Raw genomic sequence first — 121,896 nt, forward strand, 5'->3', positions numbered from 1 at the left:
GTTCATTGTTTATATCCAGTGGAAAATAATGTGCCCTGCTCATGTGATGGACACAGAGACGCGGGTGCTCGGTTGAGTACAGTTACAGTGCAGTTATCAGAGCTGAGCCCTGTAATAAGCCATGCACTTGTATGCCCATTACATGACCAGGACAGATTTTATTCATTGAAGCAGCCAAATAAGGTTTTAGTTGAATGACTGTAAGCAAAGATCTTGAAAACTGTAAAATAAATAAATAAGGAAAATGTATTATTCATTTTGCCATGTTTAATTAATGGGAGGAGAGATTCACTAAAAGAAGAAGTCCAGCAAAAAATTGTATTAAAGTATTGTATTGCCCCCCAAAAGTTGTACAAATCTCCAATATACACTTATTACGGGAAATGCTTATAAAATGCTTTTTCCCAGCACTTACTACTGCATCAAGGCTTCACTTCCTGGATAACATGGTGATGTCACGACCCGACCCGACTCCCAGAGCTGTGCTCTCTGTGGCTGCTGGAGAGGATGATGGCAGGGGGATGCTCAGTGTCCCTCCAGTGCTCTGTGTCCCTCAGTGGCCCCATCCTCTCCAGCAGCCACAGCCCGCACAGCTCTGGGAGTCAGGTCGTGACATCACCATTTTATCCAGGAAGTGAAGCCTTGATGCAGTAGTAAGTGCATTTTATTCAAAAGGAGAAACCAAGGAGGAGGAATGATAGAGCGCAGCACAGCCGGAGAGCCACAACTCCTCTTTGATACTTGGTCACACTAAGATAAGACATGATCGAACATCGGAAAATATTAGGTTCTATAGAACTCAAACCTTGTCAAACTTTCCGCATTTGATTCCCGATGCCTTCCTGGTCTGTGGGGAAGGAGGAGACAGAACGGTTACCGCCTGGAATTCCAGAATTAAACCTATTACCTAGGCTGAATCCCAGAATTCCAGGTGGAAAGTTCAACAAGGTTCGAGTTCTATAGAACCTAAGATTTTCCGATGTTCGATCATCTCTAACTAAGATTACACATTTTCTGCTACATGGACGGATAAGCTACAGGTAGCATGTTGAATTGGCTGCTGTGACCTTTATAACACTGTCAGCAACTTGGCTTGGGTCTGAAAGCTGACAGACTCCCTTTTACAGAAGCCCATTGGTTACCTTTGCCAATATTCAACTGTACTTAGTCATGGAGCCACCAAAGATAGTCGAGTACAGCACTTGGCAATGTGCATTACGACAGAAGACTTTGGTTCCTGTTTCCAATATCACAGAAGGTCCCATCACTCTTGCGATCAAACACTAATCTGGTATCCTGTAGATAAGGAATAAGTTGTTAAGATGGGACAACCCTTTTTTAAGAAGCACTCATATAACATTTTATTTATATGTCTATAAAATGTTATATACTAACTTAACAGCAAGACTCCTGCAATGTAATTGGTTTCATCCCAGTTGGATCTATACATTTACTAACAAAAAAAAATGGTGTTTTAGCACATTAATTTTTCTGGTTACTTTCTTGTTACATTTTTTCATATGATTCTTGGATAATAGGATTCAAAGGACAATTGTGAAAAAATGCCACAATAAACATTCAAAAAGTAACCCATTTACAGATGCATTTTTAAGTAAAAAAATATATTAATAATTTTTTATTTATATATAGCGCCAACACATTCCGCAGCACTTTACAACAGAGCTTTTCAAACTTTTTCTCCTGGAGCGTCACCCAACAGAGCAAAGTGATACCTGGCCATCACTAGACTGACAAAGAGGATGCCGGGGCCTCACCTTCTGTGGTGGAAGTCCATGTAAAAAGAAAAACTATTGCCAATTCTACCCTTAATTTGTCTCCTAAACACTGTATAACATTGCTGTTCCGCTCCAACAACTAGGGGGCGCATCACGGGTGAAACCCATCTCACAGTTTGAGAAGGACGGCTTTACTGGTGGCCTGCAGAATAGGAGTATAAATATACATGCGTTAGGTGTATTGATGCTATAATATCCAATTGTAACAATAGAGTTGACTGGACGGGTTGTGTCTATCTTTCTTCTCAGGATGTGTCTGTTCTGGTAACTAAGGTCTTTTATCATTCTCTATTTGTTTTAGGGATTTGGGACAAAAGGACCCAAAACTATTTAATAGACACATCTTCCTTGATCTTCCTCAAAAGCCCTTTCATGATGAACTCTCCTTGAAGAGAAGGAAAAGCAAAATATTTTTGTCACCTAGTGTTACCTAGCCTTAGTCTATATAATTGACCACCTGTACTTAACCTGAATACGAAATAAGTCTCTTACCAAAGGCCCTATTCCACGGAACGGGCGTATTTGGCTTATATCTGGCGTTATGGACGATAATCGTCCCGTGAAATAGGGACGAATCTATATTTGCCACCCTTTAGCTATGCTCACAACATTTCTTGAACCTTATTTTCAGCCATTTTTCAGTCCACACCCCAATTTTTCAATCATTTGTTGCTGAAAATGAAGCTCTGATGTGTAGTCTAAAGTAAATCTGAGAAAAAAACAAACTGTGTATTCTAAAAATGGTCATGAGAAATAAACCTTTTAAATGTATTGGTACCCATTAGCGAACAGGAAACAGAACTAATACAGATCTTGTGCAGAAGTGTGATTGTTCTCTAATCCATGCAGTAAATCATGCAGTAATGCGATGAAGTTAGCCTCATTCTTAGCTGAGAGGTACATCCAGTCGTACTCAGTGCTCTGTCACTTGAGACTGATACAGTGGCTCAGATTTAACATTCCCATTCCAATAGCTTAGTGTTGGCTTTTGCGACATAAGTTGGGAACAAGTTTTAATGTGCCAATTTTTTTTTTTTAAAGGGGTTATCCAGCGCTACGAAAACATGGCCACTTTCCCCCTACCGTTGTCTCCAGTTTGGGTGGGGTTTTGAAACTCAGTTCCATTGAAGTAAATGGAGCTTAATTGCAAACCGCACCTGAACTGGAGACAACAGTAGGGGGAAAAGTATCCATGTTTTTGTAGTACTGGATAACCCCTTTAAAGTGGTCAGAAAAATGCTAAAGAATTGTCTGTAGGGAAAACTACAGTTTTTTTTTCTAATCACAAATTAGTAATTATGTTGGGGAAAAAAACACCTGGATAGAGTCCAAGTAGGGAAAAAAACCTGCAACAATGGTAAATCTGGTCCATAGGTGAAATTTGTAAACAGTCCAAATCAGATAAGTAAGTACGGCAACCCTGTATGCTGCTAGGTGGGCTAGGTATTGGAGGCAGGCAATACCAAATATACAGTCAAACATCAATGTATTCGCACAATGTAGAAAACAGTGGCACACACCCGATTGCCAGTGATGAAACGTTTATTGATTCAACATATCACAAACACAGGATTCCTATAAGAGACACTAGGAATGCAACAGTATCAGCAGCGTCGCACCCAGAACGAATTCTTTAGACCTAAGAAGTGCTTCGTAGCATAAAATGGCTGTTACCAAGATTTGCAAAGCTGCTACTGATTTGTATAGCTCATAGATCATTGCCTTTACTGGATTCAATTGTATCCACGTCTCAGCTGAGAGCAGGAGTAAACTTTTCTCCAACTCAACAACAAAAATATCTTGAAAATAGAAAAAAAGATAAACCGCAAATAAAGGGAAATGTATCTTAATCATGTGTTCTATTAAAGTTTAAGAAAGTGACAAGTACACTGCATTAGACAACTATTAACTATGTCAAAAGGATCAATGTAGTGCGGGCTATTGATAAATCTGTTACATGTGAAGACTGGTTACTCTAAGTTTAGACCAATTATTTGTTTACTAAACATGCACCACAACTTTGAGTCTGATTTTGGCACCACACAGTGCTGCACTTTAAGGCACACTCCCTTTTGCTGAAGCTTTCACACCCCCTTTTTGCACCCAGTGGAATAGTGTCTAAAAAGTGTCAAAAATGCATAATGGCTATTTTCACGTGGTACTTTTTCTTTTCCTTACTTCTCTGGCCATCGACAGCACAACACATACTCTGCTTTGCTATGCTATGACATAGAGTTGGTGCGGTGTTTTGAACACACTGGTACTGTGGCATGGCTTACGGTATACTATTATAGACTGGGGAAGGGATGGGTTATGGATGCACTTAAGTTTGCAAGGCACTAAGTAAGCAGAAATGAACGAAGCAGCAGCTGGACGACCGTAAGGAAAGGGTTACCTGCTACCAGGGGCATAGAGAAAGGGTTACGGCCCCTGATGCAAAAGCATGGTTTGAGATCTCCCCCCATCTATGGTATTAGACATATGCTGTCTCCAATATATAATTATCCCCCACAGTTCTTATCTCCTCTGCCCATGTCAGTGCAATCTCTTGTTTTATTAATTTATTTCTTTGACCTCTAACCTGTGTGACATCTTTGCTCCTGTCAGTGCTACCTGCATAGACATCTATATACTGCTGAGCATTGGAGCTGAATATTAGCAAGTCAAGCATAGATAACCTTTAAGAAGTTAGGGGGGCCAATAAGCGTGGTCAAAGCTGCAACCCTTGTGACTCCTATAGCTACGCCACTGGTACTGCTACTGTTGCTATTAATCTTATTAGTGCTAGTAGACACATTATCTGGTGTCATTTTCATTATCAGGCATCACACAGTGAGCTATCCAGTCAACTAAGGGACTGATAAAGTAAAATTTGTGACATTCTCTAATATACAGCTGATATAAACAATAATAAAATCTGATATTGGCTGGTAAGGGAAATAGGACATGGCTGCTCTATGTGTCATGAAGTCATCAGTTACACAGTCAATGCATATCACATCAGTCTAAAGAAATACCGATTTCCATATCTAATTTTTGTTAAAAGATGTAAAAAAAATATAGACAGAATTAAGTCATAATACAATTAACTGTACAGGAAGATGAAGAATCACCCCCGCCCGGACCAATTTTAAGGCATTGGGGGAGGGGTATGGGTAACTTTAGAACTAACTACTGGATGGTGGAAATGCTTCTCAGGATCAGCTATTTTTGAAATTCTGTTGTGATCCAGTCATTAAGCCGTTACAGTTTATTTTTTTGTTAAGGTTCCAGGATCCTTAGGATTGTCCATTTTTCCTGCTCCCGCTACATCCATGTTAAATCATTACTGTCACATAATATGTCACAAGTTTTAATCAGTTGGGGTTAATGTGATGAGACCTCCAATGCTTGATAGATTTAACGAAGAGTAGTGTTCAGCAGCATGCTTTACTGCCCGGCTCACTGCTCACTCCAAGTCATTGCAGGAGACTGGCTCCTTTTTAAAGGGGTTATCCAGCGCTACAAAAACATGGCCACTTTCCCCCTACTGTTGTCTCCAGATTGGGTGGGGTTGTGAAACTCAGTTCCATTGAAAGAAATGGAGCTTAATTGCAAACCACACCTAAACTGGAGACAACAGTAGGGGGAAAAGTGGCCATGTTCTTGTAGCGTTGGATAACCCCTTTAAGTCTGTGGAACCTGTCTCTTTAAATAAGCCAAGGAGTGAAGTGTACTGCCGTATGCTTCTCTTTGCCATGTCAATTGATTGGTGGGGGTATCACCACACGTCAAAGGTATTTTAAATGACAGTATTGCTTTAAGAACTAACAGTTTACTTGCTAGCTAATATATCCCACCTTTTCCCAAGTTCTACTGCTACTGCCAGCAATGCATTACAACTGCAAATGTAGAAACATAGCATATGTCATCACTATTATACAGTCAGCACCTCACTCTAATGACCAAGACCAGAGCTAAATCCTGGCCATTTAACCATGGTTAATGATGCGGCATCTAAGTGGTTAGACTGAGGGATGAAGCTCCATCTGCCACCCAATCACTGCCCTCCCATCCCATTAGGCCTTATACTACCTGTCACTTTTTCATTATCATGTATAATATACTGCAATATAGAAGTACACAGTGTATCATGACTGCACAGTTAAAAAAAAGTTCAAAGAAAAGAAATTCCGCCCAAAAAGCTGTTTTTTTGTTCCATACATTTAAGGAAACTCTAAAAAGTAAAAGCTGCACATATTTAGTATCACAACAAAGAATTAAAAGTGGTCATACAGTTTTATAATAATTAATAATAATAATAAAAATAATAATTATTATTTATATAGCGCCAACAGATTCCGCAGCACTTTACAATTCTGGGGGTAAATACATAGACTAAAATAGACGTTACAGAGATACATATAATTATCCATACATGAGGTGAGGGCCCTGGTCGCATGCATCAGCTTACAGACTACTAGGAAGGGGTTTGAGACAAAATGGCAGAGGGGCAAAGTGCATCATTGTTCCTATGGTCCGGCCATCTTTATAAATAAGGCAGGGCAGGTAAGGGGGGGTGAACCAGTCACCAACCAATGCCTGCATGCACAAGTCTAAGTGCTTAAATTCTTGGTGTGTGTGTATGTATGTGTCTGTGTGTGCGTGCGTGTGCGTGGTGGTGGTAGTGGGGGGGGGGTGAGGGAAGCAGTCAAATTAGGGAACTTGGTAAGCCTGCTTGAACAGATGTGTTTTGAGGGCACGTTTGAAGCTTTGGGTATTGGAGGTGAGCCTGACAGTCTTGGGTAATGCATTCCATAGAACTGGTGCAGCTCGGGTGAAGTCCTGGAGACCGGAGTGAGAGGTGCAGATTAAGGTGAATGTTAGCCTTAAGTCATTAGAGGAGCGTAAGGCACGGGTAGGGCGGTAGGCGAGGGAGGGGGTAGACGGGAGGTGATGAGGGAGGAGATATAGGGAGGTGCAGCACTGTGAAACGCTTTGTGGGTGAGCAGGAGGACTTTGTATTGTATCCTGTGTTCAATCCTGTGTTTTATGTTCCGTCCAAAATAGTACCAAAAAAACTAAAACCTGCTCTAGAAAAAAAAACACCCTCATTAGGTGACTTTGATAAAAAAAGATGAATATTATAGACAAATAATTTAAAAATGTGTTTTTACTAAACAATAAATAAAGTGTAAAAATGTATGTCAATTTGGTATCTCTGTAATCATAACCATAAAAAGAATTTTATCCTATTATTTATACTGCGCAGTGAATGATACAAAAATAAAATCTAAATACCAATGGCGGAATGACTTTTTTTTCTACCATCTCCTTAAAAAATTATTGATAGAAACAATACATTATATGTACCCCAAAATGATGCAATTGTAAAATACAACTTGTCCCAAAAAAACTTGTCAATGGAAAAACAAAAAAAAATGTTGCAAGGTGTCCTGGTGCTAGGTGCTCTGTTTAAAATGACGTCCGTTATTTTAGACTCAAAATGACGGACGTCATTTTAAACGAAGCTGAGAAAACGTTGTGGGAACTTAGCCAAATGCCAAGCATTCGGGTTCAAAGGAGCTCCGGGTTCAGAGGAGCTCTGTTTAAAATTATGTCCATCATTTTAGGTCTAAAATAACAGACGTCATTTAGCTGTCTGGTACATTATTTTAGTATATAGTTTGATCAAACTATATTGCCTCATGTACCACATGCAGGTCTCTGATACACATAAGTCCCTACGCTAAACAACACTGTGCCGGTCAGTGACCACCAACCCCGCAAAGCAAGCGCAAGCAGGAAAGGGAGGCCATAGACAGGACAGGACCAGCAACCCCACTGTGACAGGACCAAACTCCACCGCCGGTGGAGAAAGCGGCCATTAAGCAACACAAACCATCAGTAGATAGGATGAGAAAAAGAGGAGGTACTTACCATATGTACACAGGTGTTTCCTGCTAATTTGGATCACATGGGTCTTATAAGGTAGGAGTGCCAGCTACATTGAAAAAGGGGACAGAATACATAAAATATGCACAAGCCTGGAGGACAGAAATGGCTGCACATCGCACCCATGGTTGATATGAAAGCCTATCAGCTACATTAAAAACCAACATCCGCTTTTTGAAAGATGTCTTTTTGATAATTGTCATGATCATTATTTTGACGTCCGTGGTGATAATGTCTGTTATGCAATACATTGTGTGCATTGGGCGTTCCATCTTTCCATTGACTTCAATGCATTGCCATTGCAGTCAGTTAAACCGTGGCAATAACGGACGTCTTTTAAATAGAAAAAGCGGATGCCTTTTTTCTTTTTTTGACGTTGTGTGAACATAGCCTTTGAGTACAGCCTATATCCATGTTTTTCAGAATTCCCTAGGGCTGCATCCAATTTCTCCAGCCACTGGAAGTTAAATGCCGAGCTTTCGGGTTTAGAGGAATCTGAATGTTCAGTAAGTTCACTCATCACTATTAATCAATAGCCCAGACTTCAGAACTTCAGTCAGTAATTTTTTATACATAATAATAAAAAAAAGTAAGCTGTCTTAATGATGTATAATATACATGAGATATAAAATACATGTCTTAAATATTATGTTTTTACAACGTTACAACAGTAACGTTGCTGTACATAACCTCTGATTGAAAACATTAGTTCAGTCATTTCTTCAGTTGCTCCTCGCCTCTGTACTTTGCTTTTAAGTTCAGTAATTCTATATTTCATGTACAATATTTACACTGTGTTATTTAGTTTGTAAACTTAGCTGAAGTTTGGAGCCAATATTTTTTCTTTTTTTCATGTTATTTTTACCTTGATTAAGTCCAGGGGGCTCCACTGTGCCAAAACCACTGAGCTCCAACTACGCAAACCACAGATTTAATGCATATTTATGTGAAGGGGCACAAGTTGTAGGTCAGTGTTATTAGGGAAACAAATTGTTGCTTTTATACCTAATTGATAGAAATGTTATTGTTACGATACAAAGCCTGATTATGGTCTGACATGGTCTGAATTTTTGATAGTGGTTATTTAGGCTCAGCCATTAAGAAATATTGCCAGGCCGTCCCTCCAAAATAAAGGTCCCTAGTTCAGAGTATTATGTCAAGTCTTCTTGGAGCCGTGTCCAGTAAATCGAGACTTGTTAGGAATGTGACATAGCCAGTCAGAGGAAGATAGCCTAACACTCCCTGTGTTGTGTTGGCAGTGCTGTAGTGACTGTGTGTGGCAGTGGTGGGGGGAGCATTCCTCAGCTATAGCTAGCACAGCTGGGACCCATTCTGAGCCCCCCATCCAAACCAGAATTCCTAACATATCTCCCAGTTTGTAGATTTCAGGAGCCTCGGACTCCTTTGAACCTAGGGGCCCAGCTAAGGGATAACATGTTCTGCCATTTATTCATACTTTCTCTATTACAAGGCAAACAGAGCAGAGGACTTCCTCAAGGTTAGAAATCTATAGAAGGCTAGGTTAAACTGCAGTGTTCTTAGACATTATTATTATTAGAAATAATAATAAAAAATACATTCATTTTCCCTTTATATTCTGTTCCTCTTCCAAAATTTGATGGATAAAAACAGAAATGTAAATTCAGCTTGAAGAGGACCCACTGCATTTTCAAAAAACATAATTTATTCATCTTTAAAATATCATCTCCACCAATTTCTGTGTGTTTACGTGTTTCAGCCCACAACTTCCACCGCTATCAGTGCTGTTATTTTCAGGTCCTAATAAAACTAATAAAATTGTCTACTGGGCAGTCTCAACTTCTTATTGTCCACTGAGCAGTGGCGATAACTTCCTTCATCGAAATTGTTGCAGTCTATATGTTGTTAAGGGGGCGGTCATCACTGCCGAGTGCTAAACAAGGTGTCAACCTGAATGCTCTCCCCCGTTTAGTGGTAACTGCCCAGTATATTACACTTTTGAGAGAAATTTATTGAGGCCTGCACAACAATTTTCTAGCATAAAAAAAGTTGCAAATGTTTGTGCAAGACTTGTGGTTGTGGTTGAAGTGTAATGACTTTTTAAACAGATGTTATATGCAATGTTTACATTTTAAATTTTTGTACAATTCCATTCTACTAATAGGCTATGTTCACACAATGTTTTTTCCTCTCCATTTTTGAAAAGAAAAAATGACGTCTGTCATTTTGAGGTTAAAATGACACTTGTCATTTCACTGTTTGGCCGTGCAATGACGGCTGTTGGTACATTATTCTAGTTTAGGTGGACTAATTGGCCTTTTGGGGTGTCTTTAATTGAAAAGTCAATTGAATTCAATTGTAAAAGAGGTGCAAGGATGGGGAAAAATGAAAAACTGTGTGTGAACTAAAAAATAACGTCTGCTGTTTGCAAAAAAAAATTTGAAGATAATTGTCACGATCATTATTTTGATCATTATTTCTACACTGTGTGCATTAGACTCCCGTCATTCTATTGACTTCAATGCATTGCATTGAAATCAATTAAATCGCAGAAATAATGGACGTCTTTTTATATGGAAAAGGAGGATGCCCTTTTTTTTTTTTTTGACATTGAGTGAACATAGCCATAAGGTGACATACAAACCACACAAAATGCATGGAAATAATGAGGAAATTCATATACATTTGATAAATATTAATATTTGATAAATAATATAAAATAACAATATGTAAAAATAAGAATTAAAGGAGTTGTCTAGCGCTACAAAAACATGGCCACTTTTTCCCCTCACGTCTTAGAGATCCGATCACAGCGTACAAATATATGAATGGACAGTACAGAGATGTTTGTAACAATCTTTTTACTCCTAGGTCTGTAACCAGGACAAGGGGGCATCCTCTACATCTAGAGGAAATAAGGTTTCACCTCCAGCACAGACTCTTTACTGTAAGAGCTAAAATATTATGGAACTCTCTGCCACATGATGTTGTCATGGCTAATTCCTTAAATATGTTCAAGGGAGGCCTGGATGCTTTTCTTAAAAAACATAATATTACTATAAGTGAATGGCAATAGATTTCATGTGAGATGATGCTGATCCAGGGATTATTCTGATTGCGATTGGAGTCACAAAGGAATTTTCTCCCTGTGATGGGGCAATTGTCATCTGCCTCCTAGGGGTTTTTGCCTTCCTCCGGGTCAGCACAGTAGGGTTTCTGTAGGTTGAACTTGATGAACTCTTGTCTTTTTTTTTTAACCTTATTAACTATTTTAGGCTATGTTTTTCATATGTCCTTGGGGCTGCTGTAAAGCATATGTCTAAAAACTCTGCAGAAAGCTCAGTCATGTTTGCGGCCCTTATAATAATGACAAAAAATGTTTAGAAAAAATGTACAACTAAGAAAGAGAAACAGATTAGAAATAAACTATCATGTTTAGTATATGGCTCTTATCAGTAAAATAAATTAGAGTAATACATTCTGTTTCAGCTTATTCATAGATAGGCTTTAGAGAAAGTTTGTACTCTCGAAACAACAAACATTACAATATTTTAATTGTATTTTATTTTTTATCTAGCTGTTTCTATAAAGTAAAATAAGTTTCAAAATAAAATTATGGTCGAGTGGTTAGCACAGATGCCTCTTGGTATTTGCTGTCTGTCTTTAAAACTGGCCAGAGGGCTAAATCTGTGGGGAGTTTGTATGTTCTCCCCATGTTTGCACTGGTAGACTCTTAGAAAAAAAACAGATTGAGGTTATGTTCCCACTACGGGATCATAGCGGGGAAAGGCAGCCGTCTTGTAATATTGACGGGTGCTGATAATGATCATGATCAGTATTACTAAATGGCCCCCTTTCCCTGCTATGATCCTGTAGTGTAGCTCTTTGGTACTGATTTGCTGGAGATTGGCAAATGAAATTGTAAGCCATCCATTGTGGACGAGGATTGATGTGAGTGTTGACAATCTCTGTACATTGCAGAGAAAGTTGCCACTATTGAAGAAAAAATAAAATAGAACAAATTTTGCAAATGCTCAGCTTGCCTTTAAACCTGCTGTTGTGTTCTTAAATGGACTTAAGCAGAATGTATCACCTAGATTAGTCTTTACTGATTAAATCCAGATACTGGAACATGTTCTATTTTCTGTTTCTATTATCTGATTGTCAAATATTTTTATTATTATTTGATTTTCAGCGTTTTGCTATTCTCTCATTATAGAGGCTGCCATCTTGCCTAAGCTGTTTTTAAAAGCATTAAAGGAGATCTCCGTCCAGGGCAAATTTTTTACCCAAAATGCCTGGAGAGGGGGTGGGTGAAAACAATAACATCCACTTACCTCCCCAGCTCCTGCACTGCCACCTGCATACCGCTGCTCGAAAAGGACTCTAGTATTTGGTATGTGGTCACAAGCCAGAAAAGGATAACTGATGAAAGAAAAATCTTCTCTTCATGTATTCGGCGTGACATCAGGACTGATGGAGATGTCCATTTGAAGTTGTTTAAGCTTCAGAAAAAGAACTAAAGGACTGAAGAACGTGCAAACTAAATTTTCCATTAGTCATGTTATAGTGTATGTTTAACTTATGAACAACTTATTCGCTAAGGTATTTTCAAATGAAGATTGTATTCGAAAGACATCATAAAGGGGCTTGATCTGTAATGACACGTCTAACAGCATGCGGAATATATATATATATATATATATATATATATATATATATATATATATACCAGCGTTTCCCAACCGGGGTGCCGCGGCACACTGGTGTGTCGGGAGAACCCGCCAAGGGTGCCGCGGGATCCCGGTGGGAAATGTGCGCTGTCTCTTTAAGCATCCAGAGAAGCTGCGGCAGCGCAGCTTCTCGGGATGCACGGATCACTTTCATGTTCCACCCGCACTATGCGGGCGGAACATTAAAGTAAGCAGAATATAGAAGCAGGAAGTGTCAGCATCCTGCTCCTATATTCGCTCCCATAGGCTGCCGGCACTTCATACCTCTCCGGCAGGCGTGATGATGTGACGTCATCACGCCTGCCGGAAGTCCCGTCCCCACGGCTCGCAAGATGGAGCCCGAAGAGGAGTAGAAGAGCTGCTGCCTGCAGCCATAGCGTGGATTAGGTGAGTAGGATGTTTTTTTTTTTAAGGGGCAGAGCAGGGGGCATTATTAGTTCATGGGGGCACCTCTGGGGGCATTATTAGTTCATGGGGGGCACCTCTGGGGGCATTATTAGTATATGGGGGCACCACTGGGGGCATTATTAGTATATGGCACATAACACCAAACAGCGCAGTTACTATGGGAGCCTACAGGAGGGAGAAAAGGAAAGGAAGTTGCTAGAAATGTGCGGAGCCTAAATTGTTTGTCTCGCAGGTTCTGAAAAGATGAAAAGTAGCTGGAAGAAATCATCATGGCGGATGGAGAGGAAAAGGGAAAGTGACTCCTCAGATCAAAGAAGACATCACCTGTGAGTCACTGTATGACGGTTTTCTTATTTTGTAGAACATTATTTAGTAGGGGTGCCCCGAGGAAATTTTTTTTTCCAAGGTGTGCCCCGAGGTGGAAAAGGTTGGGAAGCACTGATATATATATATACACACACACACACACACACACACACACACACGCATTTTCTTACTCTTAAACCAAGATTCCACTATATATATATGTACTGGGTGGGAGGGAAAGTAGGGGAGGGGCATGGTCTGCACAGCATGGTCTACAGCACTGTACTCTGACCCAGGAAGTCTCCCTCACCTTCCAAATCATAGCAGATCCACTTCAGGCTGGGGCTTGCATCAGGGGACAGGAAGGTAATCTCTTCATAGCTGTAACCCCATTATGTGCCCACATATGTCCTGCTCATTCCTTCATTCTCCCTGCAGTCTCTGTCAGCCCTTGTGTATCCCATCCTTTCCATTCCTGCTATAATGTGCCTGCACTTACACTCAGCTATACACACTGCTGCTATAATGTTCATGCACTCACACCCAGCTATACACACTGCTGCTATGTGCCTGCACTTACACTCAGCCATTCACACTGTTGTATAGAGAGGTTTCTGTCACTCCTTCTGTCCTCCTGCACATCTCCTGCACATCTCTCCTGCACATTCTCACTTCCTGATCGGTCCATGCTGAACACCCCCCATATTGCTGTCATGTGACCACACAGACCTCTGACAGCAGCCTTGCTTCTGTATGCTAGCCTGTTGTACTACACTACTGTATTATAGGGATCTGCAATCCCATCCTGTATCTACAAACTGCTGCTGTTATTTCAGGTTTATGCACTTGCTATACATTATACTCCACATGCTGATTGCTGTACTGTACAGTAACTTATAATATCACATATTCAGCTGATTCTCATTGTTTGTTTCATCTGTTCTACACGTTATTCAGAATAAAAAATACATTTTTTGGGGTGTGGAACCAATTGTCTGCATTTTAGTGATTTCTTATGGGAAAATTTGCTTTTGATTACAAGCACGGTCCCAGAACGAATTATGCTCGTAATCCAAGGCACCACTGTATATATATATATATATATATATATATATGAAAGAGAAAAACAATAAGGGCTGCATGTACAGGAAAAATAACTCTGAGGTAGCTACAAACACAAGTGCACAGTATGCATGCTCACCTGATGTGGTTGTACTGAATTAGGCATAACACTATTCAGAGCTTGAAATTGCAGTGGGATTGCAGCCCACCTTCCGGTAATATAGCCAGGAGTTCCGTCAGCAAGAGTAGCACAAAGAAAAAGTGATAAAAGCGGTGGCTTCCCTGGACCAGGAGTCTGATGTCTGGATCACTGGGTTTCCTCAATGTTACCGGAAAAAGTTCTTTATTTGCATTCAGCTACGCTTTTTGAGGAGGCCACCCCCCTCTTCATCAGGCGTTTGAAGAGATAAAGCCTGCCTGATAAAGAGGAGGGTGGCCTCCTCGAAACGCGTAGCTGAATGCAAATAAAGAACTTCTTTTCACCAGAACGTGGAGTCAGTGTCGGGTAACATTGAGGAAACCCAGTGATCCAGACTCCTGGTCCAGACGGACTGCGCCAGGGAAGCCACCGCTTTTATCACTTTTTCTTTGTGCTAAACTATATATATTATATATATATATATATATATATATATATATATATACATACACAGTGGTGCCTTGGATTACGAGCATAATTCGTTCTGGGACCATGCTTGTAATCCAAATCCACTCTTAAACCAAAGCAAATTTTCCCATAGGAAATAATTGAAATGCAGACAATTGGTTCCACAACACAAAAGTAATGATTTAATATTCTGAATAACATGTAAAACAAATAAACAAACAATGAAAAACAGCTGAATATGTGATATTATAAGTTACTGTACAGTATAGCAATCAGCATGTGGAGTATAATGTATAGTAACTGCATAAACCTGAAAATACATCAGTAGTTTGTAGATACAGGATGGAACTGCAGATCCCTATGATGCAGTAGCGTAGTACAACAGGCTAGAATAGAGAAGCAGGGCTGCTGTCAGAGGTCTGTGTGGTCACATGACAGCAATGGGGAAGGGATGTGTGTTCAGCATGGACCAATCAGGACTGACAGACTGCAGGGAGCATGAAAGAATGAGCAGGGCAGATGTGGGCACAGTATAGCAGCACTCTCTGTCCGGTGAGAAAGGGGTTACAGCTATGGAGTGATTACCCCCACAGTCCTGTCCCCTGATGCAAGCCCCAGCCTGAAGTGGATCTGCTATGATTTGGAAGGTGAGGGAGACTTCCTGGGTCAGAGTACAGTGCTGTAGACCCCGCTATGCAGGCCTTGCCCCTCCCCCACTCACGCTCCCACCCAGTACAGGGAGCTCTTAAACCAAAGCAATGCTCTTAAACCAAGTCACAATTTTGAAAAACTGTGAGCTCTTAAACCAAAACGCTCTTAAACCAAGTTACTCTTAAACCAAGGTACCACTGTATATATATATTATATTATTGTTCATGAACAATCTTGACGACTGTCATTGTAAAATAATGTCCGTTACTTTTAACAATGGTTGTTTTGCATAAAAAGATGTGTGAACATGGCCCGTAGAGGAGACTTGAGTTCTTTCTTTTGTCTCCTCATTTGTTGTAATAGTCAGTTTCCTCCCTCGTCTGTCTTTTCCCTCCCCTGGATCTGCTATTTTTTCCATAAGTGTAACAACTACTTCCTCTCCATCCATCTTTATTTCCTGCCTCTTAACTGCTGCTCTGCCGTAGGCATGTTTCCCAGTGTGTGTCCTTGCTGCTTTCCCTCTATGTATCACACTCATATTTCTGGTTCTGTGCTCTTTTCACACCTTATTCGAACTATTGTGACCCTTCCTTTTAAGCCCTGTGTGCTGCTCCCTGTGTGATTGCATGGGCTGCTCTCCCCTCCTCTGCCGCTGCTGCTGATCCTCTCATTCCCTTGTCTTGTGGAGTATGTTGTTCCTTTGCCGCCCTGTAGCTGAGCTCACGATATCTGCAGATGTTTTGGACTTAAGCCTGAAATGTTGATGTCATAGTGATGATGGGTCAGAGAAAGGCGGGTGAAGGAGGGGGCACAGCAGCCAGTTACAGCTCCGTGGAAGTGGCAAAAAGAATGTCTTAATTTAACTTTTTTGCGCAAAAAAAGCTTGTTTCAATATATCTTTTTGACATAATGTAGAGTTCAGGAAATGAGAACAACAAGTTTCTGTAATATAAGATTCTTCTAACGTTCTTGAACAAAATGGATTGCTGCTATCAAACTCAATGCTGTTTTCTATTGAACAGAGTCTTCTATTTGGTCCGATACATAAAAGAGATTGAAAAAGTACTTTTATTGCCACATAAAATAGAGGTCACTTATAAAATATGTCATTTGTTCACCTATTCAGGTTTCCTAAAGGGCAAAAAAAAACTGCATAGTAATGCAAATACACAATTTAAAGGAATCACAAGTTAAAGGGAGTCATTTAATTTAGTCACTTGGTCAGCTCATTAACTTGGTCAGCTCATTAACTTGGTCAGCTCATTTTGAACAAATGATGGGCACATACCCTCACACAGATGACCGTATATGTGTGTAAATTACATACCAGTTTCATTCTATCAGTTAAAAAGATGACTTATAAAGCCTATTTTTATAAGTGATGCCACTTCCACTGTGTGGTATCCTATGTAATCTGAATCACTTTATCAAAAAATGACTTTTTACATCAGACATAATAGCTCTAAAGCCTTGGCCACTAGGTGTCTCACTTCTCTGCAATCTGCTGATCGCCGTAACTGAGGGACCTGGAGAGAACCCAGGATGTGGGGATGCAGCTTATCTAGTGCGAAGTGCAGAGGAGGGGGAGCTTCTGTACTCTGTACATGCAATCTCTGTGCCAGTCTGCTTCCTCTAGAGGGTCCATCCTATGCCTGAAAAGTAAATCAGAGAAGGTGCTTTTCTGTGATTGACTAAACAAGGGAAATGAATGCCAACTCACAAGGGTTATAAACAAGGTTTCTTTTTTTTATATTTTGTATACCATATATACAAATATATACGGAAAAGTAAATATTGGATTTAGATGCTGGATTACAAGCTTAAGGGAAAGGAAGCATCTGAGTATGTTCAATAATGTAGAGATGGAAATTTGGAGGCACTAGCTGATATGCTGGCAAAGCCCATGAGAGTTGGCAGGATGACGCGCAGCATCACAGGTATCACTTGGGGTGTACACTCCCAACAGGGAAAATAGTCCAAAAGTTCAAAAAGTGCAAATATAATCCCAGTGTGAAAAAATTAGCAATCACTTGTTTATCAAATGAATGTTTCAGTATTTATTTATTTATTTATTTGTGGATGTCATTTGCAAACAACAGATATTAGTTTTTAATTGTGCAGACAGTTTATCTTTTTCTCCGTCCTTTCACCGTCTTTAATTCCATGGACACATCCAAAGGGCAACTTGGCCACCCGAGCTAGAATAATGTACTGGATGTGTAATGTGGGGCACAAATTCCACACTTTCAATTTTGCCTCATTGTTTGTTGTTGAATAGATTTTTGCATGTTATTATGGTAACAAAATAATTCCAATATAGTGGTAGAAAAGAATTGACCTATATATTCTTCAAATGAAATAGGACTGTAAGGAAATCATTATGCTCCTTTCCATAGCTGTCTGTAAATGGAGAGTTCTCATAGATGACTCCTTACACCACACTGGTTAGGGGTTTGGCTACAATGGAGTACTGGTGGTAGAGAAATGTTACCAGCTCAGACAGTGAGTCATCCCATTAGTTGTTCTTTTAGAGTTAGTGAGACTCATTAATGCTGGGGCCATGTGCTTGCATGTTTGTCAGTCACACATCAGCATTCCAATGACTTTTACCTTTCAGCACTAAGATACTTGATAAGTTATACATGAGATGTAAAAGACGTTTAGGGCGATCTCCTGATCTTCTCAGTGGATATACTTTATCAATTGAAGTTCATACATTTTTGTGAATTTTCTGACATTTTTTTCTGTTGTTCATAGAGCCAGCTGGGATATTCAGTGCTGTATATACCGTAGATTCACTTATGCTGTGTTTACACGATACGATAATTGGCCCGATCGTACGATTAACGATGTCGGAGTAACGATTTTTTTTCATAACCGTCAACGTTTAGACGGAACGATATATCGTACGGAAATTCGTTTTGCGATCGCTTAAGCCTATCTCACACATAGGTTAAATCGGCGAACGACTGTTTACACTGAACGATCTGCGAATATTTTGCGAACGACGAACGACGATTTTAGAACATAAAAGATCAAGATCAAAATGAACGATTTCTCGTTCGTCGTTTGATCGTTCGCAGCGTTTACACGTACAATTATCATTCGAATTTTATCGTTATCGTGCGAATTTGCACGATAATCGTTCCGTGTAAACGCAGCATTAATCTGGTCTTTGCTACCAATGCATACGGAAAGAAGAAATACTGACTCCATCCACCAATGTTTCTGAGGGACAGGACACTTCTCCAATAAAGTTTAGGGTTCTTAATTTTAAACAGAATACAAGACAGATTAATACAGTATAAGGCTATGTTCACACTATGTAAAACAACGGGCGTAGTTCTTGCCGTAAAACTACGGCCGTTGTTTTGAGGTTCCCTATTATGACTGCAATGCAATGTAACTACGGCCGTTGAATGCACACTACGGCCGTTGTATATACGTCCCTGTGAAAAATGAACATGTCAATTATTTCCGTCCGGTAATGCTGCAACAACGGCTGTGGATTTCAATGCGGCCGCGAAAGTAAAACTTATATCTGCCGAATTAAACTTGATTTTGATGTAAAAAAATTTCTGAGTGGTTTCTCGGGCTGGGTGCCATGATTAAGAAGTTCATCTCCGCAACGCATCAGCGTTTGTTTTTATCCAGTATGTCTATTTTTGTTTGATGTTGGACGCTAAATAAAGATTTTCACATTTTTAAAGGAGCCATGGACTTTGCTCTTTAGTTGTAATTTAAAGTAAATGCCCTGTTTCATTCCGCTTATAAACATGCTAGAAAGCAAAATTAAACAACGGCCGTAGTTTCACGACTAGCCCGTACACTCGTAATTCTATGGCCGTAGTTTTGGTCGCAAAAGTCCAGCCGGTGAAAACAACGGCCGTTATTTCACGTAGTGTGAACATAGCCTAAGGCTATGCTCACACTATGTAAAAACAACGGCCAGATTTCATAACAATGGCCATTATTTGCACAACAACTGCCTTTGTTATGAAATACCATTGTTTTTACATAGTGTCAACATAGCCTAACAGGTTTCACTGCAATATATACAAATCATACAGTTTTTTACACTATAATTGTACTCTTCTATCAGTGTACTCTTCCTTTTTCTCTCTAGGTATGATCGCACTCCCACACACCATTTAACTTTATATTAGAGTAGATTTATTTTATTTTGGCGCATAGCTATTTTAAAATCCATAACAAAATTTACAGGCAGCACAGAAGCACCGCGATGGGCAAGAGATTCACGCCTGACTTTGAAAATCTGCCTGTGGACCTCTTAGACCATGGGTCTCCAAACTGCGGCACTCCAGCTGTTGCAAAACTACATTTCCCATCAGGCCTGGACAGCCAAATCCAAAGCTTTAGCTGTCCAGGCATGATGGGAGTTGTGGTTTCCCAACAGCTGGAGGGCCGCAGTTTGGAGACCCATGTCTTAGACGAACAATATATCTATATGCATCCCTGTTCCAAAAATGTGTAACATGCAAAAGGTTAATTGATGATATATTGTTTATCACGGATGGAAATCATACGGACTTTAAATTGATTTGCTTTCTCTCTGAATAATTATTGGGGCTTACAATTCACACACTCAATGGTACACAGTGTAAAAATTCTGAAGCTCACTATTTCTCACATACATGAATCAATACAAATCAATACAAAAATGCTCTTTAAAATGCAACTAGCAACAGATATCTTCATTATTAGTCTGTCCACTATAAAAATTGCTTCCCAATATACTGTGTGGTCAGTTTGAACAAATTATCCAATTAGAAGATTATCAGGAACAAAGCTAAATATTGTCATAAAGCTTTAAAGCTAAAAAATATCCCAAATGTTCAGTCATCTTTCTGAAAGCTAAGCCTTCCTAAGCAAAACCAATGCCTGAAACCTAAACAAGGGCCTCTCAACGAGTCCAGTGAATTTGACCCAGCCTTCAACTTTATAACCACATATACAAAGGAGAACAATCAGATTTGACATATCCTATTAAAACATTGGAACATTTTGTTATATGATCCTTTACTGAAGGACCTCATTCCAAATAAACTGAATATCACTTTTTGAAGGTTCAGAGCTCTCAAAAACATTCACGCTCCCAGCTGTATAAAAACCCCCCACAAAGAACATTAGTATGTTCTGATATATTGGACAGGTCTCAGGTGTAATGGCACTAATAATACATGCTGTAGAAATATTACATACAGAAAGAACAATTCAGATCAGGAACGACAGGAGAAATATTTGATATAAAGTCAATTGTGAGTTGTGGAACTAACTATGGAACTGATTTTACTGAATGCATGCACAGTATACAATCCATCAATTTACAATAAGAAAGAACAAATGCAGGATACTTCTATCAACTTTTAGTTCCTTATGCAATGTTATGCATGGCTTGTAACTATCTTGTAACTACAGTGGTGCCTTGGTTTACGAGCATAATTTGTTCCGGGGCCGGATATGTCATATTATAAGTTACTGTACAATATAGCTAAGCAGCATGTACAGTAAAAGGTATAGTAAACGCATAAACCTGAAAAAACAGCTGCAGTTTGTAGATACAGGATGGAACTGCAGATCCCTATAATGTAGTAGCGTGACCGCAATGGGGAAGGGGTGTGTTCAGAATGGACCAATCAGGAAGTGAGAATCACAGAGCTGGGCAGGAGGACAGTGACAGAAATTTTTCTATACAGCAGTGTGAATGGCTGAGTGTGAGTGCAGGCACATTATAGCAGCAGTGTAGACCCTGCTGTAGACCCCGCTATGCAGACCATGCCCCTCCCCCACTCCGCCTCCCACCCAGTACAGGGAGATATTAAATCAAAGCAATGCTCTTAAACCAAGTTACAATTTTGAAAAAATGTGAGCTCTTCTTGCCAAACGCTCTCAATCCAACTTATTTTTAAACCAAGGTACCACTGTACTTTATCAACCTGAGAAATGAAGATACCCCTGAAAAGCATCATTGTTCTGTATTCTGTTCGGGATTTTAAAAAAACATAAACATTATTAGTACCTTGAAGGGATTGGTGGTAGGAGCGGAGTCAGTGTTTTCTCTTTCTGTATTCTTCTGCAACAAGTCCCTTAGAGTAAATCTCCGCCAGCACTTATTGGCAGAGCATCACCACAAAATAAAGGTGACATGCGCTTAGAAATTATTTTCAAGGTGCGAGCCCACTGGGGATCATAATACAAGCTATATTACACAAGGCCCCATCCTGTACATTTTTTCTTTCTATTCTATAGTCACTTGCCCCATATGTGCCCTAGATTAGACATAATTAGACATAAAACACAGGCTTATTTAGGAAGCCAAAAAACCAAAGTACAATATGTTTTTGGAATGTAGGAAGAAACCACACTACCCCAAGGAAACCCACCAAACATAAGGACAACATACATACAGCATACTTGAAACATAATGCTGTCTTTAGGTAACACTTAAAGTAAAATTTATATTTTTCTAGAAAGTACTTGTCCCTATTCTGGTCTCTATTTGGTTGAGTTAGTTAAGTTTTCACCTTTACATCACCTTGTAAGTAAATAAATCTAGCAGTAGCAAGTGAACACCTTATTTCATGACTGTTATATCATCTTAAAACTGCTCTTAATGACATCCTGAAGAGTATAAGTTACAATATAGCATATAAAAGGTAGGTTAAAGCGTATAAAGTCAAAAAGCCATGTTACTTTGGGCAATGCTTAGAATGGCAGTAACTACTCATGTTACTTGCAATCCACTCTTACCCGGCTTTGCATGGGTCTATTTAATTTAACTGTTTGTTCTTTGTATCTGTGGTTCAAAACTTTGTTTGTTACTGATATAAAGCCAACATATCTAATAAAGCAAACTGGGAAGACTCTGCTGCCCGTCTGTCTTGCTTAGATTGCAGTTGTTCCTCAGTCTGTTGGGGAGTTTCAGCAACTCGCTGTTGGCTGTGACGCATCTGGTCAGCCTGGAGACAAGCATGGTACTGCTAAGAGGTTTCAGCAGACAGAAGCCATGTGCTTTGCCACAGGAGTCTTTCATCCAAATATAGGGTTCCTTTTTGGAAATATGATTGGTCAGAAAGGGTTTAAATTTATGATAATGCTCAAATTCAGTATAGGTACAGTCCATTCACAGTAAGTAAAGAGAAATGGCTGCGCAGAAATTTAATGTCCTGTCAGTGGTGTCCCACAGAGTATTTAAAAGTGAACTCGGGCCAATGGGGAGAATGTAATAAAGAATTTATACTTACCCATCCCCGCAGCACAGCATTACCAGCTCTCTAATAGCCGCCGATTTCCTGTTTCTCCAGACTTCCTACATCGTCGCATCCCGGCGGGAATTACCTGCTCAGCCAATCAGTGACTGCAGTGGTGTCACAAAAGGTACAGCCCCTATATTATTTGCTTTTCTATTCATACTTTTTGTGAACCTTGAAAATAATAGTTTCTAAAGAGATGAAACTGTCTAAAACTTTCCAAAGTGTCTGATTTACCTGTGTCAAATTTGGTGCAGATTGGTTCAATTATTTGGGCATGCGTAGTGAACAGACAACAGAAACCCATTTATATATATGAAGATCTAAAAATATGTATATTAAAAAGTCCTCACAAGTGAAAGATGCTCTTAGTAACTGGTCTCTACTTTGGTTAGTGCACAGCTATCTTCCATCCTCTCCATTTTAGTTTCGGGGGTGGGACCAAAACTGGGCTCTTTGCCATCAGTACATACTCAGTTGTCTGCCCAATCATAACATAGCACCTTGTCCTCATGCTGGTGAAAGTGAACTGAACAAGCTGGCACTGTACTGGGTTGATGGTTTGCACAGTACACTACTATAGATGATATGTGAGGTATGGAAGTTTTATTGATACACTGGGTTTGCACGGTGCGATATGAGTAGTAATAAAAGAAACAACAGCATTTGAGGAGTAAAACAAGGCAAAGAAGTGCTCCTGAGATGAAAGAAGGAAGCCTTGATTTATCTTTCAGGTCAGGCAGAACATTTCTTCCTGAGGAGGCAAATTCTTCTAGAGGAGACAGAAAGCCTCAGCCAAAGTTTGCTCTATCTCCCCCTCTCCTGCACATAGCCGAGCCCTGAACCTACTTCCTGTGCTCTGTCCCAGTCTGCATGTTACTAGTGTCATCTCCTTAACAACAGGTATTGAACAGCAGGCTGCAGAGAAGGGAGACATCTAGTGGGCAAGGCTTTAGCACTTTTTTGGACAAGTATTTATTTAGGTAAATAAAATCATTTACTGTACATATCAGGAATCACATAAGAGTTTAAAAAGAACAGCCTGAAAATAAGAATAATTAGTATGATGTAAGATGATGAGCCGCAATTATAGAAATATTTACATGATTTTAAGGAGAAGTCTGCAGCACAAGCTCTAGGGGCCCCGTTAGAACTAATTTTCCCCGAAGTTCCAATGTTGTCATGGCTTGGGGGAAAATGCCCAATCCAGCTGATTGATCACACCCTCAGTCTATCAGTGACTGGAGCGATGTCCCACCCCAGTCACTGATCGGCTGAGTGGGCAATCCATCATCCATCAGCCCTATAAAGGCAAAGGGAGAGGTAAGTAGGATATGCAAGAAAGGGGTCTGTGGAGCCCTAGTTGCGTGTCTCAAAACATAGGAATAGCCAGATATCCCTTCAGGGAAGGAAACATGTAGCCAAGTTGTCCCTCCCTATGGGGAGATCACCAAACCACCCTGATACAAAGCCCCTTATGTCCCACTTGGTGGGTGTTACCCCTCTCCCCAAACACCCATGAGCACTCTGTGTAGCCCCTCCGTATCCTTCCACCTCTGTCCCGCCCCCCTGCCGCCAATGACTACTCTGGGTGACCCCCTCCATCTCCTTCTACCTCCATCTCATTCCCCCCTCCCCCATGAGCACTTTATGTGGCCCCCTCCATCTCCTTCTCTCCTTCCACCTCCATCCTCCCCTTTTCCTTCCTTCCCCCCGCTGCCCAAGAGCACTTTGTGTGGCCCTCTCTATCTTTTTTCACCTTTATACAGCCCCCTGGCGCCGCCCATGATCACTCTGTGTTACCCCCTTTATCTACTTTTCTTCTTTCACCTATGTCCCATTCCCCCTTGCCACCCATAAGCACTCTCTTTGGCCCCCTCTGTCTCCTTCCATCTCTGTCCCGTTCTCCTTCCCTTCGTCACCCATTCACCCATGAGCACTCTGTGTAGCCCCCTCCATCTCCTTCCCATCTATGCCCCACCTTTGTCCCATCAGCCCCCCCCCCCCCCCGCCATCCATGAGCATTCTGTGTGGCCCCCTCTGTCTCATTTCACCTTCGTCCAGTTAGCACCCTTCCACGCCCATGAGCACTCGTGTGCGGCTGATCGTTGTATTCATTACACAGATCGATAATCGGCCGAATCAGGCCGATTCGATCGATTATCGCTCCGTGGAATAGGCCTCTAACGTAATAGACATTGGTAGTGCTTGAGTGCATGTTAAGCACCAATCACTACTAATGTTATAGTGGGCTTGGTCGATAGTAATTACAAGCCCACCTTATGTGAAGTGTAAATAATAATAATAATAATGACAATAATAAAGTCATTTATTGTCTATAAGTTTCTTTGGTGTTGTATAAGTAATGCCTGGAGGTGTTGCAGGAGTAATGCCTGGAGGTGTTGCAGAAGTATTTCCAGGAGATGTTGCAGGAGTAATGCCAGGAGATGTTGCATGAGTAATGCCTGAAGATGTTGCATAAGTAATGCCTGGAGATGTTGCATGAGTAATGCCTGGAGATGTTGCAGGAGTAATGTCTGGAGGTGTTGCAGGAGTAATGCCGCGGGATGTGTCAGGAGAATTGCCAGGAGGTGTTGCAGGAGTAATGCCAGAGGGTGTTGCGTGAGTAATGCCTGGGGGTACACAAACAGAAAATCAGGGAGAAGCACTGCATGATGGCAAATGTAGTTTCCCAGCCGACACCATCTTGGATATAGAATGGCTTCTGGAACAAAAACCCAAAGAAAAACAAGGTCTGCCACAAAATCATAAATTTGCAATCCACAACATAAATACTAACCAAAGAAAAAATTGCAAAAACCATGCGTAAAAAGATAAAATATATACAATTCTTTATTAAACCAATAATTTAATACATGATACAGACATGGGATAAAATGCACAGAAGTATACAACTGGAGAGAGGGACAGATGTCAGTGAGGTATGTGTATATATTTAGATGGTATAAATAGACAAGTAAATCCAGTAAAGGAAAATGAGTATGGATAAGGGTGGTTACAATACTAGCACCCTCAGGCGGTCACCCAGTGTATGGCACATACCTAATGAATTATAATTAGTAACCTCCTATGCGCACTGGGCCAGCATACTGGGCAACTATAATATATATATGTGGTGGTAAAAGTGACTATCCACTCCAATGCCCTGCAAAATAAACCCCAGAAGCAAAGTAGAGAGGAGGAACAAAACAACCAAACACAGGAGTAAAAACATAGGGGGAGATTTATGAAGTCTGGCGTTTTTTTACACCGGGCTTACAAATGTCCCCGCAGCTCCGGAGTTCATGGGATTTATATAGAGACGCACTACCTCTACATAAATCCCGATCGCACGGAGCCTGTCCGTGCGAAAATTTTGAAACCTACGCCAGCTCAGAGCTGGCGTAGGTTTCAGTATAAGTTTTCCACTAAAAAAATGATAAATGCGTGCAGCCGCACCACTGGCGAAGGTGGCACAGATGGGGCAGATGCGAAAAAAATTTGCAAAAATACCGTTTGCAAATATTTTTCTGCCATTTTGCCCCATCTGCGCCTAAAAAAGGCATTTACGTACATGTCCCCCAAAGGGTAAACATATAATAATAATCTTGCATTTATGATCTAACATTGAAATTTAACATTTAATCCTAGGAAAACCTCTTCATGTATCTCCATAATGTGAAAAGAAGTGATGTGCATCAAACCCTTTCCTTAGCTATTATTGTCTCTATTATGCCTTAACTTTGAAACTGTGTGCTTTACCCTTTACCTGTGTAGTGTTTTAACCTGTGACATCACTGTTTATAATCCAAGTAAGGCTGGTGTAAGGCAGAAGGTTTTGGGTTTGTTAGTCATAGCTTTTGCAAGTGGTCCAAAAAGGAGATGTTCAAGAGGGATGGTTTGCACCCATCACACATAGGTACACAGGTACTTGGTGAGGAATTCAGATTGTTTTTGGACAGACATTTAAACTAGATGAAGGGGACAGAAGTATAATAGAGGAGGAAGATTTCTGTCCCCGACCATTGAAGACAAATAAGTGTATTCGGATTTGCGAAAGCGCAGTGGTTAGTGCTGTAGACAAAGTGGTTGGTGCAGTTGTTGGTGCTGTAGATGCAATGGTTGGTGCTGTTGATGTAGTTGTTGGTGCTGTTGACGCAGTTGTTGGTGCGGATATTGGTGCTGTAGATGCAATGGTTGGTGCGGTTATTGTTGGTAAGGAAGATGCTGTTGGTGCAGTAGATGAAGTTGGGAATAAAGGTATTATGAAGCTTAGTAATCTTCGGGCAATGTGTAAGAATGCTCGCAGCTTAGGAAACAAGATCTGTGAGCTGACGGCCATTATGTCTAGAGATGATTTGGACCTTGTTGCTGTAACAGAGACCTGGTTCAAAGAGTCTAATGATTGGGACATAGTTATACCGGGATATATTTTGTACAGGAAAGACAGAGCAGAGAGAAGGGGAGGCGGGGTAGCCATTTATGTTAGGGATAGTCTTAAAAGGACTGGAGACTCTCTGGGTTTGTATGCAGTCCAAAGAGGGATCTGTTATTTGGATAGGTGTTATCTATAGGCCTCCGGGGCAAAGTGAAAACTGTGATAACATGCTGATGGATGAAATTACTAAAATGTCATTAAAGGGGGACACCGTAGTTATGGGTGACTTTAACATGCCAGATGTGGATTGGAATATCCCTTCTGTACTTACATGTAAAAGCAAGAATATAATAGAGACCCTTACAGGGGCATCTCTAAAACAGCTAGTGAAGTCACAAACCACAGGAGTAAACATTCTAGATTTAGTATTTACTAATGGGGATCGGGTTTCTGAAGTTAGAGTGGAAGAAAACTTAGGTTCCAGTGACCACCAGTGTCTATGTTTTGACGTACAAACTGACTACGTCCAATCCCATACTACAACAAGAGTACTGGATTTTAGGAAGACAGATTTTAATAAAATGGGGGAGTATTTAGATAAAGAATTAAGAGGGTGGGATAAAACATCGGGAGCAAGCACATCGGGGCAGAATTAAAAAATGCCATATTAAAGGCAACTAGACTACATGTACGAGAAGTTAGCAAAAGTAAAAGGAAGAAGAATCCATTATGGTTTACTAGAGAGGTTAAGGCCATTGTAAAGGGAAAAAAGGCAGCGTATAGGAAGTATAAGGAGACTGGGAATGAAGCTGACAGAGAGACGTATAAAATTATACAGAAGGAGGCAAAGCAGATTATAAATGCTGCTAAAGCCTCAAAAGAAAAAGAAATAGCAAAATCTGTTAAGGAGGGGAATAAAACCTTCAGATATATAAGTGACAGGAAGAAGAATTGTAAACTAAGTAATGGGGAGAATACGTTTATTGATGGAGATAAGGCTGTCGCTGACTATTTAAATAGTTACTTCTGCTCAGTGTTTTCAGAAGGCGGCCTTCACAATCACAGGATGGTTGGACACATCATTGCCTCCAGCTATATGGGTTCAGCTCCAGTATTTTCAGAGGCTGAAGTTGCAGAGGAACTTGCCCATTTAAAGCTGAATAAGGCGATGGGTCCAGATGGGATCCATCCCAGGGTTCTTAAAGAACTCGGATCTGTGATTGTTGCCCCCCTGACAGATCTGTATAACCAATCCCTGCTAACAGGAGATGCCCCGATGATTGGATAACGGCCAATGTTATACCAATCCATAAGAAGGGGAGTAGAGAAGAGCCCAGTATCTACAGGCCAGTGAGCCTAAGATGTGTAGTAGTGGAAACTCTTCTAAAAAAGAAGATAATGGATCACCTAAGAATCAACAATTTGATGGATCCAAACCAGCATGGCTTTACTGTCAGACTATCATGTCAGACTAATCTCATTGATTTATTTGATTATGCTACAAAAGTGCTGGATGAAGGTGGTGCTGTGATATCGCCTATCTGGACTCCAGCAAAGCTTTTGATACAGTTCCCCATAAAGAGCTGATAGAGAAGTTGGAGAAAATTGGACTTAATCCCTGGATAGTTCAGTGGATTTGTGGTTGGCTGAAGGATAGATATCAGAGGGTTGTTATTAATGGTGTATATTCCGAGCAGAGACTGGTTACAAGTGGTGTGCCACAAGGGTCTGTTCTGGGTCCTATTCTTTTTAATATGTTCGTAAGTGACATAGGAGAAGGTTTGGTAGGTAAAGTTTGTCTGTTTGCTGACAACACAAAAGTGTGCAATAGGGTTGATATTCCTGGAGGTGTCAGTAATATGGAAAATGATTTAGCTTCGCTAGGTAAGTGGTCCAAACTGTGGAAATTGAAGTTCAATGTTTCCAAATGTAAAATAATGCACTTGGGGAGGAGGAATCCTCTATCCGAGTATCACATCGGCAGTACTGTGTTGGAAAAGACTTCAGAAGAGAAGGCTTTAGGGGTAATGATATCTGACAGCCTTAAAATGAGTCACCAGTGCAACCAGGCGGTGGGGAAAGCAAATCGTATGCTGGGGTGTATAGCTAGAGGTATAACCAGTAGGAAGAGAGAGATTGTGATCCCGCTGTATAGAGCTCTGGTGAGGCCACATCTGGAATACTGTGTCCAGTTCTGGAGACCTCACCTAAAAAAGGACATTGATAAAATAGAACGGGTCCAAAGACGGGCTACAAAAATGGTGGAGGGTGTGAGGCATAAACCATATCAGGAAAGACTTAAGGATTTGAATCTGTATAGTGTGGAGGAAAGAAGGGAAAGGGGGGACATGATTGAAATCTTTAAGTATGTTAAAGGACTAAATAGGGTTCAAGAGGGAAGTGTTTTTAGTAAAAAAAAAAACTGAGCTCAAGAGGACACAGTGAGAGGTTAGTTGGGGGAAACATCAGAAGCAATGTGAGAAAATATTATTTTACTGAAAGAGTAGTAGATACCTGGAACAAACCTCCAGCAGAAGTGGTTGGTAAATCAACAATAACAGAATTTAAACATGCCTGGAATAAACATATATCTATCCTAAGATAATAAGAAAGAAAATACTAAAAGGGCAGACTAGGTGGACCCAGTGGTCTTTTTCTGCAGACAATCTTCTATGTTTCTTCTATGTTTCTAAGTACTATGGGGGACATTTATTAAGTCCGACGTTTTTTACGCCAGACTTAAAGTGACACTGTCACCCCCTTTGTTCATTCTGACTTCTCTACACAGGTGTAAAGGGTAAATTTAGCGTTTTTCATACCTTATTTCATATCATACATCATGGTGTTTGTTCAAGTAAAAAGTGTCCTTTTATCAACTGCAGATTGTATTAAGCAGGCGTGGCCTTGCGGCATTAGCCCCACTTAGTCCCGCCCACAACTGCATTGTTGGCCCCGCCCCCTTGACGCCCATTGGTTGGCCGGCATAAAGAGGGTGGGGTCTAGACCTTTCGGCCAGTCTGTTCCAATGGCCGGCAAGGGGGCGGGGCCAACTATGGCGTTGTGGGCGGGACTAAGTGGCGCTAATGCTGCGAGGCCCCGCCCACTTAACACAATCTGCAATTGATAAAAGATGACTTTTTACTTGAACAAGCACCATGACGTATGATATAAAATAAGGTATGAAAACCGCTAAATTTAGCCTTTACACCTCTGTAGAGATGTCAGAATGCACAAAGGGGGTGACAGTGTCACTTTAAAAATGGCCCCCCATCTCCGGCGCTACGGAGATTTATGTAGAGGCGGACCGCCTCTACATAAATCCTGTGCGCGTCGGTGCGCACGGCAGAAAACCTATGCCACCTGAAAGGTGGAGTAGGTTTTCAGCGTATCTTTTGCCAGAGCAAAAGATAAATCGCACGGACTCTAAATCCGCGGCCCCCATTCCGCCCCCTCCACACAACCAACCCGCCCCCCCCCCCCCGGCCATTTGCGAATAAAATAATACACAAATCGGCACTTTCCGCCGATACACACCTTAATACATGTCCCCCTATGAGGTTATTATGTTTGTGGAGTGACACGATGGATGATGAAAGAGATGTGCGGATGAAGAGAGCTAGAAGTGTCAATAATCTCAAAAGTTCTAAATTGATAGAATCACAGAATTTTTGGGTAATTTAATACTTTATTAAATTTGTGCTGAGTCACCTTGTTCTTTTCACAGACACATTATAAATTATGTTTACTATCAAGCATGCTAAATTGCACAAATCTGCCTATATGCTGTTCCTTTACAAAGCTCTGTAGACTGGAGGAGCAGTAGAGACTGGTGTCAAACTTTGTTAACAACATTCCACTCAAACAAACATTTGATATATTGCTGCCCATGGTGAGACTAACAATTTATTCCTTACATGTTATTATCTATTCTGTCTCCTTCCCCCAGTTCTGAGCTGCTGCTTTCTGCCAAAAACACAAAAATCTGTGTGTGAGCTGTTTTTACTGTCTCTCCTTCCTCCCTCTCCCTTCTGAAAAAAGTCCCTGGCAGGCTGGCAGGCCAATCAGTGTGTTTCAGTCACAAGAGAAATGAATTGTACACCTTGGTTCACACAGGGTGGATTGTGCCAGATATAAGGGCCGCCTTTATCCCCTTCATATAACCATCAAAAATAAAGATACTGACACATTCACTTGCCTTACTTTTTCATATATTCGTCTTTGCAACAATAAGCACTTTACAAACTTTGTATAAATCACCCGTGTGCAAATAGATGCTTCAGTGGGACTCCGTCTTGGCGTCCTGCTTAGGTTGCTGTTAAAGTCCTCATGTCAGCTTATGCGGCAGAGACCTCCACGATGGGAAGGAGGCCAGGTAGCAGCATCTTCACATAATCACGCAACGTTTTGGAGTATTAATCTTCTTTCTCAAGCGTATCAAGTTTAGTGAAACCCTCCACCATAAATAGTTCCCATGATGTCATCAACACTTCACAATGTATCAGATTCTAGACTAAAACATATTAAAATCAGGTTTCATTTAAGCCAGCCCTGCAATACATTTATCAACTCTTCATTACCCATTATATCATAATACATGTTACACATCTTTAATGATAGATGTTTAACCTCTTTTAATTGTAGTATAAATATTATGTGCATGTGCTTAGCTTATTACCGCCACTAGGTGGCACACTAGAATTAGGTATTCTGGTAGCAAGAATAAACATCCAGTAAGATTCTCTAAAATGTTGCATTAATGTTGAAACATTTACAGTAGAATTATGCGCGTCAGAAATTTGCCTCCTCACTCGTTCTTTCAACGGTCGTGCATCCCAAATATTGTACATGACACTCTTCACATGTGGCCCAATAGACCACATGTGAAGTGTTGCAATTGATGTAGGATCCCACTTCATATTCGTTTGATGGGGAATATTATTTCCAGACACAGGGAGCTTTAATGGGGCCTAAGTTCTCCCCATCCCTCGCTAACATTTTTATATCTGCATGAGAGTGTCAGAACATATTTTCTCGCCAAAACCCCCATGTTCAGAAGATAGTCTGGATTGGCCGTTTTATAGACGATCTTATGATAGTCTGGCGAGGGTCGGAACTACAATTCACTGAATTCACACAATACCTGAATAACAATCATATGAATCTCAGTTTTACTTCCACGTTTGGGGGGAAAAGGACTTCCTTTCCGGACATCATGATTGGTGTTGAGGGTGGTAAATTCCATGTCTTCTCTTACAGGAAAGAAAATTCAGGGAATTCTCTCTTGATGGTGATGTCATGCCACCAGCCGCATGTCATCAAAAATATCCCCTATGGGGAGTGGCATTGACTATGTCGTAACTGTACAGACGATGCAGTTTTCCAGCTAAGTCTGCAAAGTTGTAAGAGCGTCTCATGTCTAGGGGATATACATTATCCCAGTGTGAACAGGCCCATCTTCGAGCGTTAACCCTAGACAGGAAAGATCTCATTAACAATTAACAAGTCAGAGAGAAGTGGTGTGCAAAACAGCAAAAAGCCAAGAAACTAACATTTGCATTGATCAGTGTAATAGGTGTTCTGCTGATTGAGCCTGCCTGTGACAGACTCAATCAGCAGATCGCCGATCACACCACATGGAGGGAGGTAAGAGACCTCCAGCGGTCCGTGAAAGTGATCAAGACCATCACAGTCACACTGCGGGGGTCCCGATCGGTAAGTGACAGGAGCTGCTCCTGTCACTTACACTTAAATGCCGTGGTCGCGCAACAGCGCATTTAAGGGGTTGGTGACAGGCTGCAGCATGATTGCTGCAGTTTGTCATTAATGGTGAGGGCCCGGCTGCTCACTGCAGCTGGCCCCCACCTGCTATGAAGCGCGCTCCACTCCGGAGAGTGCTCCATAGCTCCCTAAAGACCCAGGACATAAATGTACGTTCAGGGTCGTCTGGTGAAAGACTTCCAGGACGTACATTTACGTCCAGGGTTGTCTAGGGCAGTGATTTTCAACCAGTGTGCCGTGGCACACTAGTGTGCCGCGACACATGGTCGGGTGTGCCGCGGGGAAAGTTCCCCAAACTATGGTGCCCCTGTATTTTGTTCCCCAGCAATGCGCAGCGATCAGTGGTGGATTATAATGTGGGCGGTTGCGTGCCGCAGCGCACCACACTCCCGGTCTCCGCTGATTGGAGGTGCACATCCGGGCCCTACGGGCGGCCAGTAGGTGAGGCGGACAGCAGCGGCGACCATCTCGGAGGAGGTGTGGAGGAAGGGGGGGAGAGAAACCTGGGGATGGGGGAGAGAAACAGTGGAGAGAAGCAGGGGGACAGAAGTTTGGTGGAGAGAAGCAGGGGGGAGAGAAGCACAGAGCACAGGAGAGAAGCATGGGGAGAGAAGCACAGGAGAGAAGCAGGGGGAAGAAGTATGGTGGAGAGAAGTACAGGAGATAAGTATGGTGGAGAGAAGCACAGGAGATAAGCATGGGGGAGAGAAGCACAGGAAATAAGCATGGGGGAGAGAAGCACAGGAGAGAAGCGGGGGGAGAAGTATGGTGGAGAGAAGCACAGGAGAGAAGTAGGGGGGAGAAGTATGGAGGAGAGAAGCACAGGAGAGAAGCAGGGGGGAGAAGTATGGTGGAGAGAAGCAGGGGGGAGAAGTAAGGTGGAGAGAAGCACAGGAGAGAAGCATGGGGGAGAGAAGCACAGGAGAGAAGCAGGGGGGAGAAGTATGGTGGAGAGAAGCACAGGAGAGAAGCATGGGGGAGAGAAGCACAGGAGAGAAGCATGGGGGGAGAAGCACAGGAGAGAAGCATGGGGGGAGAAGCACAGGAGAGAAGTAGGGGGGAGAAGCATGGGGGAGAGAAGCACAGGAGAGAAGCACAGGAGAGAAGCATGGGGGGAGAAGCACAGGAGAGAAGTAGGGGGGAGAAGCACAGGAGAGAAGCATGGGGGAGAGAAGCACAGGAGAGAAGCTGGGGGGAGAAGTATGGTGGAGAGAAGCACAGAAGAGAAGCAGGGGGGAGAAGTATGGAGGAGAGAAGCACAGGAGAGAAGCATGGGGAGAGAAGCATGGGGAGAGAAGCACAGGAGATAAGCATGGGGGAGAGAAGAACAGGAGAGAAGCACAGGAGAGAAGCAGGGGGGAGAAGTATGGTGGAGAGAAGCACAGGAAAGAAGCATGGGGGAGAGAAGCACGGAGAAGCAGGTGGGAGAAGTATGGTGGAGAAAAGCATGGGGGAGAGAAGCACAGGAGAGAAGCAGGGGGGAGAAGTATGGTGGAGAGAAGCACAGGAGAGAAGCAGGGGGGAGAAGTATGGTGGAGAGAAGCACAGGAGAGAAGCACAGGGGGAGAAGAAAACAGGCCCAGGTTTCACACTGAGTGAGTATAAATACATTTAGAATCTATATTATTACCTATATGTATAATATGTACTGTTTTGTGCCATTTTGGTTAGTGGTGTGCCCCGGGATTTTTTAAGTATAAAAAGTGTGCCGCGGCTCAAAAAAGGTTGAAAATCACTGGTCTAGGGGTTAAAGTGTAGCTATTATTTGTAAAAACTTCTGACACGTCATAGCAACATGTCAGAAGTGTGTATTGGTTGGGGTCCAGGTGCTGAGACCCCTGCCGATCGCTAGAATGAAGGGGCAGAAGGGCTCAGCAGTGGGCACTCTGCCCCTTTTTCTCTGCTTTACGGAGATGATTTCTATGAAGTTAGAAACATAGAAGACTGTCGGCAGAAGAAGACCACTGGGTCCATCTAGTCTGCCCTTTTAGTATTTCCTTTCTTATTATCTTAGGATAGATATATGTTTATCCCAGGCTGGTTTACATTCTGTTATTGTAGATTTACCAACCACATCTGCTGGAAGTTTGTTCCAAGTATCTACTACTCTCCATAGGCTCCATAATCTCCATAAGTTCCATAGGCTCCAATTTTAAGTCAGTACACTGCAGTTATAGTAGACATGAAGGGGCAGAGAATTTGCTGCTGAGTGCTTCTGCCCCTTCATTCTAGTGATTGGCTGGGTCTCATCACCCCCACCAATACACACTTCTAACATGTTGCTATGACAGGTCAGAAGTTTTTACACATAATAGTTACACTTTGAGGCTGGGTTCACACTACGTATATTTCAGTCAGTATTGTGTTCCTCATATTGCAACCAATGCATACAATGTTGAAATTGAGTGGATGGCCGCCATATAACAGTAAATGACGGCCATTATTTCAATATAACAGCCGTTGTTTTAAAATAACAGCAAATATTTGCCATTAAAAGGCGCCCATCCACTCAATTTCAACATTGTGTGAACAGATCCTTTCTGTGTTTTTAATCCACTCCTGGTTTTGGTTGCAATATGAGGACCACAATATTGACTGAAATATACGTAGTGTGAACCCAGCCTAAATAAAATTTACTATTTACTAGGGGAGTTTAGTACACTTCATTATTGCATGCAGGATAGATCAGAGGTTAGAGTAGGAGGTAAAGCTGTAAGCATTTTTTATTCCAGCTGTGTAACAAGAAATGGCTGGGCCCCATAGCAAACACTTGACCACTAAGCTCTCAAGTGAAGTCATAACTGCAGGTGCTTGTCAGGAGTGCCTATAGTTAAAGGGACAGTTGCAGAACCTGGCTACCAGGTGCTGCAAATGATGACAGCCCAGTGTATTGCAGGAGCGGACCACTCTACCCTCTAATGCAGCGGGCCCCATAAAAGCCGCAATGGCTGCTACAGTGGTAGGTACGCCCCTGCAGCTAAGGCTGAACCTAGAGGTTCACAGTTGTGAGCCTGTTTCCTAAGTAATGGAACAATATTAGGAGCAATTTTAACTATTCCAAGTATTTATGTTAGCTGCTCAGTGTAATTCTACAAAATTCTCAACAATAAAAGTATTGTATATTGCTGATAGAAATTGATCCTCCATAGATACACTGTAGTTGTTGGAACATGTAAAAGGTTGACCTCTAATTTGTTTTGCAGTACTGTATTACTGGTTGATTATACTAACTAGAGTGTTGAAATTATGATAATTTGTAGTGGTGCCATTATCCATTATATGGTCATAAAAAGTTCAGGAGTTGGATATTGTTAATTGGAGGTAAAATAAAACGTAATTCCTAATTGTTTGTTATCTACCGCCACCTTTTGGCCACAAATAATATTACACAAGACTTCTACATTTCTCAGCCCAGAAAGTTCACTATTTCGTAACAGAAATCTATAATATCTGACATTTTATATTCCATCTGCCCAGCATACTAAGCAAAATGCACCAGAATCTCCCCCAAAAATGGAGCAACCGTGCATTTAAGAAACTGTTAGCACCTTAACAGTTCTGTAAAGTGTCTCTAGCATTTAAACCATTTGGTGATACAAACTGCTAATACTACAGTGATTTGTTGGTTACATGCACAAGTTAAGGAAGTGCTACATTTTATTACTACAGGAAATACAAGATTTTCATCATTTTAGGAATTGCGAGATTTCATACCAGAAAGAAATGCTTGATTTCGTAATTTATGGAAATGCAAGGTTATGTCACTTTGGGAAATTGTAGCTTTCATGAATCAAACCCTTAACACTACATAACATACAAGTACATCATGCCAACATTAGGGATCTATGAAGCAGTCCCAGGAGCTAAGCCTGCTCCATACACACAGGTGCCAGCTGCCATCAGCAGCCATGAGATAAGGGTGCTTTAACATTAACAGATTTGTTGCCCGCAGGTGCAAGCAAGCACCGATTAGTGAGATTGGCGCTCGATTGCAGTGCCTTTACATGGCACAACAAATCAAACAAATGGAAGGATGATCCATGTATTGTTCATGCAGCCATGGAAACTGTCAGCACAGATATACACATATATATATATAGTTTTTTGCAATGCTCCTGGTTGACAATCGGCAAGTTCTTAATGCCAATTTCTGAAATTTAACCACCTATATGTTGACCACAACATCTACATCTTGCATGTCAGTGTAGCTAGAAGGCTTCAGTGCTACTGTGACCCAGGAGAGGGTGGAGAAGGACCCAGTATCCAAATATAATAAAGAAGAAGTTGAGATTTGTAAAATATAGTTTATTCTTGTGAGCAACCAACATGTGAAATGTGATTTTGCAATTCGAAGACCTTCATCAGACATGGTAACTGGTTGATCCAGAAGCAGAGATGCAGAGGTGCAATGCCACATTAGAAGATAGAAAGCCTGGTAATGATGGTCAGGGATAATGGAGGGAGCACATGACAAGGGGAGGATGCAGTAGTGAAAGGGTTAAGGTGGGGAGAGGGTTAAGGCAGGAATAGAGGTGGAGTCGGAGCCGGGTTAGGGTAGGGATATATAAGGGAGATTGGGCAGCCCGTCCACCCTTGAGTATGGTGTAATCATATTACGTACAGTGTACTGTTTTTATTTTGTTTCAACTGGTTCACTGCTCATAAGAGGACTGTTCATTGGTTGTCACAGCGGCCGAAGTGGGAGGGGCTTTTGAAGGTTTTCGGCAATTGGGTAATTCTCTGGATTGGGGAGGAGTCATACATTCTCTTCTCATAAACCTCATATGGTAAACAATAGTTCCAGGGCTGGGGTGTTATCCATCTATAGTTTGGTCCCTGGGAAGGGTTGGAGGTCTCCCGATTGGTGCCTTTGCGTCAGGCGACGTCAGCTGAAGGTAAAGAGGAGATCCAGTGGTGTGGTATTATAATGTTAATGGTGGAAAAATTCTGGGATGCTTTCAAGAACTCCTCCCACATTTATATGTTTTTATCAAATCTTAATAAAGCTACATAAAAAGTTATTTAATAAGTTATTTTATGTGAAATAAAGAGGCTGCTGTGGCCTTTCCTTCCAACAAGGTATCGGTGGGATAGCAGGGGATAGAAGTTCGGTGGGATAGCACGGATAGCTAGACTATTCCTTAAGGCCCTGTTCCACGGAACAATTATCGGCCGTATTTGGCCGATATCGTCCGTTATGACCGATAATCGTCCCGTGAAATAGAAGGCAACGATCAGCCGACATGAGCATGTTGAAAGACAAACGACTCATACAGCATACGATCTGCTGCCGTCACTCGGTGGAATAAGAGCGGCGGCAGCAGACCGCTGCTGTATGCTATTGGCTGCCTGGACGATCTAGCGATCACCCGGGCAGCCCCCCTTCCCCCGAAGTCACCCGCTCGCTGCTGCTGCGTGGAATAGCGGCGACAGCGAGTGGGGAACGAGGAGCAAACGAGCTCTAATAGCGCTCGTTTGCTCCTCTCAGTCGGCCCATGGAATAGGGCCTTTAGTCAAGTGCTCCTCCTAATACATAAGCATGGTGGCAGCAGCAAGATTAAAAGTATCTACCAATTTTTGTACTGCTGCACTAGACACAGGCCCCTGGTTGCTTAGTAGCAGATATAGCCCTGTACATAATAACTAATTACAGTGATACTGACAACCCCTTTTGGGTGTTTCCAAAATACCTTAGACAAAGGTGTCCTGGTATGTGAAAAAAATGCTTTTGAATGCCAGGCAACAGTGTCAACGACATAGTGTTTTCTCGCCCGTTGAGTCCTCTCTCCCTGGCTCAGTCTGGTGCTTGTGCATTAGGAATGCCCCCCAGCAAAGAAGGGGTTATGGATTGAGGCAGGGAGAGGGGACTCAACGGGCAAGAAGCCCCACCTTGGTGACTACTAGATTTCATAATTTAGGAACCTGCATGATTTTATAATATACAGAAATTCTCCCTAAAATCCATCCACAGGCTGCAGGTTACTTACCTCTGCTGTCGTAAGTGACGTTGGGTCTGAAATAGGTAGAGCCTTGTGAATAGCTGGAGGTGTTATGGATTAAAGGTCACCTAGTGTCACTAACTTGATATATAGGCACTCAGGCTTGCAATATGGTGCTGTAGTAAATAATTAACAGCATTTCCTCTACCTGTAACAAAAGCGTGAAAAGCACAAAAACAGCAGGATGCCAACTAATGATAGCTAAGAATAAAATCAATGTTGCCTGTGTTATTTGGTACATTGCGTACTTGACCCTGATCAGGAGTGAACACAGATAATTGTGCAAGAACAACATATGGGCCCCCTGCTCCCCAACAGCTTCATAGAGAGGCTCCTTCATGTCTCTCTAACAAATCCCTCTCATGCTCTAGTGGATTGCAATGCATCAGTAATTGAGAGCCATGAAACTCATTAGCTCAGTCCCCTAAGAGTAACCTAACACATGGTAAAAAGATCTATTTGCCTAATAAAGTTGCAAGTGTGCCTTTTGTAACTATAGGACCCCTGTGTGCCCACACATATTGCACATAAGCTTTGCCCACCACTTAACCTGATTATTTTATTCCACTAACAGGGTCCCTTTATACCTTTATAAATACAGGAAACAAACCATATCCTTGCCTAGACTGTTACTACCACATTTCCTAAAGGGAACCTTTAACATTGAGGGTACAAACCCACTTGACGTATTTGCTGCGTGAATCAGTCTTAAAAATAAGCAGGCAAAACGCAGGTTGGCTTTATACGATTGTTCTGCGTTAAAATACGCAATTGCGTATTTTTGAAGCGTGAAGCTTGTTGTTCGCAAAGCATCAGTTGTTAACAACCTGTGCGAAAAACGCATGTAGCTTCACGCTTCAAAAATACGCAATTGCGTATTTTAACGCAGAACAATTGTATAAAGCCAACCTGCGTTTTGCCTGCTTATTTTTAAGACTGATTCACGCAGCAAATACGTCAAGTGGGTTTGTACCCTGAAGGTGTATCTGCCAGTAGCATGGTATAGAGCAAGAAAAGCTGAGCAGATGGAAATACAGTTTTGTAGAAAACTATTCAGTGGAATTTGTGATTTATTCCTTTAAACCTCTGTTTATTCTTGGCCTTGGAGTCCAGTGGGCGGTCACACTCAGTGATTAACAGCTATCTCTGTATGTATACGGTTACCAAAATAAACTTCCCCTACTCAGAAAAGAACAATGGTCACTTTAATTGATTCGCAATTTTTAAAAAAATATTAGTAAAAAGTCACTGATAGGTAGCATTGTATAAGTAACAATATTTTAGTTCCAAGTGCCTGTTGTCTGATTATTGTCTAATTTGAAGCAGTAGAAAGACCTCTGTGTTAAAAGAGTTTCATTTCTCTAACCCTGTATGTATATATATATATATATATATATATATATATATATGTATATATATACACAGTATGTATATATATATATATATATATATATATATATATATTTATACAGGGAAGGTTGTCAATCATTGATAAGACCACCTACTACACTCTTAAAGGGGTTGTGTCATAGGCAAAGCTGGTCACTTGACCCTGCTATTGCCTTCGAACAGTTCACATACTTTCCCTCAAACCTCCTTGCTTGCAGGGTAAGGGTGGTATTACACGGGCTGATGGAGGCCCGATAATACCTTTAAACGAGTAGCGATGTGCTAGATCATCGCTCGTTTACTGGGCCTATTACACGGCCCGATAATCGTTAAACAAGGGCTGCAGGGACATCACTACTGATGTCCTTGCAGCCCTTGCTTAACTATATACAATACCTACCCACGTTCCAGGGCTGCTGCTGCAGTCTTCTTCTCCACGGGTCCCGCGCGCTCTAACTTCAGAGTGGCCTGTCAGCTGACAGGCCGCTCAGCCAATCACAGGCCAGGACCGCCGTGGCCTGTGATTGGCCGGGCGGCCTGTCAGCTGACAGGCCACTCTGAAGTTAGAGCGCGCGGGACCCGTGGAGAAGAAGACCGCAGCAGCAGCCCTGGAACGTAAATAGGTAAAGTATATCGTCAGTCGCTGTCCGCGCATGGCTATTACATGTAGCGATGCGTGGTCGGCGCCCAACGAAAATAGGTCCAAGCCTATATCAACGATCAGCCGATCATCGCTGTCATCGGCTGATCGTTGTATTTATTACATGGAGCGATAATCGTTCCGTGTAATAGTACCCTTAGTGGAGACCAACTGCCAGTACTTTGTGGAGATTGCAGTTGAACTGAGCATGCCTGGCCCACCCTAGTAGGTTGTTACCAGGGTCAACAAGTTATTAATACAAAGCAGACAGTTGCAGATTAGTAAGTCTACATAATAAATTACAGTTTCAGAACTGCTTGTACATTTGATTTACGTTTAATTTTACATAATACAATTTAGATTCTGTTTTCTTAATAACCCAACCCCTTAAAGCCCAGAAAAAAGCTGATGTTTAAATGGCTAGATTACAAGTTCTACTAAAACTTTCCACACAAAACAGTATAATATTCCTCTCAGCTTCCCCTGCTCTATAACAGGATACCAGCAGATCAGACTGCATGTTCAACATGACAGGTTCCCTGTAACCGCGGGAAAACCCCTGTAACATTACTTCATTTACATAACCTAACTTCTGGTGACACAATGACTAACACTGTCTGCAGAATATAAAAAGTCATGCAATTCTGTTGCGATGCGATGAAATGCCTTATAGAAAATGTAAGATACAGGTGACAATCAATATAATGCACATGCTGTAAATTTTATTTAGCTTTTTTATATTAGATCTGGTAGCCTCATTTCTAGGGACAAGCATATCCAGGCTATTTCTGACTTATGATACCATAACCCATAGTCATTGCAACATGCATATCTCCTCTTACTATAAACACATACACTCAGATCTCACCTACAGTATGACATCTACATTACAAGGTAGATCAGTCACTCCTTGTCGGCACGTTGTTATTGAGGCGACATATGGTACTTTATGTGTAGTATACAGAATACATCATCCTGCCCTTTTCAGCAATAAACTATAATTACGTGAAGCAATCTGCGTCACTGTGACCAGAACTCAGCGTAGTATATTTCTTACTGCAGCTGTAATAAAGCAGCAGTCTATGGTGAGCTAGAGGAGGCAGGTGTCTGAGAGTGTGGTGCAAGCACATGATAAAACAGATCTAGAAGGTGTGTGGGGTTCACAGAGAAGATAACAGTTTCCATTTCCTCCCCTTGCTGGTAGATGAGCTTCTGCTCGCTCAGTCCCACCTCTACGCCTGTCTGATTGGCCGCCGAGAGGCCTTTGCAGGAGGCTTGCCACTTATCTTGAAATAGCTACAATGTAGCAGCCGGAGGTTCCTTAAAGGGACTGTGTCTCGGGTGTTGTCACAGCTCCTCTACAAGTGATGACACATGTCAAAAGGGCAGAAGCTACTGGAAGGGATCTCTGGCTTGTGAGTGAATTCACGCTGTGAAAATTTATTCTTGTGAATGGGAAATTAAACAACCTTCTCAGAGACTTCTCCGCCACTCACACAGTAGCTCTCGTCGCTAGCTTAGCTAAGCACTGCTGTGTGCTTCCACAGACAGTTCCTCTTAAATTTTTCACACCAGAATGATTCTGTGAGGGACTGCGAGACCTTTCCCACAGACACTTTCCTAACCAGCTGGATCAGTTTTGCTGGACATTCGGCACTGGGAAAGTCATTTCACTTGACTGTTTAGTGGATTTTTTGGCTGATATTGGTCATTTCTACTTATCTGTCATCTGCGAACCTGTAAAACCTGTAACCTGTGAGACAGCAATGTTCTTTCTGAGATGGAGACTATGGAGCGACCCGAGAGTTCTGCCATGGATGGTCACTTCTTCTGCTGCGAAAAAGCATGTCCCACGCCGCCACTTTGGAGAACAGAGGCCTGGCACATTTGATGGCACACTCCAACCTCACAAAGAGATGTAAGTGGAAGTATAAGCACGTGCTGGGTGCTATCTTTTATCATTTTCACTTTTGTTAATACTCATTATGTGACACTCTGATACTGGGGGGAAGGGATACAACTTGCAAGTGCTCATTGAGGTACAGATCACTTTATTAGGGTCCAGTCTTCTAAATTTCTAATTTCTGTAGGTTTTTTGTTGTATTTTCATAGATTTTGTTGGTCTAATGGTACTTTTACACGGTGCGATAATTCGCCCGATCGCACGATTAACAGTTTTGAATGAACAATGTTTTTTTTATAATGATCAGCGTTTAGACGGAACAATACATCGTACGGAAAATTCGCTATGCGATCGTTTTGCGATCGTTTAAGCCTATCTCACACATAGGGGAAATCGTTGAAAGAATGTTTACACTAAACGATCTGCGAATTTTTTGCGAACGATCAACGATGATTTAAGAACATGTTGAAAGATCAAAATGAACGATTTCTCACTCGTCGTTTGATCGTTTGCAGCGTTTACACGTACGATTATCGTTTGAATTTGACCGTTATCGTGCAAAAACGAACGATAATCGTCCCGTGTAAAAGGACCATAAGTGTAAAATTCAGTCATTTAATTTAATAAGTGCAGACGGGTTAGTTTCTTCTCCTTGCTACTATTTCACTTCTTAAGAATGTCCTGTTTTGTATTTAATTCTTCAGGTGTTCTCTGTGAAATTTGTGGGTGTTCAGTGTTATGCTGCGTTTACACGTAACGATTATCATGCGAATTTGCGCAATAACGATCGAATTCGAACGTTAATCGTACGTGTAAACGCAGCGAACGATCAAACGGCGAACGAGAATGATCTTTCAACATGTCATCAAATTGTCGTTCGTCGTTCGCAAAAAATTCGCCGATCGTTCCGTGTAAATAGTCGTCGCGCCCCGCAGCCCTGCCAGGCCCCCCACTCGCAGCCCGGCCCCCCGCTCATCCGCAGTCCCCTGCGCCGGCTAGATCGCCATCCCCGCCGCCGCCGCTCTCATCGCCACCCGCCGCCGCCACTCCGGTCGCCCCCCCCCGCCGCTCTGATCGCCACCCCCGCCGTCACCGCTGCTCCGATGGCAGCAGGTCTTCAGACATCCCCGGCTCCGCTCTTCAGTGAGCACGTTTGAAATTCCCGACTCCCCTCTTCAGCCAATCAGTGCAAGGCAGCACTGATTTGCCGAAGAGGAGCCGTTTAAAATTCCCAGCTTCCCTCTTCAGCCAATCAATGCAAGGCAGCACTGATTGGCTGAAGAGGGGAGCCAGGAATTTCAAACGGCTCCTCTTCAGCCAATCAGTGCTGAAGAGGAGCACTGATTGACTGAAGAGGAGGCGTTTGAAATTCCCGGCTCCCCTCTTCAGCCAATCAGTGCACTGAAGAGCGGAGCCGGGGATGTCGGAAGACCTGCTGCGCGGAGCAGGTAACGTATGACCGTGGGCCGGCGGGGGCGATCGGAGCGGCGGCGGCGGGGCGATAGGTGCGGCGGCGGTGTGGCGACCGGAGCGGGGGGAGCTCGACCGGAGCGGCGGCGGGGGTGGCGATCAGAGCGGGGGTGGCGATCGAGACGGCACATCGTTAATCGTACAATCTGGCCAATTATCGTTTCGTGTAAACGCAGCATTAGCTTTCATCCATCATAGCCACTAAATAAAGCACAATACATTATTACAGGTTAAAGGGGCATTCCTGTGATAGAATTCTATGGCATATGGCTACGATATGCCATGGAAGTCTGATCTGTCCAAACCTGAACCTACAAAACAATTCCAATCTGGAGAATGAAGCTTATTACCTGCATAGTGGCACTCCTGACCACCTGCTGCAGGGAATTGCATAGGGTCTATGCTGAAGTTGCCTGCACAGGGGGTGATCAGGTATGCTGCTGGGTGGGTAAACACAGAGCTATGTTGTGGTGACCCTTCATTCTAACGATTGGTGTCAGCCCAAGTCACCAGATCGCTATCCATCAGTAAGTCATGAGGTATACTAGTGATACAATCAATCCTATGCAAAAGGGCCACTTCTTTCATAAGACCCCCCCCCCTCCCCCAGATTTTGTGGGATGGAATTTTAGACTACCATACATTTTGCATAGAAGCCATTTTCTTTTATAGGACCACCTCCATAGAAGACCACTTTTCCATCCAATTCTGGGTGGTCTTCTCGAAGAGGTTTGGGAACAGTATTAGAAAAATATTTAGTGTATTGGCTTTATAATGAACACTCCAAGAATAGAAAACATTGCATATTAACATTGTAAGCTGCGTTGTCTTGGAAATGTATTGATTTGCTTAATTGAAAGGTCAGTCATAATAGAAAAGAAATTTATAAGTGTTGGTGGCCATAGCAACGTTTGCTTCCATTTTCAAAGCTGTAATAGAAAGGATACTGACGGTGGATGACAAGCAATTTCTGGACAAGCTAATTGATTATTTCCTTTACAACTGTGATAATAGATTCATACAAAGATAAATAGGTTTGGGAAGGACACAACATAATATCAATCATCTCAGTTTAACAAATTGTCCATTGACTGTAGACTCTGGGGAGTTAATGGAACCATCCAGTAAATGGATCTATTATCTAAACTAACCTAGAATCTTTATGTCGTGTGTATCCAAATTCTTCTTTGATCTAGCTTGCACTGGCATGTACTAGCGTGTAACACACAAAAGAACATTTGTAGGATGACATGTGAGCAGTTCTTGTTTTCTTCCTTCATGCATGTCTCATAGCTATTAGTGCAATGTAACACGAACCTAGCAGTCATTCCTATAAACCCTATGACCCTAAAACTTGGGTATGTTCCCATTGCTTATATTTCCAACAGAAATATGTGCCGTACAATACATAGCAGTCAAATACGGAGGCATAGCCTCTGATTTCTTCAGGGTATTTCACTCTTTTTAGGGTATATTCTGTTGCACTGAATCTGTGTCCCGGCTGCCAGACCTGTTTTCTGCACAGATTATGCTTAGATGTGTATACATAGCCCCTCTCTGCTGTCAGACATGTGACCTAACAGCTTATCTCTGTCTGCAGCCACAAACGAGGGTCGATCAGCAAGATCAACACTACTTTAGTGCTTTTACACAGCCCAATTAAGCTATACAAATTATTATTATTATTATTATTATTATTATTTTGCGGCTGGGCCATGGAAACTGACAGCACAGACACACACACACATATATATATATATATTTATATATATATATATATATATATATATATCCATGCTGTCAGTTTCTAGATTACACAAGCAGAGCATACATATCTTCAACACTGCTGCGTGATCTGGCACCGTCAGCTCCCGTCTCTCTCTTTCTGCTGCTTCTGCTTTAATTACAGTGCTGGATCACACAGCAGTGCTGAAGGTAAGTATACACTGCTTGTGTGATCTGGTGGAAATTGACAGCATGGATTTATGCATATCCGCACTGTCAGTTTCCCTTTGCTATTAGCTTCACATGTCCTGTTTACCCAGGGAGATGTGTTGCTGATTGTGTAAATTTTAAGGCAGCACAAAAGATGCAATGAGCTGAGGATCACTGTCACTTTTACACAGGCCAATTATCAGCTGAAGGAACATTTCTAGCAATGCTCCTGGCCAATAATCCGCCCATGTAAAAGGCCCTTTACTTACAAATATTTATGCAAAATACTGACTGAAATATGCACGTATGAAAGTGGCCTCAGGCTAGTGTCACACACAGCATTCTTTGAAAAAACACTGATGTTTTTTCTAAACCAAAGCCAGAAGTGTATTCAAAAGGAATGGAAAAAATAGAGGAAAGAATTATACTTCTTCCTGCTGGATCCACTTCTGTCTTCGTTACAAAAACCTGCAACTGCCGTTTAAAAAAAAAAAAGCAAAAATTTCAGTATAAAACACTTCTTAGGCGGCCATGACACAGCTGTTTTTTTAAAAAAAAACTGCCATTACAGTAGATTGAGAAGTAATGGGAACTACAAAGGAAGGACTTATACTTCATACTGGATCCACATTTGGTTCTAGTTTGTGTGTGTGTGTGTGTGTGTATGTGTGTGTGTGTGTGTGTGTGTGTGTGAGACAGCAGTGCAGCAGTGTTATGCAGATTTTTTCAGTGATTTAGAAACCCTCAGCACAAGAGTCAGACAGTCTACTGCTTAATAAGTGTTGTCTAAGCCACTGTATTGTAGTAACATGCTCAGTCAAATGTTTATTTGGGAAGTCAGGGAACATAGCTTATGGCTGAATGATTACTCAGCTGACAGCAGTCTTATGTATACGACCATTTTATATACTTGTTGTACAGGATTGCAAAAACGTGGCTGGTTTCTTCCAAAAACAGTGGTACTTCTATCAACAGTTTGTGCAGCCGTAATACACAGCTCAATCTGTCATTTAGCTTTAAACATGAATGTAAAGTTAAACATGACCTACAACAGCACCAGTACATGCAAAGTTACTTTACTTACTCTGACACCTTTCTTTCTGATATTACCTATGTGTACGAGCTTAAACTTACAGCATTGATGTGAGCCAAGTTGTTTCAAATGTTCTGAATGACCTAGGTAAGGGTTTCTGCATGCTGTGAATCATCTAAGGGTCACCCTGCTATTCCTGTAATGGGAGCTGAAATTTAAGCTTGGCTGTGGGAAAATTCTTCAAGCCATATAATGCCTTTCTTTTTGATTTACTAGTAAGTAGTTAATGCAGCTAACAAGTGATATAATCCAAGTATAGCAAGACAGACATGTATAAAATAAATGGGATAAACAGCTGAAACAGAGCAGCTGGCAAGCAGTGAGGGGGACAGCTTCATTGCTGACTGTCCAGGGTGCCTGAGCAGAGACCAAAACCGATCACATATTGATGTTCTAGCCCACCGGTTCAGGAGCCAAGTGTGGCTTGTGTCCTCCTGTTGTGTGGCTTACTGTAGGAGTCTTGAGTTATGGTCATATGCAGGCTCGGACTGGACCACCGGGGGGCCGGGGGATCCCCCGGTGGGCCCGCCCCCCTTTGAAGGGCCCTATGCTGGAGGTGGGCCTCCTGTTAAGCCTCTCCCTATAATCGGGAGATCAAGGGGCCCTCAGCTGCCTTTCATGGTCCTCTAGTGATAGAAGAACGGCAGCAGGACCCCTTCTTTCTCTCCACTAGTGTAAACTCATGCCCCCCCCCCTCCCCCTTGCACTGAAGTGGTATGGTCCGGTCCTAATCCACCCCCGGATTGGCTCTCTTCCTGCCTGTCACTAGAGGCTCCCTCTGTCCCCACAGGAAACAAACCCTCACATGTGGCAGCAGGAAGAGGCAGAAAGCTGCACAGGGAAGCAGCAGCAGGGATGCTCTGCTATTTCCTGCTGCTGCCCGTACCCAACAGTATGGCTGGCAGCAGAGAATAGAGTGCCTTGCTTGCACTGTGCGCACTACTGTTCCCATTATTATGTATCTCTCCTAAGCTTCAACGGATGTCATAAGCAACCAAGCTAAATAGTTCAATTAACTATATTTAAAAAAAATTGCTTAAATGTTTTAATAAAAAAAGAAAAAAAATTACAGTTACACTTTAAATAGTACATGTCATTAAAAAATGTTTTTTGATATGTCAGAGAGACACGTCAAAAGTTTTCAGCGGTCAGGGTCTAAGGGTTTAGACCTGACCGATTATTATAATGAGTGGTTTAAGGGCCCTATTACATGGAGCGATAATCTGACAAAATCAGGCCAATTTGGCAAATCATCGCTCCAATGACAAAGACGATTGGCTGATCGTGTCTTTAGGTCCCAACCCAAAATCATTAGCTTTCAGGCGCGCATCGCTACATGTAAAAGTGATGCCGACGGCTGATGACAGTGTAACAAAAAATAAATTTATACATACCTGTCTGCACTCCATGATGTCCTTCTAGCTTCTGACCACTTCCCACAATGTCTGAAGTGACAGTCCGCTCAGCCAATCACTGGCCGCAGCACTGTCCCGGTGACTGAGCGGCCTGTCACTTAAGATACTTTGGGGATAGGGCCAAAGCTAGCAGGACATCAGACATACCGAGATATATGTATAGTTAATTATTTTCAATTAGCAAAGACTGCACAGACATTGCTAACAATGGGCTCGGTAAGCGAGCACAATCTAACAGACTGGCACGCGATTACATAAAGTCATTGGGCCAAGTGATACGACTCTAAGACCTAGACGGCTACAAAAACTTGCATTTTTGTCTCTCAAACTATTGAAAACTTTTGATGTGTCTCTCGGAAAAAAAAAATTAAATCACAGTGCCCATTCAAATATTATTTTAATTCCTCCACATAGTCATACATGATATTGTTTGTATATTTTAACACATTATGGCCCGAGGCCACTGTGGTCTATGGGAGGCTCGTGCGCCTCCTCTCCCCCACTCATTCTTCAGCGTGGGGAGGCGCGCAAGCCTCCCATATACTGTCATTTTGACAGGGAGGCTGGCGGCATTCCGCCGCGGAATTCCGCCACTTTTACTCCGTGTGCACTGAGCCTATTTTTGGCAATCAATAAGTAATTAATAACCTTGTTGGGTGCTAGCAGGGACCTAGGTTAAAAAAAAATCCTAACCACATCAGCATTAAAGGCATTGAAAAGGCATTTCCACTTCAAAGATGAGAAAAACCAGTTGAACAATTTCCCTGTTACTCTGTGGATTTATATGTACTGAAAGAGCATAAAGATTAGTCACAACAGTGCAAATATCTAAGTATGCCCTGGGTCGCACAGTGGCCTCGGGCCGCAATGTTTACAGCATGCGTGGTCTTTTCTGAGCCACTGTAAACCAAATTAAACATACAATGCGCTAGAAAGCCTGCATGTATGAAATGGACAATTAGTTGAAAGATGTAACCAAATAGCAAGGGTAATTTAGTGGTTAAACACCTGTATAGTAGCGGAATCTGTTAAAGCAGTTATCCAGGTAACAAAAACAATATTCTAAACAATCCCCCTTTCAAATACCATAATATATATGTATAACCTATCTTGGCCCCTTTCCCTGATTTTCTCATCCTTATATTTTTTTCTCATAGCTTTGGATATGTAAAATCCTCTACTATTGGTCCACTCTGACCACACTCAGCTCCCTCTTCCCCCTCCCTTTGTAGACACAGGACATGTGATTTCCTCTCTGGGGGCTGGGTTAGCTGTCTATTGACTTGGTAACCCAACCCCCAGGAGACATCATCTGCATCATCTCCATGTACCTGTGCTGCTTCCATAGACTTACTTGTGTCAATGAGCCTAGGTTTCTGTAATAAGAAAGGTTATAGTTCTATCTCTGCTTGCTGTCAGTGAATTTAGGTATATGTAGCTGTCTTTGTGTCTCAGCTCTGTAAATTGTAAGTGTTATGGATGTTCTTAGAGTCTGGATGGAAATAGAATGTTTTCATTCACAGTCAGCAAGCAGAGATCTAAACCTACACTACACCCCCCACCCCTGGTAAACAGATGCACGTTATGCAGCACATAGCTACACCATGCGTGCGTCAGCTCTGCTATATCATCAGCTAGTATGTAATACATATTGGGGTGATATGATGCAAAATCAGTGAAAAAAACAGCCCCGTGCTTACTGTGCAATAGTAATGAAAGCAGTGGGCAGGAAAGAAAATTAAGGGGGCGAGTACGCAAATGTACCAATCAGTGAAATGCATGGTGGGAAATGTAGTTTTCTATCTTAGATATAGACCGGCTTTTAGAAAAACTTGTAACTCAGGAATGGCAGCAGCTAGAAAGACTGGAGACGTCTCAAAATACACAGGGGGACTTGGTGAGTAAGTTAGCATTTCATTTTATCGCTCTTAGGTGGATAACCCCTTTAAAACAATGACATTGGCGGAGAGTTGGTGGCCCAGGAACCGACAGCTGCTGTGGTGCTGGACAGGTAAGTATACTGAACTGTTGTGTCCCCCACATCCCCAGCAGAATAGTAGCTTTTCAGTTTATGTCAGACTTTAACTTTGGGGCCTGCAGCTGATAAGCTGTCCAGACAGGGTTCCCAGGCGGGTGCTGTGACTTCATATCATTGTGGGGATCCAACCTCAGGGGTTCATGGGCCCCAGGCCTGAAGTGCCTCCAGCCTAATAGAGTGCATGGCGGCACAGGAGGCTGCAATTGGAGGTTGCAGTTGCCTAGAGGTCCAGGGCACCAGGCCATAAATTTGTGACTTAGACCCCAGATGTCCCACAGTACACAGTGCTTGATGAATACAGGGCAGCTATACTGAAGTACACCAGGTTGTAACCTGCCGAAAAATCATTGCTTTAGTTGATAAGTGGCACATAGAGATGAGCGAACCGGGTTCGAGTCGATACGAAAAGCTCTAAGGTTGTCTGGAAAACATGGATACAGCCAATGACTATATCCATGTTTTCCACATAGCCTTAGGGCTTTATCCAACTTCAGCAGCCACCGCTAATCAAATGCCGAAAGTTCGGGTTCGGATCGACTCGAGCATGCTCGAGGTTTGCTCATCTCTAGTGGCACAGCATGTGATTTACCAGCCAAGCCCACTTTATTTCAAGGACCTGATTAGGAAATCTGGCTAAATTTTTAACGATTAATATATCTTAGTGTTCTAACAGCTGCCTGCATTCTGTTTTCAGACTACCACACACTGTAGAATGCAGCGAACCTGGAGCCATTGGTCCAAGACATGGGTAGGGGTAGGGAACCTTGGCTCTCTAGCGGTTGCAAAACTACAACTCCCATCATGCATGGGCAACCATAGTTTTGCAACAGCTGGAGAGCCAAGGTCCTCTACCCCTGGAATGGAAGAAACTAAAAACCAGCTAACAATTAAAGAAAGCAATTTAAAGATTGAATCTGCTAAGTGGTACTGAAAGGTTTTAAGACTGGAGTCGACCATCCACTTTAATTTTATGGTTTTGGACAAGTAGAAGGGGACTAGATCATAATTCATATTGTATACTGTATACAGTCATGGCCAAAAGTTTTGAGAATGATACAAATATTAATTTTTACAAAGTCTACTGCTTTAGTTTTTAAAATGGCAATTTGCATATACTCCAGAATGTTATAAAGAGTGATCAGCTTAACAGCAATTACTTGCAAAGTCAATATTTGCCTAGAAAATGAACTTTATCCCCCAAAACACATTTCAACATCATTGCAGCCCTGCCTTAAAAGGACCAGCTAACATCGTTTCAGTGATTGCTCCATTAACACAGGTGTGGGTGTTGATGAGGACAGGGCTGGAGATCAATCTGTCATGATTAAGTAAGAATGACATCACTGGACACTTTAAAAGGAGGCTGGTGCTTGGCATCATTGTTTCTCTTCTGTTAACCATGGTTATCTCTAAAGAAACACATGCAGTCATCTTTGCACTGCACAAAAATGGCCTAACAGTGAAGAGTATCACAGCTAGAAAGATTGCACCTCAGTCAACAATCTATCGCATCATCAAGAACTTCAAGAAGAGAGGTTCCATTGTTGCCAAAAAGGCTCCAGGGGGCCCAAGAAAGACCAGCAAGCACCAGGACCGTCTCTTAAAAGTGTTTCAGCAGTGCAGAGCTTGCTCAGGAATGGCAGCAGGCAGGTGTGAGTACATCTGCACGCACTGTGAGGCAGAGACTCTTGGAGCAAGGCCTGGTCTCAAGGAGGGCAGCAAAGAAGCCACTTCTCTCCAGAAAAAACATCAGGGACAGACTGATATTCTGCAAAAGGTACAGGGAGTGGACTGCTGAGAACTGGGGTAAAGTCATTTTCTCTGATGAATCCCTTTCCGATTGTTTGGGACATCTGGAAAACAGCTTATTCGGAGAAGACGAGGTGAGTGCTACCACCAGTCTTGTCTCATGCCAACTGTAAAGCATCCTGAAACCATTCATGTGTGGGGTTGCTTCTCAGCCTCTCACAGTCTTGCCTAAAAACACAGCCATGAATAAAGAATGGTAGCAGAATGTCCTCCAAGAGCAACTTCTCCCAACCGTCCAAGAGCAGTTTGGCGATCAACAATGCCTTTTCCAGCATGATGGAGCACCTTGCCATAAAGCAAAGGTGATAACTAAATGGCTCAGGGAACAAAACATAGAGATTTTGGGTCCATGGCCTGGAAACTCCCCAGATCTTAATCCCATTGAGAACTTGTGGTCAATCATCAAGAGACAGGTGGACAAACAAAAACCAACAAATTCTGACAAAATACAAGCATTTATTGTGCAAGAATGGATTGCTATCAGTCAGGATTTGGTCCAGAAGTTGATTGAGAGCATGCCAGGGAGAATTGCAGAGGTCCTGAAGAAGAAGGGCCAACACTACAAATATTGACTTGCTGCGTTAACTCATTCTAACTGTAAATATAAGCTTTTGTTACTCATAATATGATTGCAATTATATTTCTGTATGTGATATAAAACATCTGACAAACACACATAAAAACCAGAGGGCAGCAGATCATGAGAAAATATAACATTTGTGTCATTCTCAAAACTTTTGGCCATGACTGTAGATCTAGAAGCCAGATGATCTGCTCATCCACTGACCTTATAACCTCTACACATTAGACAGCAGCACCTATTCTTTTAGCCACATTAACACATTGGTGCTTGAGATTTATTCACCCACAGTCTAATTCTAATAAATGTCTATATTCCTAAAACCTACCATCTGGCCAGTCTTTAACACATAAACCAGGACTAAGGAACATTCTGCTGTAAATAAAGAAATACATTAACTAATGTTTTGAAACATAAGCAAATTAATTATTAACTTTTAGAACCATATGAAGCGATGAATGGACTGTACAATATTCCCCAGGTACAGATGTGACACCACCAGGAGCACTAAAAACAGGATGTGTGGTATCTGCTCTGGAGAACAGGTGAATAGAGCAGAAGCACACAGCTATTGTTTTGCTAAGAGCACAAAAAAACAGCGTAAATTTACATATCAGGAGCAAATATTTGAAACAACTCTATGTGTGTGTCTATGTTTTTATTCTTTTCATTCATTTTGATAATGTATTGTTTTAAAATGAAGCTTCATTTTTTTGCAGACATAAGCCAACATTTCCTGTTTTCAGCTGCTCACTGTTTGGATTCTCTGTACAAACTGGGACACGGTCAATAAGGTCATCCCATGATCATTAGAGGGTAGGGTTACAACGATAGGATGACAGATCTATTGTCCTTCTGGAAAACTACAGCAGATAGACAGGACTATGCATTATGGATTGTTGAATATAAGTGACGTGAATAACTGATTATCTTGTTACACTGGCATCTGTCAGAGGGGTGGAATATATTAGGCAGCAAGTAAACAGTCAATTCTAGCAGTTAGGAGGGACAAGGACTGAATTGTGGTGGCTAGACAAGTGGGTCACAACATATACAAAAATGCATTTCTTGTGAGTTGTTTCCCAGTATGCACTAATTTGTACCTAATAAAAGTGGTCTACTGGTAATCTATCAAGAGGTTTATGGGTCACTGAAGTAGGTAGGGAGTCTAGCCCATCCAGTTTGATTTTACAGAAGAACTACTGTAGTACAAATAAAGAAACATGTCAGAATAGATAGGGTTTGCTACAAAGCAGTTTGGATGCCCATGACCCTGGTCCATGGCTTAAAGCACCTACAATGCGCATCAGAACTGGACCATGAAGTGGTTGTAAACTGTGACCTGACCTGATGAATTGCAGTATCTTTTACACCATGTGGGCATTCAGGTGCATGTGTGCCACTTACTATGGATCAGCTGGCGCTAGGATGCTCTAAAAAAAGGCACATCAGTAGAGGCGGTGTGATGCTTTGAGCAAAGTTTGGCTCAGGTACCTTGGCTCCTAGCTATGATGTGGATATCACTTTGAAATGTACTGTACCACCTAACGTAAATGAGGAAAGCACAAACTAGTGACAGAAATACTGAACAGAATGGTGTTTTACTGCCAATCAACAGCTGTAGGCCAGAGGGAGTTGGTGCTCATAAATATCTGGGACTACTGAGCCAATGCACATAATGGAAAGGACTAGTGTGCCCTGTCATTGTTATTCAGGAAGATATCTCCTGATCAGCTGCACAAAACAATGTAAGTAATGGATCATTCCATTCAGCTTCTCTGTGACTCTTATGGTACTTTTACACGGTGCGATAATTCGCCCGATCGCACGATTAACAATTTTGAATGAACGTTGTTTTTTTTATAACGATCAGCGTTCAGACGGAACGATACATCGTACGGAAAATTCGCTATGCGATCGTTTTGCGATCGTTTAAGCCTATCTCACACATAGGTGAAATCGCTGAAAGAATGTTTACACGGAACGATCTGTGAATTTTTTGCAAACGATCAACGATGATTTGAGAACATGTTGAAAGATCAAAATGAACGATTTTTTGCTCGTCGTTTGATCATTCGCTGCGTTTACACATACAGTTATCGTTCGAATTTGACCATTATCGTGCAAAAACGAACAATCAATCGTCCCGTGTAAAAGGACCATTAGACAGGGCAGCATAAACCTACTGACAGAGCCTCTTTAACATTGTTGCACACCAAGAACAAAGTTGGCAACAGTATTCCCAAATAATGTTGACTTGGCCTCCATATTCCCCAAATCTGATTTCACTTGAGAATCTGTGTGATGTGATGGAAAAGAAAACTCAATAGATTGATGATAGACCCACTGTGCACCTTTCAGGAGAATCTGCATGGTGACAAATAATAGGATGCCTTTAAAGGTCCTGTGAACTCTATGTCTGATGGGTCAGAGCTGATTTGGTAGCATGAGGTGGGCCTGCACAATACTGGGCAATGTAGACAATCACATGTTTCTTATGCATCAGGTTTTCCACACCCCAAGGCCTTTTTATATTGATTTGTACCACAAAAGTGAAAAAACATTTCCAGTACAGTGCATATTGTACATTCATATCTCAGTTCTGTTCTTTTTCAGAGGTATTTTGTGATTTATTGCATAATTGCTGAAACAATGGCGTCATAAGCTGACTATAGAAAAATGATCTTTCTGGCTGTCAGACATTCATTATTAATACTCAAACGTGCAAATGATGAATAATCAATGAACAACTCAATAACAGACAATCTGTCAACATTTATATCTATTTTTATTGCAATTTTTAAATACAAAACCAGAAAGGAATTTAAGAGAGGATATGTTAGTCTATCCTTTTTATTTGTCCTTCATTGATGATCAGTCCCTTACTTTGTATTACTTTGTGGTGAAATAAAAGGTGTTGTTGCAAAGTACAATTGGTCCTGCAAAAAACAAGCTTTTATGGCTTTGTCGATGGGCAAAATAAAAGAGTTATGGCTTTATGAAGAAAGAAAAAAATTAACCGTATCAACCTTTTGATGAATGACTAGTAAGAAGTCCCATAAAGAAGATGCAGCCTAATGACTTAAGTAGCATACTCCAATATAAAGAAGAATTGCTTAATAACATTTGGCAACTTTGGCCCAATAAAGGTGCCCTTACACAGTGCAGATTTGTTGCCATTTTGCTTTTTTGTTATGTAGCTTGGAAGCTAAAACCAGATGTGGATCATAATGAATTAGATTAAATAAAGAACAGATACTACTTTTACTCTTTTTTTTTTTTTTAATCCACTCCACACTAGGAGTGTGAGTATCAGTAGCATCTGTTCTATATTTTACCTAGTTCATTATGATCCACACCAGCTAAATTTGGGGAAAAATGTATCAAAATTGCATTGTGTAAAAGAAGCCAAAGAAGTTGCTGGGACAGAGGTACGTTTGTTTAAAAAAATTCCCTCCTTGTTTCCTGGAGCATTATATCAGTTGTCCATTTATTAACTTAAGCTAGTTTCACACCATGATTCTGCTGTCTAATGCACAGATATGTCAGCACCTTATCAGAATTGGGTGCCAACGTATCTATGCATGCACTGGCATGGACCCTATTTACTGCTATGGCCTGAACGTAGTCAGTTAGTGACTACGTTCTGTCATTTTCTGCACTTTCTGAAAACTACAAGTTTTCACTCTGACCCAAAATCATGGTTTGCTGCACCACACCAAAAAAGTACAAGTCTTACAAATACACTTCATTATTGTAGGTCCTGAAATTGGCTTAGCTATAAAAAGAACCCCCCTAAAAGCTGATAAAATACATGCACACACAAACACCAATTATCCTTACAATTAAAAGGATGAATTGTGTATAAGGTGTGCAATGTTTTATTTCTGTAGGAGAAATCCATTGCTTATCCACGTCAGAAATCGTCAGGGCATAGCAGTCACCAGTCCATAACTCTCATATGACAAATGTTTGTTCTGTGAATGCTAGCTGCTCTATCTATCATCAGTTGAATCCCCACCGCCCTGTAGCCTTACTACCCTGCATACCTGCCAACTAGAAAAAATGTTTTTACGATGAGAACAAGTTTTTTCCAAGGTGAAGCTTCAGCTGTGTCACAAGTTATTGCTACATGGTTCCGAGGCTGTAAAATAAATACAAGCTTAAAAGTAAAATGCAGGTTAGTCCAAAAGGTAAATAAATGCCAAACTATTTCTCACAAAAACATGCTATTATAAGATTTTGCTGTATGTCAGAATAAGAACGGAAATAACAACATTTCTGCCAATTTCCAGTTAGATAACACTTTGCCAAAGTTGAATTTTTTTCTGTTCCTATAAGGCAGGTACAGCTCTAGTCATAAACAGGTCAATAAAGCTTGATTTACTCTGTTGCCTTAAAGATTTTCTAGTTTTTCCTATTGTCTATTAGATATGTCACATTGTTTATCTGAGGTTATGTTGTGTTTATATCTTTGTAGGTGTTAACAAGTCTATTTTATGTGTCACTGTATAGTGTGCCAAGAACTATGTGTAAAATGGACATTGACCTCCAATTTCATCCAACGTTTATTGTCTTTAGAGTGATAGAATGCAAATACTATTTTATTATGTGTAATGTCCTCGATATAGTAAAGTGCTGGTGGATTTGTGTAAATTTGAAACATGGAGTAAGTGTTTTTTTTTTTTTCTTGTCTCCTTTCATTTCAGAATTACATGCAACACTGTGCTACAACGTCTAACCAACCTTCTCTTCTACACAATTTCTGAAGGACAGGAACGACTTCCAGTCAACAAATTTATTAATGTAAGACAAGAATAAAAAAGAGATTCTATTATACTTCCAAGACTAACACGGGGGCTTATAAAAACAGGATCATTTTCAGTTATTCCATTGACATCCACATACTTATGTATTAGTGTCTGATATATGTCCAACATATGTCTATGACAGATGCTACTTAGCTACTGTATATAGTGTCCCATGTTAAAAACTTTGTATGTATGGTATATGTTTATTGGATTCAGCTCAGTGTAATAGTGCAGATGTGTATACTAATCTATTCAGCAACCCTGATAGATACGACCTAAATAGATGCCAAATTTACATTGTTTTGTCAAGCACCACGGGTCTATTTATACACTAGCTTTCCTTGTGCATACGGTGAACGCGCACCGTGAAATCAGCCTTATATAAATGTGTCAGGTGGCATGAGGAAAAGTCCAAACTGAGATCACTGCTGGTGCAGTACTCATGGGAATGGTTCAGATGGGGGTGACTGAATAGTTTGCCTTTATTGCAACATTCACCTTGCAAAAATGTATCCTGAAATGTTTCCAGACAGATCAACAATCCCTATGTAGACCCTGCTTCAGCTCTTTGAGCACTGTTGTTAGTTTTTGTGGGAATTAGTAGCTGGCTACTGACTTTTTATTAACTCCCAGCATTCCCAGAACGGTCAGCCAGAATGCAACACCTATCAAAACAGTTCCCTAAACATGTATGTAATCTGCAAGCCGAGAGGCAAAACATGCTGTTGTGCTATGTTTCCAAACAACAATTCATATTTGTGGAACAATGCATGTGTTTTCTGCTCCCCAAGACCATTTACTATGCTCACAAATCCAATCTTATTGAGTTAAATCAGAAATACACTCTGTTCACACAAAGAAGTCTCAGGTCACTTCTTCAATATTCCATGAATATTGTATTAGGCAAAAAACAAATTAAAATGGAGTTCAAAAACATGTAAAAACCCGTATTTTTCAGCTTTCTTTTTTTCCCTACAGTGTTACTATAACCTTAGGGTAGGTCCCACATAGCAGAAATGCTTTATTTTTCTCAGCATAATTTCTGTGAAAAAAATGTACAGTATTTACAGTAACAGCAAAGTAGGTGAGGTGTTTTTCTTGGGGGGTGAGTGACAATTTGACACAATTTTAATACATTTAGGGGCAGATGCATCAATAGCCGCCTCTTTTGCGCCACACCTATTTAAAAATTTCATGGGTTTGCGCTGCTGGATTTATGAAGAGACGCATGAATCCAGCAGAGGCTGCTGCATAGCAGACTAAAAAGTCTACGCCAGCTCCAGGCATTAGATACTGGGCCACATGAAAGGTTGGTGTATAAAATAAGGGTGCTGGGACTATAGGAAAATACAGTATATGTAAATGGTTAAGTGACTGGCTAAGTAATATGAAACAGAGGGTATAGGGGAATAGAGCATCTTAGTTATGATGATAGATTAAAAGAATTAAATTTGTTTAGTCTGGAGAAGAGACGTTTAAGGGGAGATATGATTAATTTATTTAAATATATAAATGGCCCCTACAAGAGATATGGGGAAAAGATGTTCCAGGTAAAACCCCCTCAAAGGGGGGGCACTGCCTCTGCCTGGAGAAAAAAAGGTTCAATCTCCGGAGGCGACAAGCCTTCTTTACAATGAGAACTGTGAATCTGTGGAACAGTCTACCACAGGATCTGGTCACAGCATATAGAACCTATCCTCATCTGTTCCCTTCCCTGTATCCATCCCCTCCTTGTAATCATCTGGGCGGCTCCCCACCCGTGTCTAGTCACCACACTCTGCCTGTCAGCGCGTTACGCTGGAATGATTGACAGGCAGAGAGGTCTGTTACTGGCCTCTCTGCCTGTCAATCATCCCGCCGAGCACGCTGACAGGCAGAGCACTGTGACTAGACACGGACGGAGAGCCGCCCAGATGACTACTTCCCCGCCCGTGTCTGTCATGAGCCGGGGGAATAAAAGTCATTTTTTACCCGGTATTAAGCTCCTGCTGCAGCCATGGCCGGTATGTGCCGCGGCTGTTGCAGGAGCTTTATACATTGCTCCAGGGAAACATATCAGCCCAAATGGGCTGATTGGTTCCCTTTAAGGGAATGGATGGGTTACAGGTTATCAATCTTTGGGTTATTTACTCTAGAAAAAAGATCTGATTACAATGTACAAATATATGAATGGACAGTACAGAGATCTTTCTAGTGATCTTTTTACACCTAGGCCTGTAACCGTGACAAGGGGGCATTCTCTATGTCTAGAGGAAAGAAGGTTTCGCCACCAGCACAGATGCAGATTCTTTTCTGTAAGAGCAGTGGAACACTCTGAAACCCTCTGCCACATGATGGCTGATTCACTAAATAAGTTCAAGAGAGGCCTGGATTATTTTATCGATACATATAATATTACAAGTTATGGGCACTAGATTTCATGTTCTAGGACGTTGATCCACAGATTATTCTGGATACCATAGTGGAGTTGGGAAGGAATTTTTTTTTCCTGTGATGGAGCAATTGGCATCTGCCTCATACGGGTTTTTGCCTTCCCCTGGATCAACACAGTAGGGTTATAGGTTAAACCTGAAGTACCCTTGTCTTTGTTTCAACTTTCATACTATGTGATTATGAGCTAACATAGATTTTTAGCCTAATATTTGGCTAATCGCAGCATAAATGTTAAGCTTTGCACACAGGGAGGACATGCCAGGTAGGTCCTTTTGCAAAAAATTGTGGTTAAGTGCAGACATTGATGCACCTGCTCTATAAAGTCTTGTGATTTTTGCTGCACAAAAATGTAATTTCACCTCAAATCCAAATATTTAAACATAATTTATGTTATTTATTTAATTAGCACCGAACCACATTGTAGAGTATCCAATGTAGAAATAATTTTGGATATATTCACCACAGGAAATCTACAGGTAAAATCGACAGAGTATAAGCAGTAAGTTTTGACATTCACTTTTAGGCTATGATCACACAACGTAAATCAAATTATTAATCACGGCCGTTGTTGCCAATTTGCAACATAGCCATGATTAATCATTTACTTACATTCATTCATGCGCCCCAATTTGAATTCAACTGCAGTTAAGATCATGTGGCCGTTACTGCAGTACCGGCTGGGATGATTCAATTTGGGTCTTCAATGACGAGATCTTTCAGATTAGGCCATGTAAGACTAGGGCATATAGGCAAACAGAAAAGTGTATGACTAGGGGTGTTTTCGTAAGTCATGCACTGATGGTCCTTGGCAGGGTTGGATGAGCCTGCTAATATATTCTCTAGGTTGTAGAGTCTTCGGTCTTACTGTCATAATTGGGTCTTTTCTTACCTCAGTCAAGATTGCCAGTAGTGGTGTTAGAGTGATCTTAACAGTATGCTCACCCTATTAATCCTGTGGTTTTTGCTTCTTTCATAGAAAATTTGTCTAACCATTGATTGATATACACCCTGGTCTTTAGTCATCCTTTTCCTGCCATTTGTGTCTTCAAGTGTAACCCATAACCCATCTTCTGAGGTCTTCTGAAAGTTTTTTACATCATGGCAGTATTCACATTAACTAGCCTTCCTTTTTTTTTTTTTTTCTTTATTAAGCTTACCACTTATAACAAAACACGTTAAAATTTACATTGGGGTTTTTTCTCATGTATATTACTACAGTGCCTACCCCACCTGTGGTAGAAGATAAGGTTTTAACACCCTTATAACAAAAAAAAAAGTACAAAAAACATACCCCATCCCCTTCCCCATATTTTCCACAGTTTCACAACTATCCCGCGAAGAAGGGCAGACCTGGGTCAGCATGGCTCCTTGCTCTCTAACGTCCTATTTGATATGCCTTATTAACTAGCCTTCCTTGAGAAGAACAACTTTGTTAGTAAGGACACTTTTGTCAGTCAGCTCTTGTAGAAGGGGTTATCCCACAATCAGAGGTTATCTTCTATTCGCAAGGGCTAGCTAGCTGATTGGTGGAGGTCCAACCGCTGGTGCCCCCAATCAATTGTGAGAATGGAGTTGAAATATTCCCCCAGAATGAATGAAGCGCATCATACATGGGCATCAGCATTCCATACATTCCTGGATCTACTGATTATTCAAGTCAATGGATAACCCCTTTAAAACAGGTACTCTATACCATTTACATAGCTGCAGATATGGGCAGATACTGTATCTGATAGGGAGATAAAAAAAATGATACCTATCTCTTAGTGTAAAGCTGTTACCAAAGCTATAAAATCATGTTTTCTTTCCAAGGTCAGGTGTCATACCAGTCATGCTAAGATTCAGTATAAACGTCTCCTCCCTCCCTTGACCTTCCCTGTTTGGCTTCCTACACTGTCCTGAGTCCTGAACATCAATTATGCAAGGCCTGGAGGGGTGGTGGATCTATAACACTTGAGCTTAGAAAGAAAGCATTATTTTCTAACTTTACTAACAGTCGCCAGGTAAGACAAAAGTATCATGCATTTTATCTCCCTATTAGTTTCCTGCCCATGTCTGCAACTCTGATGATATAGAGCTGACAGATTCCCTTTAATACAAGATTAAATGTACACTGATGCAAAAATCTTTCCTCTTCACTGGTCATTGTAATGCCTGAAGCTTTAAAAATTGGTCAATAAAATAAAAAATTGTGTAATGACCAGAAACATAAACTTAAAATTGCCACAACAACTAAAAGGTATTAAAAGAACCTTGACTAATGTTGCAGTATTGTTATTCTTCATTGTAATATCTGACTTAATGTTAATCATTATAGACACTAAAATTGAATGGACTGCTTTCAACGGACCCCAGGCTAAAAGACTGTATGGACATGCTGCGTTATACGGTACAGGAGTCAATGATGGGAGCATCGATGGACTTGGAAATTTTTCAAAAGTAATCTACTTATATTATTACTTATAAACTGATCATAGTTTACATATCCTAACCTTAAAGTGTCACTGTCGTTGTAACTTTCAAAATCTAAATCAACAGTAGATGTGATATAAAGCAAGTTTGCAATTTACATTTATTATTTTTATTGTTGTTATCATGCTGTAAAACAAAGCTGAACTTACCAGAAATCCAGGTCCAGTCTCCTGAAGGCAGATTTTCTGACTTGTGCTGGTTGTAAAAAACAGACTAAACACAGGAATTCCAGCCAGTACAGAGAGTCACAGCTCAATGTGTCCATCAATCACATGACTGCCTTCTCTCTGTGAGCGCTCAGATGGCCTGGGATACACAGGACTTCCTGTTTTCTGACTCATTGAGAAAAAAAGAGCCAGAAAACAGGAAGTGCCATGTTTTTAATGATAACTAAAAAAAAAAAAAATGAATGTAAATTGCAAACTTGCTTTATATCACATCTACTGTTGGTTTAGAGTTTGAAAGTTATAACGACAGTGACACTTTAAAAATGGGATACAGAGGAATTTGTGAACAAAAATGGATTGCAAGACACAGCTATGTGATTCAAGCCGACCATAGACAACAATATTTCAAAATAATGTTATATATTATAATGATAATTGTTTTGTGTATAATACTAGAATTAATCATTTCTTGTCGATATAAGCCTGTCCTATGAGTCAAAACACTTATTGATAATGTTTCAAAGTTTGTTATGGTCTTTAGTTGTAAAAGCAGCTTGTAGGGTCTCATGGGGCAATTATCAGCCAATCAGGCCCTGTGTAACAGACCCATCGATTATCTAGTGAACAATGAAATTCATAATCGTTGGCCACACATCTCCTTGTGTAATAGGGGATTCACGGAGGATGAATGATAAAAGTGATTGATTGTGTGGCTGCCTGTGCACTAATGTATGGAGACATACATTGAGTGGGTATACTACTAACATGCAAGGAGCCTATTACACATTTTGAAAACCTGCAAGTATTTCCTATTTGTGAGTACTACGTTCACACATATGGAACTGTTTCTACCAGAACATGTATGGTCAGCTTAAGGTAATGTTTTTCCAATTTTTTAACCATACACTTCATTATGGGTTACTAAAATAATAACATGCAAACTGTGCCATAAATTAATTATCGGACTGTAATTTTATATAACTGTAAAATATTTTCCCTTTATATTTTTCCTGCAGATGTGTTCAGAGTAACATTGTTCTACTGACACAAGTTGTGTGCAAGAAGTGTGTTATTCCAGATTTTGAGCAGTTCACATTAAACATAAACCAGCTGTATGATGGCGCGCGGCGTATAAAGGAAGGGGAGGTGAGAACTTATAATACTTTGAGATCTAAAATATATACATTGATGTTACGATGAAAATACAACTAATCTATGTAACAGTGCACATTAAATAAGCCAAGTACAGAATAAATCCATTTTAAGGAGATACTCCAGAGGAAAAAAAATTTATTTAAATCAACTGGTGTCAGAAAGAGCCAGAGATTTGTAATTTACTTCTATGAAAAAAAAAATCTCCAGTCTTCCAGTACTTATCAGCTGCTGTATACCCTGCAGGAAGTGGTGTATTCTTTTCAGTTTGACACAGTGCTCTCCGCTGCTACCTCTGTCCATGTCAGGAACCAGGGCCGCCGATAGGGCAGTACAAGTGGTACTGCCGTATGGGGCCCGGACCCTAAGAGACATGAGGGGGGGGCGCCGGGCCCGCCGGCCGCCTCCCCCCCGTCCGCTACGCTAGGGGGGCCCGCACGGCCCCCCTTGCCACTTGTTTTTGAGCATCCCGAGAAGCTGCGGCCGCGCAGCTTCTCGGGATGCACTGATCGCTTCGATGTTCCGCTCACTGTGCGGAACATTAAAGCGATCAGAATACAGGAGCAGGACCTGTCAGCGTCCTCCTCCTGTATTCCCTCCCATAGGCTGCCGGCACTTCATACCAGCAGCCTATGGGAGGCCGGGCCGTGACCTCTCTGGCAGGCGTGATAACATGCCTGCCGGAAGTCCCGTCCCTGCGGCTCGCAAGATAGAGCCCGAAGAGGAGGAAGAGCTGCTGCCTGCAGCCACAGCCCGGATTAGGTGAGTAGGATGTTTTTTTTTTTATGGGCACCTCTGGGGGCATTATTAGTATATGGGGGCACCTCTGGGGGCATTATTAGTATATGGGGGCACCTCTGGGGGCATTATTAGTGTATGGGGGCACCTCTGGGGGCATTATTAGTGTATAGGGGCACCTCTGGGGGCATTATTAGTATATGGGGGCACCTCTGGGGGCATTATTAGTGTATGGGGCACCTCTGGGGGCATTATTAGTGTATGGGGCACCTCTGGGGGCATTATTAGTATATGGGGGCACCTCTGGGGGCATTATTAGTGTATGGGGGCACCTCTGGGGGCATTATTAGTGTATGGGGGCACCTCTGGGGGCATTATTAGTGCATAGGGGCACCTCTGGGGGCATTATTAGCTCATGGGGGTACCTCTGGGGGCATTATTAGTATATGGGGGCACCTCTGGGGGCATTATTAGTGTATGGGGCACCTCTGGGGGCATTATTAGTGTATGGGGGCACCTCTGGGGGCATTATTAGTATATGGGGGCACCTCTGGGGGCATTATTAGTGTATGGGGGCCTTATTAGTGTATGGGGGCACCTCTGGGGGCATTATTAGTGTATGGGGCACCTCTGGGGGCATTATTAGTGTATGGGGGCACGTCTGGGGGCATTATTAGTATATGGGGGCACCTCTGGGGCATTATTAGTGTATGGGGGCACCTCTGGGGGCATTATTAGTGTATGGGGGCATTATTAGTGTATGGGGGCACCTCTGGGGGCATTATTAGTGTATGGGGGCACCTCTGGGGGCATTATTAGCTCATGGGGGTACCTCTGGGGGCCTTATTAGTATATGGGGGCACCTCTGGGGGCATTATTAGTGTATGGGGCACCTCTGGGGGCATTATTAGTGTATGGGGGCACCTCTGGGGGCATTATTAGTATATGGGGGCACCTCTGGGGGCATTATTAGTGTATGGGGGCCTTATTAGTGTATGGGGGCACCTCTGGGGGCATTATTAGTGTATGGGGCACCTCTGGGGGCATTATTAGTGTATGGGGGCACCTCTGGGGGCATTATTAGTATATGGGGGCACCTCTGGGGGCATTATTAGTGTATGGGGGCACCTCTGGGGGCATTATTAGTGTATGGGGGCATTATTAGTGTATGGGGGCACCTCTGGGGGCATTATTAGTGTATGGGGGCACCTCTGGGGGCATTATTAGCTCATGGGGGCACCTCTGGGGGCATTATTAGTATATGGGGGCACCTCTGGGGGCATTATTAGTTCATGGGGGCACCTCTGGGGGCATTATTAGTATATGGGGGCACCTCTGGGGGCATTATTAGTTCATGGGGGCACCTCCGGGGGCATTATTAGTATATGGAGGCACCTCTGGGGGCATTATTAGTGTATGGGGGCACCTCTGGGGGCATTATTAGTATATGGGGGCACCTCTGGGGGCATTATTAGCTCATGGGGGCACCTCTGGGGGCATTATTAACTCATGGGGGCATCTCTGGGGGCATTATTAGTGTATTAGGGGCCACCTCTGGGGGCATTATTAGCTCATGGGGGTACCTCTGGGGGCATTATTAGTTCATGGGGGCACAGCAGGGAATCCTACATACAGGGGGCACAGCAGGGGATCCTACATACAGGGGGCATCCCACATTCCTACTCGCTTTACTGCACATAACACCAAACAGCGCAGTTACTATGGGAACCTACAGTAGGGAAAAAGGAAAGGAAGCTGCTAGAAATTTGTCTCGCAGGTTCTGAAAAGATGAAACATATCTGGAAGAAATCATTATGGCGGACTGGGCCGGATGGAGAGGAAAAGGGAAAGTGACGCCTCAGATCAAAGAAGACGTCACCTGTGAGTCACTGTATGGCACTTTTCTTATTTTGTAGAACATCATTTAGTAGGGGCGCCCCGAGGTGACAGCTACTACATTATCTGTACTCAGAGATATCACTGTGTTATCTCTGGTGTTACATAGGACTGCAGGTGACATCTACATTATCTGTACTCAGAGATATCACTGTGTTATCTGTTGTGTTACATAGGACTGCAGGTGACTACTACATTATCTGTACTCAGAGATATCACTGTGTTATCTGTGGTGTTACATAGGACTGCAGGTGACAGCTACTACATTATCTGTACTCAGAGATATCACTGTGTTATCTGTGGTGTTACATAGGACTGCAGGTGACAGCTACTACATTATCTTTACTCAGAGATATCACTGTGTTATCTGTGCTGTTACATAGGACTGCAGGTGGCATCTACATTATCTGTACTCAGAGATATCACTGTGTTATCTGTGCTGTTACATAGGACTGCAGGAGACTACTACATTATCTGTACTCAGAGGGATATCACTGTGTTATCTGTGCTGTTACATAGGACTGCAGGTGACATCTACTACATGATCTATACTCAGAGATATCACTGTGTTATCTGTGCTGTTACATAGGACTGCAGGTGAAATCTACTACATTATCTGTACTCAGAGATACCACTGTGTTATGTGGTGTTACATAGGACTGCAGGTGATATCAGGTGATTTCTCCAGGTTGCAGAAGTTCAAACTTCATCGTGCCCTGCTGACAGTTTATTATGGGAGTTTTGCAGCATTTGGCTCTCCAGGTTGCAGCACTACAACCCCCATCGTTTCCAACTGGCAGTTTGTGATGAGAGCTGTAGTTTTTCAGCTGGAGAGTCAAAGATTGGAATACAATGATTAGACAATGACACAGTACAGTCCATTAATTATAGGGGGCAATAGTGCAGTACATGAGGTGGAGGCAGTGACAGTGCATTAGAACATGGTGTACATTAGAGTAATTGGATATAACGTTAGATATGACTTTGCCTGATCGGGTGAGATGGGGGGGCCCCAACCTAACATTTTGCACCAGGGCCCATCAGCCTTTAGCTACGCCCCTGGGTACAGCTGTCAGGGGCCCGAGCTCAAACAAGGATCCAGGGGGGTCCGGCCATCCAGCCTCCCTGCATACAGGCTCCTGACAGCTGTACCGCACAGGCAGGAAGCAGTAGAGACACAGGGCCCCCTCCCCCGCCCCTCACTATCTCCTCTTCCTGCTTTCACTTGTGCTGGGATGTCGGAGAAGGAGGGGGAGGGGCGGGGAGCCGCTGTGTGAGGAGAGGGACTGCAGCACCTGGGACCTGGAGCTTCCCTGGTCAGAGTAAGTGTGTGTCTGTGTGTTTATATATACATGTGTGCTGGTGTCTGTGTATTTATATATACATGTGTGCTGGTGTCTGTGTGTTTATATATACATGTGTACTGGTGTGTGTATACATGTGTGCTCGTGTCTGTATGTGTGTATACATGTGTGCTGGTGTCTGTATGTGTGTATACATGTGTGCTGGTGTCTGTATATGTGTATACATGTGTGCTGGTGTCTGTATGTCTGTATACATGTGTGCTGGTGTCTGTATTCATGTGTGCTGGTGTCTGTATTCATGTGTGCTGGTGTCTGTATACATGTGTGCTGGTGTCTGTATGTGTGTATACATGTGTGCTGGTGTCTGTATACATGTGTGCTGGTGTCTGTATGTCTGTATACATGTGTGCTGGTGTCTGTATACATGTGTGCTGGTGTCTGTATGTGTGTATACATGTGTGCTGGTGTCTGTATACATGTGTGCTGGTGTCTGTATACATGTGTGCTGGTGTCTGTGTGTGAGATCAATTCTAGAGAACTGGCTCATATACCCCATTTTCCCCAGTGGCTTAAAATGTAACCTCTGTTATACAGTTATAAAATTGTAGAACCTAAATGTGAACAAGGTGCAATTCAAATAGACACTTACTTGTATAGCTGCCTCTTGTGCTCTGTATGCAGTGCATTATATTCACCCTTGCAATGTACAATTTATAGCGTGTCTACAAGTCCAGCGGGGCTCATTATGATGGAGACTAAAACTTATACAAGAGTGGGGTAGGGGTTCCCCTGTATTCAGAATGCTGTTGAGTGCTAGGCAATGCCCCGTCTGGGATTATTGAATTTCGAGGGTCTATGCAGAGCAGGATAAAGACACCTCTGCTGCACAAACAGGATCTCCTAGAAAGCGTTCTCACCGCCATGTATTCGCTATCACTGGCTTTGTAATTGCTCACTAACATGGAACAGCCTCATTATATTAGCCTTATCAACATATTCTATGTTAGTGAGCATACCGGGGGGGAGGGGGGAATATTGGTGAACATATACAAATCAAACAGCCCCCCAGACCCTCGAAATTCAATAACCCCAAACGGGGCATTGCCTAGTACTCAACAGCATTCTGAATACAGGGGAACCCCTACCCCACTCTTGTATAAGTTTTAGTCTCCATCATAATGAGCCCCGCTGGGCTTGTAGACACGCTATAAATTGTACGTTGCAAGGGTGAATATAATGCACTGCATACAGAGCACAAGAGGCAGCTATACAAGTAAGTGTCTGTATGGTGACATTTAAATTGCACCTTGTTCACATTTAGTTTCTACAATTTTATAACTGTATAACAGAGGTTACATTTTAAGCCACTGGGGAAAATGGGGTATGTGAGCCAGTTCTCTAGAATTGATCTGAACCAAATTATACCTCCCAGCAAGGCGTGGGTCGAACACACAATTTTTGTTTTATTAATGTGGGGGGCCCAGACACTTTGGTTGTATGGGGCCCCGAAATTCCTGATGGCGGCCCTGTCAGGAACTGTCCAGAGCAGTAGCAAATCCTCATAGAGAACCCCTCCTGCTCTCTAGACTGGAAAGAATACACAACTTTCTGCAGGACATACAGCAGCTGGTGAGTACTAGAATACTTAAGATTTTTAATAGAAGTAAATTACAAATCTCTGGCACTTTCTGGCACCAGTTGATTTTTTCTTTTCTTGATAGAGTACCCCTATAATCCATCATGCACAAACCACATAAAAGGATGGATACATGATAAACCATTAACACTGGTAGTTAATTCTACACGTAAAGGGAATGTATCATCAGAAAATATTAATATTTAAATATTGCAGTTTTCACCCTGGCTATTAAAGGGGTAGTGCGGCGGTAAAGAATTATTGACAGAATAACACACATTACAAAGTTATACAACTTTGTAATGTATGTTATGTCTGTGAATGGACCCCTTCCCCGTGTCCCACCACCCCCACCCGTGTACCTGGAAGTGTGGTGCGCTATACATACCTGTTACGTGCCGACTCGTCTCCGATCTTCAGTCTGCGATGTCATCTTCGGACGGCCTGGCCGAATCCCTCCGAGCGTCCTGAGTGCCGGCCGCCCTCTGCAGCGTCATCGGCTGCTCAGCCGCGATTGGCTGTGCATAACTGTGCTCAGCCAATCGCGGCTGAGCATCTAAAGACGTCCAAAGACGACATCGCAGACTGAAGATCGGAGGCGAGTCGGCACGTGACAGGTATGTATAGCGCACCACACTTCCGGGTACACGGGTGGGGGTGGTGGGACACGGGGAAGGGGGCCATTCACAGACATAACATACATTACAAAGTTGTATAACTTTGTAATGTGTGTTATTCTGTCAATAATTCTTTACCGCCGCACTACCCCTTTAAGCCTAATACTAAGCTGACACTTCCTATTCTGGAGATACAGAAAAGGAGCCCAGTCACAAAATCATTTGTTCAGTTGACAACCAAACATTCATGTGTTGTCAATGACAGACAAACAGCTCTGGTGGTAACTTATCTCTCTGAGAACAAAAGGGAGGGTAGGATGTAATCCAAAATGCTTAACCCTTCTTTCTCCTGATATCATCTGTCAGGGGAGAGTGTGCAGACCCCAATGCACATTAGGATGACAGTTGGCATTCGGCTGACTTTTACCTGAAGTGTATGGGAACTTTTATTTTGTAAACTCATAAAAACTTTATTGCTAAGAACTTCATTGCTATCTACTACAATTAAAACAGAGAAAATATTTACCTGTAGATTATATAGTACCAAACAAGGTTATCAGCAGATAAGATTACATGCTTCTCTTGACTTGAAAGTGAGCAACATATTATATCATAAGGAGCTGTTTTCAGACAGTATCTGTGTATATGTTTGTCATGTGTGAATAACCTGGAAAAAAGACTAGTTTCCTGGAATAAAAAGAAAAGACCACTCCAATTTCTTGGGCCTTAATCAGAGATGTACAGCAATTGATTACCGGTGGCTGACAAAGTTGGATGCAGCCCTAGGGAGTCCTGGAAAACATAGATACAGTCTTTTGATGGCCATACCTGCCACTGTCATCAGGTCCGGCAGTCTGTATAGTGTGCATGGGGCTCTCCTGACCTTCCACTGACAGATGATATTGGTGGAGATAGGGGTTGGGTGCAGTGTCGGACTGGGGTACCTTGGCCCACCAGGGAAATTGATTCTTGGGGCCCACCCAATATATAAAGACATAATCAGCGCCAAACCTTTCACGTTAGTACAGCGACTTTGCATGGAGCTGTGTATGTGACCAGCAATGCTAGTGCACTGCCAGTCACTTATACAGTTGTTACTGATTTATGCAGTTGTGGTAAAACTGCACCACTTATGTAGAAACTTTAATGAAATTCCAACAATATTGCTGTAAAAACACATAAAAAATGTCATGTGTGAACACAGCCTCAGAAGATGAAGGAAAAAATGACCATCTAGTCTGCTCCTCTATTACAATCTCCAGCAGAGGAGACCCATGACGGTTTATTCTAGCCTCACCATAAGGTGTTGGGCTGGAATAAGACTTTAAAGGACCATCATGAAAGGCATATCAGTGGTCAGCGTGTAAACCTGGCTTTAAGATGTAATCTGCCATTTTATACATCTACTAGTAGAAGAGAGAACACCATGCGGCGCACATAGCGTATTACTGCAGAACAAATGTGTGTAAGTGGCTAAACCTGCTGCTCACCTTGGGCGATCATGCTACAAGCCCAACACCGCCAGTCACTTTAGCGGTGGTTTGTACACCTTGATGCCGCTTGCAGCCCTTTCAACGGAACCAGGAGACTTGGTACAATAATTCAGCAGCGAAGACAGCAGCAAAGTAGTCAAAAATCTTGTGACTTTATTCACTCCCTCTTGTGCAATGTTTTGCCTTACTCAGAGCTAAAACGAAACATCGCGCTAGAGGGTGTGAATAAAATCACAAGAATTTTTACTACTTTAGTGCTGATACTGCTGCTGCTCCAGAGGGGGTGTAGTCTGGTGAGGGGGGTATTATCCTACCTATCACTGATACTGCTGCTCCGGAGGGGGTGCAGTCTGGTGAGGGGGGGTATTATCCTACCTATCACTGATATTACTGCTCCGGAGGGGGTGCAGTCTGGTGAGGGGGGGGGGGGGCATAATCCTACCTATCACTGATACTGCTGCTGCTCCGGAGGGGGTGCAGTCTGGTGAGGGGGGGCATAATCCTACCTATCACTGATACTGCTGCTGCTCCGGAGGGGGTGCAGTCTGGTGAGGGGGCATAATCCTACCTATCACTGATACTGCTGCTGCTCCGGAGGGGGTGCAGTCTGGTGAGGGGGCATAATCCTACCTATCACTGATACTACTGCTCCGGAGGGGGTGCAGTCTGGTGAGGGGGGGCATAATCCTACCTATCACTGATACTGCTGCTCCGGAGGGGGTGCAGTCTGGTGAGGGGGGGCATAATCCTACCTATCACTGATACTGCTGCTCCGGAGGGGATGCAGTCTGGTGAGGGGGGCATAACCCTACCTATTACTGATATTGCTGCCCCAGGGGGGGTGCAGTCTGGTGAGGGGGGGCATTATCCTACCTATTACTAATACTGCTGCTGCTCCAGAGGGGGTGCAGTCAGATGAGGGGTGCATTATCCTACCTATCACTGATACTACTGCTGCTGCTCCGGAGGTGGTGCAGTCAGATGAGGGGGGCATTATCCTACCTATCACTGATACTACTGCTGCTGCTCCGGAGGGGGTGCAGTCTGGTGAGGGGGGCATAATCCTACCTATCACTGATACTGCTGCTCCGGAGGTGGTGCAGTCAGATGAGGGGGGCATTATCCTACCTATCACTGATACTACTGCTGCTGCTCCGGAGGGGGTGCAGTCTGGTGAGGGGGGCATAATCCTACCTATCACTGATACTGCTGCTGCTCCGGAGGGGGGCATTATCCCACTTGTGTCTGTGTCTGCTGCTTATATCTTTATTCTTGAGTCGGTACAATAGTTGAGAAGAAGTTAACACTCTGGAGGTCCCAGTTGTGCAGGAGATCCGTGAGGCTTGGGCGCTGATCAGCTGAGTCAGGATTCTCACATCACAGATGATAGGTGTTGTAGTAGACGTAGGAGTAAGACAAATCAATGGATAATGTGTTTCTAAGGGAATCCTCAATAGATCTGATGATCTCATTTGATGAAACACGTCATCCATTGATTAAAGTCTTACTGTTATATCAACTACAACACCTATCATCTGTGATGTGAGAATCCTCAGCTGATCAGAGCCCAAGCCTCACGGATCTCCGGCACAACTGGACCTCCAAAGTGTGAACTTCTCATCACATACATACAGTATACATATATACACAAATAGACATACTGCAGACATACATACAGTATACATATATACACAAATAGACATACTGCAGCCATACACACTGTATACATATATACACAAATAGACATACTGCAGCCATACATACTGTATACATATATACACAAATAGACATACTGCAGCCATACATACTGTATACATATATACACAAATAGACATACTGCAGCCATACATACTGTATACATATATACACAAATAGACATACTGCAGACATACATACTGTATACATATATACACAAATAGACATACTGCAGACATACACACTGTATACATATATACACAAATAGACATACTGCAGACATACATACAGTATACATATATACACAAATAGACATACTGCAGACACACACACTGTATACATATATACACAAATAGACATACTGCAGACACACACACTGTATACATATATACACAAATAGACATACATACAGTATACATATATACACAAATAGACATACTGCAGACATACACACTGTATACATATATACACAAATAGACATACTGCAGACATACATACTGTATACATATATACACAAATAGACATACTGCAGACACACACACTGTATACATATATACACAAATAGACATACTGCAGACATACATACTGTATACATATATACACAAATAGACATACTGACAGATAGACAAGTATATACACACACACTTACATGTTCAGCAGGGCAGGAGGCTTCAGTCTTCTTGTCTCCATCTTCTCTTCTCCCAGCCGGGCAGCCTGCAGCCTCTCCCCATCTCCTGTGCACCGACTGCACACATAGCAACAGGAGACAGTCACATGATTGCAGAGGGGAGGGGGATGGAGGAGGCCCTGCTGCTGCTGCTCCGGCATCTTGTGACAGGCAGGAAGAGGTCAGCGCTGAGGATGGGAGCAGATGTAAGGGAGTCAGGTGAGCAGGGGGAGGGGAGGGCCCATGATTATAGAAAGAACGGGCCCTGATGCCGTGATGAACTCACCCCAGCAGTGTGGGAGCCAGCAGGGGGCCCATTGAGCTCCCGACACTAGGCAGCTTCCAAACGGGAGGCCCCTCTCTGGCTTAGGGGAAGGGCCCTGCAAGAGGGAGGAGGGGGTGGGGCCCACCGGGGGATCCCCCGGCTCCCCGGTGGCCCAGTCCGACCCTGGTTGGGTGTGATGGAAAATTACCGCCTGACCCCTTTGCTTCAGGAGAGATACCCCTCCCCTCCCGATAGAGAACACAGGAATACTTGGCTGAATGTTTCAGTGTATGGGGTAGGGGGGGGTATAGTAGTCGGAAGGGATACTGGCCGTTAGTTATTAAAGCTGTATGGCCAGCTTAAATCCACTATGCTGACGACAGAATTTGTCCATGTGCCCCCCTCTTCTACGCACAACACAAATCACTGTGCATAATTGCCAGCTGGAGAACAGAGGTCAGAGGTTATCAGTGCAGTGAAGCAGAGATCTGTCTTCTGCTTGTTAACCTTTTTTTTGTGTTGCAGCATGTAAGTAAACATTGGGACACTTACACACTGCAGTACATAAGGGGTTAAGCAGAAGGACACACGCTCTTACCTTCTCCCCCGGGCCCCCCTCCTGCACGGGCCCCAACTGCCTTCCCTGCCTCTATGGTAGCTACGCCACTGCACACACACATAATAATGTCACCAGCAGGTAAAACTGGGCAGATGCCAGGGTTTACTGGTGTAGATCTCATATAGTGTTACAACGTGGAAAGCCTAAGTGAAAATGGATCATGCACATTGACCTTTATGTGACCAGCACAGTCTGGTAGGAGGCAGACTGAGGTATATAGTACGTATCACATTGCTAGATTCATATTACCATTTTTTGTCTTTTTGACACATAAACATAATGATATTTTGCAGAATCCCAATTATTTCTGTGGGATGTAAACTTATACAATGAGAAGTAATCTGATACATTTTTTGTATCTGTTTACATTGATTTTATATGTTTCCATAAATCAGTTCAGATTAGTACTAAAGCAAAGAAACCCCCTGGGAATATCCAGCCTAGAGAATCCCCTTCGGTATTTTTAATTGTATGAAGCATCTGTCATGTGATTCTCTACTACTTGGTCAACATTTCTGGAACACTACACCCATGAGATGGTCCAAGCCTTTGAGTACATGAGCACCAATCTGCTAGATCGGCACTCGGGGTACTAAGGGAGTACCAAGCCTATTACACGATAATGATGTGGGCAGGGTTTCAAAGACAGCGTTTGTGATATCCATGCAACCCTTGCTTTAATCATCCCTCGCCTGGGATCACCTAATCCATAGAGAGATGTGCAGCTGGTGGGTGATGATTTTTGTAAGACAACAATCAGCCTTTATGATCACGCCCTTATGCCTTAAAATGACACACTTTACTTATTCTACTTAAAAAAAAAAGTTTAAAACTGTGCCCAAGGCAAACTACATACAATGTGACACGTTTCAAATCCTTAAGATTCTTTTTACAGCTGTGTCTACCTGAAAAAAATGCAACATTGTATCAAAACAGTCGTTTGTGAGCGCTACAATGTGGGACAATTTAGTGGTGTCACAGGCCCTGCTAGTTCTGGGTCCTCACCTCACTAGAGAACATTGTCTTGCTTCCTTATTGCAGCTGTGGCTTATTTTGGACTCACAATTACTGTAGCACTACTCATCGAAGGTTTTTTTAATTGTTACCTTTTGACTTTTCGTTAGGTGGCAAACTATATTCCACAGCTTGCCAAAGTGAGCCCTGACCGCTGGGGTGTATCTCTTTGCACAGTGGATGGACAGAGGTGAGAACCAAAACAAATGTATTAATATTAGCATACTATAAAGAAGTGACCTGGAAGTAAAAGCTTTATTGATAAGTTATATTGGTTGTATCTGGTTTACACATTTCATGACAGACACTTATACACACCCTGCAATAGTTTGGCACAACATGAGATATAAACTAAAGCTGTCAACTATGCCTTCCGACTCCACTTTGGCCAACCACACATGTGGGAAGATGAGAGTACTTATCAACCATCTAGAGATAGCTTATCACCTATGACCCTGATGGGGAATCTATGAAACGCGTGTAAGTCCTGACACGCGTAGCCATGTTCGCTGACACAAGGCCGCATACAGAAAAGTATGCTGCCGCATGCCGACTCCATCACAGCCCTGGCGGCGCCAAAACTACAGAAGCCAGGATGCACCCTGGCCTCTGACCCCACGCTGTGTTCACTTACAGGCTGTTTCCTGTACAGGCCGAACGCTGCTGTGGTGATGTCACCCAGCACACTTCCATTGGAAGCAGGCGCTGCGGCCGGCCGCATCGGCACCAAGCTTAAGCCCTGCCTTGCTCCTTCTGCGCTCTGTTCTCACCCTCACAAAGGCATCCTAATGAATTGTAAGCCTGTGGAGCAGGGTTTGGGGAAGGATAGAGAGTCAGGGAGTAGTGTGTGTGTGTGTGTGTGTGTGTGTGTGTGTGTGTGTGTGTGGAGAGAGATGGGAGGGGGAGTAGTGTGTGTGTGGGGAGTGATGGGAGGGGGAGTAGTGTGTGTGTGGGGAGGGATGGGATGGGGAGTAGTGTGTGTGTGGGGAGTGATGGGAGGGGGAGTAGTGTGTGTGTGGGGAGTGATGGGAGGGGAAGTAGTGTGTGGGGAGGGATTGCAGGGGGTTTAGTGTGTGTGTGGGGGGGGGATAAATCATGTGGGCATGCTAATGAACGCTGCGTGTTGATATTGAATTGTAAACCTGGGGAGCAGTGTGTGTGGGGATAGATGGGGGTCAGGTGGGCTAGTGTGTGTGGGGATGGGGGTCAGGTGGGCTACTATGTGTGGGGTGGGATGGGGGTCAGGTAGGCAACTGTGTGTGTGGATGGTGGTCATGTGGGCTAGTGTGTGTCGGGAAGGATGGGGTCAGGTGGGCTAGTGTGTGGTGATAGATGGGGGTCAGGTGGGCTAGTGTGTGTGGGGATGGGGGTCAGGTGGGCTACTGTGTGTGGGAAGGGATGGGGTCAGGTGGGCTAGTGTGTGTGGGGATAGATGGGGGTCAGGTGGGCTAGTGTGTGGGGATAGATGGGGGTCAGGTGGGCTACTGTGTGTGTGGGGATGGGGGTCAGGTGGGCTAGTGTGTGTGGGGATAGATGGGGGTCAGGTGGGCTAGTGTGTGTGGGGATAGATGAGGGTCAGGTGGGCTAGTGTGTGTGGGGATGAGGGTCAGGTGGGCAAGTGTGTGTGTGGGGATGGGGTCAGGTGGGCTAGTATGTGTGGGGAGGGATGGGGGTCAGGTTGGCAAGTGTGTGTGGATGGTGGGCTAGTGTGTGTGCGAGGAGGGATGGGGTCAGGTGGGCTAGTGTTTATGGGGATGGGGGTCAGGTAGGCTAGTGTTTATGGGGATGGGGGTCAGGTAGGCTAGTGTGTGTGGGGATGGGGGTCAGGTGGGCTAGTGTGTGGCCCTAAACATAGTGGGGGTAGTGTGTGGGGTGATGAATCAGGTGGGGATCCTAATGACCACTGCATGTTGGTATTGAATTGTAAACCTGGGGAGGTGTGGGGATGAGGGTCAGGTGGAAACCGACTGACAGATGAACAAAGAAGTCACTAAGCTGGTAAGTTAAATAATTATTTTTTGGTTTAGTAAGTACAGTTATATATTACAATTATATATTTTTGTTATTTAAACTATAAATGTTGCAAATTATGGTGTTTTTTCGAAGTGACACACCATCCGAGTTATACTCGTTTTTTGCCGAATGTTGACACACCAAGCTCAAAAGGTTGCCCATCACTGGACTATGAGAACAAAAGGTTATGTTAAAATTCAACATGCCCAACCCTTATATTTCCTTAAAACATCCATTGTCAGGTGAGAGTTAAGCCCCCTCGCTTGCTCCTTGTTCCCCCCTTGCTGCTACCGCTATTACACTCAGCGGGTAAGTACAGGGGGGCCATGGGGAGGTGCGGGGGGCTGCCCAGGTGATGGCTAGATTGTCCGGACAGCCCATAGCAGATAGCAGCACTATGCTGCCGCTGCTCCTTTTCCACGGAGCGATGGCAGCAGATCGTTGTTATATTATTAAAATACAAACATTGTTCATGTCGGCTGATTGTTGCCTTCTATTACACCAGATGATTATCGGCCGTAGTGGCCGATATCAGCCAAATATGTCCAATAATCGTTTCGTGTAATAGGGCCCTCAAGAATACACCCATACAGTACACTGTGGATAGTCAGCCAAAATCTGTGGTTTAGGTGTCCATTTATGTAATGTCTATTGTAAATTAAAATAGGTTTATGTAAAAGGGCCATGGGCATGTGGATGTAATACACAGTAGATCTCAAATGAAGTTAATGTGAAAGAGGAAGAGACATTTTAGAGAAGGGTGAAGTGCAATTCATATTTCCTTTCCAGGTGCTATTTGCCCTTCAGGAAGTACAGGTGTTTTCTTTCCAGTCTGACACAGTACTCTCTGCTGCCACCTCTGTCCATCTCAGGAACAGTCTGAGACAGTAGCAAATCCCTCTAGAAAACCTTCCCCACTTTGGACAGTTCCTGTCATAGGCTATGTTCGCACTACGTATATTTTCGTATAACTACAGCCGTTGCAATTGGCAACAATGGCCGTGATTAATGCGAAAATTTACGTTACCTGGTCAGAGTGTATACACATAGTATATGCTCCGGCCAGGATCCCTGGCGGGGCCATAGAAAACTGATATGTCAGTTTTCTGCAGCTGCTATTTAATGAATAGCGACTGCAGAAAACCCTGGCAATGCACACTATGGAGTGACCGGCTCCGGCCGCATGCTCCATTGTGTGCAGTGGGGAGTTCTGATGCGGGCGTGCACGGATGCGCCCGCATCAGAACTCTGCGGCGCTAAAGATCAGTAGCGGCCAGGATGATCTTTTCTAAGACCGGACGGGTCATGGAACGGCCAGTCTCTTACAGTGTATGAACATGCCATAGACATAGGTGGCAGCAGACAGCACTTTGTTAGACACCACTTCCTGCAGGACATACACCAGCTGATAAGTACTGGGAGATTGAAGATTTTTAAATAGAAGAAATTTACAAATCTATATAACTTTCTGACACCAGCTCATTTGAAAGAAAAAAAAATGTTGACACGAGTACCCTTTTAAGGTTAAGTGTCTAGGGGGAATCCATAAAATCAAGTATACAGTATAATTGGCTATTTCCAGAGATTCAAGGGAAAGGCAATAGGAGCATCTTCTATTGAAAAAGGAGACTTAATTGAGCTATTTAGGCTAGACAGTATTTTGTAACGGTAAGCAAGATTGGAGGCATACTTCAGAACGATTCCCCAGGATATTCCTCTAATGTGCCTATAGGCCCCCTGCACCCAGTCCTTTTGGCATGTACTGGACACAGTAAAAAAAAAAAAACAACAACTATACAACACAGTGTACATTTCTTAACAGGTGTGAGCCTGCGGCACTTACTTCTGGCTGTCCAATTATTTGACAAGTGAAAACACTGGAATTAACTTGTTTGTCATAAAACCCCCCTTTTTTATTTTCTTCTAAGTCTTAAAAACTATGTTCTATATAGATTTTTCAATAAAATCAGTAATAACTGACGTACTTAGAGTGAACTATGAACCAAGCCTAAGGGGCAGTAAACGTGCATTAATCATGTGGCCCTTTGCCGCACAAATGATTGCTAGACAAGTCAAAACAACCTGATCAGTCAATGAAGGAGGATTTGCTTGTTTGTCAGCTAATCACCGGCGATATTGGCCTGTTTGGTTGATAACCACCTTGTGTAACAGAACCCTAACAGTACTGCTCTTCCCTTATCAGTCTAGATTTAACATTAGTTTAGTAAATATATCTGTGCATGCAAGTATAATATATTCTACTAAGCTCTAAGCTACACTTCTGCGTCTGCCATGTGACAGTAGCAGGTTCCTCCAGATTTACTAAGTGGTGTGCGCCTTTTAATAAATCTGAATATGCAAAGGAGGAGCCCGTGGAGCCTCATTGAAGAGTCTCAAAACACAGGACTAGCCAGATATCCCTGCGGGAAGGACCCAGCCAAGGGGCAGCTCCTGTTAGGAACCCACCAAAACCACCATATTAAGTGGCCCTATAAGTCAATGTAATGACAAGGGATAAACCAAGGCTAGGTAACTATCCACATACAGCTGTTTCAGGGTGTTGCCCCTCATCAGTGTGGAGCAGGATTCTGGCTAGGTGGGAGCAATGCCTAGTAGAGCCATAAGAGAAACAGATTGCTGATCTCAGGGAGACCAGCCAAACGACAACACTGCCGGCTGCTAGTGAAAGCGCTTAATGCAGTGAATGCACCTAGGACTTCACTGCATTGAGCGCTTTCACTAGCTGTCTCCCTGAGTTCAGCAATCTGTTTCTCTTAATAAATCTGGCGGTTTAACCGGGGCGGGGCTTTATATAAGACATATGAGTACACTGGTCTTCATAAATGTCCCACAAAGTAGCTACTTTGTGGTCTCAAAAGATTTTTACACAGCTAAAATAGTTTTGCAAGATTAACCCTTCAGAGGGGTAACAATGTGGTTTTATTTATAACTCCATTTTTAGGGGTGGGCTCAGAGAATGGGTGGGCTAGAATACTGCAGCTTGCAACACTAGTCTGACTGTCAAAAGGTAATTAAATACTGACGACCAAGAATGAACTCTGTCATCAAAGTTACACTAGTATATTTACCTTTTAATGGGGCCAAAACTGTTTTACATAGTATTGCTGCCATTGTTATTTCACAGTCATGAAAAGCTCAGTTTTTACCTATTGTGTATATTTAAAGGAATTGTTTTCTTTTTTTCTTTCATTGACAATATAGAGTATAACTGATATGGGATTTATTCCATGCAGATATTCTATTTTAACAAGCTATGTGTTCTGCTTTAAGATATTCAGTAGGAGACACTGAAGACCCATTATGTCTACAGTCATGTGTGAAGCCACTAAAGTATGCCATTGCTGTGAATGACCTGGGATCCGGCTATGTCCATCAGTATGTGGGTAAAGAGCCCAGTGGCCTTCGGTTTAACAAGCTGTCACTTAACCACCAAGGTAAGAGCTCTGATTTGTATTTTATTGTTTAAAAATGCAGATGTTAGAAGATTTGCTGCAAGATATCTATGTTATTAAGTATCAGCTGGTGTTGTTACAATGTGTCAATTTTCCAAGTTTTGCTTTAATGATGTTGTTAATCAGTATATATGATATTGTCGAGTACAGATAGAAAAGTATTTGCTTACAGCGTCTCCTATATCATGCAGAGTTAGTCCTGGAAAATTGACAAATTGTAACAACACCAATTGATACCTGACAGAGCGCAGAACAGGACAACTCTTTTTGATGGAAGATACCATATGCTATATTAAGCCTTCATAAATAAATCAGAACCATTGAGTAGTACATTATATTACCACAAATATTATGAATTGCAATCTTCTAATCAACTAGTAACCATTATAGAGCTGTAATACGGTAATAAACCTGTCCATAATTTCGTATATGCTCATACATCTAGTATTTAAAGTGTTAAAATGTACTTAAGTATTGAAATACAGCATCCTACAACTAGTGATGTATTTGACATGTGCTTGCACAAATTGTATTTTAGGAGAAATATTAGACATCTGTAATTATAGGGTAATTATGAATAAAATGGGTGTATTCAGCATTGTCTGTACATAGTTGTGTATTTGTTATGGTGCAGACTCATTGATTTTGCATTTTTATCTTCAATTTAAAGGGGTATCCTATTTTTCATTTAAATATGCTTAGGATACAGTAAACAGAAACAAATCTGTACTAGCCCTCCCCCCCCCCATATCACCGCCACTATCTTGTGTCAGTCCCACTGTACTGTGTCTGTGTGGCACAATGACCTTCCCAATTAACCAATCAGTGGCCACAGCAGTGTCCTGTCTAAACTACTGATTTACTGAGCAGGATCCTTGGGTGGCACAGGGACAAGGAGTGGGCATGGCAGGAAAGTCCAATGTCCATTTTTTCACCAAACCCTTTTTTTTTACAAAAGAAAAAATAAAAATTCGCGAGGGATTCCTGCAAGCTTCCTGCTCAAGTACAGTACTTACCCACTAACCTTGTGGGACTAACAAGGCTCAAATCTGAAGCATCTCTCTAAATTGTGAACTGCCTGGTAAGTCAGTTGCTACTATCACCTCCAAACCACCTATCTAGGATGGAATACCAAGGTTCATAGCAGTTTCTTTTTACCATGTCAGCTCCTACATTGGTCACATGATATAACAGATTATTATTCATTGCATTCACTCAAAATTAAAACATTGGTCACATGATATAACAGATTATTATTCATTGCATTCACTCAAAATTAAAACATTGGTCTCAGGAAATAATACTTCACCCTTATGTCAAACCAACACCACTACATTTTCAGTTGTGACATTATTAAGTATTCCAATACTTTAAGTGCATAAGGGGCTATTGTCCTCCCTAATTATTATGGCCTGCAAAGTCTATTACAACTCCACGTGAGAACAAACTACATGCTTTTCTTATAGACACATGGGCAACTACATAATCCCTAGTATATTCATGGATGCATATAACCCCTAAACACTTTCCAGGATCTAGCACATGAAAATTACATGACAGTCAAAAAGGTGACCAAACATTCTAAACACTATTAATCGCTCACAGTCACCTGCAACACCTAAGGTCTCTCCCCAGTGTAAGGAACAGCACAACACAGCTCCACACTCTGGCATGCTATGGCACTTGTCCTACTGTCTTCAGTGGGCTTAGCCCTGAAATACTTTTGAAATCCTGAAATAATAATCTTCAGGCAGCAGCAGGGCTGTGGAGTCGGAGTCGTGGAGTTGGAGATAGTTTTGGCTGGAGTCGGAAAAAAATGTACCGACTCCGACTCCATCTTTAAAATAGTCTTAAAAAAATGTAGAATTGAATTTTGATATGAATTTTACAAGTTTTGCTCATAAATATATATTATGAACAACATTCTAGTAGGACACTGGCCCTATTAGATAAGGGGGGTCATGGAAAAGTTGTTGGTCACTATTTGGCAGTTTGTTTCTGAGCTGGAAGAGTCCATTGTGTGGGGGGAGATCTGTGCTGTTCTCTTCCTGGATGCTGGATGACTGTATATGAGCAGCAGTGTAATATGAAGATATCCTGTTTAATATAAAGGAGGAGGAGAAGACCTAAGTAGTGTAGCAGTAATCTCTGTCCTCAGTGTGGTGTTTTATCTCTGGGAGAAGATTGTGTGTTTTTCTTCAGTGTTCTATGGCTGCAGCTGTGTGTGTGTGTGTGCGTGCGCGCTATGGCTGCAGTAGGCTGTGTGTGCTATGACTGCAGCAGGCTGTGTGTGTATGCTATAGCTCTAGCAGGCTGTGTGTGTGCTATGGCTGCAGCAGGCTGTGTGTATGTGTGCTATGGCTGCAGAAAGCTGTGTGTGTGTATGTGTGCTATGGCCACAGCAAGCCGAGTGTGTGTGCTATAGCTGCAGCAGGCTGTGTGGGTGTGTGTGTATGCTATGGCTGCAGCAGGCTGTGTGGGTGTGTGCGTGCTATTGCGTGCCCCCACAGTGACCTTCTATATCACTGTGTGACCCCTTTCTATATCACTATGTTTGACCCCCTGTATATCACTATGGCTGACCTCTTTATTACAGGTATCTGGCATTGTTAGCAGTGTTTATTTAAGTATAGTGAATATTTAGTTAGAAACATAGAAGACTGTCAGCAGGAAAAGACTACCTGCTCTATCTAGTCTAGTTGTGAGTAGTTCAGGACATGGAGGCTGTAGACTGGATGCATCCCCTGCACACACAGGAGAATCTGCTTTATATACAGTATTCCTTTATTCACTCAGAAGTCACCCCAGGATCATGTAGGAAGCTGCTGAGCCAGTGTGATAAATAACACCCTGGTATATGACTGGCCATCTATGAAGGAGCAGGAGTCAGAGTCGGGAGTTGGAGTCGGTCCTGATAAAATTCAGGAGTCGGAGTCTGAGTCGGCCCTGATAAAATTCAGGAGTCGGAGTTGGAGTCGGAGCTGCGGCTTACCGACTCCTCAGCCCTGGGCAGCAGGACAGACATGGAAGTCCTTCAAGGTTAACTATCTTTTCACAAAACTATGCCATATGGGCAACCCAACCTAGAAAAGACATTACAAAAGCCAATCTTGTAGATCGGCACTCACTTACAGAGCCCATTATATAGTTTGGTAATCGAGTGACCAGGGCTGCACAATTTCTAGATCATTTAATGAGGCCCTTTGCTGCAATCAGCCATGCCTGAGGGTAGGACATCAATAAAAACAGTCCTTGAAAAACCTGTTTAATATATACTATATGGATTGTGCAACATGAATGAAACATTTTGTAAGTTCACTCTAGCTGCATGGAGCTGAAACCAAGAGTAGTTGCTGGAAAATTCCTAACCAAAAGTGTCTCAGTGTATGTGAATGAGAAGGTTAGATATTTATGGTATATGGCTCTTTCACGTGACATGTTTTAAACGACAAGGTGTAACCTGGTAATCCCGTTCCTATCATTGGAGCGTGACCTGACAGGAAAACAACTCTGTTGATTTACAATAGATCTGTGAAGCTACAGTTGCTTTCACTGATGTCTACAGGCTAAAATAAACTTACAGTGTTATGCGCCCATAACACCGGTCCTTCACTCACTGCACTGGTTGCCCATGAAATGGAAAATAACTTTTAAAAGTTGCCAACTGACCTCCGACTCCTTGGTATCCAAAAATAACACAGCACTTACATAAAGATACTATGCCACACTATCCAGACTCCACTGGATCTGTACTGTCCGTATATTTATCAGAAAGTATGGCTACAGGCAATGGTAATTCCATTATCTTCACAGCTTTTCATTGGCGGCGTATAACTCTATATAGAGAAAATGCATACCCACTGAATTTCATATTGCTGTATTTTATTTACATCATGGCACTTCATAACACTCTGCTCACAGGCTGATGTGTAATCAAACCACTTTCCGACCACTCTGGCCTCCCGCCGCGATGTTTTGGAGGATGGGACTCCTCCTTCCTCATGCGTGAGAGCGTGAGGGGAAGGAACGCTTTAAATGTCCAGCAACTAAATGCCATTAACCCTTAATGGGCCAAAAAGTCATAAGTTTTACATTTCATATTTCATAATAAGACGCATGATAGTTAAGGCAGGAAGAAAAAAAGCAATAGATAAATACAATAGTAGTTAGAATGTCTCTCTGCGGAGTAACTGCTTGCCATTCTACTCTCTGTCTTCACACTCCTCTAGTTGCTCCAACACTTGCAATCTTAAATCACAGATGTTATGTCTACTATCTTAAAAATGTCGCACTACCGATGTTTCCCCAAACTCCTTTTCCTTCACTGAACTTTCTGATAGCAGCTTTATGTTCGTTTCACCGCACTTTGATTTGTCTGCTAGTCTGACCGACATAGCCTAACCCGCAGGGGCATTTCAATAAGTAAATTAGATTTTTGTCATTACATGTAAAGAATCCTTTTATCTCATATTGCGTCCCTTGTCTGGGATGATGGACACAATCCCCTTTAATAATACTGTGGCAATGTTGGCAATTCATACAAGCGAATGTCCCTTTCCTGGTTGTCACCAGTGGCGTAGCTATAGGGGTTGCAGCGGTCGCCATGGCGACCGGGCCTCTAGCCGCAGGGGGCCCGATGGCCCCCCCCCCCCCTCACCACTTCCTGTCACTCTGCAGCTGGTTTGGAAGAACTGCAGTGGGTTGCTCTGTTCTCCTATTCAGTTGTATATAATCTGTGATACAAGTGAATCAAGCCGTTTTTAGCACTGTGTGGTACGGGTAACTGTAGGTGCCCCCCAAACTGCCACCCCCGAAAGGACCTAGAAACTCCCTGGACTGCAAGCAGTGCCCCCTGTACAGTACAGTAGGGTGAAGACAGCTCTGCTTCTGCTGTGGCTCCTCTTCTTGGTAGGTCCACTCACAGCTTCTCCAGTCTGTCCTCCCCCAGTCTCCCAGGATGGTCTGCTCCTCTCCAGGCACAGACATGTGAGGGGGAGGGGCCACGGATCCTGCACTGTGTACCATGGACTACTGAGCTGTGGCTACTGTGCAAGCACATGAGAGGCTCAGGTAATCTTCTCACTCCTATTAACCCTTTCACTTCAGCATTGCTACTTAGCTGTCATGAACCACCATTCAGGAGCCTGAAAAGTTGGGTGACAATGAGCCCTGCACTTTGCATCATAACAAATGTCACCCAGCTTTCTCAGGATCCTGTATGGCAGCAAGCAGTATGCAACCTATTGCTCCCCAGCTGTGATGAAATTACAACTCATACAGCTCTCAGGGCATCCTGGGAATTGTAGTTTCACCACAACTCTGGGGTCAAAGGTTTTGGACTTCAACTTTACAGTTCTGATAGTTATTAGATAAGAGGCACACAGCTTTCCCAGACTCCTGAACACTATAGTTGCTTGGTTGTGCAGTGGTTAACCCCTTACTCCAATGCAGTTGTCATAAACTACCATTGAGGAGTCTGGAAAGTTGGGTGAGACACTAGATCAGAGCTGTACTGAGATTATTACAGGTGGGATACAGCTTTCCCAGAGTCCTGAACAATATATTTGGTTAGGTATGCAATAGGAAACCCCTCACCCCTTGCTCCGGCCACTGGGGTCCTGCCACCCCTGGTGTATACAGTATGTTATGTTATCTACAAGGTAGTAAGTTACATATTGATCAGTTACATACAGTACAGCAGTGTAATATAGTATGCTGTACATATAGTACAGTATGCCATAAATAGTACATGGTACTATATATGGCAGTGATTGATAGCAGCAGACCCACACAAGGTGGGGGCTTCGCTTTTACCAATACTCACCCTGTTGCCAAAATAACCAAGAAACGGCCCTGATTACTGAATATACTGCTGTCCCAAGCCTTCTGCTCCTTCTTCTGCCTCCAGCACTTCTGTTCTGTGCAATGAGGAGCAAAGTGATCAGCTTCGCCCCCATACATAGCAGCCAGATCTGACCAGAGAGGAGCAGAAACCTGGACAGGTGAGATAATACCTAGAACTACAACCCCTATTATGCCTTCCTAACAGTTCTTCATAGGAGTTATAGGCTTGCAGCATGTGTCTCTTCAGGTTGCTTTACTAGTACTCACATCATGCCCTGCTGACGTTTCATGATGGGAGTTGTAGTTTTCCAGTCTGCGTCTCTCCAGTTTACAGCACTACAACTCCCATCATGTCCTGCTGGTAGCTCATGATCGGAGTTGTAGTTTTGCAGTCTCGGTTTCTCCATGTTGCAGAACTACAATCCCCATCGTACCCTGCTGGCAGTTAATGATGGGAGTTGTAGTTTTCAAGCTGGAGACTCAAAGATTGTGAAACAATAATTAGGGAATGACACAAATTATAGGGGGCAGTGGCACAGTACATGAGAGGCCCAGTGACAATTCATTAGGACATGGTGGCACATCAGGGGGTGTCACCTTAGAGTAAATGAATGCGTCTGACTGTGTCTGATCGGGCGGGATTGAGGGGGGGGGGGCCAAGCTAAAATTTTGCACCAGGGCCCATCAGCCTTTAGCTACGCCCCTGGTTATCACCAAAAACGTCTGTCTACTTTTTTTCTTTGTCTGAATGTCACTAATCAGTATGTTACCAATAGATTTGTTTTTCTTCTAGGAAAGTAGACTCCAATATGTTAACACTCTCTTTCTAATTTGCCTAGAATGTCTGGCATATGTCATACTGTTTAAGTCTGTCATTATTCTTTTTATCCCTTCTTTTCTTACTTCTTGTCTCCTTCCTATCAATCTCTATTACTCTCTCTGTATGTCTTACTTCTCTTTCCTTATATCCTATCTGCATGAATTTATTCACATTATTCTTATTAGAATTTTTTTGATATTCGCTATCTGTGCTCGAGATACGTTTTTCTCTAATAAATTGTGATTTTGGAAGACTTTTAAATGTATGGGGAGCATGTTGACTACTCCGATGGAGCAAATTGTTCTTATCAGTTGGCTTGGAGTATAGGGTAGTATCGAACTTACCATTACATCTTCTAATCTGTAAAAATCAATTACATCTCGATTGTACTCCAGGGTAAACTTAATAGAAGGATGACATGAATTGAAACATGAAACGAACTCAAGAAGTCCATAGCAGGCATACGTCGTCCACACAGCGCATCCATGTGGACGATGTGGGCATGCCGCATGCAGTAATAAATTGTTCCTCAAAATCGTGCATAAAAATATTTGCAATATTTGTGTCTGGTACCGGGTCGCTGCTGCATTCATTGTCAATCTATGTAGATTCTTTCTTACAGGAGTTTGATAAAAAAAAACAGACCGTTGTTTGACCAAAACAGGACATTTTCTTGAAGTGGTTGAAGCCATCAATTGTGATGAAGTTTCATTTTTATGCACGTTAGACGTGCAAAGCCTATATACTAATATTCTCCAGGACGAGGGAATGTTCTGTTTACAACTTAACAAAAATTGCAGACTAACTAATGAGATGATCAATTTTCTAATGGGTTTACCTGAACCGGAGCTGCGGAATCCGCGGCGGGTGGTCCGCCAGGATTATGTAGTGTGCACATTACCTAACACACAGATGGAGCCTGCAGGATGGTTAAGGGTGCCTTCACACGTACCGGATCAGCAGTGGATTTCATGCTGTGAATTTGTAGCGAAATCCGTTGCGGATCCATTGCCAGTTATTTTCTATGAGAATACATACTCCCAGTGGGATTGACATCCCATTGCGTGTATACAAGTTAACCCCCCACCAGCCGGAGCATACATTACCTGCTCCGCAGTCCGGCTTGCTTCGGGGGTTCCTGGCTGGACGTCCCGCTCAGCCAATCAGTGCACTGCCCCGCCGCAGCCACTGTTTGGCTAAGCAAGCCGGAGCGTGGAGCAGGTAATGTATGCTCCGGCCAGAGGGGGGTTAACTTACATACTCACAGCGGGATGTCAACTGTGAGTATGTATTCTCATAGAAAATAACTGGCAATGGATCCGTTGCGGATTTTGCTGCAAATTCACAGCGTGAAATCCGCTGCAGATCTGTTATGTGTTAAGCCACCCTTACAAGGGGGGAAACATGCCATATATTAGTCATATAATGACCAGAAGGCCAGAAATAGTCCTGCTCCTCGTGCACACATACAGGACAGCTTATCCTGAAGAGTTACCTGTAATTACAGGTTTTTCTCTGCCTCTATTGACTGGGACGTCATTAGAAAAGAAGCTGCTACTGCTTCTGCAATGTCTTTCTGCTGGCATACATTGTATATTGAAGATCATGAAAATAACCTCATATTCAAAGGTGACAATTTCTTATGTCATGAAAAAAACTAGGTCTATAGTGATGCATTAGGTTAAATGAAACATATTCCAACTTAACAAGCATCTCTGTCCAATGTTCTATTTAGTTTCATAACCTGTTGCCCTTGTTAACAGCACACCAGGCATCCATTCTCTTGGGACGCTCATGCTCGGGCCATCACAGTCATATAATCTGTCTGATTAGTACTGGCAGTTAGTTTTCACTTGCAGCAAAGGGGTTTGTGGGAAAGTGTCTGCACTGTTGCGTGGCAACCACAGGGTCACATGTCAGAGAGGAAACCAGGAAGAAATCAGATGCATAGGGTAGAAAAATGGTTACTAAAAAACACACATCTGATTTTACCTTCTTTGCTTCATGACACCACCGCTTTAAAGACAGCTTCAATTCATATGTAACAAGTAACCCATATATACTCTTTTTAATAGGAAGACCACACAACCCTATGGTGAATGCAGGAGCGATTGTCAGTTGTTCATTGATTAAAGTGAGTATGGGATATGGTTATTTTTCTTACATACTGTTGCTTACAGCACAAGGCATTCCTCGCGTAATCCGCCCCTTTTGCTCTGTGTGAACGTAGCCTCATACCTCATCTAAGAAGTGTACATAGTTGTCCAAGGAACATTAGTAAATATATCATGTTTTTGAATTATAAGTGCATATATTTACATGTATTTTAGAATAGTATTAAATAAAGATTGAGGCTGTATTTTAATTTGGACATGATGTTAAAGTATGCCGGTCACAGACTTGTCAAAAGTTTTAATTGGCCAGGGTCTTAAGGTGCGTTTACACATAACGATTATCGTGCGAATTTGCGCGATAACGATCAAATTCGAACGATAATCGTACGTGTAAACGCAGCGAACGATCAAACAACAACGAGAAATCGTTCATTTTGATCTTTCAACATGTTATCAAATCGTCGTTCGCAAAAAATTCGCCGATCGTTCCGTGTAAACAGTCGTTGCGCGAAAGTCCGGCTGCCCGCCGTTAGCAGCCCCGCCCGTCCCCCCGATTATCCGCAGCCCCCTGCGCCGGCTCGATCGCCACCCCCGCCGCCCCGATCGTCGCTCTGATCGCCCCCGCCGCCCCGGCCGCAAGCATACGTTACCTGCTCCGCGTAGCAGGTCTTCGAAATCCTCGGCTCCCCTCTTCAGTGCATTGATTGGCTGAAGAGGGGAGCCAGGAATTTCAAACGGCTCCTCTTCAGCCAATCAGTGCTCCTCTTCAGCACTGATTGGCTGAAGAGGAGCCGTTTGAAATTCCCGGCTCCCCTCTTCAGCCAATCAGTGCTGCCTTGCATTGATTGGCTGAAGAGGGGAGCCAGGAATTTCAAATGGCTCCTCTTCAGCCAATCAGTGCTGAAGAGGAGCCGTTTGAAATTCCCGGCTCACCTCTTCAGCCAATCAATGCACTGAAGAGGGGAGTCGGGGATTTCGAAGACCTGCTACGCGGAACAGGTAACGTATGCTTGCGGCGGGGGAGATCAGAGCGGCGGCGGGGGTGGCAATCAGAACGGCGGCGGGGGGTGGGGCGATCAGAGTGGCGGCGGTGTGGGTGGCGATCGGGGTGGCGGGGGTGGCGATCAGAGCGGTGGAGGCGGCGGGGGTGGCGATCGGGGCGGCGATCAGATCAGCAGCGGGGGTGGCGATCAGGGCGGCGCAGGGGGCTGCGGTTGACCGTGGGGCCGGGCTGCGGATGAGCGGGGGGGGGCGGGGCGGGCTGCGGGCGGGCCGGGCTGCGGGCGCGCGATCGCAAAATGATTTTTCCGTACGATATATCGTACCATTTAAACGCTGATCGTTATGAAAAAAAAAATCGTTACTCCGACATCGTTAATTGTATGATCGGGCCAATTATCGTTTCGTGTTAACGCACCATTAGTCCTCAGACCCCCACTGATCGTCAAATAGAGCTGTGCACTTGACTCTTCAGCTCACTGCCCTTTTCATCTAACTGCACAAGACAATCTCCATTGTAAGACCATGGAGACTATCTGGTGTAGAGAGATGAAGATCTTAATGAGCTTAGGAGTGAAGTGCACAGTTGAACCCTCCTCGCGGCTCTGTTTAATGACTGATCGGGGTCTGAGAACCCATACTCCAAATAACGACCAAATAACATTAATGTACATGTCTGTGTGATATGTCGACACTAATTGTAATGGTATACTTAGTATAAGCATATGATATATTCCTGAGTAAGCATTCATGTAAACTATATCTTTTATTTTTTGTGTCTCACTTTGCCCTTTTTCATTAAATTCCACTTTGAATGGAAGGAGTTTAAAGAATTGGCTAATATCTAAATGAGTCTAAAGGCTGGAGCTGCATTGATGAATGTAACCAGACAGATTTAGCAAATAAGGGCTAAAACCTTCCTGCATGTTCTTCAGTAAACATATCGCAAAGGTACACAGATACAATTCAGGTCACTTGCAGTGAGAGGGTTAGGGCCCTGTTACACAGAGAGATAATTGGCCAAATCAGCGTAATAGAGAGAACGATCAGCCGATTAAATGATTATTGGCTGATCATTTCTTAAGGCCAGGACCTAAAATCATGGGGCGTCGAGGATACATTGCTATGTGTATAGGATTTCTCTAGCAGAATTCACCCAAAGAATTGATATGTCAATTCTTTGGGCAGAAAGCCGTTCCGCGGTGGAAAATTCTGCTCAAAAATACTGTTGTGCGAACAACAGAGTGTAAATCCCATTTATGAGTGGAATTTCAAGCGGATCTTCAAATTCCTCACCTATTCCTCAGTGTGAACATAACGTTACCGGAAGAAATTCATAGGTTATTCAAAGATTTAATTTTGGGCTGTTTTTATTACCTGTAAAACAGCTGACTTTTAGGTCTTTTACATGGCCCTCCACTAAAATACAGATGTAATTTCATCCAATTTTAACTATTCCAAAAACACCCAATTTTTTTAAGCCATAAAGTTATGAATTAATACATGTGGTGTCTTACAGTTACAGAGAGCAAAATATATGATGTATATTTTATATAGAATGTTTAAAAAACAAAACAAGCCCCCTCCCCCCCAAAAAAAGAAATGTCACTGTTTTGACAGATGTTTTTTTAATGTAGGTAGTGCTGACTTGCCATATACTGCTTTGATAATGTATTTTTTATCATTTTATTTAGCAAGGAGCGAACAAGGCTGAAAAGTTTGATTATGTAAGTACTTTGCATTATTTATCAGTTACTATATACTGGTATTGTTTCGAGAAAGCTGTTTCAAAAGTGCCTTAAGGGTACAAACACACACACCAAATACGCAGCGTATTTTCTGCTGCGATACGCAGCAGATACACAGCAGATACGAAGCAGATTAGATCTAAATAACTGAACACAGCATCAAATCTGCTGCAGATCTGCTCTGTATACGGTGTGTGTGTTTGTACCCTAAGGGTAGCTTCCCACATACCATATCGCAGTGAATTTTCTGCTGCGGATCCGCAGCAGATTTGACTAAATGAACACTGCATCAAATCTCCACCATTAAATCTGCTGCAGATCCGCAGCGGATTTTTCAGTGCGGATTTAATGCTGTGTTCATTCATTTAGTCAAATCTGCTGCGGATCCGGTAGGTGTGAAGGCACCCTAAAGTTAAACTGTCAGCTGCGATTCGCATTCCAAACTGCTGACACTGTTAGATTGCTGTTAGTTTGAGGAGACATGTTACCTTTCATATATCCAGCTGTACTTCCAGAACATATAAAATGTTTTTATTCTCCAGTGCAAATTGTCAGGCAGGTTTTCCCAAGCTCCTGATCTTATGAGGGCTTTAACATGTTCTCCCCCTCCCATTCCTACCCTGCTTGACGCTAAGGTTACAGCTCGCAGACTGTTAGCCAGGTAGGGTCAGGGTTAGGGTGGGTTCACACTACGGAATTCTCGCCGATAAACTGCGTGACATGTCACTTCTTTCGGCGGATAGCGGAATACGCCGGCCCATAGAATGGTGTCTATGGAGCCAGCGGAAAGGCGCGCGGACAGACAGCGGAATTCTGCGGATATTATCCGCGAGAATTCCACAGTATGAACCCACCCTCAGGAGGGAGAGGGATGAGGCTTTCCAAATTGCAGCAGATCAGGAGCTTGGGAAATCCTCTCTAATACTTTGCACTGGAGAATTAGAGTATTTTTATGTTATAGAAGAACAATATAGATATATCTTATGGAAGCTATATAAAAGTTACCATGTGTCAGCTATGTAACAAGGTCAGCAGTTTGCAATGTGAACTGCAACTGATAGATTAACTTATACAGTTTTGTATGCACTATTTTGCCGTCCTCTCCTATTTGTATCAAACAAGCAAGAGGAGCAGCAGAACAAAAGGCGTGAGCAGCGTCAGAAGCTGTACTTGTGAATGGAAATGTAATGTTACATACATTGGGCTACGTACGCCTGAGCTGTCCACAATGCCGTGGTGACCGCCTAGCAAGAGGTAACACTGGTGGCAGGAGTGTGGAGTCCCGCTGTGATGCCATTTGCTGTGTGCTCTCGTGGCTCCGCTCCAACCATTGTTAACACGTTAGGAGCTGGAGTGGAGAGGCTGTCAGCAGGCAGCCTGATGTAGGCTACATTACACTGCCGCTCAGAAGTACAGCCTTTTTGACTGCCCAACTCTTTTATTCCCTTGTGTGTAAAATAGAAACTGGTGTAAACTGCCCACAACAACCAATTACAGCTTGGCTTTCTTTTTACTACAGCTAAAAGCTAAGCTGTGATTGGTTGCTATGAGCAGTATACACCAATTACACACTTTGATAAATCTGGGCCTATTTGTCTTATAAGCAGTTGCAGTGTCGGAATGGGGTATCTGGGGCCCAGCAGAGGAAATTATCCTGGGGGCCCACCAATGAAGAACCAACGAGAAACAACATGCCAGTCAGTGTTTGTGCAGGTTCTAAAGCTGGGGGCCCACCGGAGGATCCTCTGGTCCTCTGGTGGGCCAGTCCGACACTGAGCAGTTGTGTTTGACCATGAGAAAACACACTATTTTGAGCCATGTTATGATTCAGCAGCAGTGTCTGTGCCTCTTCCTCTAAGGCTATTCCCCCCTCCTCCTATCTATGGACAGCCACTGTAACTTGATATCTCAGTGAGCTGATAATTTATGTTTATCTGTGCCTTTCTGAAGATAGATTTCATTAGTGTATTGAAAGTAAATGATCAATGCCTAAAACACAGGGAAGCGAGTAAAAAAAGGGAAAGGAATACTTTTCTGTAATAACTGTATGAATATGCCCAATGGTGTAGTCTGAATTTCCAGGGCCTGAGTGCAAAATGTAAAATGGGACACCACTACTATATACCATTTATAATACTGTTTTTTATTTTTTTTTACTTTAAATGTATTTTATTAAGTTTTTGCATATCAAACACATAAAACAGACAGAATGAGCCTATAAACACGGGTTACAATAAATACATGGAATCAGCAAAATACGGTTTCAGTTAACACAAGTATAAATAATGAGGTGGAGAACCAGGTAAATAAGTTACTACCTGCACACAAAAATCACTTTAAAGGGTAGCTTCAGGCGTAACTGATCCACAGCAGATTTTACGCTGTGAATTCGCAGCGAAATCCTCTGCGGATCCCTTGTCATTAATTTTGAATGAGAAAACATACTCGCAGCGGGATTGTCATCCCGCTGCGAGTATGTAAGTCCCTGCTGCCGGAATGATACATTACCTGCTCCACGATCCAGCCACATCTGAGGTTCCCGGGTCTAGAAGGGCCCGCGCAGCCAATCAGTGACTGCGGTGGGGCCGTGCACTGATCGGCTGAGTGGTACCTCCGGGAGCCTCAGATGCAGCCGGATCGTGAAGCAGGTAATGTATCATTCCGGCAGCAGGGACTGATGATCTAATAGAGATGCACTGACACTAGGTCTGCAACGGATTTCGCTGTGAATCCGCAGCGTAATATCCACTGCTGATCCGGTGTGTGTAAACACACCCTAAGTGTTTGGACACTATCCAGGGGGACCATGGGTTTTTTCCATGCTGCAGAGGGGCCTTTGGCCCCCTCAGGCAGCAGGAACCGGTTCTGACTCCCACCTTATATAAGTACACCCTAAGGCTCACATGACAGAAAGTCTCATCGAAGTCGCACAACCAAAATATTGTGTGCAGCATGTCTGTGGCTTTCTGTCTTGTGACTTTATTAAAGGTGCAACTTGACTGTTAACAAATCAGCCACGTCAGAGAAATTGTGAGCAAGTCACAGTGGCAAGCAACATGCATCGAGGTCTATGGCAGTAAAGTTGCATGCGACTTACAACCTTCAACCAATCAAGGATAGTTTTTTTTTTAAGACTGACACGTTGCAGTTTTGATATGTGGCAGTCGCAATGTGACACCATTCACTAACATTAGATGCCACATTGCACAATCTTTGTGCTGCAGTGTAGCCCTAGCCTATATAGCTATACCAGCCTGTATTCCATGCTGGTGAGAAGAATGAGCCTCTAGTGCGAGTCTGCCCAAAACTGCTGAGGAATTTTGTAGCTATATCTAATCTACTAATATAGTGAAGTGGTGTGAACATACCCTAACCCAAACGAAGTCACACTAGGTTTACCTATTATGAGTTCAGTGTAATGATGGTTTAGTGCAATGCTTCTCAATTCCAGTCCTCAGGCCTCACCAACAGGTCACGTTTTGAGGATGTCCTTAGTTTTTCACAGGTGGTATAATTATACTTAGTGCATCAGGTATTATCACAGGTATTTTTTGTATAGGATATCCTCAAAACTAGACCTGTTGGTGGCCCATGAGGACTGGAATTGAGAAGCACTGATTTAGTGCTATGGTGAAGTTCTTAACATGGAGACAATAATGGTTGACCAAACATAGCGTTTTAATGTTTTTCACAATCTTTCTGTTCTTAAGATCATGCAGTTTTTGAAAAGGATGGCAGGAAACGAATTCATTGGCTTCAGCAATGCAACGTAAGGACAACTGATGTATCAGTCTGGGCGCCAAAGTCGAGTGTGGAGGGCTCGCATGTCCTACAGTAATTATCCTGTCGCAAATCTTAAATTCTTACTCACACATTCTGCCGTATTGAAAATTTCATTATCTGTGTATATTTGTTTGCTTTTGTGGGTTTGCCAGTGCACCTTTTAATACTGTGTTGTTTTTAGGTCCATAATTACATGTTGGTGAGTTTCTGACTATAACTGCATATCAGACAGTTTTTCTGATACAAAGATCCTGCATATACATCAATTTATGACAGTCTTGTGGTTTGCAGATACCTCTAGAGGGAGCGAAGGAGCCTACAGCATTAATAGTGAATTCAGTATATACCAGTATGCAGTTGTAGGCACATAGGGGGAGATTTATCAAACATGGTGTAAAGTGAAACTTTCTCAGTTGCCCCTAGCAACCAATCAGGTTCCACTTTTCATTTTCCAAAGAGTCTGTGAAGAATGGAAAGTAGAATCTGATTGGTTGCTAGGGGCAACTGAGCCAGTTTCACTTTACACCATGTTTAATCTCCCCCATAGTCTCTTTCTAGTGTTCGCTGCAGGTGACAAAAATGTTATGTTTAATCGTTTCACGTCGCAATGAGTGTCAATCTCTATCCATAGCAGACACTTGCTGCTAATGACCAACATTAATGTTCAAGCTGATGTTGGTCATTTAACCCTTTAAATGGTATGATGATAAAAATTGCAACATTTAGAAGGCAGACAAATTGTGGGTAGCCAATCAGTTAATATAAAAGATGGAGGTCTTTACCAGAGATAGAAAAATATGAGAAAAGTCAGCACATCGCTAGTTGGTGGTGCCCATGGACAGTCCGATCTGATATATATATAAAAAAAATTCCTGACATTCATCGATCTTGCAGAAGTAGAAAAACCTTTAATTCATATCACAAAGAACAAGTATAACTGTGTAAGTTTACTGTGTAGTGTAAGTTTACTAGAGATATAGTCTGCCTTAGGCAGGCTGTACTAGTATTATTTGTATGTACTATCATTGCATTGATCAATTAAATGTGGATCTCCCAAAATCGTAAAGTGCTGAGGAATATGTTGGCACTATATAAATAAAACTATTATTATTATCAGTATAAGTAATCCAGTGATTGCTTATAATAGCCCCCTAAGGAGATTTAAAATGTGTATAAATAAAATAAAAATATTTTTAAAAATATATAAAAAGGGAAAAACTCCCATAATAACAAAATAAAATCACCACCTTTTCCATTTCTTTTTTTTTTAATAAAAATTTTATGTTAAGGATCAGGGCAGCCCTGCTTCTCCCAAGCCACTGTCCACTGCATTTTTGTTGTCCGTTTAACGTGTGTGTTTAAAGGAAAAACAAATCGATGTAAAAATGGATGCCATACTACAGACTACTATCTCTTTCTCTTTGACTTCCATTAAAAGAAAAACCTAGATTGCAAACCTGGGACAGAGTTATGACTTTAAGAAGCTGAAGGGAAAAAATAAAAAACGCAAAAATGTAAAAAAGGAGTGAAAGGGCTAAGTAAATATATATATATAGAAATATAGAATTCTGACCACTGTTAGGTTGTGTTCCCATGACGTACTAAAGATCACAAAGAACATTCGTTCTTGTTAAACAACGTCCGGAAATAATGTTAATGAACATGATCTTTGCAATCTTTAGTATGTCATTGGGGCACAGTCTAAAGGCCCTATTCCACGGGCTGACAGTGGAATATCAGCTCTCGTTTGCTCCTTATTCCCCGCTCGCTGCTGCCTCGTGGAATAGCGGGTGAGTGCAGGAGGGGCCGCGAGGAGGTGCGGCGGGCTGCCTGGGTGATCGCTAGATCGTCCGGGCAGCCCATAGAGGATAGTGGCGGTCTGCTGCCGCCGCTCTTGTTCCACGGAGTGATGGCAGCAGATTGCTGCTTTCACAGTCGTTTGTTTTTCGACATGTTTGAAAGACAAACGACGCAACGATCAGCCGACATGAACGATGTCGGCTGATCGTTGCCTTCTATTCCACGGGACGATTATCGGCCGTAGCGGCCGATATCGGCCTAATACGGCCGATAATCGCTCCGTGGAATAGGGCCTTAAGGCTATGTTTCCACTACGTACTGTGAACAACGCCCGTTGTTGTAAAACAACAGCTGTAATTAATGATCATGATGTCTGAGCTTATCAGTATGTTGCGGGAATAAGAAATATTAAAGGACAAGTGCCATGAAAACCTTTTTCCCAGTAATTGAAGCACATTACAAAGTTATATAACTCTGTAATGTGCTTCAATCACCTATCTGCCTCCCTTCCCTGTCTTTTCCCCCCTCCACCCCCCACCAGGAAGTGTAAGAAACTCACACAGACCTAATTACTGCCGTCACCGTCACCAGGCAGCTCCTTCTTGTGAGGATGAGACATCAGCAGGAGGGCTGCTCTAGGTCCTGTTACACCAGCCCCCCCCTCTTCAGTCCAAGTGATGGCTTGCAGTTGTTCAGCCAATGGGAGCTGAGCAAGCTGAGTCACCTGACAAGGCAGGGGAGGTGGGGGGCTGCTGTAACAGGAGAAGGAGCTGAGAGAAGAGCTTGGTGACGGTGACGACAGTAATTAGGTCTGTGTGAGTTTCCCTTCCTGGTGGGGGGTGGAGGGGAGAAAAGACAGGGAAGGGAGGCAGATAGGTGATTGAAGCATATTACAGCATATTGAAGCATATATAACTCTGTAATGTGCTTCAATTACTGGGGAAAAGTTTTTCATGGCACTTGTCCTTTAAAGAATAAATTGTCACATAATTCTGAACCTATTTAGATTAACGATGTCCTGGGCGTGCACAAATATAATGGATATACAGAGAAACCTCTCAAAAATACCACCTCTTGTGAAGACCACCTCTTACCTAGAACAGAGGATCATCTCTATAACAGAAATGAGGTTTTCTCAAAATGATTTCACTGTATACTTATTACATTTGCTCCCCAACTCATAAAAACAGTTTAGCAAAGAGATAAAAAAAATACTTAAATGGTTAGTGGCAGATTTACAAGCATAATATCCCAGATTGCACTGAATCCATGAAGACTCATAATAGCTAGCAGTACTTAGTGTGCAATATATTTTCTATGTAAGACAAAGGCTGAAACCATTTTCATCGTATTTTATTGTATGTAAACATGTTAACAGTCTTCCAAAAGCCTAATGTGGTTTCCAGACCCCCCCGAAAAAAAAAAAAAAAACATTGGCTCAGGTTACATAAAAATTAAAAAGAACATTTATTCCCCTTTCCTGATCCCCCTGCTGCTGCCACCCTAGATCCCCTCTGCCCATCATTCTTCCTAGTTCCTGTGATGCACAAAATCTGCCGAAACTGCTTACTCAGAAAATCACTGACTACAGCGGTAACCCACCTCAGTCAGTGACTTGGTAAAGAAGCATTTCCTTTGGGGGGGAATATGTCCCTTTTTTGTTACCTGAGCCAAATTAAAAAATTTTCTGGGACTGAAAAACTGCTTTACCAGCTCTTGTTAACTCTACATGTGTTTTATGCTTTACAGCTTTCAATCAGAAAAGGAGACGGGCGATCGGAATTATGCTATTGGATATTACCTCAAAGAAAAAAAGGTACAAAATTCACCGGCCCCCAGTGTGACGATCTTCCCTTCCCCCTGTAACACGTGCTTGGGATTAGGCCAGCACCATGCGTGGGAACTGGGCGGGAACAGCCTTTGTCCCGTCCTGCCACGCTGTAACTCCCGGAGGTTGGGGGCTGTGCGGCGGATGCTGTGTGGGTGCAAACAGGATGACAGCTCCGGCGTGAGGAGACGGAGGGAGACAGAGCTGTCCGGAGCATCCCCACACCACCAAGCAGCCTGATTACCGCAGCAGGAGGGCGCCATGGCTTATAAACTCCAGTCCCAGCGAGCAGGCAGGAGGAGGAGAGGAGGCAGAGCGGCACACACTTTTGGGACCTTTGCTGCTGTACACGTTCCTGGTCACCAATCAACACTAGAGAGGGATCCAGCTGTGTTGGTCCCCAGAAATAAGAATGTTAGGCAGGCTGCTGTGATCGCACACACCACAGCAGCTGCCACTGCACAGCTCAGCCCACATCTCAGGGACTTATACAGTATGTCGTGATGTCACCATTCTATCAAGGAATTGAAGACTTAGGTTGCAACAACATACTTTAATTTAGCTTTGGGATGGACTTCTTTAAGGGAAGGTGGAGGCTGAGCTGCGAAATCATATTTATATCTTGGTGTCACCTGTTACTGTAATCTTGTATGTAATGATAAATAGAAAAGTAAAGAGCAATTAAAAAAAAACTGATTCTTAACATGTTTTTTAAATATCTTTTGGGGGTTATTTTTTGTTGCAGTTTTCTGTTACATTGTTCTAGGCATCAAGGATGATCCCCATGGGTGGGTCTTTACCAGTTAGACCCAAAAGAGCACAAATATTACATATGCCATCAGTACTTTTTGTGGGAAAACTCATATATTGCTACCTGCATATAATTGTTTTTCACTTCCTAAAAACATCAGCATTTAATTTACATCCTTGCAATTCCTTATAGTTTTTAAGTTATTTATCTTGTGTTTCTGCCCTTCTAGTGTTTTCCAGAAGGAGCTGACATGGTATCGGCTCTGGATCTTTATTTCCAGGTAAGAAGAAGTCATCTTTATTAGTAGTCTAGCGTTTGGCACTGTTTATAACTGGGATATGGTTCACATTATTGCCAATAATAAATTAGGGAAATAATATAAGGGCAGACTAGATGGACCAGGTAGTCTTTTACTACTGACAACCTTCTGTGGTTCTGCGTAATATTTGTTTATGTCTTTATTAGCATTTTAAGAATTCTTTTTACCTTAAATGTATTCCCTGAACTTCAAAGTATATTCCTTATCTATGGTACTTCCTGAATATATCTTTCTTCTTCTTCTTCCAAGTTGTGCTCCATTGAGGTTAATTGTCAGTCGGGGAGTGTTATAGCTGCCACTCTGGCTAATGGAGGCATCTGTCCCATCACAGGAGAGCGGGTCCTAAGTGCAGAATCAGTAAGAAACACTCTGAGTCTAATGCATTCATGTGGAATGTATGACTTCTCTGGACAATTTGCCTTTCACGTGAGTCCTTTGCTATACAACTTAAATAAAATTTAAGGTCGCCCTATTTTTTATATTTTTTTTTTTCAAAAAGGTTTCTATTAGCAACATATGATAAAGTATATAATGTCTTAGTATAAAAGCAAGCCTTAGTATGGGATTGCTGACTTCTCCCTATAGCGCACAGAATACTGAGGATGAAAATGAATATCTAGCGGGCCGGCTGAGGGCACTGGGGGTGGTGGTCCCGTGGTCCTTAGCGCCCTGTGTGCAATAGGGACATATCAGTAGGTTAGATTCCTCTAACCAGCTGATAGTTTCCCGTTAAAGAGTATATTCACATTGAGAAATAGGTAAGGAGTTGAAGAGAAAAGTTTTCAGCTTGAAATTTCCTTTTCTTCAGCTCTGGCGGAATTGGTGCGGAATAGGCGCAGAATTCGAGTAGATTTTTCAAGTGGAATCCGCAAAAAGAATTGACATGTCAATTTTTTGAGCAGAAAGCGTGGAACATGGTGGAACATTCCGCGCTTAAATACCGCCGTGTGAACAACAGAGCGGAAATCCTATTGAACACAATGGGAAATTGCTCTGTACATATTTCACAGGCGGAATTTCAAGTGGAATACGCACACGGATTCAGCTTGAAATTCCTTGATTATTACTCAGTGTGAACATACCCTAAAGTGTTTTCTGTATATTAAGCTTTATTATAATTATTGTGATAGAATATGTTCAGCATCTTTATAATGTACTTATTTACTCAACTTTTGCAAGATGCTTGCCGTCAGCGAGTAGTACTTGTTCTGATCATGTCCAGCTGAGATACGCACAGCCCATGATAGGGACATGTTTTCTGCCTCTGTATGCAAATAAATCTCCTTTAGAGAGAAGAAAATTGTAAGCTACTGACATCTCCTGTTACTTGTGGTGTGCATCTCCTCCACTGCTGAAGGCCAGCGTTCTCTCATCTCCATGGTCATCAGCCTCACTTCTAGTAGGGCTGATTGGCCAATCAGTGCTTTCAGATGCCAAGTCAGTCAGGTAACAGTGTCCACGTCCAATGCGGACAGATGTCCTATTTATAACAGACTCATGCCAGTGATTTTTATATCTTCTGGCTGTGTACGCTGTGTAATTCTGTAATTGTGGATCTTCTGGCTTCTGACCTATTTGGACTGTGTACCCAGCAAGTCCTTCTTGTCTGCTAATTTTGCGTTCACATGACTCCCTGGCTTGACATTTGGACTATTCTTGTTAAAGAAGAAGTCCTGCAAAAAGGAAAAATCCCTGGTAGGGAAGTGCGGGAACAAAAAAAAAGAATGTATACTTACCTGTCCCCATACCCCTGTAGCACCTCTCTCACTGCCCTCAGACAGCCCCTGTCTGTAATTTTTTTGCCAGCTTCCTGGAGTATCATGGTCCAGCTGCTGCAATGTCACAGCCCCGCTGATGGGTTGCCTGTTTGGCCAGTGACTGCAGCAGTGTCCCGCCCCCGACACTGATTGGCTGAGTGGGTAATCCATCAGCCAAGTATGTGTCTTGCAGTTGCAGGAGCTACAGAAAGCTGGTGGCTGTCAAAGATTGGTAAGGCAGTCTTGCAGGGGCATGGGGATGGGTAAGTATACATTCTTCATTATGTTCCCATACCCCCTGCCTGCAGGTGATTTTTTTTTTTCGATGGACTTCACCTTTAAGCTTCTGTTTGCTGATACTGTAGATGTGTGTCCTCTGGACTGTTATTAATTCTTTTGTCTGTTAATATTTTCTCTACAAGCCCTCCTGGTACTATCCCAACTAGACAGGCATATTTACCTCTATCGAGGCTCCTGGGATAGTTTGCAGCCTGTTGACTTGCTCCATTTTAGTGCTTGTTTCAGTGGTTGTTTATGGAAAGCCAGACAGTTTTGCTGTTAGACACTTTTTATTTATTTCCCCCAGTGTCTCTCCTGCCACCTAAAGGTATCTGCCCACTTATTGCAGATCCTTGAAACATGACTAGGAAGATCAGCCAAACTGCAAACAGAAATTTATCTCTGGTTTGGTTGATATCCTAAGTAATATTTTAAAGGGGTTACCTCCCACATTGTAGGAGATAAGTACGAAATCATCAGTACAGCACTCAACTATCTCTAGCGGCTCTATAGAGAATGAATGAATCAGCGGATCATGTCGCGACCTGTGACTCCATTTAAAAAAAAGGCATTGGGGTGCCGTTTTCGAGATCCCAGGTAGCCCAGAGGTTGGACCCCCTGCTGACAGGGGACAAGTAAAAATAACTCATAAAACAGTTTGAAGACTTTATAAGGGGCCAAACATTGTCTTACAGGGTACCTACCTTTAGGTGGCACTAGTGCTGCAGTTTTCTCTTCTCTGAAGGTAAGCTGATTTGCATACTTTCCCAGGGATTACTGTCTGTGGGATGCCCTACACTGGCTGGATCTCCACAAGGAGAATAAGTATCTTCCAAGAGCTGCCTCTGCATGTAAACAAAAAGTTTAATAGTAAAGAAAACTAAAACATGTACACCTACAATAATGTGCTCCAATACAAAGCATTGGGTCCTCTTCCGGCAGACAGTGCATCACACTGTCTTTCCACAAAAGGGGATGTACCTGGCTGTCAAGGTGACTTGTAGGCCACAGACAGAAAGCAGCATGTGGCCTAGATGTGGAAGTGATGGCACAGGGAGCCAATGGCTCTATGCTCCATTACACTTTTCATTTGACAATGCAGATTCCATTGAAATTGCTGGCTGGCCCACTAGCCCCATAGCAGCTACATGGTTTGCTTCCAGTACACCAATGCTATGAATATATGAATTAAAGTAATTTCCATGGACTCCCTCCTTAATGGGGTACATTTTCCTTATTTGTTGCTTGTAGTTTATGGCAGAACATAGAGTTGTAGTAGTACATTTTACACATTAATAATTAAAATATCGAATGTAGATGTGAAATAAATACAAAGTTATAAAATATAATAGAAGTTAAAGTGAATGATACATGACATTCTATAGTAACATTCTGGTAACATACCTGTTCTGCAATAAAAACCCTCTTAAAACAAGCTAGAAGAGAAATGTACTGCAGTCAACTCTATGTAAAGCTACTTCCATCTAGTGGACAGATTATGTAATTACAGTTAATATTGTTTAAGTCTGACATAAGACATGTATGTACTATTACTTTTTCAGAAATTAGCATATGGCATGTGTTTATATTATATTAAGAAAATTTAAAGAATTTACAGTCAATGCAAGTAGTATCTGCAATTCAATAAGTACATGCCTTTCTGTATGATTTTGGATCTATCGGATGTTCAGTGACAGTGTTTGTATCTTCATAGGTTGGACTCCCTGCTAAGTCTGGTGTGTCTGGAGCTATATTATTGGTTGTTCCAAACATTATGGGAGTTTTCTGTTGGTCTCCTTCTCTTGACAGAATCGGTAACAGTGTACGAGGAATTCATTTCTGCCATGTAAGAAAGACCTATTTTCTTATTACTTCATAAAATTAACATGAAAAAAACTATGTAATAACTATAAAAAACAATTGAGAAATAATGGAGGACGATGTACTGTATATAGTCTGCTGATAAATAAATGAATGAATGAACAGAAGACATATAAATTAAATGCTCATTTATTATTTTGCTGTGTGTAGAAATGCCTGAAAGTTTAAAATATAACATTATTTATCACTGACGGGAAATGCTTTAAACAAAAAATACCAATTTCTAGAATTGTGTTGTTGTTGTTTTTTATTCCAAAAACATGTGGGGTAAAAGCAATCCAAAAGTCCCACTTACCCAACAACAGTACTAATAAAAACAACCATAAAACCAGCCCTCACACAGCTCCCTAGATAGAAACATTAAAAAAATTATAGGAGTCAGAGTAAGTTAATGCAAAGCAATTTTTTAAATAAAGATTAAAGATAGAAAAACTTAACACAAATTATAAAAATGTGTGAACTGTGAAAAAAAACACTGCAGCATTGCTCATTTATATTTATTTTTCAGTTTTAAACCGACATTTTTAAATTTTTCAACATTATTGTTAAAATGAAAGGTGCCATTAATGTATAACTTTTCTTGCAAAAAATATAATTTAATACTGCAATGTGGATGAAAAAGAAAACCTGTCACCTCCAAAATGCCTTAGTAAGTTTACTCTGCCACTCAGAAGTGTGTTTATTCCCTGTTTGTAAGAGCCAAAGATGCGTGCCAGTGACATTTCAGCATGATGCCAAGGGAGAGGCGGTACAGACTGGCCTCTTTGGCTCTTACAAACAGGAATTATACTTACTTGTTCCATGTTTGAAGAGGCAGAGTAAACTTAGAAAAGTAATAATGCAATGAATGCACAATAGGCACTGTGGGGGACAATTATCATTAATCAAAGAACAAAAACTAGTATACAAGTATGCAAAGCGTGCACTTCAAACATAAACAGCAGAAAAAAATACCACTGCAATTAAAACCGCCTAATGAACTCATCACTGGTCCAATAAGATTCAGTGATTCCCACTCACACCTATGATATGGGTAGGGAAAGGAGTAAATAATAATATAATAACATGATTTCAGATTTAAGTACATTAACGTTGCAATATCTGTGCAATACAAATCAATGTAGTAAAGTGAAAGTGCTAGTGCAACAAGAAAAAGTGCAGAAGCAAAACAAAAATATAAATATTTAAGTAGAAAAGAAGTATGCATAAAAATAACTACTGCTTTCCAGGGACTGAGGTCCAAAGGGGCCTTACTCAGGGGTCTGATAAATGTCCCCTGTGGTTTTATACTTCACAGGCATTTTGAAGGTAACAAGTTTCCTTTAAAGGCATGTGCCTTACTCTTTGTGTAGATGTATGCCAGCAATGCAGGTATATAAGAAATACAAAAGGATCTAATATGGTTATTTAGATGCCAAATGTGTTATTTATGTAAATGTATGAATACTTTATTACCATAGATAGGGTTTTTTTGTCTTTACACCAGAATGCATTGTAGATGAGATCATATTCTAACAGAGAGTAACATATTGTATATCTAGGGCTTTCTACTAGTCACGTTACAGCTATATTCTAAAAAGATATGAAACACCTATTTAGCCCTGGACTATATTTATGATCTTTCCAGAGAGTAAGCAGAGTGCATGAGAGAAATCATTCCTTCCTATGTAAAGTAGGTTTTGTTGGATAATACCTATTTGATCCTTGAAGGGTGACTAGACTTAGGCCACACTGACAGCTGCTCCATTATCAGGGCATCTGCTCAGAGCCGTATTTACCACTAGGCACCCGTGGTTCGGTGTCTAGGGCAGCACCTTGCAGGGGGGCAGCACCAGGGAGAAGGGGGACAGAAAAAACATTTTTTTTTGTTTTATTTTTTTTAGTTTCCCTCCTCCCGTTCAGACTTGCCAGTAAATCTGATGTCTTTTCCAGGGGGGTGGGGGGTATGGTGGTATTGGTCAGGTCTGGTATCGCCAATAGGTGCGTCTTCAGGTTTAGTGCTTAGGGCAGCAGCAGGTATTAATACAGCCCTGCATCTGCTACAAGCTATACTAACCAGTCTGGATATGGATGTCCTGTATGTTAATCAATAATGTTGAAATTTCTTTCTTTTTAGGAATTAGTCAATTTGTTCAATTTTCATCATTTTGACAACTTGCGCCATTGTGCAAAGAAGGTGGATCCACGCAAAGAAACAAGAGAATCGCAGGTATCATTAAGTACTGTTAATATGATCAGAATACATATTTTAGGTGTGTACAGTAAATGTATAGAGATGCAAAGCTGATGGAAGTGGCAGCTATAGGGACATCTCTTTCTCCCCACTTTACTGCACCACTGACATCTGTCTGAGACAGGAAATAAAATGAATATTATTATTATCATCATCATCCTCCTCCTCTCAGGGTCTTGTACATGTGAGAAAGCCGGTTTAAGTATATAATATATGGCAAAAAAAAGAGAGAGGACCCTTCCTGCAATGGCTTACAATTAGAGATGAGCGAACTTTTCAAAAGTTTGGTCCGAACGGACTTTCGGATTTTTTCGGAAAGTTCGACCGAATTTCGTATTTCTTTGGATTTCATAGTTTAAAGCATCTATATGATACGGGGGTAGTGTATTTGGTTGAATTTAGGGCTCTACATGTCAGTAACATCATTATCTTTTCGATATCTCAAAGTCATTTTTTTTTTTAGACTTCAATATTCAGGGTCTATGCAGGAAAAAGGGTCACAAATACAGTGAAGGGGCAGCAGTAGTCATTGGAGGCCAGTGGAGGTCCAGCAATAGTCATTTGAGGCTAGTACAGGAGCAGCAGTAGTCAACATGGAGGCCAGGCAGGAGCAGCAGTAGCCAACATGGAGGGCAGGCAGGATCAGCAGTAGCCAACATGGAGGGCAGGCAGGATCAGCAGTAGCCAACATGGAGGGCAGGCAGGATCAGCAGTAGCCAACATGGAGGGCAGGCAGGATCAGCAGTAGCCAACATGGAGGGCAGGCAGGATAAGCAGTAGCCAACATGGAGGCAAGGCAGGAGCAACAGTAGCCAACATGGAGGGCAGGCAGGAGCAACAGTAGTCAACATGGAGGGCAGGCAGGATCAGCAGTAGCCAACATGGAGGGCAGGCAGGAGCAGCAGTAGCCAACATGGAGGCCAGGCAGGAGCAACAGTAGTCAACATGGAGGGCAGGCAGGATCAGCAGTAGCCAACATGGAGGCCAGGCAGGAGCAGCAGTAGCCAACATGGAGGCCAGGCAGGAGCAACAGTAGTCAACATGGAGGGCAGGCAGGATAAACAGTAGCCAACATGGAGACCAGGCAGGAGCAGCAGAAGCCAACATGGAGGCCAAGCAGGAGCAGAAGGAGCCAACATGGAGGCCAGTTAAGTCCCAGCAGTAGTCAACATGGAGGCCAATATAGGCCCAGCAGTAGCCAACATGGAGGCAAGGGCAGGCACACACGTAGTCAACCTAGATGCCAGTTAAGGCCCTGCAATATCCAACAAGGAGGCAAGGGCAGGCACACCAGTAGTCAACCTAGATACCAGTTAAGGCCCAGCAGTAGCCAACATGGAGGCAAGGGCAGGCACACCAGTTTTTTTTTAAACTTCAATATTCACCATCACAGGGTCTATGCAGGAAATTCACCATTACAGGGTCTATGCAGGAAATTCACCATTACAGGGTCTATGCAGGAAAAAGGTCACAAATACAGTGAAGGAGCAGCAGTAGTCATTGGAGGCCAGTGCAGGTCCAGCAATAGTCATTTGAGGCTAGTACAGGAGCAGCAGTAGTCAACATGGAGGCCAGGCAGGAGCAGCAGTAGCCAACATGGAGGGCAGGCGGGATCAGCAGTAGCCAACATGGAGGGCAGGCAGGATAAGCAGTAGCCAACATGGAGGGCAGGCAGGATAAGCAGTAGCCAACATGAAGGCAAGGCAGGAGCAACAGTAGCCAACATGGAGGGCAGGCAGGAGCAACAGTAGTCAACATGGAGGGCAGGCAGGATCAGCAGTAGCCAACATGGAGGCCAGGCAGGAGCAGCAGTAGCCAACATGGAGGCCAGGCAGGAGCAACAGTAGTCAACATGGAGGGCAGGCAGGATCAGCAGTAGCCAACATGGAGGCCAGGCAGGAGCAGCAGTAGCCAACATGGAGACCAGGCAGAAGCAACAGGAGTCAACATGGAGGGCAGGCAGGATCAGCAGTAGCCAACATGGAGGCCAGGCAGGAGCAGCAGTAGCCAACATGGAGGCCAGGCAGGATCAGCAGTAGCCAACATGGAGGCCAGGCAGGATCAGCAGTAGCCAACATGGAGGCCAGGCAGGATCAGCAGTAGCGAACATGGAGGCCAGGCAGGAACAACAGTAGCCAACATGGAGGGCAGGCAGGAGCAACAGTAGCCAACATGGAGGCCAGGCAGGAGCAGCAGTAGCCAACATGGAGGCCAGGCAGGAGCAGCAGTAGCCAACATTGAGGCCAGGCAGGAGCAGCAGTAGCCAACATGGAGGCCAGGCAGGATCAGCAGTAGCCAACATGGAGGCCAGGCAGGATCAGCAGTAGCCAACATGGAGGCCAGGCAGGAACAACAGTAGCCAACATGGAGGGCAGGCAGGAGCAACAGTAGTCAACATGGAGGGCAGGCAGGATCAACAGTAGCCAACATGGAGACCAGGCAGGAGCAGCAGAAGCCAACATGGAGGCCAAGCAGGAGCCAACATGGAGGCCAGTTAAGTCCCAGCAGTAGTCAACATGGAGGCCAATATAGGCCCAGCAGTAGCCAACATGGAGGCAAGGGCAGGCACACCAGTAGTCAACCTAGATGCCAGTTAAGGCCCTGCAGTAGCCAACAAGGAGGCAAGGGCAGGCACACCAGTAGTCAACCTAGATACCAGTTAAGGCCCAGCAGTAACCAACATGGAGGCAAGGGCAGGCACACTAGTAGTCAACCTAGATGCCAGTTAAGGCCCAGCAGTAGTCAACATGGATGCCAGTTAAGGCCCAGCAGTAGCCAACATGGAGGCAAAGGCAGGCACACCAGTAGTCAACCTAGATGCCAGTTAAGGCCCAGCAGTAGCCAACATGGATGCCAGTTAAGGCCCAGCAGTAGCCAACATGGAGGCAAGGGCAGGCACAGCAGTAGTCAACATGGATGGCAGTTAAGGCCCAGCAGTAGCCTACATGGAGCCAAGGGCAGGAGCAACAGTAGCCAACACAGAGGCCCGGCAGGAGCAGCAGGAGCCAACATGGAGGCCAGTACAGAAGCAGCAGTAGCCAACATGGAGGCAAGGGCAGGCACAGCAGTAGTAAACATGGATGGCAGTTAAGGCCCAGCAGTAGCCAACATGGAGCCAAGGGCAGGAGCAACAGTAGCCAACATGGAGGCCAGGCAGGAACAGCAGTAGCCAACATGGAGGCCAGTACAGGAGTAGCAGTAGCCAACATGGAGGCAAGGGCAGGCACAGCAGTAGTCAACATGGAGGCCAGTACAGGAGCAGCAGTAGCCAACATGGAGGCAAGGGCAATCACAGCAGTAGTCAACATAGATGCCAGTTAAGGCACAGCAGTAGCCAACATGGAGCCAAGGGCAGGTACAGCAGTACTCAACATGGAGGCAAGAGCAGGCACAGCAGTAGTCAACATGGATGCCAGTTAAGGCCCAGCAGTAGCCAATATGGAGGCCAGTGAAGGCACAGCAGTAGTCAACATGGATGCCAGTTAAGGCACAGCAGTAGCCAACATGGAGGCAAGGGCAGGCACAGCAGTAGTCAACATGGAGGCAAGGGCAGGCACAGCAGTAGTCAACATGGATGCCAGTTAAGGCACAGCAGTAGCCAACATGGAGGCAAGGGCAGGCACAGCAGTAGTCAACATGGAGGCAAGGGCAGGCACAGCAGTAGTCAACATGGATGCCAGTTAAGGCACAGCAGTAGCCAACATGGATGCCAGTACAGGAGCAGCAGTAGTCAACATGGATGCCAGTTAAGGCCCAGCAGTAGTCAACATGGATGCCAGTTAAGGCCCAGCAGTGGCCAATTATGAGGCCAGTGAAGGCACAGCAGTAGTCAACATGGATGCCAGTTAAGGCACAGCAGTAGCCAACATGGAGGCCAGTACAGGAGCAGCAGTAGTCAACATGGAGACAAGGGCAGGCACAGCAGTAGTCAACATAGATGCCAGTTAAGGCCCAACAGTAGCCAATTTGGAGGCCAGTGAAGGCACAGCAGTAGTCAACATGAATGCCAGTTAAGGCACAGCAGTAGCCAACATGGAGGCAAGGGCAGGCCCAGCAGTAGTCAAGATGGAGGCCAGTGAAGGCCCAGAAGTAGCCAATATGGAGGCCAGTGAAGGCCCAGCAGTAGCCCGCTCCGCACACGACATCAGTTCACGGAAAGGTGCCAAGTCGACAACTTTAAACGGCAGAGCCTGGAGCACCAGCAACTTGGCCAGGTGGGCGTTCAGCTTGACTGCTGCGGGATTGCTGGGTGCATATGTCTGCCTCCGGTATAGGGACTCCATGATGACAGGCTGCCTACTGCTAGCAACACAGGGGCCACCAGCCGAAGAAGGGAGTGAAGCCACACTCCCTTCCACAGAGGAGGTCTGACTCTGTGAAAGCCCCCCCTGACTACTGCTGCTTCCTGCTGCTGTTGACCGCAGGTCTGCCTGTGCCTGCTGTGACCCACTATCACCCCGTTTCTCCCAGGCGGAAAGGTGGTGGCGCTTCATATGGGCAGCCATGGCGCTGGTGCCAAGATGGAAACTCTTGCCTCTTTTAATGCGCCTGTCGCACAGGCGACAGATGACATAGGTATCCTCCGGGCACTTTTTAAAAAACTGCCACACAGGCGAGGTGTAGAGTCTAGTACCGACAGGCTGCGAGGATGGGCGGGCGCTACCGATACTAGGACCTGCAGTAGGAGATTTCCCCAGTGGTCATCTGCTTGTCCCGGCTACGCTTCCGACTTGTTAGTTGACTACTGCTGCCTGTCTGCTTTTTTGTTGTGGAGGGCCTGCTGGCGGACGGATTCCCGGTTGACGAATCCATCGAATAAGCCAAATCCTGCCGTGGTTCCCATGTAACATCCGATGTAGCATCATTCTGTTCCAGAATAATGCTATCATCCTCATCAGGCTCCTGCTCAGCCCTCTCTCGTCTACTGCCTACTGCTCTCCTGCCAGGCCTAACATGGGCCTGCTCTGATATCGCCTCCTACACAGCTATGCCCTGCACTTAATTGTCCCGTCTCTTCCCCCACATGCTCATCATCATCAAAGAGCAGTTGGCTGCTCATAGACGCCAACAGTTCCCTTGCAAGCGGCGGGTCAAAAGTTAGCGGGATGTTGCTGAGGATGTCAGATGGAGGACGTGGGGGAATTGCTGCGTGCCCGTGCCAAGTCAGGGTTGTGCCCGAGGTACCCACAGATACCTGGCTGGCTGTCTCACTACTCATCCTTGTGGATGTCGAAGTGCGAGCCAGCCACTCCAGGACTGTGGAATTAGACGTGTGGACAGTGTCGGACTGGGCCACCGGGGGGCCGGGGAAACCCCCGGTGGGCCCCGGCCCCCGATGGGCCCCTGAGGTGTCCTGACAAAGGTCCGGGTGGCTGAAGCAGTTTTCCCCCTTCCCCCGGACCTCACTGAGCACAGCCACGCCACTCCCCCCCGCCACCTCCTCCTCCTCCTCCCTCCTCCTCCTCCTCCCTCCTTCCCCCAGACCTCAGTGAGCACAGCCACTCCGCCCCCCTCCTCCCTCCTCCCTCCTTCCCCCGGACCTCACAGAGCACAGCCACTCCACTTCCTCCTCCTCCTTCCTCCTCCATGCGGTTCCGTGCCTCACTCAGCAGCGCTGGATGTGATCTCCTCAGCCGGCGCGATGCGATGACGTCATCACGCGTGCCGGAGGATCCATCCCTGCGGTGCAAAGAAGAGAGAACACAGCTAGAAGAGAGAAGACCCGTCCCCTGGCCGGATTACGTGAGTATGACTTTTTTGTTTATGTTGAGGCAGAGCAGGGGGCATATACTATGGGGCAGAGCAGGGGGCATATACTATGGGGCAGAGCAGGGGGCATATACTATGGGGCAGAGCAGGGGGCATATACTATGGGGCAGAGCAGGGGGCATATACTATGGGGCAGAGCAGGGGGCATATACTATGGGGCAGAGCAGGGGGCATATACTATTGGGCAGAGCTGGGGCATATACTATGGGGCACAGCAGGGGGCATATACTATGGGGCACAGCAGGGGACATATACTATGGGGCAGAGCAGGGGGCATATACTATGGGGCAGAGAAGGGGGCATATACTATGCGACATATACTATTGGGGCAGAGCAGGGGGCATATACTATGGGGCAGAGCAGGGGGAAAATACTATGGGGCAGAGCAGGGGGCATATACTATGGGGCAGAGCAGGGGGCATATACTATGGGGCAGAGCAGGGGGCATATACTATGGGGCAGAGAAGGGGGCATATACTATGCGACATACTATTGGGGCAGAGCAGGGGGCATATATTATGGGGCAGAGAAGGGGGCATATACTATGCGACATATACTATTGGGGCAGAGCAGAGGGCATATACTATTGGGGCAGAGCAGGGGGCATATACTATTGGGGCACAGCAGAGGGCATATACTATTGGGGCAGAGCAGGGGGCATATACTATTGGGGCAGAGCAGGGGGCATATACTATTGGGGCAGAGCAGAGGGCATATACTATTGGGGCAGAGCAGGGGGCAGATACTATTGGGGCAGAGCAGAGGGCATATACTATGGGGCAGATACTATTGGGGCAGAGCAGGGGGCATATACTGAGGGGGCAGAGCAGGGGGCAGATACTATGGGGGAAGAGCAGGGGGGCATAACTATGGGGTCAGGGGGCATTACTATGGGGGCAAGGGGACATTAATATGAGGGCAGGGGAAATCACTATGAGGAAAGGGCAGGTTACACACATACTTCCTTACTTTACTGCACATGACACCAGGTAGTGGAATTACTACTGTATGGGAGTCTATGGGTGGGGAAAAGGGAAGGAAGTTGCTGGAAATGTGCGGAGCCTAAGATGTCTGTCTGACAGGTTCTGAGGAGAAGAATTGTAGCAAGAGGAACTCATCATGGAGGCCTGGGCCGGATGGAGGGGAAATGAAGAGTGATCTCCTCAGATCAAAGAAGACGTCACCTGTGAGTCACTGAATTAGTTTTTTTTTTTTTGTATTTTGTAGAACTTTATTTTGTGAGTGTGCCCCGATGTATAAAGGTTAGGAAACATTGCCATATGCCAAAATACACACATAGAAACTTTCCTATACAGGGTGGGCCCCTAGAGTCAGTTTCCCTGGTGGGCCCAAGGTACCCCAGTCCGACACTGCGTGTGGACACGACCCTGGTGTGACAAAGGAAGCTCAGGCCTGCCACTGGACCCTCTTCCTGCACTACTTCCTCTTCTGCCCCTTGAGCCAGACACTCTGCCCTGCCCTCTGCCTGAAACGCTTTGTGAGGTGACTGTGACTGTGAGGTGAGGTGACTTTATATTCAAATTCTGATTGCTACACTTGGTAGATGAGAACAGTATTTTCTGTAATATATAGGACTCGTATATATGTATATATAGGACTTGTAATATATAGGACAAGTATAGAAATTGTCTAAAGCCCTTTTTTTAAGATACTCTGCTATACACCTGCACCAGGTATTTTTTGTCTCTCAGGATAAGACGGATGTGATATACACACTGTCAATCAGGAGGGTCCAAGTATAGAAATTGTCTATATATTTAGCACTTTTTTAAAGATAGAATGCTATACACCTGCACCAGGTATTTTTGTCTCTCAGGATAAGACGGATGTGATATACACACTATCAGAAGGGTCCAAGTATAGAAATTGTCTATATATATAGTGGTGCCTTGGATTACGAGCATAATTGGTTCCGGGACTGAGCGTGTAATCCAAATCCACTCTTAAACCAAAGCAAATTTTCCCATAAGAAATCATAGAAATTCAAACAATTGGTTCCACACCCCAAAAATAATGATTTATTATTCTGAATAACATGTAAAACAGATGAAACAAACATTCAGAAACAGCAGAATATGTGATAGTATAAGTTACTGTACAGTAATGTCGAGGATGGGAAACACAAGGGCTGACAGAGACTGCAGGGAACATGAAGGAATGAGCAGGGCAGATGTGGGCACATACATGCAGCGCTCTCTGTCTGGGGAGAGAGGGGTTACAGCTATGGAGAGATTACCTCCACAGTCCTGTCCCCTGATGTAAGCCCCAGCCTGAAGTGGATCTGCTATGATTTGGAAGGTGAGGGAGACTACCTAGGTCAGAGTACAGTGCTGTAGACCCTGCTATGCAGACCATGCCCCTCCCCCACTCAGTACAGAGAGCTCTTAAACCAAAGAAATGCTCTTAAGCCAAGTCACAATTTTGAAAAACTGTGAGCTCTTAAACCAAAATGCTCTTAAACCAAGTTACTCTTAAACCAAGGTACCACTGTATATATATATATATATATATATATATATATATATATATATATATATATATACACACTCACCGGACACTTTATTAGGTACACCATGCTAGTAACGGGTTGGACCCCCTTTTGCCTTCAGAACTGCCTCAATTCTTCGTGGCATAGATTCAACAAGGTGCAGGAAGCATTCCTCAGAGATTTTGGTCCATATTGACATGATGGCATCACACAGTTGCCGCAGATTTGTCGGCTGCACATCCATGATGCGAATCTCCCGTTCCACCACATCCCAAAGATGCTCTATTGGATTGAGATCTGGTGACTGTGGAGGCCATTTGAGTACAGTGAACTCATTGTCATGTTTAAGCAGAAATCGAGACTCATCAGATCAGGCAACGTTTTTCCAATCTTCTACTGTCCAATTTCGATGAGCTTGTGCAAATTGTAGCCTCAGTTTCCTGTTCTTAGCTGAAAGGAGTGGCACCCGGTGTGGTCTTCTGCTGCTGTAGCCCATCTACCTCTAAGATCGACGTACTGTGCGTTCAGAGATGCTCTTCTGCCTACCTTGGTTGTAACGGTTGGCTATTTGAGTCACTGTTGCCTTTCTATCAGCTCGAACCAGTCTGCCCATTCTCCTCTGACCTCTGGCATCAACAAGGCATTTCCGCCCACAGAACTGCCGCTCACTGGATGTTTTTTCTTTTTCGGACCATTTTCTGTAAACCCTAGAGATGGTTGTGCGTGAAAATCCCAGTAGATCAGCAGTTTCTGAAATACTCAGACCAGCCCTTCTGGCACCAACAACCATGCCACGTTCAAAGGCACTCAAATCACCTTTCTTTCCCATACTGATGCTCGGTTTGAACTGCAGAATATTGTCTTGACCATGTCTACATGCCTAAATGCACTGAGTTGCCGCCATGTGATTGGCTGATTAGAAATTAAGTGGTAACGTGCAGTTGGACAGGTGTACCTAATAAAGTGGCCGGTGAGTGTATATATATATATATATATATATATATATATATATATATATATATATATATATATTTATATATGTATATATATATATATATATATATATATATAGCACTTTTTTAAAGATATAATGCTATACACCTGCACCAGGTATTTTTGTCTCTCAGGATAAGACAGATGTGATATACACACTATCAGAAGGATCCAAGTATAGAAATTGTCTATATATATAGCACTTTTTTAAAAAGATATAATGCTATACACCTGCACCAGGTATTTTTGTCTCTCAGTATAGGACGGATGTGATATACACACTATCAATCAGAAGGGTCCAAATATAGAAATTGTCTATATTATATATATATATATATATATATATATATATAGCACTTTTTTAAAGATATAATGCTATACACCTGCACCAGGTATTTTTGTCTCTCAGGATAAGAAGGATGTGATATACACACTATCAATCAGAAGGGTCCAAGTATAGAAATTGTATGTATATATATATATATATATATATATATATAGCACTTTTTTAAGGCTGGGTTCACACTATGTATATTTGAGGCTGTATTTGGTCCTCATGTCAGGTCCTCATAGCAACCAAAACCAGGAGTGGATTGAAAACACAGAAAGGATCTGTTCACACAATGTTGAAATTGAGTGGATGGCCGCCATATAACAGTAAATAACGGCCATTATTTCAATACCACAGCCGTTGTTTTAAAATAACAGCAAATATTTGCCATTAAATGGCGGCCATCCACTCAATTACAACATTATGTGAACAGAGCCTTTCTGTGTTTTCAATCCACTCCTGGTTTTGGTTGCTATACAGCCTCACAAATACAGCCTCAAATATACATAGTGTGAACCCAGCCTAAAGATGTAATGCTATACACCTGCACCAGGTATTTTTGTCTCTCAGGATAAGACAGATGTGATATACACACTATAAGAAGTATAAGACTTCTATATCTGCACAGCACATTTTGGTTCCATGCACCCTTTGCTGTCCTATGCCTAATCTATCTATCTTTCGCCCTTTCTATATTTATCTCTCAATCACTAGATGTTTCTCCTCTCCGCTTTCCTAATCTTTCCTTTCCCACAATATCTTCTCAGTAGTCTGTAGTACACAATAGCAGCACCAGCAGCTTGCTTCCTCTCTCTCTACACATTGCGCGGTGCGGTCATGTGACTGCTCCTCTTAAAGCAATACCGACGTCACACAGGGGGTGGGCTAGTGCAAGATCCCTGCTGATTGGATGTGTTCCGGGCATCATGGGAAAGCGCTTTTCCCGCCCGGAACTCTTCCTGCTTTCTAGAATGACGGCTGCCATTTTAGAAAGCAAGAAAAAAAAAATTAAAAATTGGAGCGGATTTTCAAAAATCCAAATCCGATTGGACTCGGATTTTTGGAAAAATCCGAACCGGATCCCATACTGGCCGAACCGGTTCGCTCATCTCTACTTACAATGTACAAGGGAAGGGGTAAGAAAACAGGTGACGAAAGGTTATTGTAGGTTGTAGCATTTTTTTAAGCAATGAGTTTTAAGTTGCTTTCAAGAGTGGGCAATGGTTTAATATGTTGGGGTAGTAAGTTTCAAAGTTTTGGGGGTGCATGAAGAAATCTTAGAGTGAGTTGTATGAGAAGCAGAGAAAGCACAGAATCAGAGAAGTGCGGAGGGAACAGGTCATTCCGTGGTTTGGGTATGATTCTAAACACTTTTCTGTTACCTTACATCATAATTGTATTATATAGTGCATTATCTGTCTGGTGCTCAATGTCATTCTTCCTGTTCTCTTCTTTGCAGCACAAGACTGTAGTAAACCTTCTATTTGCAGCCTATAGTGGTGACGTCTCAGCTCTGAGAAGGTAAGTTGTATTTGTTCTCATAAATTTATGTAATAAGGAAAATAAATTACATCTAAGAGTGTCAATATACAAGAATTTTAACAGTGTCATAAATTCAGATGAAATTTATTACCATTTAAAGGGAATGTGGCCTACTGTTTAAATCATGGGTCTCCAAACTGCGGCCCTTCAGCTGTTACAAAACTGCAATTCCCATTATACCTGGACAGCTAAAGTTTTGGATTTGGCTGTCCAGGCATGATGGGAAATGAAGTATTGCAACAGCTGGGGGGTCGCAGTTTGGAGACCCATGGTTTAAATTAACGCAATTAATTTTTTTAAAATAATGTTTGGTAATGTTTTGGTAGTTTTCATTCTGGCAACTAGGCCTAAAACTAAGCTGAGACTTCCTGTTCTGCCTGTGCTGATAAGGAGGAGATTGTTGTGAAATGATATGTACAGCAGTAAAGTAAAATATGCCAATAGTATAGAGAGAAAACAATAACTGAAGCTCACAGCTCAGTCTCCCCCTCCTTGTGGAATGACCTGTTTAAAGTAATATTTCCAATTCATATAATCTGGACAGGTCCTGTCTTTATATGTCTATGGAGCTTGTTGTAAAACATATCTCTAAAATGTTGTTAAAACAGCTCAGGTTTGTTAAGCTCTTTAGGGCAGTGACTAGATTCTATCTGCTTAGATTGAACTCCTCTATCCAGAAGCCTATGCTACATCCACTGTTGTGATTTATTTATTAGAAATTGTTTGCTTCAGCAAAAAAAACAGGACAATAAGTGTTCATTGTATTGCAGATTTGCACTTTCTGCTATGGACATGGAGCAAAAAGACTACGACTCCAGGACTGCTCTACATGTTGGAGCGGCAGAAGGTTTGTAGTCAGGCTATGACAATTTAAACCCCAATTGATCAGGTCAAATAATTTCCTCCATTTTTGATACTTTACTTTTAACTTTGGCAGGACATATGGATGTGGTCAAATTCCTCACAGAAGGTTGCAAAGTTAACCCATTTGTAGAAGACAGGTAAGGCATATGTGTGGTATCATCTCAGTAAATACATATATTTATTAGGTGGCACAAAATTACTCTTTACTTTTATTTTCCTTAGGTGGGGAAGTATTCCTCTACAAGATGCCATAAGGTTTGAGAGACATGATGTGGTGAAATTACTGACTGAATATCAAGAAACTTATGTAAAGAAACAGATGGGGGCAGAAGAACCCATTTCTTTGGAGAATTTAGAGAGTATGGTGTAGCTGATCTCTGTTACAGGGCTTCATCACTTTACAATTGGTTACAACCCACTAAAATTAGCTCTAAGCTTTTTTATATGGATCAGGAAACTATAGTGGTGGAATTTCTACAAAGAAAAGTCCGATTATCTACACATATAGCACAAACATATTCCACAGAGCGTGACCTTACCCACACTGGTCCCTAAATGAATCAATGTCTCTTTGGAGTGTGGGAGTAAACCAGAATATCTAATAGGAGAACATACAAACACCATGCAGGTGTTGCTCCGGTTCAGATTCGAACCTACACTGCTGCAAGACAATAATGCTAACCATTGAGTCACCATGCTGCCCAATCGTATAATAAAGAATCCCTCAGCAGCCAAACTGTGCAGTCCATATGACAGCTCTCTAGGTTAAGTTAAAAGGAGTTGTCTTATTAAGACATCCCTTGTCCACGTGCCTTTTTTAAAAATATTGATACACAAGGGATACATCTCTATGCAGTCAAGGAAATCCTCTTTGAGCTATAAATCTTCTGTAAACCCCACTGTGATTATGCTTTACATACACTAATACACTGTATCAAACTATTAGGACACAGGATAGTTTTGTATTGCTAACATGTTTAGACCAAAGAAAAAAATGGCCCATAATTTCAGCATATATTGCTTACAGGTAATCCATCATTGCGATAGACCACTTTTATAAGGGTAACTATGATGCCAAGCAAAGGGATTCAGCAGAGTAGTTCCCGGGCAATCTCCGACACTGTCAGTGTTTTGACATCTGCTGACGTGCCACTCACACCAAAAATATCTGCTCAGCATAGACAGTATTCCTTGAGTCATGAGTATATAGCACCGTCATGTTCCCCGCAGCCCCAGCTGCATTGCTGATTATGAATGTATCAACCCCTTTAAGCAGGACTGGACATCCTCTTAAAAAATGTTTAAGAGTTCTGTTTTATCACGTTTTTTTCACTCTGATTGTAAGATACATTATTAAAGATATATGTATTATACATAAATATATATTTAAATAAGTAAGAACTATTACATAAATATATCATTTACCAATGTGAAAGTTTAGATTTTGTGTAATACTGGTTTGAAAAGAATCATATTAATAACAGTTCTGCTGCAGCAGAACAGTAAGAAAGCACTTGTAATTATTGATACTAGAATTCAAAGGCTTTACTCACCTTGCTGTCTACAAGTCTTTCCCGTGCGGGGGCTAATTGTTGACACTTATACACGGGCCGATTATCGTCCAATTGAGCGTTGCCAAGGATTGGCCCGTGTACAAAGGGCCTTTAAAAGGGCATTTACACCTCATATTAAATGCCAGCATATTAAAGTGTAAATTTTAAGTGTAAAAACATTTTTGCAGAAATTAATAGTACAAGCAATTTTAAGAAACTCTGTAATAGGTTTTACTGTACTTAAAAAGCTGTTTTACAGCCTCCCTCCTTACTTCTTATCTGCTCATTATCAGGCAAAGTTGTTTTCATTTCAGAGAAGCAAAGTGAAGACAGGTTCTGCTGTGTCCATTATATCCTATGGAGGGGGGAGGGACACAGAAAGATGAGTGAGCAGGAAGAGGAGACAAACAGCTTTGCAGTTGGGAGACTTTATGGGCTCATAAAACACTGGATTCAAAGGTCAGAAAGGTCAGTGCTTATCTGGGAGCTTGGTGAGAGAAGATTGCAGGATGATGTGCTATGCATGGCTGCCTTTTCTCC

The 121,896-nt window shown here is 42.9% G+C and overlaps 1 protein-coding gene across 4 annotated transcripts; it reads left to right on the forward strand.

Moving 5' to 3' along the window:
• The first annotated feature begins 42,220 nt into the window (after positions 1–42,220).
• GLS2 (glutaminase 2) lies at positions 42,221–121,513 on the forward strand. Of its 4 annotated transcripts, XM_069970457.1 has the most exons (18): positions 42,221–42,849; positions 57,884–57,980; positions 62,736–62,857; positions 64,074–64,203; positions 76,264–76,343; positions 81,458–81,621; positions 90,379–90,437; positions 93,111–93,143; positions 96,875–96,933; positions 100,497–100,563; positions 101,556–101,606; positions 101,895–102,071; positions 105,396–105,527; positions 107,679–107,771; positions 118,857–118,918; positions 119,710–119,786; positions 119,877–119,940; positions 120,026–121,513. In XM_069970457.1, the coding sequence occupies exons 1-18, from the start codon at positions 42,698–42,700 to the stop codon at positions 120,171–120,173; spliced, it is 1,767 nt and encodes a 588-aa protein (XP_069826558.1). In that variant the 5' UTR covers positions 42,221–42,697; the 3' UTR covers positions 120,174–121,513. The 4 variants fall into 4 exon arrangements, with proteins under 4 accessions (XP_069826558.1, XP_069826559.1, XP_069826560.1 ...); XM_069970458.1 differs by lacking the exon at positions 101,895–102,071; XM_069970459.1 differs by lacking the exons at positions 42,221–42,849; positions 57,884–57,980; positions 62,736–62,857; ... (1 more) ...; positions 76,264–76,343; positions 81,458–81,621 and adding an exon at positions 90,181–90,255.
• Positions 121,514–121,896: the final 383 nt, after the last annotated feature.

This window comes from Dendropsophus ebraccatus, chromosome 5, assembly GCF_027789765.1.
Source record: "Dendropsophus ebraccatus isolate aDenEbr1 chromosome 5, aDenEbr1.pat, whole genome shotgun sequence".
Taxonomy (NCBI): domain Eukaryota; kingdom Metazoa; phylum Chordata; class Amphibia; order Anura; family Hylidae; genus Dendropsophus; species Dendropsophus ebraccatus.

Excerpts from the sequence above, each read along its gene's own strand:
- GLS2 (XM_069970457.1), top strand. The coding sequence starts at position 42,698 with ATGTTCTTTCTGAGATGGAGACTATGGAGCGACCCGAGAGTTCTGCCA. Across the intron at positions 76,344-81,457 it reads TGCACAGTGGATGGACAGAG|ATATTCAGTAGGAGACACTG; the intron begins GTGAGAACCAAA and ends TTCTGCTTTAAG. Across the intron at positions 118,919-119,709 it reads GACGTCTCAGCTCTGAGAAG|ATTTGCACTTTCTGCTATGG; the intron begins GTAAGTTGTATT and ends ATTGTATTGCAG.